We start from the raw sequence: 144,179 nt of genomic DNA, 5'->3' as shown, positions 1-144,179 counted from the left end.
TCAATTGAGCCACCGACCAAAGTCGCAAGTGATGTATCCATACGCATGTGCAACATCATATACCGCCTAATAGATGACCTTAAGGAGGAAATCAGTAATAAACTGCCGCCCATGGAAGTGGAGGAGGTATTAGGCGAAGCAAACGTTTTGCAACAATTCTCTATTACCGAGGGACGTAAGGAAGTACCTGTAGCTGGAAGTCGTTGCACCAAAGGTGTTCTGAAAAAATCACAAAAATTTCGTTTAGTACGAAATGGAGAAGTCATATATGATGGTAAATAGTTGATTAAAACAATTTTCGTATTTGTGCCATGAAAAAAGCACTTGGAACCAATGTTCGACTGGTAAAACTTAACCATTATTTTCGTTGATGAAAATATGCATAATGGTGGTATCCCAATAATAGCATGTCTCTCCATGAAGCTGAACGCATAATTCATATCGTTTTTCGGTTCATCTTTCAGACTTGGCTACAAAAAGTTCCCTTATCCGAAACGGTATATTTTTGTGAAAGAGCGAATTTGTAATTTATACATGCAAGTTCGTCTTTTTTAAAACAGAAATAATCCGAATTGAGAGACTTATTGACAATCAATCAATGTTTCAGATAATTTATTTTTTATGTAGACTAATTATTAAGCTTGTTTTTATTCACAATATACAGCACAGATTTATCCAGTTAATACTTTTTTTTTTAATTTTTTTGCAGGTGAATTAGAGTCCATGCGCCATTTAAAAAATGAAGTGGACTCCATAAAGAAAGATGTTGAATGTGGTTTACGCTTTAAAGCCACAAAAGTTATACCGCAAGCCGGCGATGTCATTGTTTGTTATTCCACTCGCACCGAACCGCAAAAAACTGATTGGGATCCGGGATTCTAAGTTTTTTGCTATGAATGAATTTGCGATGGAAATTTAAGGAAGTAAAAAACCCTTACTTTAAGATTTGTTGTATAAAGAGGAAAATAAAAAAAGTTTATAAAAGTAACTGAAACCAAAAGACTCAAGGACGTTTATACAATTCAAAATTTCGCAAAAACAAAAATTAATGAATGAAATATGTGAGGTAAGTTTCATTCAAGTTATGCCATACGTTTCTGATATGAAAGCCACTAATATGTATTAAACTTCCGCTTGGAGCAGATATAATTTCTTATAAAATGTGCTAGACAAGAAACAGAAAGTAACCGCAAGCACATGTGTTTAATAGTCCCTTTGCTTACTACGAAATTTTTATGTTTTTAGTTAATGTTTTGTTTCTTTTATTTTGGTTGTTTTTTATTAACGAATTTGTCTTGCTATTGGCTATTGGTTGCCTATTATGACCGAACTTGTTCATCCACGATTTCTTAGATCCATTGATTGAATGATAATTTTTTGGATAGTCCAGCAATAACAGCCCAAAAGGTATTGCCTAAACAGCATGTAGTTATGTCCTCGCATGGCTAAGATGAGCCTCCTGAAGAAGGTGGTCCCCGTTAGAATTGAGAAGACAGCCCGTCGCAGTTCGAAGAGTGGCATTCTGACAGATCTGAATATTCTTCCATTTCGTTTCACATAACTGCATAAGTTAGCACAGACCGGGGAAATTGATTTGTACGCGGTCAACAAGATTTCTTCCTCAGCAACCTAAGAGCTGCCGGCAAGTGCAAAGCTGCGTGTGAGAGCTTTCAAAAGTGACACCAAGTATTTTGGGACACTTGATGGTCGGAATCGTTATTCCATCGACTTCACATTCAGCTAATTTTTGTGTGTATGTAGTGAATAATGTGGCTGAAGAAATGGTGCGGATACATCAAAATCTCTTGCAGCGAAATAAGAAGCAAGATAGGTGAGGTAGACGATTAACATATCGCAGATGCCATAAATGGGGGTGCGGCCCAACGTCATAATGGTACAATCGTCCGCAAATGATATGATCAGAATGCCATTTGGAGGGGGTGGAATAGAGGATAGGTAGAGTTTAAACAGAGGATAGGAGGGTATCATCGTAGCGCTGAGGTTAGCGGGCATGCTAACCTATGACGCTGAACGCCTGGGTTCAAATCATGGTGATTTTTTAGCGTGGTTATCCCCTCATAATGATGGCGAAACTTGTGAGGTACTTTGCCATGTAAAAACTTCTCCCCAAAGAGATGACAAGCCGTTCAGATTCGGTTTTAAAATTAAGGCCTGCTATCATTGAGCTTAAACTTGAATCGGGCAGCACTTAGTGATATGTGAGAAGTTTGCCCCTGTTCCTAAATAGAATGTTCATAGGCAAATTTGCATTTATAGAGGTTAAAAAGTACCGGAGATATCACCATGCCTTGGGGAACTCCCTGCTCCACTCTACATATGACTGGCGAACACACATATAATTCGTGATTCGGCGTTTTAGGCCTGGCTGGAGGGACGTGTTGGTGATGTCCTCAAATAGTTCGGGATGGCTGACCGTGGTGAATGTTTTCAATAGGTCCAGAGGCAAGAGGACCCTCTTATAACATGTCCTGGACTAATTGAATACACGTCAAATATGTGCGGTGATGAGATGCAGTCTTCTAAATTTATGTTAGTGCTCGGCGAATAGAAATTCTTGTACGAGGCTCAGGAGTAATGCCTCAAACGTCGGTTTGTACGACTCCCTAAAATTCGGGTCCTTTCGAGGCTTCAGTAGCGGAATCATTCTGCCCATTTTTCAGACATCGGGGACTATAAGAGTGTTCAAAGACAAGTTGAGGATCGTAGTAAGGTACTCAACTCCAAGTAATTCTAGATTCTTCAGCATCAATGTAGTGTTTCCGTTGGGGCCCAACGCCTTGGGTGATTTGGCGCCACGAATGACATTCGTAACTTCGCCCACGGTGAATTGTGATGGCTGTCTATCGACTCGGAGACCGGATACGGCTCTCCTCCTTGTCCTGTCACTCTCGGGTTGCACAATAAATTGACGGTTGAACAATCTGGCGCATCACTTCGGATCAGTCACTGTTACGTCGCCAAAAGTGACTGAGGTCCTGTCATCCCGTCTACCGGGGTTCGAGAGTAACTAAACAGTGTTAACTGCAAGTCCGGCCCTGTTAGTTTGGCTGTTGCTCATGCCCAAAAATTGTTTGCAAGTTATTGTTGCTGTTTTGTGCATCATCTCAATTTTACTACCTGCCTAAGAATCTAAGTTCGCATGCACTTTCACACACACGCCTACGCATGTCTGTCTGGTCGCTGTCTAGCCGCTGTCTGTTCCATTAGATTGGGGATGCACGTTAATGTATGTGTGCGTGTGTGTACATAAACCTTTTTTGTACATGAAGCCTTTTTTTATACATAAAAGCAGTTGCATTTTTGGTTGCAATTGCATTTTTAGCTTTGCATATAATTACTAGTCTTTCTCGTTAGCAACAAGCAAGTCAATAAAGTGGTTCAATTCGGAACTTAAATTAGTTTGAAAGTTTGTTGTTGTGTTTTATTTTTTCGGATCAAAAAGTCTGTAAAAACTATTACAGACTCAAACATTGGTGACCCCGACGTGATCTACTTGGTGATCACTAGAAAAATATTATCAACTCGGATAATATTTGTTTTATATTCAAAAGTTGTTTGTGAAAAAGTTTAAATTGCCACGAAAAAATATGCCAGACACAGAGCCTACCAACAATACAAGTGATGGCGGAAATTCAAAAAATTTATTGCCCTACATGACAAAAATTGCATCAATGCTGAAACAGTTGGGAATGTTGAAAAAATCCCTTACAACGGCGCAGCTTAGTGAATATGATGAGGCAGATTTGTCCGTCCGTATTGACTATGTAGAGCAGATAGGCGCCTCATTCGAAGAGGCTCAGTCAGCATTGGAAGAGATGGTAACGGCCGAAATGGAAAGTGAAGAAAGGATGAAATTTACCGCCTTGTATTTGGATGTCAAGGCCAAATTGACTCGACAGATGAATTCCATCCGTAGATTGGAATCAAATCCCCGGTCTTCGACTGTGCGCCAATTTTCTGCTGATGGAGGTCCATTTTCTGAAAATTCATCCTCGACACGCAAAACACGCCTACCAGAGATCCAGTTGCCAAAGTTTGGTGGAGCTTATGCTGATTGGCCGAATTTCTTTTCACTGTTCTCAACAATTGTCGACAGCAGCGCAGAGCTAAGTGACCTGGAAAAATTCCATCATCTGCGCTCAAGCTTAACAGGTGCCGCCTTGGACACAATTTCATCGTTGGAGCTAAACGAAAGAAATTATATGGAAGCGGTAAAATTGTTGAAGAATCGTTTTGATAATAAATTGTTAAATTTTCAGACCCATATAAAGGCCATTTTTTCGCTGAAAGCTGTGGAAGTTTCCCCAGCCATTGGTTTGCGCCAGCTTCGTGACAAATTTAATTCGCACCTGCGAGCCATGCAGACGATTGCCAGTAGAGACCAAATTGCAGATGGGCTCTTAGTATATTTAGCTGCCACTAAAATGGATAGAGATTCCCAAATTAAGTGGGAGGAGAGCCTGGCTGTGAATGAATTGCCGTCGTGGCAGTCCATGTCAAGTTTTTTAGAGCAAAGATGTCGTATGCTGGAGAACTTGGAGAATTCCGTGGTTTGTGCCGGCTCTATTCAGCAAAACAACAAAAAGCAATCATTTAAAAATCGCCACGTACATGTGGCCTCTGGAAGCTCTTCTCCTTTGTGTGCTTTTTGTGATTCAATGGACCACTACATTGTCAATTGTCCACCTTTCAGCAATCTCTCCCCATCTCTTCGTTTCAAAGAGGCAAAGCGTTTGAAATTGTGCCTCAATTGTCTTCGGAAGGGCCATGTGTTAAAAAAGTGCAATTCGGGCTCTTGCAGGCAATGCTCTTCAAAACACCACACAATGTTGCATATGGACCAAACGCCGTCAGCCCAGCCATCTGTTGTAGTGGAACCATCTATATCCCAATCAGTTCTTGTTTCGTCAGCTGATTCATCTGGAAGGTCAGCAACCACGGGTGGAACCGTCCTGTTGGCAACAGCTATTGTCCTCGCCAAAAACAAGTTTGGGAATTTTGTGCCGTGTCGAGCAATTTTGGATTCTGCATCCCAGTTGAACATGATTGCAAATCGTTTTGCAAAGACTCTTGGCTTAAATTGTAATCGAGTCTCAGCCACAGTTTACGGCATAGGTGATGGAAGTATGCTGGTTGAAAAATCTGTTGATTTGGTTGTGAAATCATGCCATAGTGATTTCACCACTTCGTTCGCTGCCATGGTGGTACCAAGCATCACTGACTACAAGCCAAAAATAAATCTCGATGCCTCCAACTGGAATATGCCCAAGAACATTCAATTAGCAGACCCTGCATTTAACAAGCCGGATCATATCGACATGTTAATTGGTGCCGAATTGTTTTTCAATCTGATGTCAGTGGGGCAAATAAAAATTGGTGTCAACCTCCCTGTTTTACAAAAAACATTATTCGGCTGGGTCGTAGCAGGTGGTAGTTTTCAGCCATGTAAGTCCTGGTCACTTGCTGTGTCGTATTCCGAGCTTGAGGAAGAAGAAGAGAAGCTTTCAACCGTCGTCAAATCCTTTTGGGAAATCGAGACCAACTTTGTTTATGATGAATCCAGATCTGACAATGAACTCTACTGCGAAAATCATTTTCTAACCAACTTCGTTCGTTTGCCTTCTGGGTCATATTCTGTTCGGCTGCCGCAAATCGAAAGCAGGGGTGTCTCATCACTTGGTGGTTCATATCAGCGTGCATTACAACGTCTAATGTCTTTGGAAAGAAAGTTTCGTCGGAGTCCAGAAATAAAGGCTCAATATACAACTTTTATGCGTGAGTATGCCACATTAAGCCATATGTCGTTAATCTCGCCACAGGTACCCGAATCGAAGTACTACTTGCCACACCACTGTGTCCACAAGTTGGACAGCACATCGACCAAACTTAGAGTGGTTTTTGATGGATCGGCAAAAACCGCAACTGGGCTATCATTAAACGATATTTTGCATTCCGGCCCTACCATACAACCAAAGCTGTTCAATACCTTGGTGAGGTACAGGTTCTTTAAGGTGGCCCTTAGTGGAGACATTTGTAAAATGTACAGGTGCGTTCGAGTGTCACACCCTGACGATTACCTCCAATGCATTCTGTGGCGAGAGAACGAGGCGGATGATATCAAAACCTATAAACTGAACACAGTCACCTATGGTACAAAACCCGCTGCATTCCTGGCTATCCGTGCAATGCATCAACTTGCAATCGATGAAGAAGAGAACTTTCCACTGGGTTCCAAAGTGGTTCGACGTGACTTCTACGTAGATGACATGCTTTCTGGTGGCAATACCATAGCAGAGGTCGAAGGGATAAGGCATCAAGTAACAGCTTTGCTTAAAAAGGGCGAATTCTTGATTCGCAAGTGGTGCTCCAATGATCCAGATGCCCTACGGGATGTTCCTGCAGAAGACTGTGAAACATTGTTAAAATTTCATGACGGTACAGATGTCACCAAAACTCTTGGGCTCACTTGGGATCCCCAGAGTGATAATTTCATTTTCTCTTTTACCCCCATTGATGACTGGAAGGTGGTGACAAAGCGGTCCATTTTATCTTCGATTGCCCGCCTTTACGATCCATTGGGTTTGATTGGTCCAGTCATTACAAAGGCAAAAATGTTTATGCAGCATCTGTGGAAACTCAATCTTCAATGGGATGAAAGCTTGCCTCAATCACTACATTCATTGTGGATTGAATATATTTCGAAATTCGATCTGATGCACCGTTTCACATTTCCACGGCATGTTTCAATGGCGTCGGCATCATTGCAGATTCATGGTTTCTGCGATGCCAGCTTGGCTGCTTACGGCGCATGTGTCTATGTGAGGTCCCAATTCAACAGCGTCATTAAATCTGAACTTCTGTGCTCTAAATCGAGAGTTGCCCCATTGAAGACGCTCACTGTACCAAAACTCGAACTTTCAGCTGCATGCCTTCTAGCTGAGCTGATTGATACTGTGGTGAAATCTCTAGATTTTCACTGTGAAATCCATTGTTGGTCCGATTCGATGGTGGTGTTGTCCTGGCTTCGAGAGCTGCCATCCAACTTCAACGTTTTCGTTGCCAATCGAATTTCTCGAATTCAGTCATATGGGACTCGAATTACCTGGCACTACGTTCCAACAAAACTCAATCCAGCAGACATCTTGTCGAGAGGTGCGACACCTGGGGAGCTACTCCATTCATCACTGTGGAAAGGTGGTCCAAACTTCCTGCTGAATGAAGCATCAAACTGGCCTGATACTGCAAGTTATGTGGATGACTTACCTGAGCGTAGAAGACATGTATTGTTGACGACCTCTCTTACTGATTTGTCGATACAGTGTAAGTATCGCAATTCTTTTTTGAAAATGCAACGAATTTTTGCGTATGTTTCTAAATTTGTATATTCCAAATTGAGTGCCCATACCGAAGTATTAACCCCTGACGACATTAGAGCTGGTACTCGCCTCCTGGTTAAAAACATTCAGCTTGTACATTTTTCTGAGGAATACAAGGCGTTGAAATCAGATAAGGAAATTGCATCGTCTAGCAAGTTGTATTCGTTGGCACCTATTATTGATGAGTTTGGGTTAATTCGAGTTGGTGGGCGTCTCCAAAACTCAACCCTGGACTTTGATGCTCGTCACCCCATTATTCTGCCCAAAAAGCATCCGTTTACTGCATCAATGGTGATGCATTTTCATCACAAGCTACTTCATGCCGGAGCTCAGTGTTTGCTGGCTGCAATTCGACAGCAATTTTGGCCAATTGGAGGACGAAAGCTGATAGCTTCCATTATTTCGAAGTGTGTCCGATGTTTTAGAATGAAGCCGAAATTGCTCCAAAACGTCATGGGAAATTTGCCTTCAGACCGAGTAAGGCCAAATAGAGCCTTTCATACAACTGGAATCGATTTTTGTGGGCCATTCTTTTACAAGTCGGAGGTGAAGAGCCGCCCTCCTGTGAAATGCTATATTTGCATATTTATTTGCTTTTCAACAAAGGCAACCCATCTCGAGGTTGTCCAGGATTTATCAACACCTTCATTTTTGTGCTCGCTTCGACGCTTCGTTGCCACGAGAGGCAAACCCAAAACGATTTGGTCAGACAATGCATCAAATTTTGTGGGCGCAAAAAATGAGTTGGATGAATTAAAGCAGATGTTTTCGAGGCAATCACATCTAAATGCCATTCATGATCAATGTCTTGATGATGGCATTGATTGGAAATTTATTCCACCCAGATCCCCACATTTTGGTGGCCTCTGGGAAGCGGCTGTAAAGTCTGCTAAATTCCATTTTTATCGAGCAGTTGGCCTAAACAAACTTACTTTCGACGAGCTACGCACACTAGTCTGCCAAATTTCTGCAATCTTAAACTCTCGTCCATTGTGCCCGCTCTCCGAGGACCCTGAGGACCTAGATGTATTGACGCCTGGCCATTTTTTAGTGGGTGGTCCACTTATTTCAATACCCGAGCCGAATATGTCATGGATAAATTTCGGTCGTCTCAACAGTTGGCAAAGGGTATCGGAATTGCAACAGATTTTTTGGAGAAAGTGGAGTACGTCCTACCTAACGCTGCTACAAGAGAGATCCAAATGGCAGGCTCAAAGTGACAATATATCTGTTGGTGCCATGGTCGTAATAAAAGATGAAAATTTGCCCCCACTAAAGTGGCAAATGGGACGAGTGGAGGAAACTATAAAGGGCGAAGACGGAATAGTTCGAGTGGTGAATGTTCGAACAAGTAGCGGAATCTTTAAGCGAGCCATAACCAAACTAGCCGTACTGCCGATAAGTGAATCAGTTGAAGCCCCAAGACCTTCAACGGGGGGAGGATGTTAACTGCAAGTCCGGCCCTGTTAGTTTGGCTGTTGCTCATGCCCAAAAATTGTTTGCAAGTTATTGTTGCTGTTTTGTGCATCATCTCAATTTTACTACCTGCCTAAGAATCTAAGTTCGCATGCACTTTCACACACACGCCTACGCATGTCTGTCTGGTCGCTGTCTAGCCGCTGTCTGTTCCATTAGATTGGGGATGCACGTTAATGTATGTGTGCGTGTGTGTACATAAACCTTTTTTGTACATGAAGCCTTTTTTTATACATAAAAGCAGTTGCATTTTTGGTTGCAATTGCATTTTTAGCTTTGCATATAATTACTAGTCTTTCTCGTTAGCAACAAGCAAGTCAATAAAGTGGTTCAATTCGGAACTTAAATTAGTTTGAAAGTTTGTTGTTGTGTTTTATTTTTTCGGATCAAAAAGTCTGTAAAAACTATTACAGACTCAAACAAACAGTAGACCACAGCTTGCCTAAACCGGTGCCTAAGTTACATTGCTCCAAGTGTTCCAACCGCAAATTCCGCCTATGTTCGTTAACTACCCTGTTTATTTCCAGATTCAGCTCTCTCGAATCCCATCACGCCCGTCTGAGAGTACCACTGCCTGCGCCGGGAAATTGGGCCACACTTGGGGTATTCGACCGGCTGCTGCATTGATGATGTTTTGGAATTTCCTCTCGGCAACTAGCACATCCGAGGGGGTGGCAGTTTACTGAAACGGCGATTGGTGTACTCTCTGAATCGGCCTTCTTCTGGTTGATAAACGTCCGGCGCTCAGAGGTTATGAAGTCGGGTGGTCGGTCGATGGTGAGAATTATGGGGTGGTGGTCTGACCCCAAAGAGATGATGGCCTGACGGGATACGTCACTCAGGAGATTAGGGGATGCAATGAAAATATCTGGCGAGCTGCTACACCTCCACGTAATCCTAGTGTAAAACGTGGAGCCTTCAATCTGTTCTGCGAAAGCCATGCCACGCTGGTTGTTACCTAGGGGAGAATGCCATGAAATGTGATGCGCATTAAAGTCCCTTAGAACTTGACGATGACGGCCAGATGGTTACCCACTTATGTCGGGGTTGTAAGCTTGGCCATTAATCGGGAAACAGCTACCAACCGGCGGTATGTACACGTTGTATAGCTTTGTCTCCTGGATCGGTGTGACCAATATGTTTTTCCGACTCATAAAATCCTCGATCTTGCCACGGAGACCGTTGCAAAAGTGATACACTTTCCGGCACTAGCCTGGCAATATTGGGGCTGAGATGCTGCTGTTGCGTATATTGCCGCACGGGAGAGGTCGGGTGGTCACATTGTCCGACGACGATGACGCTTGTGACCCACCGCTGTCTATGTTCGTGCAGCATATTCAATATGACTATACTCCCGTAGTTATTTGAGGCCAGAGCAAGATCGGAAATTTACCCACTTCATGCACCGGTTACACCTCACCAACACCGACCGATGATGGAGGCGGTTTTGGCAAACCGAAGAGAACCAGGGTCTGGGGTTCTTTTCAATTTCGGCACGGACCAGAAGCTGGGGAGAAGGCACTCCGGGATGTGGCTCTCCCTTGACCAAAAAAGATGAACACGTACACTGAGGCGGCAGCCCTTGCCGATGAATGGTGTCAATCCGCTGCGTTCAATCGGCTGATAAAGATAACCTCTTGAAATTTTGCACAGATACCTCTTAGCGATGTAGGTCGTTGGGGATAGCAAATGGGCCATATCGGTTCAGATTTGAATAAAGCCCCCATATAAACCTATCTCTAGTTTTGACTTCCTGAGCTCTTATTCATTCGATTTTCAAAATAAGTTGGCTAATTTTAATCTTATTTGGTTAAATTTTGATTAAAGCAAGGAAAAATTGCAAATTTTTAGTAAGTTTTACTCATCTGTAATTAGTGGTAAATAGGTCATAAACTTGGTTTCAGGAAATCTTTTTACTTAACTAAGTTTCTTCCCAACAAGTTAAATATTCCTATAGCAAACAACGTTTTTAATTACCCAATTGAAACATATTGTTACCCGTATGTTGAGTTCAACGCTTGCTACAAACCGATATTCTTCAAATTGAATAAATATTCGTTCAAAATAGTTGAATGAATATCCAAATTTTGAGTATTATTGAATAAATTAAATTGAAGTACAAGTTTTAACTTACAATTTTGTTAAATATAAACTTAGGTTGACAGATTTTCTAACAAAGATAATTAAATCCAGTAACTTCTCAGTAATTCCAAATCTGTCTTTAATGAGGGTGCTTTCAAAACACGTTGTTTGTCAGTCATGCCACCTTTAATCGATTAAAAACGTAGAATAGCATAATACAAGAGCGATTGGTTTGTGACTTCACTTTGTATAGTACAATAGATCCATGTTAGAAATCCTTAATAAAATGCCCTTAGAAACATTGAAATGTTGATTACTGATACAAATTCTTATTTAAAAAGCCAAATCCACCTTTTACGTTTTCTCTGTCTATGGGACATTCTATATGTGTTTGAAAAATGTGACCCTTTAATGCTGTTACTGGAAACTGCCTGGGTTCATAATAAAAACAAATATGCAATAGTCATGCGCAACGTCATAAACCATTCAGAGCAATGCAGATACATGTACCGCCGACAAAAAGGCGTCAAATCATTGCCGTGTCGCACGAACAGTCTGATGTACGCATTCGCCAAAAAAAGTCGTGCGCGGTAACAAGAAAAAAATTAAAAAGTGCAAAAATATGAAAGAAAATGACAAAGATAAATTTGGCAAGTTACGATATCCAGCTCTTTTTTCTGTTCAAATTATGTTTTTCTTTTTCGTCTCAGCACACTATTACAGGAAGAAATTTAATATTCCTCAATAGTTTAGTGCAAATTAGTTCTCATCGCTACTGAAATTTTGGTAAGCATTAGAAATTAAAAAAAAAAAACTAAAAATTATTTGTTTGCAAAAAATTTTCACCTTTCATGGTAAGTACTAGATTTCAAATAAATCTATGTATCTTTACTGAACACTTTCATTTCTTTTTTTCAACACACTTTAAAATGTTGTGGATAAGGCATAACGGAACTTCTGGGAAAATATGGTGCTTAACCCTATGCGACTTACTTGCCATTCTACTATTAAAAGAATTATTTCATGCACTCATAGATATTTGTTAGAAAAAACAGGAAAAATGTTTGCTGAAACAGCAGAAAAACTGCTGAAAATGCGACAGTAGTAATTTGTTGCTAAAACAGCAAACATTTTTTGATGTTACGTTTAAGTTAAAAACGCTCACAAATGTCGTAAATATTTCAAAAAATGTAATTTTATTATTTTTCAATTTTACAAGGATTAAATTTAAATTTTTATTAAAATTTTTGTACAATTTGTTAATTTTGAACGAATTTAAATTAAGCAGGAAAATAACTACTACTTTTATTTTTATGCTTTTAAACAAAAATTGACACTTCAAATTTACAATTTTTTTATTGATATATAGCAAATGCATCAATTGTTGTTTAGAAGTTCAAAAATTTTTAATTGATTTATTCAAAAGTTTAAAATTTTTAATTTATTATCAGCAGACCAATTTTTCTAGATGTGCCTATTAGTTTAAACTAAACGAAATAAAAGCAGAGATTTTGCAAAATGTTTTTACAGATGTATTAACACACAGTAAAAATTTCGAACATTTCAATCCATCAATTGTATTAAATTCAGTTCAAAATATCTTTCACGGTTGTTCATCATATACATTGAAGAATAAGAAGAATAATATTTATTCAACGTTGAACCATACGATGTTCATTTGATGTAATTATATTTTAGAAATGCATAAACTAAAAACGAATAAAATTTTCTTTATCCTATATGAAGTTCAACCTTATTCGAAAGTAGTTTATTTTAACTCAACCATTGGGCCACTTTTTTGAGTGTACATATGTATATTTTTATCATTTTCATCACAAATTTCTTCTCAACGTGTTCGTGTAGATCCGGCCTAAAAAATGCTTCCGGACACCGTTGTTACTATCAATCTCTAAATTGAAGCAATTGTGTTTGTATGCATGTTTCTGAATTTCCGAATTTATGAATGAAATGAAAGAAAAATTTTTAACCGCCATCTACTGTGATGATTTTGTTTTCGTTTCGTTCAATAAATTGACCCATTTTCTTGCCATTCTGATAAAATGTTTCTTTCCTCTCAATGACTTGTATGTTTTTGTTTTTTATTGTTGTACTTTTGCATGTGTTGATCCTGTATATGAATCCAGTCATATATATATGTGTGTGTGTGTAGGAGAAAAAAACCAAACATTGTATAACGATCATGGTTACATACATCCATCCAACCATCGACGATAGTTCCAATCAAAAAGTCTGAATTCTGTGGCAGCAAAATTGGTCTTATCAGTTCTTAGTTCCGTTCACAATGATCTCGTTTTTCCTTGGGCTGGGCTTGTATGGGGTTTTCTTATCCTAAACAGTCCAGCCAACATGTGGGTGAAGGGTGACTGCCATCAGCGAATAATTCTTATGTGTGATGATGGTGACTAGAATTTTTTGTTATAAAAGCCAATTTGGAATCAAATGTGAATATGAATGGAGTAGAAATACGTTTCGTTTTATTTTATTTATTTCAATGAATAGCTCAGTTTTGGATTAATTGCTGCTCTTGGCGTTGTTTTGTTGTTGTTGTTTTAGGTTATTATACAAAGCCTTACTTGTACAATACACAACAATATTGTTGTTTTGTGTGTTCTGTCCACCGGAAACATGTTTTTATTCAGCACTGAGGATTTATACTGACTAGCTCGATAAGAGTTTTATGAAAATCAAATCACGACAAACTTTTCTATGAAAATTTTATTTCAGTGATTTAATTTGCCAACATTCAATTTTTTAGAAAATTTCTTGTGAATCTATTAATTTCTTTAAAAAATGCAAAAGTTAATCCATTTTTTTTGTGCAAAAAAAAAAAAACAGAAAAATAGGGACCATAAGTTTTAAGTAAATCGATGTTTTAACAATATATGTATGCTTCCAATATTCGAATTTTTTTTGATAATTTCTCTGAAATTATTATAATTTGTAAAAAATTTTTTATGAATGTAAAGTTTCAAAGAATTACTTCTTAAGCAGCATTTCCTGGATGCAACTTTTAAGTCATTAGCTTAAAAAAAAAGCATTTTAATTTTTCACATATATTTCATTTAAACTTTTGTTAATGGGGTTTGACAGTTGTTCACCTGAAAAAGCGACTAGAGTTTCAACCCTCAGAAAATCAAATTTTGACCTTCTATGTACGCCTCACAGTGTTGCTGTAGTCGCTTAGTAGGCTGTCTTTTGATATTAAATATTTTATCTTTTTATATCACCGTAGGACTTGAAACTACTCGAAATATTCGTCTGAGACCCAATGAAGTATATATATTCTTGATCGTCGTGACATTTTATGTCGATCCGTCCGTCTGTCCGCCAGTCCGTCCGTCCATCTGTCTGCCGAAAGCACGCTAACTTTCGAAGGAGTAAAGCTAGCCGCGTGAAATTTTGCACAAATACTTCTTATTAGTGTAGGTCGGTTGGGATTGTAAATGGGCCATATCGGTCCATGTTATGATATAGCTGCCTTATAAACCGATCTTGGGTCTTCTTCTTATCCGATTGGAATGAAATTTTGCACGACGTGTTTTGTTATGATATCCAACAACTGCGCCAAGAATAGTTGAAATCGGTTCATAACCTGATATAGCTGTCATATAAATCGATCTTGGGTCTTGACTTCTTGAGGATCTAGAGGGCGCAATTCTTATCCAATTGGAATGAAATTTTGTTGTGATATCCAACAACTGTACCAAGTATGGTTTAAATCAGATGATAACCTGATATAGCTGCCATATAAATCGATCTTGGGTCTTGACTTCTTGAGGAGCTAGAGGGCGCAATTCTTATCCGATTGGAATGAAATTTTGCACGACGTGTTTCGCTATGACTTCCAACCAAGTATGGTTCTAATCGGTTCATAACCTGATATAGCTACCATATAAACCGATCTTGAATCTTGATTTCTTGAGCCACTAGAAAGCACAATTCTTATCCGATTTGAATGAGTTTTTGCATTTTGTAGTATTTTGTTATGATAACCAACAACTGTGCCAAGTATGGTTCAAATCGGCCTATAACCCGATATAACTGTCATATAAACCGATCTGGCGATTTGACTTCTTGAGCTTCTAGAGGACGCAATTCCTATCCGATTTGGCTGAAATTTTGTATGACATATTTTATTATGACTTTCAACAACTATGTCAAATAAAGTACAAGTCGGTTCATAACCTGATTTAGCTGCCATATAAACGGATCTGGGATCTTGACTTCTTGAGCCTCTAGAGGTCGCAATTATTATCCGATTTTCCTGAAATTTTGTACGACGGATCCTCTCATGACCATCAACATACGGTTTATAGCCTGCTACAGCTCCCATATAAATCCATCTCTATTTTACTAATTGTGCTCCGAACCGAAACGTATCTTGATATCGCTCTAATATTATGTCCTATTTCATTTCCGCTTGAGGGTTTATTTCGAAGCTCCTATACGTACTTGTTATTGTTTCGTAGTTCTTATCACCTTTCGTCAAAATCCGGTGAAAATTGCATACCTTATGTCCCATAGCAGTTATAGCGAAATATGGACCAAATACTAATTATTATAAGTCATTGGTCTTTTATATATCTATATCTAAAAATAAACCGATCTGAACCATATACGACAAGGATGTCGAAAAGCCTCATATAAGTCACTGTGCCAAATTTCTGTGAAATCGGATTATAAATGCGTCTTTTATGGGGCCAAAACCTTAAATCGAGAGATCGGTCTACATGGGAGCTGTATTCAAATCTGGACCGATCTGGGCCAAATTGAAGAAGAACGTCGAAGGGCCTAACACAACTCATTGTCTAAAATTTCAGCGACATCGGACGGTAAATGCGCCTTTCATGGCCCCAAAACCTAAAACAAAGAGATCTTTCTATATGGCAGCTATATCCAAATCTGGACCGATCTGGGCCAATATGTCTCCTAAATCGGAGGATCGGTCTATATGACAGTTATATCCAAATCTGGAGCAAATTGACGAAGGATGTCGAAGGTCTTGACACAACTCACTGTCTCGAATTTCAGCAAAATCGGATAATTAATGTGGCTTTTATGGGCCTAGGACCCTAAATCGGCGGATCGGTCTCTTTGGGGCTATATCAAAATATAGTCCGATATAGCTCATCTTCGAACTTAACCTGCTTATGGACAAAAAAAGAATATGTGCAAAGTTTCAGCTCAATATCTCTATTTTTAAAGACTGTAGCGTGATTTCAACAGACAGACGGACGGACATGTCTAGATCGTCTTAGATTTTTACGCTGATCAAGAATATATATACTTTATAGGGTCGGAAATGGTCGATGTGTTGCAAACGGAATGAAAAAATGAATATACCCCCATCCTTCGGTGCTGGGTATAAAAGTTACCAAGTTAAGTTCCGTTATATCTTGCAACATCTAGAAAAAGTTTGATCGAATATATCCATTACATGATGTAGCTCCCATATAAATCCATGTCCTGAAATGACTTCTTAGACACTTAGGGCCAAGAGTTCATTAAAAGTTTCATAGCAACTATTTGTTGAAGCCATTTCTGAAGGAAATTCCATATAGAAAATTCCAAGCCAAACAACCTTGAGTAGTTGCTCTTTATGACGAATTTTCAATGCCTCACTTTATGTAGCCTCTCTCATTTAAAACCAAATATTCGTTCGTAATGTTTCATTCATGGTTTAAGGTTTCAGTTTTCATTGCTGTTGGTCCAGTCTGCGGAATATTTCGTTAATGAATGAGTCAAAATATGGCTAACGCCATGGCGGGTATCATCATTACTTTCCTGTGTTCCGTTTAGTGTTTGTTGACAATCAATTGCAGACATCCAGCAGCAGTGGACACAGTGTTTAATTGAAATGATATAATTGACAATTCCTAATTAATAAGGCGGATGGAAATGACATTTAAGCCACAGCACGTTTTATGAATGAATGAAAAAATTTTAATTTTTCTATGGTTATTACCCATAAAAAAAAACTGTAATGACCCTTCACTGCAAAAGAATCCCCTACAAGGATTCCGATTTGTTTTTCTTTTAGGCTCATTGTGGCATGTTAAACAAAAGCAAAAGGAGCTCCTAGTGTGTTTTTTGCCTTAAATAGAGAAGGGAATCCCACACCGACAGACAGACCTTCTTCCAGACGACAGTGCATGGGAAATAACACATGTTGACAATATTTTCTCGGAGGCGTTTTTATTGCATTGTTTATGTACACACAAACATGACACGTTACATGGACCTCAAAGCGTTTAAGCACAAATCGAGACATCCTTTACCTTGGATCACCATCATAGTTCCCCATCTTCGTTTGCAAGTAAATGTATGAATGAATGATTGAATGAAGGCATTAAGAAGCACTCACTATTGTTTTGATAGTTCAGTGTCATCTATTCCACTCTCCCTGTTGTTGAATATCTTAAAACTACTCAAGGTACTTTGGATCCATTATTGAGTGTGGAGGGGGCATATGGGAATCATGTCTTTATTTTTAGCGTTAATATTTAAGGCGGTCCCTTTATCAGCTCTGTCACAAAACTTCAAAAAATTTTGCCCAAGGAAAAGGAGCTGCAGCAAATACTGAAACGAATCATTGCCACATGTGTGGACAATTAGCGATGCGATGTTATGTCCCAGTTGCATGTTCATGTACAAGCTGCAAGAATGCAACAACGGCCTCATCATCATCTTCAAAATGATGGTCTTATGGTGGTCGTCGATTTTGCAAGTACTCGACAGGAGAAGTCACCCGATAGTCTCATTTACAGAACATTAACATGTTCCTTTTTTGCTGCACTTGTTTGGATTGGTTTTTTTGCGTTTATGATTACTGTTGATCGAGATAAGATTGCTTGGGTTGCAGTCTGCAGATGAAAGGAATTTCAAAATGTGAATGCCCTTTTGTAATTAAGGAATGGCTTTTTCAATTGCAGAAATTCCAAGGAAATGAGTGAAAGTAATGACAATGCTATTTAAGATTAATAATACTGAGTGCCAATTCAAACTTATGAAGAGTGTTTCTAGCGTACTCAGAGTGCTGTCTGGTGGTCGCCGTTCTTTGCATTTTAACCATGAGGGATAAGAGTTTTGCTGGGTTACGATCAGGGATGCGGAGTCGAGCAATATTGACTCCGGCATGTAGATTTCGCCGGTTTGTTTGTTACACCGCGAAATATTAACTTCGACCTTAAGAGTATATATGTGTATTCTGAGCAGTCAGTCAGTCCGTTCAACACGTAGTCGAAATCACGATAGCGTTCGAACGTATGAAGCTATCCGCATGAAATTTTCCATAGTTTCTTCTTATGGATGTAGATCGTTGGCTGATCCTTACTATACTTACTAATCTTATACTTAAACTTTTTCCTACACCGTTCTTCCAAACTGTTTGAAAAGTGGGTTTATTCATAAAACGGGTGCAAGTTTTTTATACTTCTAAATATGGAAACACTAAAAATTTAAAATTCACAGAAAAAAAATTGTCCTGAGAGACAGAATTTAAAATTTTCAAACACATAATTACAATGATGATGTTTTATTACATTTTTTTCAAAACACAAAATTTCAAGGACATTTTGAAGACATTTATTAAAACACAATAGTGCAGTGCAGCGAAAATGGTATGGAAATGACATTTATCCCGAACATCTGTCGTCAGGATTACTATGATATGTTTTTTTCACAATTAAATGTGGCCACTTCCAAAAATATGGAAATACATGCGCAAGCCTTTATAAATTATATTTGATTTCTATGCCCGCACATGTTTTTATACCTTCCACCATAAGATGGGGGGTATACTAATTTCGTCATTCTGATTGTAACTACTCGAAATATTCGTCTGAGACCCCATAAAGTATATATATTCTTGATCGTCGTGAAATTTTATGGCGATCTAGCCATGTCCGTCCGTCTGTCTGTCGAAAGCACGCTAACTTCCGAAGGAGTAAAGCTAGCCGCTTGAAATTTTGCACAAATACTTCTTATTAGTGTAGGTCGGTTGGTATTGTAAATGGGCCATATCGGTCCATGTTTTGATATAGCTGCCATATAAACCGATCTTGGGTCTTGACTTCTTGAGTCTCTAGAGTGCGCAATTCTTATCCGATTGGAATGAAACTTTGCACGACGTGTTTTGTTACGACATCCAACAACTGTGATAAGTATGGTTCAAATCGGTTCATAACCTGATATAGCTGCCATATAAACCGATCTTGGGTCTTGACTTCTTGAGCCTCTAGAGTGCGCAATTCTTATCCGATTGGAATGAAATTTTGCACGACGTGTTTTGTTATTATATCCAACAACTGTGCCAAGTATGGTTCAAATCGGTTCATAACCTTATATAGCTGCCATATACACCGATCTGGGGTCTTGACTTCTTGAGCATCTAGAGTGCGCAATTCTTATCCGATTGGGATGAAATTTTGAACGACGTGTTTTGTTATGACATCCAACAACTGTGCCAAGTATGGCTCAAATCGGTCCATAACCTGATATAGCTGCCATATAAACCGATCTTGGGTCTTGACTTCTTGAGCCTCTAGAGTGCGCAATTCTTATCCGATTGGAATGAAATTTTGCACGACGTGTTTTGTTACGATATCCAACAACTGTGCCAAGTATGGTTCAAATCGGTCCATAACCTTATATAGCTGTCATATAAACCGATTTTGGGTCTTGACTTCTTGAGCCTCTAGAGGGCGCAATTCTTATCCAATTTGAATGAATTTTGGCACGTAGTATTTCGTTATTTGCTAGAGGTCGCAATTATTATCCGATTTGCCTGAAATTTTGTACGACGGATTCTCTCATGACCATTAACATACGTGTTTATTATGGTCTGAATCGGTTTATAGCCTGATATAGCTTCCATATAAATCGATCTCTCTATTTTACTTCATGAGCCCACAAAGGGCGCAATTCTTATCCAATTTGAATGAATTTTGGCACGTAGTATTTTGTTATAATATCCAACAACTGTGCTAAATATGGTTCAAATCGGTTCATAACCTGATATAGCTGCCATATAAACCGATCTGGGATCTTGACTTCTTGAGCCTCTAGAGGTCGCAATTATTATCCGATTTGCCTGAAATTTTGTACGACGGATTCTCTCATGACTGTTAACATACGTGTATTATGGTCTGAATCGGTTTATAGCCAGATACAGCTCCCATATAAATCGATCTCTCTATTTTACTTCTTGAGCCCACAAAGGGCGCAATTCTTATTCGAATTGGCTGACATTTTACACAGGTCTCCAACATATAATTTAATTGTGGTCCAAACCGGACCATATCTTGATATCGCTCTAATAGCAGAGCAAATCTTTTCTTATATCCTTTTTTTGCCTAAGAAGAGATGCCAGGAAAAGAACTCGACATATGCGATCCATGGTGGAGGGTATACAAGATTCGGCCCGGCCGAACTTAGCACGCTTTTACTTGTTTAAATTTAATTCATACATTTTACAAATATGTAAACTGTTTCTCTCGTTTTATTTTGACAGATTGGCAAACGACGTTTGCACCTCATGGAAAACAAACAGACCTGCACTGGTAACATTTTCTGCGTTTTAATATTTATAATTTTTTGATACCGGAAGCGGGGCGGTATCAAAAAATTATAAGACGATCATTATGAGACTCACATGAAAGGTGTTCGGGAGTACATTACGAATATGGGCAGGAAGTAGCAATAGATTGCATAATTTGTTGAAATCGGAAGGAGGGGAGACCTCTCCGTACCACCCAAAATCAAAAGTGGACCGATAGCAACAATATGGGTAACAAATGGGAGGTACACTCAAGCAAATTTGTTATTTAAAACAGCTAAAATGTTTGCTAAAACAGCAGTTTTGTCTGCTGAAAATGGGAAAGCAGACATTACTGCTATTTCAGCCAACAAAGGGCTGCTGTATTAGCAAACATTTCGGTAAGCTAAATCAGCAAACTAAATCTGCTGTTTTAAGTACACAAGTCTGCAGAAAAAAATTTCTGTGCTAAAGTTTATGATTGCATGTTACTTGTTTTGATTATTTTAATCATGTTTAGACTTTTTTTTTATAAATAAAATATATTTTAAATAAATAATAATATATATATATTAAATAAATAATATAAATTTATTGGAAGATATGATTTAAATTTCGGAATATTACTATAAAGAAGCTATCTAATCCATCCATTGGTATACATTTTGGAAATGTGAAATGCTAGCTCGTATGTTTGTTATTGCTCTATTCATGTGCGCATGACTGACATGGCCTTGTTTATCTAAATTTAAAGAAAAAAAGGTTATAGATTTAGTGGTGATTATAGACATCCACTGAGACACACATTTACATACGTGTTCTAGATAGACAGTGTTTGATATTTTTAGAAAACTTTTTTCTATGAGTGTATTGGAGGGTTAAATAGATATATGGTATTAAAAATTGGGATCAAGCACCCAAGGGCCACCCCAACCCCAAAACTCTGTCAAACAGACATATTGAACGTTCATATCAATATGGGATTCAAATGAAAGGTATTCGGGAGTAGATTTCGAATAAGTCATAAAAAATGAGTTCCAAGTATTTGGGAGTAGCCCACCCCCAAATGTGCATATAGCTGATTATAAGGGAATCAACTGAAAGGTATTTGGAAGTGGATTACAAGTATGACATTAAAATTTGTGTTGTGAGGTGGCGCTTTACCTCCTAAAAGCGCCTCAAATATTATTGGACCTTTTTAGACAATAGTGGATCAAGTGATAGATATTTATGAGTGGAGTGCGACATTCTTATTTGTGCTCAAATGACAGAAGGGGTGTGGCGCACAATCCTCCTATAGACGTCCCCACTAAACAGCTGAATAGACCTATTACGACAATATGGGGTTCAAAATATTATATGAGAACAAAAAAACAATGAAGATTCGTACGTCGTCATAGGAGGAGATGGAAACCTTAGCTCCACGGTAGCCAACATATTGTATTGGGTTGCCCAAAAAGTAATTGCGGATTTTTCATATAGTCGGCGTAGACAATTTTTTCACAGCTTGTGACTCTGTAATTGCATTCTTTCTTCTGTCAGTTATCAGCTGTAACTTTTAGCTTGCTTTAGAAAAAAAGTGTAAAAAAAGTATATTTGATTAAAGTTCATTCTAAGTTTTATTAAAAATGCATTTACTTTCTTTTAAAAAATCCGCAATTACTTTTTGGGCAACCCAATAGTAACAGCAGGGATATATGTCACATATCAATCGATTCCGATATATTCATATGAGTAATCCTAAAGTATTAGGCATTTTACTAACAAAGTTTCCAATTCTCAAAACGTAAGATATATTGCCATTTGTTTTTATTTGATCAATATGTGATTGTTGGTTTTAACAATTGGTAATATGTGATATATGGGAGTTTTTTCTAAATGTTATATGGTTACAAACTGTAAGATATTAAACATTTTTTAATTTACACAAAGAGTAAGAATAAACTCTAATTCATAACTACTTTCCAAGAGTAATAAAAAAATAAGGAGTATTGACGTCAGCAAAAGACGATGCTGTTAGATCTAAGTTGATACAATTAGATTCAATTATATATAAAAATTTTTCGGATATATCTGATGCCAGATATAATTGGATCTAACCATATCATTTTTATTCGGGATATTAAAAAAAAAATCTTCGAATAAGGAATTTGGAAGGAGAAATCTGTAAAATTTAAATTTTGTCAAATTTTTTTATAGACTAGGAATAAAAATATATTTCGAAGCGGGCCGGTCTCTGCTAGTCTTATATGTAAGAGTCAATTTGTGTTTGTTTGTTTATTTGTTTCGTATGGACTCATAAACGACTGACCAAAAAACAAAAACTTGTTATGACAATTTAGGTTGGGGCACCGAGGGGGACCACTCCACACCCAAATACCAGCCAAACACATATACAGACCTATCAGTACAATATGGAACTGAAGTGAAAGATATTTGAGAGTAAACCACGAATCTGATATCCAGTTCTGGGCACTCCCCCGAACTGGACACGTAATCGATTATGGTAATTTGGGGTTCAAAAGAAGGTGCTTGAAAATAGAGAGCGAATTTGACATCCACATCCGAGTCGAAATATCTGAGGGGCTATGCCACCCTCAAAAGTTCTCCAAATTTTTACCTACCATGGAAATATGGGGTTACAATTAAAGGTATTTGGGAATAGAATATAAATCCAAGAACAAATTTTATAGCCAAGAGTCTAAGGCCAAGAGTCTTAGGCCCAAAATCGGAACGGCGTGCAGCTTTGGGGAAAAGTTTTTATATGGCTGCCATACCATTTTTTAAATGGCACAAGTACCTTACAAATGTCGCCAGCATTAGGAGGGGCTAACCCCGCAGAAAATTTCTTTTGCATGTTCCCGCCAGGATTTGAACCCATATGGCGTCTTGACCTTGACCGCTATGGTAGCCACCCATACCGATATATGTAAACACCTCACCCCCATATAAACCGATCCGCCGATTTAGGGTCTTTGGCCATAAAAGCCACGTTTATTATCTGATTTTGCTGAAATTTGGAAGGGAGTTGTGTTAGGCCCTTCGATATCCATCTCTGATATGGCCTAGATCGGTCTAGATTTGGATATAGCTGCCATATAGACCGATCCTCCGATTTAGGGTCTTAGGCCAATAAAAGCCATCCGATTTTGCTCAAATTTGGGATAGTGAGTTGTGTTAGACCTTTCGACATCTTTCTTCAATTTGGCTCAGATCGGTCCAGATTTGGATATAGCAGTCATATAGACCGATCTCTCGATTTAAGGTTTTGAGCCCATAAAAGGCGCATTTATTTTGCCGAAATTTGGAACAGTGAGTTGTGTTAGGCTCTTCGACATTTTTCTGCAACTTGGCCCAAATCGGTCCAGATTTGGATATAACTGCCATAAAGACCGATATCTTGATTTAAAGTCTTGGCCGCATGAAAGGCACCGATTTCACTGAAATTTGACACAGTGACTTGTGTTAGGCTTTTCGACATCCGTGTCGTATATGGTTCAGATCAGTTTATTTTTAGATATAGCTACTAAAATGATAAATATTTTGTTATACACAATTGAAGAATAACCTGTACTTATTAGTATTTGGTCCAAATCGGAACATATTTCGATATAGCTGCTATAGGGCATAAGGTATGCATTTCCACCGGATTTTGTCGAAAAGTGGTTTACATATATACCCGAGGTGGTGGGTATTCAAAATTTGGCCCGGCCGAACTTAACGTATTTTTACTTGTTTTTAAAGACAAAATTTTTTTTACTACAAAGTTTTATTGAAATTTTTTTTTTTTTTTATTGAAGGACTAATTTTAAGAAAACTCTCACAGCGATAGCGTGGGTGCTGGGTACAAAAAACAACTCGAGATATGTATTATGATGTTAAAAATTGTATGTTAGGTATTACATCAATAGTTCCGTGCACAGAGGACAATGCAGCTAATGATATTTAATAAAAAATTTCCGAATAAAAATTGTAAAAATCTTTAATTAAAATTATTTAAACTTCATGATAACCTCTTCTTTAGATTCTCAATATGTGGCCATTGAGAAATGGTACTAACATGTACCCGTACGCGATGACTACTTGTGCGTTATAATGAACAACAAGCGAAGACAAGACAACATCTTTCGGGCCAAGACCGAAACGAAAAGAGTCAACAAGTGATCGTGTGAATTTTTCGCAAACAACCGACCTTCTGCCTCTCTTTGCTGGTGGTGATGGCGATGGTAGCTGGGTTAAGCTGCATGAAGCATGAATGAATTAATGCTGGCTCCTTGCTTGGGCTCGATGGCATTTTGGTTGAATGTTGGATGCGTCTGCTGCCGCGCTGTGGTATGACGATGGACGACGATGCCCCATGCTCCATCATCCACAACGTTTGTGCTGTTTATTCGTTGTCTATTGGCCGATGCTTTGCAAGATCAGACAAAATTGCCAAGATTATTTGCAAAATATTTGCAGTTGCTTAGTCGGTTAGTCAGTCAGTTGATCTCCAGAGGGTCTGTGTGGTAGAAGTCACAAAATGTGTTAGACTTTTAAAGTGGGATTTTTGTTGTGTATACGGTAATCTATAATTATATCAAACATGAGGGAGTACATGCCAAAAGTATATTTAGCAATGCCTTTGGAAATTCAAATTGGAATGCAACGTACGAATACAGCCAGATATCAAATAAACAGTGAAACTTATCACTCGTTAATTGCTATGTTTAGAACACAAGCTACAAGCTTCCATAAAATGATTAACGTTATCCTAATTCCAATTCAAGCTATAGCTGCTTAAAGGGGGTATGGGCGCCGATAAGAATTTTTATAGCAAAAAAAAAAAAAAAACGAGCAGTCGGTGTATCAGCATTCATATCCGCTCTTCGTTTTGTAGTAGTTTTGTTAAAAAACTGCCAATGAAATCCAATAGTAAAACTATTTACACTAAATTTGTCTAAGTTTGGTTATAGTTTTTGCCGACACTGTACGGCGAGCACACTCCTTGAAAAGCGGAAGTGACATTTGTGGGAGTGTGAATATTTTAAGGCTCCTATGTTCTAATTTACGAACTTGCCTGCGGTCGTCGCATTTGTTCGTACTTCAACGAACAAGCGCACAGAGAAGTAGCAAGTCACTGATTGATCGATCTATGGAACAAAAATCTCACTCGCTCCACATAGTGTTGGCGCTTTTGCTGCTTCTGTTTGATCCACTGGCCGCTGGGATACCACCAACACCACCATCATTACCAAACACGTGTGTGTTCGTTTGAATGTGGTTGATTCTTGGGCACCGACGCCACTTCTGCCACCACATAAACTGCTGCTACGCTTGTCGATCGCGTTGCGCCTTTTTGCTGGGGAGCAGTGACGAGCTTCATTTACAGTGCACATAGGCTGGTATGGTCAGTTGCTGGCTGACACTCTTTCACAACGGTTGTGTTGTTCGTTCGTTGATCATTCAATAAGGAATGCCAATTCTGACAGTCTGCTCCAGAATTGAAAGAAAAAATAAAACGCGCGGTCCTGCGGGATAAATGAAAATAACTATCCACAAATAAGGATAATAAGATAAACAAAAAATAAAAGAAAAACATACAAATTATCTCAATGAGCATTGACAAGTATTGACAAGTGATAAATTCAATCAATTATTGCTTAAGTGACACACAGTTCAAGTGGAAGGCAATTAACATTAAGACAAAAGGATATTGTGCTGTAGCTTAACATCTTCATCAAATATGGATTTATCAAGGCGGTCTCGGTAAGCAGCAAATCAATTAAGACAATACCATACAGAGAGAAAAAAGGACCTCTGATGAAATCAATTACAAAAAAAAACCCAATGAACAATTACAAAAAATTATTATAAGCGGAACCGGAAGTTGTGAAAATATACATACCTAGAAAATCAAAGTGATAAGTGTATAAAAGGTCGAATGAAGAATCCTTACTGTATGTGCATTTATAAAAAATATCAATTTTAAAAGAAGGTTTAAAATGATGAACACCACATACTCTGAAAAGTTTGTTCTCTTCAACAAGGTGTACAATTATAATAAATCTATGTTATGTACAAAAATATATTTCACAATATTTTGGACCAATCAACCGCAATCTGTGACATTTGAAATCTATTTCAATGGGAAATATGCTGTGTCTTACTTTCATTGCCTGAAACTTCGCCATGGATTTTATTAAAGATTTAGATTGAACAACGAATTTTAGTTTAAAAAGGACTCTTAGTAAATATAGGTGATAAGCCAGTTGTGATACATCAAGCTATGGTCCCTTATGAAATTTATATGATGTGGAATTCCAAAGCGATCCAAGTTACTGCGAAATGTGAAATAAAATGTCTCGGCAGAACGAATTTATTTACAAATATACATGATGTAGACAATATTGAATGCAGTTATTAAGATCAACATTGAACGCATCATTTGATAATTGAGATCACAAATTTTACTACTTTGAACTCAAGAAGTAATATTCGAATTATAGTTTATATCTATATGTTGGTCAATAGAACTAGCTGGCCTGATGTACTTCGCTATTTAAATATTTTTAAGCTGCTGCTTAGAGGATCCAGAGTTACAGGCCAACGGGTCCTTCTCGGTATCATTTGATATTATTTGTTATCTACCTTCAAATCCATGTTTCATAAGTGAAATTTCGATTACATATATTAAAATGTCCGATATAAGATTCCAAATACTTATTGGGGAATCGATATTGGTGTAATCGGTCCACATGTATATTTAGGTGCTTCTGGAAGATAATTGACCCCAAATTTGATTGCCAGATTCTTACATTACTCCCGAAAACCTTTTACTTATCATATTGTTCCTATCGATCTGCTTTTAGATTTGGAATTGTTTTAGAGGTAAAATTATCTCAATCACTAAGCAGGAACTAAGCTTGAAATATAAGATTCACACTTTTCTCAATAATACCTTTTAGTCGAGTTACATATAGGACTCGTCAACCATAAAGTTCCATTTGGGTGTTTTTTGGGGATGTGGCGTAAGCCATATTACTTGAGATTTATATCTTTAGATTACCATTTCCACAGGGCTAGAATGAAATTTCACCTGCATTTTCACACTTTTCTCCGAAATGTGATTTTTTCAAAACAGATATTTTCGATCACTAATGAGGACCATACTTCAAGTCTACCTTGCCGAAGTTTACCCAAGCAGCTACTGCGGTACAGGCTATTATAACTTTGTACATTTGTTTGCAATACTATGAAGAGGAAGAGCTAGATCCATTGTAAAGTACATCGATCGACTTTTCATGAACTCTGGAGATCATTTTCTCTGACTGCTTCCAAATTTTGGACAAAACACTTTCTTGGCCCAAGGACGAATACAATTGATTTAATTACGTTTTAGATTTAGATACAGCTTTTACCGACATATAGTATGCCATATGTGCTATCAAGACAGCAATAGCCACAATTTTAGTGCAATCTTTATACCCAAATGATACTTAGTCTTGTACATGCAAGTATGACTGCGGTGAGACCCCTGTTGACGGTAGCTATAGAGGTTAAAACATAATCGCGAGTACCGCTGAGTTGAATATAGAGTTGTATTCTAAATTGACTGCGGTGATCTTAGAACGAAGGGTAATAACACATTGAAACACGTGACTCAAAACTTTTTGCAACCTTTCCATTTCAGTTATAAAAGCGTAAACATTATTATGAGATATATATTGGAGAAGTATTTTTGGAAGAGTTAGATATTCAAGTAATTATTTATGATATTTTGAAATTTTTCCGAATGTTGAGTTCTGCGCTAAGCTCGGATATATACTAACGCAGCTGTAGAACATGCTCCATCTAAATCTATCGTTGGCCAAAGCCTTGGCCTATTTCCATGTATGGGTTGATTCAAAGCGTATCTATGTGTTTTCGGGCGTCCCCTACTTCGCTCTCCTTGCGGTTTCCAGTCTAGAACATTTCTCGCTGTATCATCGTGCGGTCGACGAAGGATATGAGCCAATCAAGTCTATTTTCTCTTTCAGATTTCTACATCGACATTTATGAAGTATTTGTCGCTGGTATCGATTAATAACAACTTGGATCTTGCGGGTTGTCTCTTACGTCAAGCTCCAAGATTTCACTCTACTGTTGAAGTTTCTGACTTTTCTATTATGTGAGATGTCGCTGCATCTCCAAACTTTGTTGAGTTTAAGAAATACGCTTCTAGCCTTGTTGATACGTACCCGTATGTCTGCTTCCGATCCTTCGTCCTTTGTTATTTTGCTGCCAAGATAGGAAAAGTTGTCAACGTCTTCAATGACATGATCGTTTATAGTGAGCGGCGTCAAATTTGATATTCCTAATACTCATCAATTTGGCCTTTGCTATGTTGATCTTCAGGCCCACGTTGACAGCTTTTCATTCGATCCTTCTATTTTCGCCTTTATGTGCTCAAAGCGATGCACATAGACAGCATATGTCATCCGCGTATTCTATGTCTTCAAGGAAGTCGTTAATGCTCCAGGAAGGAGACTTTGCGGTTAGTAATCCTCTTCCAGTTTTTACACTGGGTAAGTTTACCCTTTTTTGAGACTTTCACCGTGAGCCATTTCTTCTATTCCAAGGGCACAGCGTTTGTATCACAGGCCTCTCTTATTATTGTGGTTATCGCTTAAGCCATGGTGTGTGCCACATACCGCAACAGTTCAGCAGGTATGTTGTCAGGGCCGGCTGATTTGCCGTTTTTGAGCGAGATCCGAACGCCTTCAATTTCTTCGCAGGTGGGTGGGGCTGTAGATATATCCCTGCGTGGGTTTCGGCGCACAGGGGGATTAGGTTGGAGCTTGAGTCATCGGTTGCTGATCTTTCAGAACTGAAGAAACCGCGCCATCGCTCTAATTGCTGTTCGGGCGTGGTTAATTCTACTCCTTCCTCATCTTTTATTATTGCCATTGGCCCTATATTTCTGTCGCTCATTTATTTTATTGACTCGTAAACATTACGCATGTTTCCGATATTAGCTACATTTTCGGCTTGCTCTGCCATCATTATTCTTGGTTGAGACGTGCTTAACGGTGCCGAATTTTGTTGGTACATCCGTGGTCTACGACGGAAATGTTTTCGTGTCCATGGCTGCAAAGTAACATCCTCTAGTAAGTCGCACATACTTTGACGCCAGGCATGATGAAGACGATTGGAGGGTGGCCATCAGCAGTCACTTGAAATGACAATTAATTCGGCTGCCCGTTCGTAGGGTCAAATTCTTGTACGTGCACTTGGTAAAGTAAATACAATCATTTTGGGAGTTTACGAAATTATCAGATGGGAAAATTTTCTCTTTAGCGAACACGACCTTTGCAAATTTAGCACGTTCGCGCAAGCACAACAACTGCTTTGCTCTTTCGAGTCTAACTTTTGTTCAGCTTTGTTGTATGATCGTGTACCTTTTGGAATTTGTGAGGCTTTGTTTTGAGCTCGTTTTGCGTACATTCACTGAATATTTTCAGATCTTTGCTCATTATATGTCGTTTGGTAACGCTTCTAGCATCATTGTAACGATTTACGATTCGAAAACATTTCGTCCACTTTGAGGTATTTGAGTTCGCCAACAGTAGTCGGTTTTAATTTTCAGCCAATTATAACGCAATTTCACTATTACTCTTGAACTTATATCACAAATAATCTTCTTTTTAAATAAACTCACAAGCAAATGGTCTTGTTGGCTTGTAAACATTGTAATGAAAAGTCAGTAAGAAAATATCATCCCTTTTGAAAGTTGATTACAAGTAAAAGCGTGCTATGTTCGACCGGGTCGAATCTTATATACCTTCCACCATGCCATGGATCGCATTTGTCGTGTTCTCTTCCTGGTGTCTGATTTTAGGCAAACAAACGGATAAAATAAAAGAATTTCTATGCTATTGGAGCTATATCAAGTTATGGTCCGATTCGGACCATAATGTAGTGAATATTGGAGACCACAGTTGAAGTCATTGTGTAAAATTACAGCCAAATCGAATAAGGATTTCGCCCTTTAGGCGCTCATAAAGTAAAATAGGGAGATCGTTTTATAGGGGAGTTGTATTAGGTTATAGACCGATTCAGACCATACTTGACACGTATATTGAAGGGTTATAGAAGTCAAGATTCAAGATCGGTTTATATGGCAGCTATATCAGTTTATGAACCGATTGGAACCATACTTGGTACAGTTGTTGGAAGTCATGACGAAACACGTCGTACAAAATCTCAGCCAAATCCGATAGGAATTGCGCCCTCTAAAGGCTCAAGTAGTCAAGATCCAGATCGGTTTACATGACAGCTATATCAGGTTATGCATCGATTTCACCCGTACTTGGCACACTTGTTGGAAATCATAAAAAAACACCTCAAGGAAGATTTCAGCCAAATCGGATAAAAATTGCCCCAAGTAGTGGCTCAAGAAGTCAAGATCCAAGTTCGGTTTATCTGGCAGCTATATCAGGTTATGAACTGATTAGAACCATACTTGGTTGGAAGTCATGACAAAACACGTCGTGCAAAATTTCAGCCAAATCGGATAGGAAGTGCGCCCTCTTAATGCTCAAGAAGTCAAGACCCCAGATCAAAGATCCGTTTATATGGCAGCTACATCAAAAGATGAAATGAAAAGATGATGAATTTCAAGCGGCTAGATTAACTCCTTCGAAATTAGCGTGCTTTCGACAGACAGACGGACGGACATGGCTAGATCGACATAAAATGTCATGACGATCAAGAATGTATATACATTATGGGGTCTGAGGCGAATATTTCGAGGAGTTACAAAAGAATGACGAAATTTGTACACCCCCTTCCTATGGTGGAGGGAATAAAAATTAGTTTTTAACAATAGTATTTAATTCTTAAAAAGGTCATTAACACGGCATAATTATTAGTTGTTAGTAATCATACATTTCTTCGGTGGCCCATGATCTTATATATATCTGTAGTTCCTAGAAATGGTCTATGTATTCAACAAGACCACTGTAAAAGAAAAACAATGATATTAAAACAAAAAACAACATTACATTGCATACAATTTATATTATTATCATTTTAAGCAATGTTACATATAAAATAGTATTTCAGCTTCTGTGTCAGTAAGAAGTTTCTTTAATGTGGGTTAAAATGCAAGACTGAGATAAAGAGAAAAATAAAGGAATACACGAAGAAGTTTCTATATGAAACTATTAGGAAGCAATTGAAAACTGAAAATTTGGAATTAGTCACAGTTTTTATACAAAATAAATATTAAATAATAGACTTTGTGATAATTTAAAATTTAGGTCTAGAGCTTAGGTGTATTGAGTTTGAAGTGTTCGAATTATGATGCTCGGCCATACTTGGCCAGATTCTTGTGTCAAGAATAGTTCGAATAGTTACATACCTTGATACAGTTACAAGAATGTGAAATTCCTAAAATTTTGCACGATCACATCTACTACGACTTTTACATCCACCTCAAGTAAAAAAATGGAAATTTTGCTAATGAACATACCATTAGGAACAGGTTCAAACATCTCACATATCAATGAGTGCAGTCCGATTCAAGTTTAAGCTTAATGATAAGGGGCCTCCTTTTTATAGCCTCTTTGGAGAGAAGTTTTACATGGCATAGTACCTCACAAATGTTGCTATCATTGGGAGGGGAAAACCAACGCTGAAAATTTTTTCTGATGGCCTCGCCAGGATTCGAAACCAGGCGTTCAGCGTCATAGGCGGACATGCTAACCTCTGCGCTACTGGGGCTTACCACCTCACCACCTCAAGTATGTCCTGAATAAGATGTGACTAAAATTTTTAAGCATTTGGCTAGTTAGTGCGTTTCTTGTACCGATAATGGCTAAATAAAACGTTTCGAGGTAAAACTATCAACAGTTGGGCACATCTTTTAACTATCCACCATAATTTGAAACATTTTTCAGTTAGTCACTCTTATTTGCTTTAAAAGCTAGTTTTTTTTTTCTCAAGAAGTCGTTTACCATTAAACTTATAAAATAAATCTCTCATAAAAGATTCCAAACTGCAATATTTTGTTTTTGGCTGTGTTTTAATTTATGACCATCTTCATCTCGTTTGTGGACTTATCCCCGACACGAGTGTAATAAATTCTTTATAATTCTTCTTTGCCGGCCGCTTCTTTCTTGGCTTTTGGATTTTTTATTTGGGATTGTTTTGTCTGTGTAGTGTTGCAATTACTTGACCTAAGTTAACGAACTGAATATGACGACGATGAGGCACAGACGGTGAGGTACCATTACTAGAGTGTACCTCCCTCTGTTACAATGAGGGGCAACACAAAGAGAATTACGACATACAGGCATACAAAAGCCGGCAACCGAAATGGCCCAAACAAAAGTAAACGCTAATATTCTTGCCTTGCGGCTTCATTTCAGATTCGTCGTAGTGTTATGGTTTATTATGAGGTAGGACATGTGGTGCGATCATTGTGTGACCGCCATCACCGCCGCAGTCTGTCTGACTTGTAGTGCCAATGTCTGACCAGAATAAAAAAGCAAACAAATAAGCCGAACACTGTGTCCATTGCTGTGGGCCACACATTCCCATATTTGTATGTATGCCCTCTACATAAGAAGAACAGACTGAGATGGGAGCATATGTGAATCTTTATGACAATTAAAATATGTTTACATTACAGTCCATGGCAAGTGCATATATGTTTTGGGTTGAGAAAGATTTTCATCATAGGTGGTATTCACTAAAGATGCAGTTAAAGGATATAATTTCGACGAATGTCATTAAGTTTTAAAGTGTTTAACATATGACGAAATGGAAAATAAATCAAGTCAGTTTGTTGCTTCTTATTGATTGATCAGAACCGACAAAAATAAAATATTGGGTTGCCCAAAAAGTAATTGCGGATTTTTTAAAAGAAAGTAAATGCATTTTTAATAAAGCTTCGAATGAACTTTAATCAAATATACTTTTTTACACTTTTTTTCTAAAGAAAGCTAAAAGTAACAGCTGCTAACTGACAGAAGAAAGAATGCAATTACAGAGTCACAAGCTGTAAAAAAATTTGTCAACGCCGACTATATGAAAAATCCGCAATTACTTTTTGGGCAACCCAATAGTTTAAGCCGACACATGGTTGCGAATCATAACCAAAGCTTAACGGGGAGAAAATTTCACGCGTAGCATTCTATAATCTTTAACAAATGGCATTGATTGATATAGCCCCTATATAACCATTCTCCAGTTTAAGTATCCTAAACAAGATTTAACGTCTTCGAGATCAATACTCGTATATGTGTTTACTTCATTTCACTGCAATATGTACCATAAGATTACATATATACGTTCCGATGTTAACCTTCAAAGCTTCAGGTATTAACATTGTAAGCTACATCCATAAAATGTTGTATGGGTTGATCGGATAACAGAATGCTCTATCTTATATATAAAATTCAACTTGTGTTTGTTTGTTCCGTATAGACTCATAAACGGCTGAACCGGTTACCTTGAATTTTCACAGATTGTGTAGGTTGGTCTGGAAGGAAACATAGGCTATATAATTTTTTGAAATCGGAAATACCCTAAAAGTACTACCCAAAAATTAAAGTGACCCGATCGGGACAGTATGGGATTCAAATGAAAGGTATTCAAAAGTACAGTTCGAATTTCATAATAAATGGTAGGTTCAAGTACCTGGGGGGCCGCCCCAGCCCCAAAACCCCTTATAATAGGTTTATTTGATGATCATGACAATATGGGACCCAAATGAAAGGTATTCGGGAGTAGGTAACGAATCTGGCATACAAATTCATGTCGAAGTATAGGGGGTCATCCCACCCCCACAAAAACGTTAACAAGGGCACTTTAGCCATTCACGAATATATGGGACTTGGTTTGTTTGTTCCGTATAGACTGAAAAACGGCTGAACCGATTATCTCGAAATTTTCTCATTTTGTGTAGGTTGGGCTGGAAGGAAACATAGGCTATATAATTTTTCGGTATCGAAAGGGGGGCGGATCCTCCCCCTTATGCCAAAAACATAACCCAAAATCAAAAGTGGACCGATCGCGACAATATAGGTATCAAATGAAAGGTATTGGAGAGTAGAATACGAAAATGGCCTTAAAATTTGAGTCTAAGTACCCAAGGGGCCGCCCCAAACAGACATATTGGACGTTCATTTAAATATAGGGTAAAATGAAAGGTATTCGGGGGTAGATTTCAAATCTGGCATACAAAATCAGATCGAAGTATAGTGGGCCACGCCACCTCTCAAAAACGCCATTAGACCCATTATGACTATATGATACTTTGCTGAACCGATTTTTTTTAAGTTTTCATAGATTGTGTACGTTTGTCTGGAATGAAACATAGGCTATATAATTTTTTAGATATAGGGTGGAGGCGAACCTTCCCCTTACCCCAAAAACGCCATCTATATCCGAAAGTGGTCCGATGGGCACAATATGGGTATCAAATGAAAGGTATTGGAGACCAGAAAACGAATATGGTATAAAAATTTGGGTCTAAGTACCCAGCAGCCCCCCCCAACCCCAAAACATCTCTCAACAGATATATTCGAAGTTCATGTCAATATGGAATTCAAATGAAAAGTATTAATCAGTAGATTACAAATGTGGCATAAAATATTAGGTCCAAGTAATGGGAGGTCGCCCACCCCCAAATGGGCATATTAGCGAACCATGGCTATATGGGACTCACATGAAAGGTATTAGGGTGTAGATTACGAAAACGACATTAACATTTGCGTTCAAGTCTAGGTAGCGATTTTCCTTCAAAGATACGGCAAATGGGTTATTTGACCCATTATGACAATATGGGACTCAAATGAAAGGTATTTGAGAGTAGAAACCGAATTTGATATCCAATTTTGGAGCCAAGTGTTTTGGGGTACGCCCTAAAGCACCCCATTTTCGTTGGGAATAAAGAACGAATTTGATATATATTTTCAGTGCAAAGTGCCGATGGTCGCCCCAGCCTCAAAACACCCTTCCGAGTTCGAACGGCGTTCCGCAGTGCGACACCTCTTTGGGGAAAAAATTTTAAATGCCCATGCACGGCTTGTACCTCTCAAATGTCGCCGACATCAAGAGGGGATAAACGCCTTTTGTCCGATGTTCTCGCCAGGATTCGAACGCGTTCAGCGTCATAGCCTACAAGTGTCCCCTCCCTAAAAATATATTGGATAGTAAAAGAAGGCTCAGCGGAGCGGGGCCAGTTCGGCTAGTTATATAATATGGTCAACTTTTCTTTCCTGACTGGCTTTTATTGTAGAAATGTAACTACAAACAAAATTGCTGCAAACATTGCATATTAAATACAAAATTTTTTTAACAATCGAACCATTTTGAGGAATTTGCTGTAAACTGCCCAATTCATTGTCATGGTCTGCTCGTCAAAGAAAGCACATAATAAAAGCTTCGTTTTGCCAAAAACGTAGAACTGCAATGTTTTCTTTATGGGCAGAAAGGCAAACTTATTATGTATAATCACACATAATACCATATACAATTAAAGGCCTAATGATATATGTCCAACATTTCCTTATAATATTATGGTTGACATGACGTATTAGCGTCGAGCGTTTGTCTGTCCTTTTATATATAGCAGACATGTGTGGTTTCCAAAAGCGTTGTTGTAGACATTTATTTTTCTTTTTTGGTATCCAGTCAATGAATAATAAACGTTCTGCCGGAAAATGTTTATAGAAGGGAATGGGATTTATACGACAAATTCTGTGGCCAATGAGTTTGTTTGCCCATGGTTATAACTTATTATGTATGTATTGTAGTTGGATGGGCAACAAAAATAAAAACAATAAACAAACATTAAATTATCAGAAAACATAGTCATCAGAGTTGATGTAAAAATTCTTTGCATACTTTGAAAATGGAACATAATATTCTCAATTCTATACATGTATACAATTAGGTGAAGTTAACTTGGAGTTGACCCAATAAACTCCAATTACATGAACTCATTTGAATTTCCCCTAATGATCCACATTCTCAGATGACTCACCATTGATTTAGGTAAAAATTTAACCCAGAAATTTAAAGAGAACAATTTGTTTGATAGCACATCTTTTTATAGCTTTGAAAAGATTTCCTGAAACCACAAGCTAAACACAAATGCTTCTGTTTAGATTTTACTAAACTTGAAAAATGGAAATTTTGGAAAAAAGAAAACCCAAGCAAGTCGGTTCGCACCAGCAACTACCAGTACTTATGAGAAAAGTACCCACTTCACAGTAATGGAAGTGTTCTTTTTTTTCGATGAACATTCATGCGCTAAAGGAGGGTATGTACGTTTGTGTAAGTGGAGGGTAAGTGTGTTTAGATTGAGATTTTTTATTTGGCAGAATTAGATTGGCTTTCTGCTAGTGCTGGTTTCCCCTCTCACCTCTGGCAAGGAGAGGGCACCAGTCATCTATATCTCAATCTATCCATCTATAAAATAAATATTTACATTAGAAATGAGCGTTAGGAGTTAAACAATCGAAGAATACTTTGTACGATTTGTGTTGCGGTTCTATTGTGATGTGCTATAGGTGATTTGGAGATTTCGTATTAAATAAAAAAAAAAACTTTAATATTTCCTAAGTTTTGGGTAAATACAAATCTCAAAATGGGTGATGGCGGTGATGAAGAAGAGGTACAGGGAAACAATTAAAAAATGCTGAAAATACACAGCACACTAGTTTCTCTGACTATTTATGTTCCTTTCACAAAGAGATGAGTAACACCTAAATTTATTTGCAGAACTGTGAAGTATGTTTGCTTAGAAAAATTTATGGCTCGCAGGAATTTAATTTTTTTTGCATCAGTATCATTTAATGGACTCCGAATAGATATATGTTACTTTATAACATTAATTTGGAAATTATTAATTGTAGATATGATTTTGACCTTATATTTCTATTTGATGAATATACCAGCTCAAGAAAGATCAAAAATATGAAGGTAGTAATTTCGAGTCAAAGAAGCAAAACTTTGAAACAACAAACCCATCTTTAAATTTAAGTCGATACACATATACTGAGGAATACAATCTTCTGTTTCGAATTTAGATCGCTCACTGAATTTAACGTTGCTTTACAAATGACGTTCAAATGCATCTTTTTTGAAAACTCAATTTTTAAACATATCGCCTATACTTTTAAGATTTAAAAATGGAGGACACAGTGGGGAAACTGCTGCCCTTCTCTTAAATACTAATGACGTTACAATAGAGCTCGTACACATGCGCACTAAACTTCTAGAATCTTGCATTACAGAAGGCCTAAAACACAGCATTTGTCAGCTAATGAAAATGCCACCATGACAACTTCTCGCAATATGGCTAAATGAATGAGCTGTAATACAATTGTCTCTTTGGTTTGATTTTCATACCCTACACCAACACTGTGGTACAAGGTATTATAACTTTGTGCAATTGTTTGCAACGCTAAAAATGAAGAGCTAGACCCATTGATAAGTATACCGATTGGCTTAGAATCACTTGCTGGTGGGATTTAGCTATGTCCAATGGACAGACAGATAGAACTATCGATAATCGCAACATCCAATATTTCTAATAATAAATATCGTAAGTATTGATACTATCGTTAATTTCTCATCACCTATATTTCAATATCAATGCACAGACCGAAAAAAACAAATTTTATAAAGTCAGTTGCAAGTCATGAGAGAAACCATATTATAAAATTTTAGCCGAATCGGATGAAAAGTACGCTTTTATAGGTGCAACGTATCTTATAGGATACAGTGTCGGATCGCTTAATTTTGTTAAAATTTTCAAAAAATTTAACTTTGCCGATAGCATTGATAGGAAAACATCAATTGATATTCAGACAAACAGTTAAATATCGATATCATCGATAGTGTAATGGATAGTTTGTCTGCTCTACAGACACAGTTTCCATGCCATCAAGGTACAAGTCACATTTGTTGCACATGGATGCAATTGATTTTGAACAAAATCGGATCAGACTTAGCAAAAACTCCCATATTCAACTTTCTTCCGATATGACCTTTTAAGGCAGTTCTAGTGTCAATTTTGGTCCGGTCTTAACAAAATTTAGCATGAGGTGTTTATTTGATGTTTTAATGCGTGTGAAATTTCATCGAAATCGACTCAGATTGCCCGAATTTCGCATTTTGAATGCTATTGTTAAACAATCGGGCAATATTATTTTTTGTTGCAAGTCATGAGAGAACAAAACGCAGAAAAATCGTAAAAATATCCCCATTAATTTTTTTCGTTTAAAAAAAGGAGTAATCTTACTTCGTAATCCAAATTATTTTACAATAGTTTTTATACCCTCAACCGTAGGGTGGAGGTATATTAATTTCATCATTTTGTTTGTAAAACCTCGAAATATGGGTCTATGACCCCATAAAGTATATATATTCTTCATCATCATTACATTTTAAGTCGATCTAGTCCTGTCTGTCTGTCGAAAGCACGCTAACTTTCGAAGGAGTAAAGCTAGGCCCTTCAAATTTTACACAAATACTTCTTATTGGGTGTAGGTCAATTGGGATTCTATATGGGCCAAATCGGTCCTTTGGTCTATATGGCAGCTATATTTGATGAAAGACCGATCTGGGCCATACTTTAGTCAGATGATGAGAAGATTAAAACAGCTCCATTTTTCAAATTTTAGCGGGATCTAATAATAATAATGGCCTTTATCGGTTTAAGACCCTTAATTGGCAGATCAGCCTATATGGCAGCTATATCTAAATATTGTCCGATCTGGACCATATTTAGGTGTGGTAACGGAAGGCTTAAAACAACTCACTGTTCCAAGTTTCAGCGAAATCGGGTAATGCAGCTTTGATGGGCTCAAGATCCTTAATCGGCAAATCGCTCCATATGGCAGCTATAGTTGAATAAAGATCGATCTGAACCATATTTGAGTCGGATATCGGGAGGTATTAATTAACTCACTCTTTCAAATTTCAGCAAAATCGGATAATAATTGCGGTTTTTATAGGATTAAGACCCTAAATCAGCAGATCGGACCCTAAATCGGTTCAGACCATATATAATATGGTCTGAACTGAACCATATTTAATTTCATCGAAATTGGATAATTAATACGCCTGTTACGGGCTTGAGACTCTAAACCGGCATATCGGTCTATATGGCAGCCATATTCGGTTTGAATATGGGGGCCCTTAGTAAAACTTTCAGTTTCAAATTTCAGCGAAATCGGATTAAACATGTGGCTTTTACGGGCTTAAGTCCCTAAATAGCCAGATCGGTCTATATGGCAGCTATTTCCAAATATAGTCAAGAACTTAACCTGGGTATAAAAAAAATACGAGTCTGTGTAAAATTTCAGCTCAATCTCATTTTTTAAGGACTGCAGCGTGATTACAACTGACGGACACACGGATATCGCTAAATTCTCTCGGAATTTTACTGTGAACAGAAATATTTACATTTTGTAGGGTCGGAAATTGATAATTCCATATGTTGCAATCGGAATGACTAAATGAATGTGGTGGTGGGTACAAACAATTTCAACAAAAAGAATGTCCCTTTTAAAAGTATTAAAATTTGGCCTGTTTCGCACAAATCTTTATCAGTGTGAGCTCACATGTAGTGAAATTCAAAGGATTAAATATGAAGGATTAAAATATGCTAATTGATTAACATAGTTAGTTTATTTAATCCATAATTGAGGAACCAATGTAAATAATATCATTTCAATTTACTTTATAGATAATATTTAAAGGATTCAAAAATTACGGGCTTTTAATAAAGGCTCATGTTCCTCAAATAAATCAGATTTTACTGTAATACTCCAATTCAATGATTTACATTGAGAACATGGGACTCATTGGGATAAAATCGCCAGTCTTTGTAACAAATTATAATGACTTTTATGCCCTATAACAATACTTTGACACATAATATTGCAAATTAGTGTATTTCTTTGTAACTTACCAAAACGTCGAACAAAGTGTAGATGTCAGATTTTATAGGATTTGTTGAAAAATATTAATCGTCGACCTCATTTAATACATTTCAAAGATGAGCCATAACCATGTCCTATAGACAGATACCCTGATTAGACTTCTTGAGTTTGTGGATCAGTTATTGGACTCTTCATGTCGACCCCCATTGCGCATACACTGATTAAGTAGATTTTTTAAAATTCGTGTCCACTCTTTGCAGCAAATCAATCGGTATGTTGGCAATGGCGTCGAACACCAAACAGTAACTCATTTGTTTTTTCTTCTGGTGAAGTTCACGCGGATTTACACAACTCCAATAACGCATGTTTGGCTTGTTGACGCAGCCGGATATATAAAAGAGAGCCTCGTCACTGGCAAAAACTACCTCGTTTTCAGGCAGGTTTGCAATAAGCATTTCACTTGTATTTTGACGGGCAACAAAATCGCGTTCAGTTAATTCTTCACAACAGCCAATTTATAGGAATGAAATTTAAGGTCTTGATGGAGAATTCGTCAGAAATTCCTATAGCAACTGCTTGTTTGCGAGCAAAACGGTGAGGAGAACGCACAACTGACTGCCTCCATTTCTGGGTTCAGCGACACTTTCCCTTCCCCGAAATGAGTTAACCCAAGACAGAATCGAATAACGTCCAGGAACGAGTCTGTGAGGAAGAACTTCCCCATCCAGATTCACCCTTTCTCGACCCCCTTCCTGCCCAACTCACTGCTCTAAAGTTTTTTTGAATAAGAAATTTTATCTTGCGCACCCTGTATTTTTGTATACATTGAATTTTTTTGAAATTTGATAAATTTCCGGGAAATAATTAATTAGCCTCATCTAAGACACGTGGATACATTTCACATTTCTGCGAAAAACTTATTGTTTATGTTCGAAAGTAAAAATCTTTAATTCGGATTTTCACTAATTTTATATGATTATGAGTAATTTTTTTCATAATCACTCAATCTAGAAAGAATATAAATCAATCAGCCACAACGTTTCAAAATGTAAACATTCTTAAAATAATTTATATTAATGTGACTTCATAGTTTCACGTAATTGTTGTAAAATGTTATTGGTTTTGTGTTTTCAATGTTAGGTTGTTTAAGACCAATTCGTTGTGTATTATGTTGTAGAGAGAGAAAGAGAGGATATAGAAATATGTTTATTTTCGTTTACAATTGCAAAATAAGTTCTTAAATATAAATATTGAATGAAATTCACATAAGAACAATACAAAAGACTATTTCCATAGAAGTGTTTATAACAAAAGTAATTATTTATGTTTTAATAGACCCATTCAAATTTTCAAGTTCAAACATAACTTTACATTTATCTGGCATTTACGACTGAGTATTCCTCAGCTTTGCGGTGGATAATGTTTTTAGGTTTAGGTAACACATACATGTGGTCAGAAGAAGCATGATTAATTTTATATCCACCTGGGAAAAGTAAACAATAGTTTGTTTATATTGTCTATCTATCCATGTAGCTAGCAACATAGTTGGCTCGTTCTCATTTGCCCTATTAGCAAATTTAGTCCACTTACCCATTGATCCATTTGGTAATGATGTTCTATAAAGTTGACGTGAAATTGTACAGCGATCTTTGTTTTCATTTACGACTGCTGGGTGTGATCTCTCGTGATGGAAATGAAATGGATAATGAAGTAAATTCCTATGGTATCCAATAAGTCAAGTGCTTGCGGTACAGCTTTGGCATTTATTGTATGATCATTGAAAAGAGAACTAGGGAAAAACTTTTTTAGTTGTGTCATTAAGTCAAATGAATAAACTTGTTAAACATCTGCCTTTATATGCCTTAAGCCCTCGTAAACATTGAATAAACTTCTATGCGAACCAGACATACTCTAGATCACTGGCGCAAGGTATTAAAACTTAGTGAAAGTCATTGAGAAGGGATCCCACCCATAGAAATTTGATGATGTAACAGAAGAAAATCTGCTGAAAATGGGGCATCAGAAATTTTTGCTAAAACAGCAAACGTTATTTGTTGCGTTGGCTGGAGGCTACAAAAGTTATATCTTTTTTAAGGGAATGTTTGTTGAAAAATGAAAATTTGCCCACAAACATTTCATTAGAGAACAGGAGCAAACTTCTCACATAGTGCGGTTTAAGTTTCAGTTCAATGATAAGGGCCCCCATTTTTATAGCCGAGTCCAAACGGCATGTCGACACCTATTTGTGGAGAAGATTTTACATGGCATTGTACCTCACAAATTTCGTCAGGATTTGGCGAGGTTAACCACCGTTGAACATTCTATTCTAATGATCTCGTCAGGATTCGAACCCAGGCGTTCATCGTTATAGGCGGGCATGCTAACCTCTGCGCTACGGTGGTCTCCAGATGTATGTATGTTAAAGTACATTTTTATACCCTCCACCATAGGATGCGGGTATAACTTAATATAGCTTTAACAGCATAGAAATTCTTATCCATTATCCTTTGTTTGCCTAAAAAGAGATACTGGGCATATAACTGGACAAATGCGAGGGTATATAAGATTCGGCCGGCCGAACTTAACACGCTTTTACTTGTTATACTCTCCGCCATAGGATTAGAGTATACAAATTTCGTAATTCCGTTTGTTATTGCTCGAAATATTCGTCTAAGACCCAATGAAGAATATTTATTCTTAATCGTCATGACATATTAAGTCGATCTAGTCATGTCCGTCTGTCTGTCGAAAGCACGCGAACTTTTGAAGGAGTAAAGCTAGCCGCTTGAAACTTTGCACAAATACTTCTTATTGGTGTAGGTCGATTGGGCCATATGTGTCCATGTTTTGATATAGCTGCCATATAAATCGATGTTGGATCTTGACTTCTTGAGCCACAAGAGGGGGCAATTCTTATCCGATTTAGCAGAAATTTTGCATGAAATGTTTTATTATGATTTCCAACAACTGTGCTAAGTATGGTCATATAAACCGATCTGGGGTCTTGAGCCTCTAGAGGCCGCAATTATTAACCAATTTGGCTGAAATTTTGCATGACGTATTTTGTTATGACTTTCAACAACTATGTTAAGTAGGGTTCAAATCAGTCCATAAACTGATATAGATGGCATATAAACCGATCTTGGATCTTGACCCTCTAGAGGGCGTAATTCTTAACCGATTTGGCTGAAATTTAGCATGAGGTATTTTGTTATGATTTCCAACTGTGTTAAGTATGGTTGAAATCGGCCCATAACCTGATATAGCAGTCATATAAACCGATGTGAGTTCTTGACTTCTTAAGCCCCTAGAGGGCGCAATTCTTACCCGATGTGGCTGAAATTTTGCACGATGTGTTTCGTTATGACTTCCAACTAACTACTAAACAAATGGTTGTCTAACTTATTTATTAGTTGACAAACGTGGGGGATTTTATACAGCAATTAAATCACCTTTTAATTTTAACATAAAAAAATTAAGCTAAATAAAACTGTTATCGAACAGAATTGTTATTGAACCAAACTGTGCATCTTTTAGGCAGGTTTCTTTAAGACTATTGCCATGGGGTTTGACTGCACTAAACCGGTCCATAACCTGATACTGCTCCCATATAAACCGATTTTCCGATTTTACTTCTTGAGCCCCTATAGGACGCAATTCTTATCCGATTTTGCTTGAAATTTTGCACAACGACATCTACTATGGTCTCCAATATCCAAGTGGGTATAAAAAATTCGGGTCGATCGAACTTAGCATGCTTTTACTTGTTATACCCACCACCGAAGGATAGGGGTATTCTTGATCAGCGAAAAAATCTAAGACGATCTAGAGGGACGGACATGGCCGTCCCTCTGTCTGTTGAAATCACGTTACAGTCTTTAAAAATAGAGATATTGAGCTGAAACTTTGCACAGATTCTTTTTTTGTCCATAAGCAGGTCAAGTTCGAAGATGGGCTATATCGGACTATATCTTGATATAGCCCCCATATAGGGTCTTAGGTCCATAAAAGCCACATTTATTATCCGATTTTGCTGAAATTTGGAACTGTGGTTTGAGTTAGGCCCTTGTACATCCTTCTTCAATTTGGACCAGATCGGTTCAGATTGGGATATAGCTGCCATATAGACCGATCTCTCGATTTAAGGTTTTGGGCCCATAAAAGGCGCATTTATTATCCGATTTTGCTGAAATTTGGAACAGTGAGTTAAGTTAAGCCCCTCGATATACTTCATCAATTTGGTCTAGATCGGTCCAGATTTGGATATAACTGTCATATAGGCCGATCCGCCGATTTAGGGTCTTAGGCCCATTAAAGACACATTTTATAGCTAATTTTGCTGAAATTTGAAACAGTGAGTTGAGTTAAGCCCTTCTACTTCCTTCTTAAATTTTGAACCAGATCGATTCAGGTTTGAATATAGCTGCCATATAGACCGATCTCTCGATTTAAGGCTTTGGGCCCATAAAAGGCGCATTTAATTATCCAATTTTGCTGAAATTTGGAACAGTGAGTTGAGTTAGGCCCTTCGACATCCTTCTTCAATTTGGCTCAGATCGGTCCAGATTTAGATATAGCTGACGTATAAACCGACCCGCCGATTTAGTGTCTTAGGACCATAAAAGCCACTTTTAATTATCCAATTTGCTGAAATTTGGGTCAGTGAGGTTTGTTGGGCATTTCGACATTTTCCTTTAATTTGGCTCAGATCGGTCCATATTTGGATATAGCTGCCATATGGACCGATCTCTCGATTTAAGGCCCATAAAAGGCGCACTTATTGTACGATTTCGAAATTTGAGACAGTGAACTGTGTTGGGCTCTTCGACATTTTTCTGCAGCTTGGCCCAAATATCATTTAGCTGTAATTTCTGGTTTGACAGATATACCTGTGTGAACTTGCTAACACAGTTACCCTTTATAGCCTTAACGCTAATGATAGTGGATGTATAAAAGATAGGTCTTCTTTCAAGATCATTCCCTTCATTCCCTTTTGGCAAAATGTGTACTTATGAGAATTTGTATTTAAATAACTCTCTGGCCAACATTCTTCGGGGTGTAAAATGGCTAATCCATCCTTCGTAATTTGATTTAAAATTATCATTCCATTACGCGATCTTTCCTTATCGCCAAGAGCTGTCAATGACATTTCCATTTGACTAAGAAATCCAAAGCTCACATCTTCGTCATGCTAAGAAGTCACAGTCACAGTGGCAGTCATTTTAATCATCCGACTAATTACTGTCATTCCCATCATTAGTCTTTGCTAAATGAAGTGTTCAATATGGCAAATGAATGAATGAATGGGCCTCTGCAGATTTCCTTCTTCTTTAGTGGGTGCCAAATGGTGTTGCTGTTGCAGCATCATAACTTCTTCCTCCATTAACCATGACTACCGTGAGACAACAAATCAAAGCGCAATAAATTCTTGCTTTTATCATTGGAGAGTGAAGTGAGTGCATGCAACAAAAGACGTCTTTGTTTTTGATGAAGGAATGGGTTCCCAGAATTTGATGCGAAGTGCTGCAGACTTTTATCATTGATATTGCTCTTGCACCCATTTCATAAAACATTTGAAACATGTGTTGGACACCCATTAAAGGGCTTCTGGTAGCTTTATGTCATTTTCAAATATTTCAAAAGAGAGGAATGAAGGCGGGTTTAAAAATTCTGGCTAAATTATGCATATAATTTAGTTAAAACGCAGCTATGCGATGCAATGAGCATTTTATGTTTTTATAATCCTCTGATACTTAAATGTGCAGTGTTCGATTCTATAGCCAAACTCGATTTAGTGATATCTTGTTAAAATTTTTAAAAATCAGATATTTTAGGGGTGAGCTTAAAATTTGTTTATGAACTGAACTGAAGCTAGTTTAGCTATCTATGGCTGATTTCCTTTTTCGGAGATATTTTAAAACATAAAGTAGCCATTAAAGTTAAAAAATAAACGCAGGTCTTCTTTATAATAGTTCAGTCAATATTCACATAGAATTTAATCAGAACAGTTTGTTGGTCAATTAAGTAAGAATTTCACATTTATCCCTCAAATATATTGAAAAAATATATCAGAAGAGTTCAAATGTATTTTAAAATATGTATTCCCAATGTAGAATTAATTGACTATAATTAACCTCATTTGTCATACTCTTCCTCGTAGGCAAAGGAAAATGTCATCGGAAATGTGTTTAAATTTTTCTGGATAAAAATTACCATAGACATTGTTCACGCCGGCCTTATTCCACTGAAGAGTGTGTGAGATTTTTCCGAGGGCTTTTATCAAGAATGTGAGTTGGCTTCTTTACTTGTATATTTAAAGAATTTGATTAACCTCAGCTTAGATATTTTCTTTGACTTACTTGCACTTTGCTACTTCAAGACCAAGGAGTAGTACATAGCAGTGTTTATGTAAATTTCCCACCATCAACCCAAAAAACCGAAAATATTCAAATTTTCCTAAAGTTCGAAAGGCAATATTGGTACCGATGGGTTTAATTAAATCAATGGATGGATAAGAAGAGCCAACACCAAATTATTATGAAACCAATAAGGCTTCGTATCAAGTTTGGGCTGTGGTTGACTTTTCTTTCATTGAAAAATCCAAGGAGCATTGCATGAACTTGCTTGCAGTAGTTGTAGCTCGATAAGATAGACTTAATACACTCACTAGCTGGGTGTGCTTTTTGGGTTCAGCAGGTTTGGTTATATGTTGCATAAATTAAATACCATGTTTCTTTCATGCCACGAAATTTTATTCTTGTGGTGGCACATCATATCAAATTTTGTATGCCAGTGTAAGAAAAAAAAAATGAATATGAGTGTGTTTCGGTTTTTGTTCAAAAAAAAGAACTTCGCCGCCTCTTTTTAATATTTTTTTTTGCTAAGGCATCCCCAAAAACTTGTCGACAAAAAGGAAGAAAGATGAAAAAGAAGAACATCAAACGCCAGACATATTCACACATCTCCACAGAAAACGAAAAAAAGGAGCCCAGGTTAATGACCCAACTACCATGTCTGCCACTGCTCAAGGAACACTGATCCTCTTTGTCTTCTTTGGATGCAGTTATAAAACACATTGTTTCCAAATATGCTACAGACCAACAGAAAAAAAAAATCGGAGGCAAACGCCAAAATCTCCAAAGATGAAGAAAATTTTAAAATTCCAAGAATTTTTGATTTTTGGAGCAGAGCTCCTTATTTGCAAAGTTGCGACACTTAAATGGTCGTTGTCGATGATTTCAGGAAGCCCGTTTGGATGAAAGTAAAAAAAAAAACGTTGTCGCATGTTAATGATGACGCAGCGGCAGGCAGAAATGGAATTACAAAATATTTGCTTTTTATGGGCCAATCAGTTTTATGGGGGAATTCGAAGTAAGTATCCTCTAAAGGCGGGTATTTTTAAATGGTCACGAGGAATGCATCGTATAATTGGTTTAAAGAACATTAATGCAATGTTTAAACACATTGTATCAATTTTAGAATTGCTGAATTAAATGTGTATTTAAGATGTTTCAAGTGGTATTCTGCAATCCCATTAACATTCAGCGTTTAGTTTATTGTCATGTGGCAATGTAACGCTTAGGTTAGCGTGAATGCGAGCTCTAGTTTCATATCCCTATCCTATCAGCAATGTAACGCTTAGGTTAGCATGCCTTCGACTTCAAGGTTCATATACTGGAGATTTTTTTAACGCTTAGGTTAGCGTGAATGCGAGCTCTAGGTTCATATCCCTATCCTTTCAGCAATGTAACGCTTAGGTTAGCATGCCTGCGACTTCAAGGTTCATATACTGGAGAGTTTTTAGGAAAAAAATTCCCCATAAATGTTGGTGCCATCGCCTAGTGGTGCTTAATTGAAAATTCATCGCTAAAATGTGGACCAAATCGGTCCATTTTTTTAATGTATGATTCAAAGTTAAGCTCAATGATCACCTTTTAATAACTGAGATCGAATGGCGTGCACCAGCACCAGCACCAGCATTAAATAAAAAAAACTATTTTTCCATTTGACTTCTTGATAATATGTTCGATAAGTCGGATGAAAATAGACCACATGCAAATTTAACGTTAAAAAATAAAACCAATGGATGATTTCTGCAAAAATACCAAAGCTTAATCAAATTTCGTATTTTTCGCTCCGCAAATTTTCATAATACGGGCAAATAAACCTACAGTGGAATCTACTAGAACACCCACTTCTGGATGCCTGGCCGGTTGATGTTTCAATTTTAGGCTGTAGTTGATGATAGGAAACGAAGCTAAATTGGCATATGTTTCTTGAGGTCGAATACGAAACACTTGTGCCGGGAGTACAATTTGGTAATATACTCTTGTTTGGAGATGGCTCGAAGCTGGTCTTTGAAACTATTAAAAGCACTGACAACCTTCACAGCTAACAGATCCCAGACTTGAACCAACTAAACAAAAATAAAAATTAATTGATCTAAGCTGGAAGTAAATCCAATAAGAAAATAAAATAATAATAAAATGATGTTGGCTGTTGGATTTTAATTTTTTCTCATTGCACTATAAAAAAGTAGACCAATAATGCCAACATTTCATTTGAAATGCATGCTTCTACTATTGTACTGATCACCAATTAGTGCTGCACTGGTTAATTAGTGCATGTAATGTTTTAGTAGCATAATAGTCTGATGAGGCCCTTGGTAAGACCGAAATCGCCATCACTGTAGCCTGCTCAATACGTTTTGCATACCACTTTTGCAGCGCCTTTTTAGTGGTTTTTTGTTGTTTTGCATTTTTATTTGAAATAGAAACAAAAATTAAATCTCATTGGTCTAAGCTGGAAGTTAATTCAGTAATAAAAAAAAAACAAGAAAAAGCACATTAAACAATGGATACCCATCCACTATGGATATATTTTAATATCCTGTTGAAATATTGGGTTGCCCAAAAAGATGTGAAAATCGGGAGAGATACATATATGGAAGTTATATCTAAATCTAAACCGACTTTTATGAAATTCACCAGCAATGTCGAGAGTCAAGAAAAAATTCTTCCTTCCAAATTTCGATAGAATCGGTTAACAAATGACCACATTATTGCAATATTAGTCCAAATCGGACGAACTTATATATGACAGCTTTATCCAAATCTGAACCGAATTTTTTCAATTTCAACAGGCTTTGTCTCTAGACCAAAAAAATGCCAATTTGAAAACGATCGTATGAAATTTGCGCCCTGTAAGCTATCGAATTAGAAAGTGATTTTGATTCGATCGGGTTACTTATCAAAGGGTCTACCTCAATTCCTTCTGGGTGTCACAAACAAATGCACTAACTAATACCCTGTACCACAGTAGTGATGTAGTGTATAATATGTGGAATATTTGGTTCTTCTTCTGGCCCTTTTCCATATAGACATTCTTATAATAGTTCATTAAATTGAATTAAAGTATTCAAGAATGACTTTATAGCCTATCTAAGGCATTCATTTATGTACATATAGGCTCGATTATCATTTCCAGATTTTAAGGTGTTTGCAAAGTCACCAACTCCAAGATCTTCTACGAAGCATTGAACTGTACAACAGGTTCTTGTGTGTGGTTGACTTTTTGGCTTTAAAGGAAACCACAAATTTGTCCAAAAGAGTTGAATGTCAACACCTGAAGCAAAAACAAAAGAATTAAAGAAACGAGTTCAAGATTTATCGACTTCAATGAATTTTTTAAATTTATTCTGTATCTCTTTCTTGTCCATCTCATTTTAAGGCAACCGCAAGACCCATCTCCCCACATTGATGTATATAAAAGAGTGATTTGGGAACATTGTTCAGTTGTTCACTCCGATATATTTATTTTTATTTTGTAATTGATGTTCACATGTTTCTAATGATGTCTTTAATCTCAGTGCATTAATTACTTCTGGCGAAGTAATTTTTATGTGCATCAATTATTTGTTGGGGCATCGTGCAACACTGGAGCACTTTAGTTTTACATCAGCAACCTGCACAGGAACACAGATATAGAGAATGTGCAGGCAAAAAGACATCACGTCAGAACGCACAAATCAACGCACTTTTATGAACTTTCTTTCATACTTCATCTTTTGGCAGTATAGCCAATGGTATTTGCTGCATTGTAATGTCGATGTGTGCCGTGTCTCTTCTTATGCAACGTATGGATGCATTTGGCGTTTCTAAGTGAATTCATAGTCGTTTGGTATACCACCACATTGGCGCCTCAGAGCTTGTTTTCCTTTTTGAAACATCTTTAAACGATGGTTTTTATCTTTTTAACGCTTTTCTTGATTTCTTGTTCCATTTCGCAACATGGAGTTTATGACAGTTTATCTGCTGTACTATTAACTTTTGTGTTTTGCCATTTTATCATCGACAATTCAAATCATTGTGGCAGTTTCAATAGGTGGAAAATGTTTTTTGCAAAAATGTGTATTATCTCATGGCTGTTTTGGGTAGATAGCGAATTTTTCCAATTTCTCTCTTGAAACAATTCAACATCTTTTACAATGTTGGAAGTTTAGTTATAACCATTAGCGTATCTTACAGCATTTGGTATGTAGGATTTTAGAAGTATTCATTTAAAAATTGTCATCATGGGTGGCTAAAAATATTTGTTGCTGATATTTGACTGTTGGTTAAGTGAGTCAAAGTAACAAAGCAAAGAAATAAAATTTTCGATTTAAAGAGCACCACGTTTTCGGGAACCCTGACTTCGTATGTGAACGAGTATATCTCTCATATCAATCCGTGCCTTCCGATTCAAGTTTAATCTAAATGATATAGGACCTCCTTTTAATAGCCAAGTAGGGTAGTAAGGTAGAGGAAATATTTATGCCCACCACCAAAAGATATGAAATTTTTTCGTATGTTCTTACCATGAATATAAACCAGGCGTTCAGCGTCATTGGCGGACATGCTAAACTCTGCCCTTCGGTGGCATCCGATCTGCTTATCCATATGGTATATATATTCTCGATCTAGACATGTCCGTCTGTCTGTCGAAATGGTGATACCGGTCGAGTGAATAAAGATATCAGCATGAAATTTTACGCAGATACTTCTAATTGGTTAAGGGCGTCGGGGACTGCAAATGGGCCGTATGGGTTCAGATTTGGATTTAGCTTCCTTATATAAAATAATACTTTTACTTGACCTCGTGGGCTCTTATTGGCCTATAACCTTATGTACCTCACATATAAACCGACCACCCGATTTGACAAATTGAGCCTCTGAAAGCGGTAATTGCTATCCGTTCCATATTAAAGTGCCCATTTTAGCGCCTTTCTTAGAAAAATAACAGAATAAATGTTCGGTTATTTTGTCAGCTTATATGCGATTAGGCTGAAATTTTGGTGTGTACTGTTACGACTTCCAACAACCGTGTCAAATACGATCCAAAGCGGCCCATAACATCATATAGCTCCCATATAAACCAGTCTTCCGATATGCCTAAAATTTAGTATATAGTTTTTTCTTGACATTTAACAGGTGGTAAGTATATAGTCCAAATCGGTCTATTACCTAATATAGCTCGCATATAAATCGATCTCCGGCTTTGATATCTTAAGCTACTGAAAGCCGCAATTTTATACGATTAGGCTGAAACTTTATACAGAGTGTTCTTTTAAGACTTTCAACAGCCACTCTAAGTACGAACCAAGTCAGTCCATAGCCGCATAAAGCTGCCATATAAGCCGATCTACCTCTTTGAGATCTTAAGACCCTGGATCCTGCTATATTTGTCCGATTTGGTTATGATTTCCATATTCTATTATTTTCCACTATTCCAGTTGTGTATGGTCCAAATCGGTCTATAACCTGATATAGCTCCCATATAAACCGATTTCTTAATTTGTCTTCTGCGGCCCCAACAAGCTTACATTTATTGCTGATTTGGCTTTTTTTATTCGTTATGTACACATGTGCCCTTCAGCCAAGCTCATGTGTGTAAATTTGAAGTTGAATCCATGTTGGTGGTACATGGTCGAACTTACCATGTGTTTTCTGAAGATTTTCCTAGCATTTAAAACCATTGTTGGACATGCTAGGCCTACTAACCTTCTCGTAACCATAAGCCTCATTTGATACTGAATGGTTCGGATAGGATTTTCCTTATTGAAACTGATCATCGAGTGCCAGTTAAGGTCATTACTCAAAGTGTTTTAGTTATGAAGGCTATACTAAATGTAGGTATGTTAAGCTCGCTTATAGTCGATAAATGGATTGAAGTTATCGATCTGTTTTATTTCAATTCTATTATTTATTTGTGATCTCAATCTCTCGGACAATCGAAAATATTTTGCTTGTGATAAATGAAGAAATTTTATACCCTCCATCATTGGATGGGGTATACTAATTTCGTCATTCCGTTTGTAACACCTTGAAATAATCGTATAAAACCCCATGAAGTATATATGTTATTGATCGTCATGATATTTTAAGTCGATCTAGCCATGGAGGTCCGCATGTGAAAATCACGCCAACTATCGAAGAAGTAAATCTAGGTGCATAAATACTTTCTATTAGGTGTAGGTCGGATAGGATGTTAAATGGCCAAAATCGGTCAATGTTCTGATATAGCTGCCATATAAACCGATCTTCTGATTTGATTTCTTGAGCTTCAAGAAAGCGCATTTACCACCCGATTTGATTGAAATTTTGCACTGTGAACCGATCTCCCAATTTTACTTCTTGAGCCTTAAGAGGGCGTAATTCCTAACCGATTTGTCTGAAATTTAGACTTCTGCTATGACTTTCAACATACGTGCCAAATATGGTTTGACTCGGTATATACCTAATAGCAATTCCAATCCATTATCCTTTGTTTAAACTCGATAAATGCGATCAACGGTGGAGGTTATATAAGTTTCTGCCCGGCCGACGGGCACGCTTTTACTTATTATATCCATCACCGAAGGGTGGGGGTATATTCATTTTGTCATTTCGTTTGCAACACTTCGATATATCCATGTGCGACCCTATAAAGAATATTTATTCTTGAGCGTCGCACAAATCTAGAACAATGTAACCATAATCCGTCCGTCTGTCTCTTCAAATCAGGCCACAGTATTTAAAAATAGAGATATTGAACTGAAACTTTGTACAGATTCTTTTTTGTTCATAGGCAGTTTAAGTTCGAAGACGGGCTATATCAGAACATTTCTTGATATAGCCCCCATGTAGACCGATCTGACGATATAAGGCCTTGGGCCCATAAAAGGCGCATATATTGTTCGATTTCGCTGAAATTGGGGACAATAGGCTGTGTTAGATTCTTTGACATTCATGTTTAATATGGCCCAGAACGGTTTAGAATTAGATATAGTTGCCATACAGACCAATCACCCGATTTAAGGCCTTGGATCTATAAAAGGCGCATTTATTGCTTAATTTGGCTGAAATCAGCTCTTAGATATATGTGCCCTATATTGTTCAGATCGATTGATATTTGTATATAGCCACCACGTACATATGTATATACCGATCTCCAGATTTAAAATGTTAGGCTTATAAAGGAGTATTTTTAACCGATGAATTTGGTACAAAGAGTTGTGTTAGTCTCTTCCTGAATAAGGTGGAGATTTGACAATTTTTATATATGGCTGCTATGGGTTCATATATGATGCAATGCTTTTTTACTTGTTCTTCTCTATATAAGGCAACCAAAATTTCCGTTTATCGGCTATGGGTCCTTAAATAAGATGTGCTAACAACTGCTGTACACACCTTGTGAGTATGTCGCCTATTGTCTTAAAGTGCTCAATTGGTATCCTTTAACCGGATGACTATTTTTACGACCTCATAGGAGATACTCAATATATATATAACATTGTCGTCAGGAATTGCTTGGCAGGAATTCTCATCACCATCACAATAGGATCCCAACAGTTTCAAAAAACGTTTACTCCATGTCCTGACAATTTTTCAACATCTGTTATACCAAAAAAAAAAAATCGCCTAAAAATTTTCAATTAAGAATTTAATTAAAAATAAAATGGATACAATTAAAAAATGAATTGATTCAATAATTTTTTAATTGAACATATTAGTAATAATATTAGTTGATTAAATTAATTTTTTAAATCTGAAAGAAATTTCTTTCACAATCGTGTTTGATTTTTTTAATTTTCAATTAAAAAATTAATTGAATCTATAATTTTTTGAATGGATTTAAAAATATTTGAATTACCAATTGTTATTAGAACTATACACCTTCGTTTATAATATCTGCACTGTAACCTTTAATTGATTTCACTTAAGCACCATATTACAATTCCATGGCATCCGGTTGTACGTACCTTATCGACCCGATGAAGTCCTTCATCGGCAAGAGTGTGTAAAACACTGCTACAGCAACCATATTACATATCGCCCCCTACTATATAATTGAAAGGAGGTTTCAAAGGCCCGTAGGTCCACCGTAGCACAGAAGTTAGCATGTCCGCCTATGACGCTGAACGCATGGATTGAATCCTGGCAACACCATCAAAAGAACATTTTTCAGTGGTGGTTTTTATCTCGCAATACTGGCAAGATTTGTGGGGTACTTTGCCATGTAAAAACGTATCTCCAAAGAGCGGCACACCGTTCGGACTCTGTTATAAAAAGAAGGCCCATTTATCAATGAGCTTACAGTGAGTGAGTGCATTCCTTAGTGGAATGTTAATGGGCAAATTTTGCAAATTTGCATAGGTCTCTATTAATTTTGATAATTTGTAGCAATCCTATGGAAGCCGGTTCAAATTTCAAAAAATTGCAATCATTTTTTTAATTAGATCAACTAAAAAATAATTGAAAATTTCCAAAAATTCGAATAATTGTTTTAATTGGATCAATTTAAAAATTAATTGAATATTTCAAAAATTTTAATATTTTTTTTAATTGAATATGCAACTTTTTTAATTGAATTTTTTTTTAGTTTCAATTAAATTAATTAATAAATTGGATCAATTGATTTCGTGTTTGAAATCGATTTTTTTTTCGTTGTAGACAGGTTAGCTTTTTCTTTGATAACATTTGTAGGTTTCATTTCATCTTTGGTATGCTTTGATTTGTATACACTCACGTCTGTTATTGTCCCTCTTCTTTCTGTTCAATAAACATTTCTTTTTTATATGTACCTGCAAATTTGGCGATTCCATTAAGGAACATCCGCAAACTTTTACTGTACTGTCAATGCATACAGTCTGATTCAAGTTTAAGCTCAATGATAGCGGACCTCCGTTTTACAATTCTTTTCTAGTGTTCTCGGCATGTTTCGAACCAGGACGTTTAGCATCATAGGCTGAAATGGTAACCTCTGCGCTACAATGGCCTCCTAAATAAGTTTCATTCCGTTATCGTAGCATTTTTTACGAATTCTAACTTTTTTTTAGCTGGAACCTTCTCCTAAAAATTTATTCTACTAAAAATTTGCCCTATTATAGCATGGTGTAAAGTCATGAACGGGACAACCAAGATAAGTTTTCTCTTGAGGTGTAAATCTAGAGAGGTGTGTGGCACAGAAGGTTGCACAGAAAGTGCAACCTAAAATGTCACATTTTAAATGCATCCCATTTAATTGTTGTAAGCTTCTACCAAAGTGGCAGATAAGCACATTGTCAATCTCATTGGTATGATGCATGATCCAACAATTGTTAAAAAAGCACTAATGACAGACGGACGGATGTAAATATTTACTAAAGTTACAAAAACCAAAACAAAGTTGTATTAATTGCATATATGTATGGACGTTTTGCGAATGCGTGTGCATTATAAATTACAAACGACATTAGAGAAGGTCTCCATACAAGGAAAATATATTTAAAAAAAATTGTCTGCTAAGACAATTTGAATTGCCTTTTGACAGACGGGTTAAGCAAAGCATAGCAAATACAATACTAAAATTATATAAATTCTTGCAATAATTTAGGACCCTCCCTATTATACACGACATATCCCCTGATTAAAGGGGATTTTGTAATGAAAGTAAACATTTGTCAATGTGCCGAAGAACAAAACTGCACTTGCAACAGCAGCATCGGTGGCCACAAATGAAGTGCATTCATTCAGAGTGCGTTTGCCACCACACTGTAATGAAACTCTGTCTCACAATCAACCTTCCTGGGAAGATGGCTGAATGCGGTGCCTGATGCCTGGCAGCCTGCCTCACCACGGACTTCATACGGCACAGGAAATTTTTTGTATTTGAAAATACAAAAACACAGAAGAGGAAAATCCTGAAAAATTAATTAAAGCTAATTGGCAGAACAAAAACACGAATCAAAAGAAAACAGAAAACGCTAACAACTACAAATAAACAAAAGAAAAATGAGGCAATATGTAACGAAGATAAAAACCTGAGAGCAAGAAAAAATAAATAAATAAAAGCATACTTGACAGTATTAACTCAGCGCTTGCACCAATTGAAAAGGAAGCAGCAGCTTGGGCTATAGGTGTTGTTAAGTGACATTAAATTTTTTGCATTTAAACCACCCGGCCTTTAGCTACCTAACATCAATGGTGTTTTATTGCTGCACGTCCATCCAAAAGCAACACCTTGGTCACTCAATATGCCTCAAGACAGAATTGTGTTGTGTTTTCCTAACACACTTTTCCAAAAGCAAATAAGACGCATTGCGTCTGTTGTCCAACACATAGATTGGGCAGCGTTGTGCAAAATCGAAATGTGGCCAAGACAGACCCAAAGACCTCAAAGATTCCATTTAACACCGGCTTAATTAGAACCCCAATCATACCATTGACTTTATTTTTGCATCTTGTTCTGCTGTGAGGGTTTGCAAAGCTTGCGCAAGAAAGGAAAAAGAAAAACACATTTTCTTTTGCGGCCTAAACTATTATCCAATAAACTAAACCAAACGTGGACAAACACAAACAACCATTTGTTCACACCACACGTGCCAAGGTGTTTGCTAAGCATACTTTATACACCCACAAAAAATGTTTACTCAATGTTATGGGAAAGCAGAACAAAAACCGCAGACAGTATTGGTATACTGCTCCCGACTGACCCCAGTTGGTGAGAAAATAACTTCTTGTATTGATAATATAACTAGACAATGACATGTAGTATTAGTACGTGTTCTTGGATACCTGAAGACTTCACTAAGAACCGTATGGTGCGGGACTTTGTGTGGAAACGATCCCTACGTTCGGTAGCAGCTGTGTAATGGAGAGATTGGGAAAAAGACAGAGAGTCAAATGTCAATTGTATCTAAAGCTCTGTATGCACCTCTAGCGAAATTTTCAGTTGCAGACAAGACATGTATGTATCCCCTGGCAAATAGTTGTGACCAACCACGAATGAAATCATTTTCACCAAATACAGTACATATGTATTGAAATTAATCGTTTTTATCTTCAAAACATATGGATAATTTTATTCATAGTTGCAAACAAAAATTGTCCAATGCCTATTAGGTCACCCTATGTATATATGTCCTTTATTTACAATTGGAGTTTATTAAATATATTAGAACACCCTGCTACGCAAGACATTTTCATTTGAATTGAAGTTTGCAATGTGCATTGATATATAGCATATTTGCCAAATGGACTCCTCAATGTCTTGAAAACTATAAAAGATACTTGATATTTTTTTGGAGATTCTGAGAGGGAGCGTCCTAAGGTCACAAAAATAGACCCTAACCTAAAAAATCGTTAAAAATAATCACAGATGTTAGGTACTATGTAGATGGGCCTTAGGCTCGAAATAGGGCCTAAATCCGAGGACAGTTCACTGACTCTAAAGGAGCGTGATTAGACCAATACTTACTTGTGTCTCAGTAGTTTGGCGGACTGCTGCGGAGAATAGGTATAACGTTAGGATAATACAACAGGCTCAGGAAACATATTGTCTTTGCATAGGCGGAGCTATGAGGACCGCGCCCACTAGGGCACCTGAGACTATTCTAGATATCCGACCCATAGGCATACAGATTAAGTGTGAGGCAGCCATTGCGGCTGGATAGAGGATAAGAACAAGTCATACCATCGCAGTATAATAGAGGTGACGATAGGAAACCTGGAAGGAATGAAAGAGGTTTCCGATCGGATACCTGAAACACATTTGAGATCGAGTGCGAGGCACTGATGCCAGCGGCACAGTCTTGGATTTAGAGAACCCTGGAAGATCATGTTACATGGATGGATCAAAGCTAGAGGCCACAGTGGGCCTGGGGGTCTACATTGAGAACCCAGGTACTGAGATCTGTTTCAGATTGCCTGACCATAATACGATCCTGCAGGCAGAAATCCGGGCGCGAGGGCATTCAGTGTAAACATCTTTACGACAGTAAACTGGCTATTAGGGCAATAACAACCAGGACGATTAGGTCACGAACAGTCTTGAAGTGTAAGAAGGAGATTAACGCCTTCTCTAAGAATGGCACAATCCGCATCGTTTGGGTGCTGGATCATGGCAGAGTTAGGGGGAATGAAAGAGGGGACGAGTTGGCAGTGAGAGCCAGAGGACTGTCATTAATAAACATGGTTAACCCTTTCGAGTCGACGCAGTCCGAGTTAAAGGTGTGGTCGGCGAACGGTTGGTAGGACGGCGAAAATTCTATGGGGAGACCCGGATCGTCAGAAGACGAGGCTATTACAGAAAGAAAGTAAGAGTGACGCCAGTATAGTCTTCGTTATCATAACAGAACACTTAGGACTGCGAGCTTACTTATGCAAAATCGGTGCGGCAAGCAATAGCATGTGTAGGGCATGTGGGGAAGATGATGAGACGTTGGAATATTTCCTATGTCATTGCCTGGCTTTCGCTACTAACAGACACCGGTACTTAGGTGAGGACACAATACCAGACATGAATCAACTTGGGGGCGTGGCATGAAAAACAATTAATACATGGAATTCCGCACTCTCTTTTCAACCTAGCCTAACCTAATCGATATGAAGACAATCTGCGGTGACGATTTGGATAAAAATGTTTCGATAGTTTTGATGGCTACGATACGCCATAACTTATCCTTTTGTCGGTTGGCACATTATCAAGAAATCTCCCCGTATCTTGGTATATGCCGATGATATCGACATTATGGTTTATGAAGTAAGCAGTGGGTCTGAACCTAAACGCAATAAAAAATAAGTTTCACAGCCAATATTCAAAGGGTCAACTAAATTGAAGTGTATCCATTCGATTAATAATTCAAGCAAATTTAAAATACACATCGACTTTAATTACCAGTTAACCGTATGGTCATATTGGGAAAATGGAATGAAATAAGCGTAAATAGAACATGCACTTTGCCTAGCTCTTCGATCACAATATATTTCTAGAAGAAATAAAAATCTAAAATTTCTTTCTTACCAAAACAAATTTCTCTTTTCATTTTCTCAAGTTAATTTAATTCAAATCATATCTCTTTGAGTGTAAAACAAACAAGCAACAACAAATACCAAACTCACCACGATCATGGTTAATGCCACGGCTCACGGCAGCATCATTGACGCTAATATATCTCCATAACAGCCGCATTTGTTTATTTGGAGGAGAAGGAGGTAAAAATGTTTAAGTTTTCTCTCTGCGCTTCCAATTTCAAAAAGAAAACAAATCATTCAAATGCAAACTATGGACCTGCCGACATACATAAATGTGCGCACAACATTTTTTTGGGAAAAAATTAAAATTTGTTTGGTGTGCCTTGAGGAGCATGGTAATCGGAAAATGCTGCTTAGTTTTAAATTTCAGCATAAAAACGATTAAATAATGAACTTAATAACAAAAATGTGTTTTTTTTGTGTTGCTGTACATTCATCAAGTCTTAGGTGGAGAAGATGGAGAAGTGGAAGGTTGGTTGGCTAGCTGTGAAGCTGCTCTGTTTTTTTAATCTTACCACCACCCACACTGACAGCAAGTGGTATTGTATTTGTATAGGAGCAACACACGGCCCCATTTCCCATCTTTAACCATTGCAAAACATAAACTTTGTACCACAAATGAACTAAATAAAACTGATGACCTTCGGATCGTGGTCAAAGAAGTACAATACTTTTTGAAAACTGTAAAAAAGTTCAAAAGTTTTTAGAATTTTGAGGTATTGGGACTTGAGGTATATTAACATGAATTAGACAATATTAACCTAACATTTGGTCATATTTTTAAAAGATTTTAATACATTTTGAATCTGATTGAGCCCTCAAAAGCGCCTCGTTATCTGATTTGGTTGCGAGGTTGCGATAGGACGAGAGAGGATATACGATAAAATTTCGCCATTCCCTTTGTTAAACATCGAAATTTTTGTTCAAGACCCTATAAGTTGTATTCCTGATCGGCATGACATTCTTCAACGATCTGGCGATGTTCGTTCTGTGCCGAAAACACGTAGTCTTTGGAATTGAATTAAAATTGAATTAGCTGATGGTCTAAATACAAACAAATACAAATTTTGCCCATGAACATTCCACTAAGGAACAGGGGCAAATTTCTCACATATAAATGAGTGCAGTCCGATTCAAGTTTAAGCTCAATGAAAAGGGACCTTTTTTGTATAGCCGAGTCCGAACGGCGTGCCACAGTGCGACACCTCTTTGAAGAGAAGTTCTACATAGTACTTCACAAATATTGCCAGCATTAGAAGGGGAAAACCACCGGTGAAATTTTTTTCTGATGGTCTCGCCGGGATTCGAACCCAGGCGTTCAGCGTCATAGGGAGGACATTCTGGTTGAAATTAGAAATTTTAATGCACTTTTTTTGAGTTTTTTTTTCATACATAATGAATGAATTAGACTGAATTAAATTTAAAATTGGGTGTTGTTTAAATTTTTTTTTTTATTTCACCGCTTCCGCGGTAATCATGTGAAATTCTCACGGGGACGGCCATATGGTCTATAGCACAGTCCCGTGTGATACTCAGTGACCTCTTATTATGGGCCATAACTTCCTTTTTCTACAGTCGATGGTGGGCCAGTGTTCTGGTAGTTCGGCGTCAATGTGCAGATTTTCATCTTGCCACAATCTTAAAACTAGCCATCCCTTCTAATTTCCTCGGTAGTTCGACAAATGGCACATATGAAAGACATGCTTCTGATTCGCTCACCGTGGAGAAATGCTATGCGTACTTTCCGCAAACCATGTTTGCGCTATGTCATTATCCGGAGTTAAGAGCACTTCGACTTCCCTCTTCTCGAATCTTAGACAAGCATACAGTCCACAGGAGCTTCGACGGCGAATATGGTACAGACAGATCCACGATTTAAAGTTGTAGGTCCAACGAAACATTTATTACACGGTTTTGTTGAAATTTGGCATAGCGTGATATGATAAATCCCTTCATATCAGTACTGCTGCTATATATTCCGGTCTCTCATTTAAGTTAAATAAATAAAAGTGAAAAAAAAAATCGGTAGAGCCCGCCATGATTCGACCTAGGCACACGGAGCAACAGGGAAAGCAATTGCCGTAGTCTAGCGTTCAAAGCCATCAATACAACTTCCAACAGATGAACTAAATCATGTGCTACCATGGAAGTGGTGTAATTGTTGCATACAAAAAATCTGTCATTACATGAACACATGCATTGGGAAAAGTCTATGTGGAGTGTGGTTCAGGGTGTGGCACCAACATTTACCTATCTCATCAATTGATGGTTTTTCACCCATAAGTGGCATATAATTACCTGATGGTGTTGACATATTGTGCAATTAGTTTTATTAAACCGTAAACCAAATATATTCATGATATAACTAACAGGTAGTGTACCATAAACAGCTGTGTAAAATTTTTTTCTCGCGAAGTGCACTATCTGTCAACGAGTTTTGGTTGTGTGTGTATTATAGTTAAGAACTATAACACACATAATCAACGAAAAATGGTGCGAACTGGTAACATACATAAAATCAGAGTTGTAAATGAATATATCCTGTAAATGAATATATCTTGGAATATATCATCATATTTGGATATAGCTGCCATACACACCGATCTCGAGTTTTACGGTCTTGAACTCATATAAGGCCCATTTATTATCCGCTTTCGGTGGGTTATGTTAGATAAAATGCCGTCAATATACATACAAATGTATTTATAAAGGGTGATTTTTTAAGAGCTATAGGAAAGTTATCAAAAAAAAAAAAACACATGAATTTCCGAAAAATTCATGAAATCTTTGAATCGATATAATTTAATGTTTGAAGATTATTTAATGCAAATTTTGACCGTGACTGCGCCTTAAATGGTCCATCCGCTTAGTCCAATTTGGGCATACTCTTTCCAACATCAATATTGTCTTCCTTCAATTAAAGCGGGCTTGTCTGTATAGATATGAGCTTTAACATAGCCCCACAAAAAATTGTCTAAAGGCGTTAAATCGCACGATGTAGGCCGCCAATAGATTGGGCCCGAACGTGAAATAAAATGTTCACCGAACTCGCCTTACCATTTTTACGTTGAAACCACATATCATGCAAGTCAAGCTCTTTTGCCAAAAAAGTTGGATATCATCTCACGATAGCGCTCACCATTCACGGTTACGTTACGATTCGTATCATCTTTGAAGAAGCACGGTCCAATGATGCCACCAGCCCATGAACCGCACCAAATTGTGACTTTTTCTGAGTGCATTGGTGGCTCCGGCAATGCTTTTGACTGATCTCTCCAAAATCGACAATTCTGCTTATTTATGTACCGTTTGAGCCAAAAATGAAAAAAGTGAGCAAAAATGAGCGCAATGAACAGAGCACTCATTTTGATAATAAAATTCGATAATTTGCTAGCGTTGTTCGCTTGTAACACGATTCATGGTTAAATTATAGACTAAAGAGAAGATGTTTGGTAGTGAAATAAAATCCGAAACTTGCGTGAGCTGTTTAAATCAGTATTTGCAAAAAGATAATAGCTAAAAAATCACCTTTTATATAAACGGCCCGTCCTAACTTAATGCCTTTTTTATAGCCTCCGCCATAGGATGGGGGTACATTTATTTCGTCATTCCGCTTGTAACACGCAGAAATATTGATCTGAGACCGAACAAAGTTTATATATTCTTGATCGTCTAAACATTTTAAGGCCAGATTTCTCATTCACCGCTTACAATTTATCGTATCGATATTCTTCTAGCTAAAGAAGTTTGGTTTTCTGAATAAGTAATGAGCATGTATATTGTTTATCCTAACCTTAACCGGTAGATATGTCCCGGTTGACGACTTATCGGTTCGTTTAATACAGCTGTGTTTTTTTACCGATTGTTACATAATATAACGTTGTGTTCGCGTACTTATCCAATAACAATTTTCCAATAAACATTTGCAAAAGGGTAAGAAAATTCTGTGGGAGAATAAAACAACCAGTAGAAACTTGTAACCTTCAATTTACAAAACTCTGCAATGTTTTTCATACTCTCTTTTAGTTAAAAACGAACGACTTTCCATAAAAGATTGGGCAAATTTTTACCTTAAAAGTGTATGAGAAAATCAAATATGCTAACAGGAGGTTCATCCTCACGAAAAATTAATATTCCGGTTAGCTAACACGAACTTAATTTTTGAACGAGAAATCCGCCCTAAATCGATTATGCCAGGTCTGTCCGTCTGTCGAAAGCATGCTAACCTTCGATGGAGTTATGTTAGACACTGGAAATTTTCCACAAATACTTCTTATTAGTGCAGGCTCGTTGGGATTGTAAATGGACCATATCGGTGCATGTTTTATAGTTGCCATATAAACCGATCTTGCATCTTAATTTCTCGAGGCTCTAGAGGGTGTAATTCTTATCCGATTTGGCTGAAATTTGGCAAAGCGATTTCTTCTTACACCTTCTTTATCCATTATTATTTTCTTCCCTAAGAAGAGATACCGAAAACTTGAAAAATGCTATCCATGGCGTTATAATACAAAAACAGCTCAAATGACAATAACCGTATTTTGGCATTGGGAATTTTTATTTTTTTCGAGATACATAATCTTTTTTTTTTTGGCATAATATCTCATTCATATTAATCAGTTTTTCTCAAGATTTTTGGATGGTCTGAGTTTTTCTTCTCAAGGTTTGAATATCGTCCACTGTGCCTTACTAATTAAATTAGTTAGCATTAATCAATGTTCGCTAATAAATAATCGCTAAAATTTTCCTTACATTTTTGCTTTTCAACACATAATTAGAAATCTTTTACTTCTAAGAGATGAATGGTCTAGAAAGTAATAACTTTATTAGTTGGCCCCATTTTCAATGTGGTGGATATGGTATGTGGTTATGAGTATGTGTGTTTTGCTGGAGCCCAACTGCTTATGGTCTATTTTAGACCATCATTATTATCATCATACACATCTACTCCTACATAATTGCAAGGTTCTTCGTCAATTTCAGTCTTTTTATATTTTTGTTTATTTATTTTGAAAGTAGTTCTTTCTCCGTCCGTCAGCCTATGGAGAATGTGCTGCCTTGATTTTTTCGTCCATAACAAGTTGGCTTGTCCATATTCTATGGAATGAATACAATGTTTGCATGGATTTCACTTGGAAGAAATATTTCTTCCTCATATTTTGTGAGAACAAGTGATTGTTATGTGATTTTTTTTATTAGCTGCGAAGATTTGTTAAGTTTTTGTTCTTCGAAAATTGATTAATATATTTTTTAATAGAATAAATAACAGTAAATGCAAATGCAAATTTTGCCCATGAACATTCCACTAAGGAGCAGGGGCAAACTTCTCACATATCAATGAGTTTAAGCTCAATGATAATTGGCCTCCTTTTTCCAGCCGAGTACGAACAGCGTGCCACAATGCGACACCTCTTTGAAGAAAAGTTTTACATTGCATAGTACCTCACAAATGTTGCCAGCATTAGGAAGGAAAAACCACCGCTGAATATTTTTTTCTGATGGTCTCGCCAGGATTCAAACCCAGGCGTTCAGCGTTATAGGCGGACATGCTAACCTCTGCGCTACGGTGGCCTTCCAGAATAAATACCAGTAACATATTTAAATAACGCAGAATTTATTGCAGGATGTGGAAGGTGATGCCACCCTCAACTCATACCAAATCTAAAGTCTGTCATTCTACACGTCTGTTAGACATCAAATATGATAGTGAGTGAGGTGAATTTGGCTTAGGTCTTTATTAATGCATATTTACAAAGTTTCATTAGGCTATGATTTTAAATACAAACGAGTCAAAGAATTTTAAGTATTTCTCCCGCAACATAAACTGCTGTAACCTCGCAACTTATAGTGTAATGAATCGTAATGCCGAAACTTTGAGGTTTTCCTAACTATCCTATAGTTCAAGTGAATCATTGCATTGATAAATGCCATAAACATTCCATTTTTAACATTCTTCTAATAGCAATTGCCATGCCAGCCAATCAGCCTATAGGACGTATGCATGTTCTCTGTACATGAATGCAGTAATGTGTATAAAATTATGTAACAATTAAGGTTGCTGCAACATTGAAATAATTTCGCGAATTTCCCGGAAAATAACGAAAAATGCTTCTGCATTTAATCTGCTTTTAAAAATGTGGTATTCGATGCTCGCAAATTCTACAGCTCCCATATAAAATTTCCAATGAATTTCCAAAAATCGTGAAACTAATTTTTGCTGTGCACAAGTAAAGGGTGATTTTTTTGAGGTTAGGATTTTCATGCATTAGTATTTGACAGATCACGTGGGATTTCAGACATGGTGTCAAAGAGAAAGATGCTCAGTATGCTTTGACATTTCATCATGAATAGACTTACTAACGAGCAACGCTTGCAAATCATTGAATTTTATTACCAAAATCAGTGTTCGGTTCGAAATGTGTTCATTCACCGTAACGTTGCGTCCAACAGCATCTTTGAAAAAATACGGTCCAATGATTCCACCAGCGTACAAACCACACCAAACAGTGCATTTTTCGGGATGCATGGGCAGTTCTTGAACGGCTTCTGGTTGCTCTTCACTCCAAATGCGGCAATTTTGCTTATTTACGTAGCCATTCAACCAGAAATGAGCCTCATCGCTGAACAAAATTTGTCAAAATTTGAACACATTTCGAACCGAACACTGATTTTGGTAATAAAATTCAATGATTTGCAAGCGTTGCTCGTTAGTAAGTCTATTCATGATGAAATGTCAAAGCATACTGAGCATCTTTCTCTTTGACACCATGTCTGAAATCCCACGTGATCTGTCAAATACTAATGCATGAAAATCCTAACCTCAAAAAAATCACCCTTTACATTGTTCGAGCGAGTGTTATGATAACTTTGGAAAATGTAATAAAAACTTTCTATTGAATTACCAAAGAATGCATTGCGTGCATACCGGGATGGTTACATTGGTTTTGAAATATTTGCTGCAAAAACAGCAACATCAAGCCCTCAAACCACTTTCGACCATACAAATACTGAAATCTGTAGGAAATCACGCAGAATTAATTTATAAACATGGTGTAAATTGAAATCATTGGAAGCGGAATGAAAGCATCATGGAAGTGAAATTTTATTCAATATTGATCTTCAATTTTCCAAACACATTTTTGAATTATTTTGTACTTCATCATGGTGTTAGTTATTGTTACATAATACTTCATTTCAATTTCAAAGCGGAAAATGTGGAAAAAATCTACTTGTTCTTTGTAGCTATAAAATCGATTTTTCAAATAGGAAGCAAAAAATATTTGTCGAAACATGAATTGCTATGTTTCTTTGTTGTTTTTGAAATTATTTGATGAATATTCGCAAAGTAGCCCACACTTTGGCAAACACGCTAGAATGTTGATTATTTGTTAAAGTCATAAAACCAAACAAACACAAGTAAAAAGGCGTTAAGTTCGGCCGGGCCGAACTTTGGATACCCATCACCTCGGGTATATATGTAAACCACCTTTTGTCAAAACCCGATGAAAAATGCATACCTTATGCCCCATAGCAGCTATATCGAAATATGTTCCGATTTGGACCAAATACCAAATAACTATTAGTCATTGTTCAATTGTTTATAACAAAATATTGATCCTTTCAGTAGCTATATCTAAAAATAAACCAATGTGAACCATTTACGACACGGAAAGTTGCAGAAAAATGTCGAAAAGCCTAACACAACTCACTGTCCCAAATTTTGACGAAATCGGACAATAAATGCGCCTTTATGGTCCCAAAACATTAAATCGAGGGATTGGTCTATATGGCAGCTAGATCCAAATCTGGACCGATCTGAGCCAAAATGAAGAAGATTGTGGAAGAGCCTATCACAACTCACTGTTTCAAATTTCAGCAAAATCGGATAATAACTGTGGCTTTTATGGGTCTAAGACCCTAAGTCGGTGGATCGGTCTATATGGCAATTATATAACACCTAACACAACTCACTGTCTCAAATTTCAGCAAAATCGAATAATAAATGTGGCTTTTATGGGTCTAAGACCCTATGTTATAAGGCTGCACATCCTTGAATATCATTTCCGTCAAAGCCTAGTCAATGTGATTCTTTCGCTTTGAGTTTGTGGCACATAAAACGATTTTTTAAAAGTAAGAAGCTACAGAATGTATCAGCGATCTACAACTGCTGCTTGTCGATGCGATGTTGTTAGTATCCGCCGAAATAGCTGAAGTGCTGGAATCTGGGACATGCATTTCCAAGCCAGTATTGCCGCTAGTTTTGTACTTCTTTCCGCTGTTAATGTACTTTGAAAATTTTTTGTCATTTTGACCTTTTAAAGTATTTCCATACTTGTGAGATAATACTTTTCATTTTTCCTTTGTTGCCAAATCTTTCTTCGAATCTGTGCTGCTGCAATCGCACGCACGCCTTTCAGTGCTCGACACACTAAGTCAAAAAAGTTCATAACTACTTTAAAAGTATACCTTTTTGAAGAAAGCCATCCATTTCTTTTTAAAACTCTTTTTTCTGTGTATAATCTTTTAATCAATTTTTTCACAAATATTTTTTAGCAGGAGCCACAAATTAACGCCCAAATTTAAATTGGTGATGTGAAAACTAATCTATCGACGATAGTATCGGTGGACACTATCGATAATGTCTTGATCGCTACTATCGATACTTCTCCACCTCTAATAGAGATTCAATTTCTTCTTCTTTTACCGACATCTGATTTGACTTCTTGAACGTTCGTTTTTCCCCGTTTTGTTTTTAGGTTTTAACTCTAAATGCCTGTAGTAGCGTGAAAAAGAAAAACGTAATCGAATGAGTCTCCTACATTCTACCAAATGCTCCATGTTTTGCTATGCCTAAAAAAAGACTTGCCGCACCACGCATATTGTTCAGACGCGGCACAACTGAATAGTGAATATGATGTTCAGAAAAAATGGGGAATAAAAGGCTCGTGCCCACCACCTCATGCAAACTGGCAAACGGTGGACCAAACGGCTATGTGCTGCCTTCGTTGAAGGAAAGAGACCCTGCCAATGCCTCCGCCATATTTTTTGCTGTTTGTTTGGGAAAGCATGAGGCAATATTTTGCAAGTAAACAACGACATGATAATAAATAACAATTTATTTATTTTTTGTCTTGCATTAAAACACTATAAACACGGCTGCAAAAGTGGACTAAGTGGAGGCGCAGGGAAAGGTTCAGACATTGTTATGGCCAAAGAAGAAACTATTTTTACCTGCATAATAATAACTTCTGTACACTTCACTTGTTGTTCCATTTGTAACCACTTGTGGAGCCCGTGTTGAAAGTGGGCAAATTAGCTAACTTGCTGAGATTAATTGTAATTGACTAGAAATACTTTATTTTTATTGGAAATAGTAAAAAAATTAAGAATTGATCCTAACTCTTCCCATCTCTATAAACTCTTTATTGTAACTTGGCATTTCTGTTTGCAATTTTACTTTGTTGTCCTCTCTTCGACTTGCTCTTTTAGTCAACGTCAGCCGAGGAAACAACATCACATCAAAGATGATAATGAATAACTCGTCTCTAAAACTTTATTTAGCATTATTAATTTTTTCTCCCCTCTCTAGATCAAAGACAATCATTTTCTATTCCCATAGCCCGTTAGGATTTGTAGTAGATTTGAAATCTCTGACATCTAGACATCTTTGCATCTTTTTTGGTAAATGACAGTGTCCAGCCGCTCTCTGCTAGATAAAGTTTTATTTAGAAAGAAAGTTTCCATTTAGTTTTCTTCAATTGTTCTTTGGCGGAAACATTACCACAATAAATGGAGATAAGACGAAATTTATGGTTTCAACTCCCAAAAATCCTTGCACAGCCAAGCAGATAAAAAAATGGATAAAGTTGGGAACCACAATTTTGAGACAGTCAGTAACTTTGTCTACCTCGGCGCCACCGTAATCGAAACGAATGACACCAGTTTTAAGATTAAGGGAAGAATAATACTGGCAAACAGATGCTACTTTGGACTAAGTAAGCAGTTTAGAAACAAGGTCACCTCTCGACAGGCGAAGATTACACTATACAAGTCACTGATAATACCCGTGCTGTTATATAGTTCTGAAGCATGGGTACTTATGAAAGCAGATGAGGCAGTGCATGGAGTATTTCAGAGAAAGATTCTTCGTAAAATATATGGACCAGTTTGTTATAATGGAGAATATAGGCGACGTATGAACCACGAGTTGTACGAGCTGTATGACGACGATAGCATAGTTACACGCATCAAAATACAACAACTGCGTTGGCTAGGTTATGTTGTCAGAATGGATGAAGAAACTCCAGCAAAGAAGTCTTTTAAAGGCAAACTCGGTGGAACACGCAAACCAAGAAGACCAAAAACCCGATGGAAAGATCAAGTGGTGGGTGACACCTCGAAACTTGGTGTCAGAGATTTAAATGATCACAGAAGATCGAAGCGCTTGGAATGCTATTCTACGTTCGGCTAGTGGAACAAATATTCTGTCATAGCCAATTACCACAAACAAAAATGATCTAACATGCCAAAATAGAACAATATTTAAAGTAAAAATTAATAAAACCAATAAATTTTAATTGGATGTTTTAAAAATGTTTAATTAAATTAAACCGCTGTATAATTCTAAATATCATTTCATATACAGTTCAGTCGGGGTATAGTTAACAATCGGTCTAGTGAACGTCTCTTTCTTACGAACAAAATAATTATATTATAGATTTTCTGAATCAACTGAATTGTAATGATTAGTTCTCCTCTATTCCGACTCAACTGTAATATGGAAGAACATATGACCACTATTCCGTTAAGAGCATATCAATACATGGTTAACTGAACATACAAGTTATATGATCTCGCTACTGTTCTTAAAATGAAGATATTGAGCTGAAACTTGACAAAAATATTTTGTTTTTACCCAAGGTCAAGTTAGTACCAAAGATTAGTTCGAAGATAGGATGGGTCGAATATAGCAACCATATAGACCAATATTCTGGTATATATTTCTCAAGTTTGAACCCCATGAATTCCTAAATGGCAAACATGCACATATTTAGTTGGGTTGGTTCTATCCAAATATAAGTCAAATCATGAAAATTTTATTTAAAAATTTATTGTATTCTCTTATTTACAAGGTCGGAACAAAGGTTAGCTTTTTATACCCTTCACCATAGGATGGGGGCATACTAATTTCGTCATTCAGTTTGTAACTCCTCGAAATATTTGTCTCTGGAGTAAAGCTAGCCGCTTGAAATTTTGCATAAATACTTCTTATAGGTGTAGGTCGGTTGGGGTTGTAAATGGACCATATCGGTCCATGTCTTGATATAGCTGCCATATAAACCGATCTTGGATTCTGACTTCTTGTTAGTTCCAATAACATAGCAATTCTTTTCTTTTATCCTTTCCTTTCCTTTGTTTGCCTAAAAAGAGACACCGGGAAAAGAACTCGACAAATGCGAACTTAGCAGGCTTTTACTTGTTTACACTGATTTATTTGGAAAAAGAAATGTGTTTCAAAAATTATGTGAAATGTTGTGATATGGTTTGTTAAAAGCAAAGGAAATGTATTCAACAAAGAGTCGTACTCCTCATAAATTTCAATAGACATACATACTTCGAATTTCTCGATGGACTGCGTGCCTATGGGCATGGAACAAGCTTCGTATATGGCATCTATTTCGGGTATCATTATACAATTGGGTGCATACTTTTCCCTATCCCTTAGCACACACATACGATTTAGTTTGCTTTCTAAGAACAAAAATAAATTGTTAAGGAGGTACTTTAATAATTTACGGGCCAATTTCTACACGCAAAAAATAAAACATTTGAGAAACAAAGTACTTTTATTACGAAGTTTTTCTTTTATTGTTACTATGGAACGTTTCGCTTCAACATATCAAACGTTAGCCATAAACGTAGCATTATTGAATGTAGCTAATTTTGTTTATTGTAAACCCTTTAGCAAATTTGCCTACCTTAAAAATACCTTTCTTGTGTTGTAAAACCAAAAACCCTTTCAGGGCAAAAGTGTTTCGATAGCCGAAATTGATTATTCGTTTAACGGACTAATAATTATTGTCTTGTGTCTCTTCTAATAGAGAGAGAGACGGTGAGTATTTAAGCATATAGACCAGTGGTGGGTGGATGGTAAACTCGGAAATTTGCCATTTTTAAAGTTTCACCATAGGTACTTCCAATGACAAAAATCATTATATCAACGTGGAAGGCTTTTAATATAATTGTGCATCACAACATCGAAATAAATCCAAATATAGTCTGGAAGAGTTTCAATCACCAACTTAGTTCTGCACATAATTGTTAACAATTCGAGTTAGAATTGTATTACAACATTTAATTGAATTTGGCATACTTTTCAATGTGCACTATGTGTTTCAAAATTAAAAAGAATATTCGTATACATGAGCATAACTTGAAATTAATTTATAAGTAAAGAAAACCAGTTGAAACTCCGAATAAAAATTTTTTATAACAAGAATGATAGGTATTGTCAGTGTAAAACAACACTCTATATTTGTCACAAGTTCTTGCAACAATTTATCGCAAAAACGTGTACATTTATCGTAAACAAAATCTAAAGTTTTTCAGAAAAAAGTTTACTTGGCGAAAAGTTCTTTTATGTGAAACGAATTATTTTTTTTGCGTGTAGGAGCGGGTATCATTGCTACCAAACACAAAACCAAAGCGACGATAAAGTGATGCTTACGTGGAGTGGGGAGCACTACGTGGAGAACTACATCATCCGTTGAATGCCATAGGGGATAGCGAGAGAGGGAAAAAGAGTGGGGTAAAGTTATTGGAGATATAAAATGCCCAATGATGAGGCCTATGATGATGGCATAGGTGGCATTGCATGCATCCACACCACTTTAGCCTTTTATGCAGCAAATACTGCATTAGGCGGACATAACTAGGGACCCCAAGAGATTCTATTTTTGCCAAAGACATTGTCTTCTGCCATGAGTAATCATCATCGTCATCGAGGGCTAACTTAGAAAAACACCGAACAATGGCCGCATAAATTCCAAGCGTTTTCGGTGTCTATGTGCGCGTCTGTCTGATGGTGGTCATTCATCCATCTGTTTGTTAATAGAATTCTTGAGGATGCCCTTTGTGGACCTCTTTTTCTTTAAGTTGTTTCTTAATACAACTCGCCATCTTTATGGAAAGGCGGGAGTTGGGAGGTTTGAGGCTTTCACAACATCGTCAACTGCATCAAATAAATTGTTGTAATGATATTGTGGCATAAACATAGAAGCAAAAGATAATAACAAAGCAAAACAACGAAAGGAGCACTTCGCCACCATCATCATCACCATCTGCAATATTTACTTTGGGTTAATCAAGTGGCATGGGAAAGTGTTTGCCTGCCAGCACCGCTTTCTGGCTGCCTTGGAAAGCATTCATTTGGTTTATTGATGAGGCTATTTAATGGACCTTAACGCACATCAATAAAAACAGCAAAAAGCAAGTCTGAGCTGCATATAAGGAAGATTCCCTGTGATATTGTCGAGTAGGAATTTAATTTCAATTTAAGATGTTGCTTTAAAAACTCCATAAAATAGAAGTGAAAATAAACATTTTCATTGCGGCAAATAAAAACACATTTAGACCAAGTCCCACCAAATCCAATTAAATTCATTGGTCCAGGAAAGAATATTTTTGGTGAACAGGTTGATATAATACCAAATTTTATATCGGGTTTTCCAATAAGGACTTGACATATTAGTTTTTTTTTAGCAAACCACAGCAAATTAAACAAAAAAATTTCTCAAAATTCTTTGGAGTGAGATTTCTGTAAACCGTTTGAGAGTCTTGTTGCATTTGACTACTTATGAAAGCAGGTGCGGTTTTATGTCCAAGGCATTTAAATCCGCTTTTCTTCACGTCTTTTTTAGTTATAAAAGCATATTGACTTACTGGAAATAAAAAGGATTTTTTTTTTTAATTTTAAATGTTAAATAAAATAAAAATAGGTGGTCGGAGTCGAGCAATCGTGCCGGAGTCAGAGTCGAGTTAAAACTGCTCGACTCCACATACCTGGTTCCAAAGTCGTTGGATTGTTGGCATAGACAAAAGACTTGACGTAGCCCCAAATAGTCTAGTCTAGAGGCGTCAAATTGAACGAAAGAGACGGCCAAGGTTAAGTTAGGTAAGTGTGGCAGTCCTTAACAGACTCACTTAGACAATTTTAAGTCCATTGTGATACGACTTTTAAGGCTGTAGACTGATTACAATATTCCTCAACAGCCTTACGCCGGTATGCACAAAACTTAATGTAGATTTTAATTAGGTTTATTTGAAAGATTTCCTTTATAGAACTGTCAATAAGCCTATTTTAAGGTTTCATTAAGTTTTGTGAATAAGGACGTCAAAATTTTACGACCATCAAGGGGTCAGAAATCGATATATCAACATGTTGCAAATGAGTTACAAAAAATTCCTTTATTCGGTCCATAATTCCCAAATTTTAATGGAGATAGCAAGTTATCCAGCAACAAAAAGCGATAAGGTATATTTCGACAAAACTCGATATAAAAATATGCATGATATATGTCAAAGGAATCAAAATTCCGGAAGATATTTGACATCATTTCAAAATCACATTGGTTTTTATCCTCACACATTTTATTTGTTTTTCTTAACTATTAAGTGATACTGGCAGCTATTTTAATTAGTATATTGTTGTGGAGTCTCCGAAAAAGGGGCATGGAATGACATTTTGAAAGTCATCAAATTTTATATGGTTATCAGGAAATTCTCTCCTATTACACCATTAAGATAATATTTGCTTTCTTTTCAAAATTTTGACTTCATGGAAACATAAATTTAAATCAAATTGCATTCTGGCCTAGTTTATTCTGTGGATTTTTTGTTTTTCTTTTTGGTTATAGATTTTCTTTTTTAATATGTGCATTTTGAATATTTTATTTGTTTTTATGTGTTTTTAATGATCTTTTATAAGAAAGTGTTATTTTTGGAAATAAAATTTATTGTTTATTATGTTATCATATATTGGATTTGTTAAATAGCCTCATTTAAGTATTTAAAATTAGAATAAGTATTTCGATTTGATTCTTTGGGATAGTACATGTGAGGTTGAAACGTCTTTCATCGGTTCACATAAAGGAAACTTTCGACAAGTAAATTTCTTTTATAAAAGTCGCTGGACTTTGTTTACAATAAAAGTAAATGTTTTTTTTCAATTCAATTTAATGTTGTAACATAATCCAAACTCAAATACCAATTATATGCAGATCTCAGTTGATAATTCAAACTCTTTCAGAGTTAATTTGCATTAATTTCGATGGCATCCATTTTCGCACCACTTCATTATGGTTTTGTATTACAATCTACTGTATTCGTCATGCTATAAATAAAACATAAAATTAATTGTTTGAGTTGTTTTCCCACATTAAAGTCCCTACTTTGGGATGAATATATCACTATCGCGTACCAAACAATGTATGTACATTAGAAATTCTTCTCCGTGGCAGCCAATAGTCTGTTGCACTTATGATTTTTGTCATTACACATACCAGTATTTTTATTCCCTCTACCATAGGATGGGGGGAATACTAATGTCGTCATTCCATTTGTAATATATTTTCTTTATCGTCTTGACACTTTTAGTCTATTTAGCCCTGTCCTGCGCTAACTTTCGAATGAATTAAGCTAAAGTTTTTTTTTTGTGTATTTAGAGCGCACAACAAGCCGATTACTGTTTAGGTGTACAGGGTGGCTGATGAAAGCCGCTACCAAAAAAAAATGTAATAACTTTTTTTCTATTTAATAATAATAATTTAATAATTAATTTAATTAATTAATTAATTAATTTAATTAATAATAATTTAATAATTAATTTAATAATTTAATTTAACATGAATAAAAGAAAAATGTATTCCATACACCGAAAAAAAAATGTAGCAATATTCATCATTGTAGCAATATTCATCAGCCACCCTGTATGTCCATAGTGGCATGGCATATTCCCAATTAGTGTAGGTCGGTTGCAATTGTAAATGGCCTATATTGGTCCATGTTTTGATATAGCTGTCATGTAAACCGATCCATGATCTTGACGATCCGGGATCTTAAGCGTATAGTGGGCGCAGTTCTTATTTAATTTGGCTGCAATTTTGCAACAGCTCTGCCAAGTATGGTTCAAATCGGTTCAAAACCTGATATAGCTCCCATATAACGATGTTCCGATTATACTTCTTGAGCCTCTAGAGATAGCAATTATTATCCGATTTGGCTGAAAATTTTCATGCAGTGTTTTGTTTTAACTTCCAACATCTGTTCCATGTATGGTCTAAATCAGTTCATTACCTGATATAGCTCCTATATAAACCGATTTCGGTTCTTGACTTCATTAGCCGCTGGAAGGCGTATTATTATCCGATTTGACTGAAATTTTGTTTTGTTTTAACTCTAACAACTGTTCCATGTATGGTTTAAATTAGTTCATTACCTGATAGAGCTCCCATATAGCCGATCCTAGATCTTGACTTCTTGAGCTTCTAAAGGGCGCAGTTTTTATCCAATTTAGCTGAAATTTTGCTGAAGTGTTCCATGCATGGTTTAAATCAGTTCGTTACCTGATATCGCTCCTATATAGAAACCGATTTCGGATCTTGACTTCATAAGTCGCTAGAGGGCCCTCGCTAGAGGGCGCATGCTCATTCAAAATAGAAAATTGCGATTATGTACAAGCCCATGGATTTACTGGGGATTATTTTCTTGTGTACGTACACAAATGTGCGATAGTGCAAGTGTTTTTGCCCATCACTGGCCTATAGGCTCAAATACTCAACCTTTCTCTAGTAGGAGAGGCACAAGAGAATAATTATTGGCTATCGACACATTTTTGTCATTAAAGAAGAAAGGCCCGTTTACCATAGGCGAATAAGCAAAGGGTTTGCAATAAACAAAGTTAGTCACGTTCAATAATAGAATTTTTATGGCTAACGTTTGAAATGTTGAAAAGAATAACTTTGTAATAAAAGTATTTTGTTTATCGCAGAAATGTCCCAAATGTGTTATTTTCTTGACGTGTGAATGAAAATGTTTTTGTGCCCTTATTTTAAGGCAAAATATTATCGTTAATTAAGAACATTTCTCCTTTAACCTATTGTTGAAAATCATGACTTGAAATGTGTCTTAATGTTAATTCCCTAAAAACTTATTATTAAACTTTAACACGTTTGGAATGCAAAATGTTTGTGCTTCTACAACAATATGTTTTGAGAAAATCATGAAGCAACTTTATCACCTACATAGTTAAATTGCAAAGATAACACAGGTGGCCTTTTTGTCTTAAACCTAATGAAGTTGTCACCGTAACATGTAATGTTGACTGCCACTTTTTGTGGCAAACAAATATAACATTATTATAAAAGCTGGCTATTCATATGGTATAGCGCCTCATAAAAGATCTTGCTTTCATTGATAGTTTTGAATACACAGAAGGAAATGTTCAATCTTTTAACATAGCCAGGTTAAATTCTTGAACGGGCCAAAGATTATATTTGGATATAGTTACCATGTAGACCGGTCTGCTGATTTATGATCTTAAGACGCATTTATCAGGCGATTTCATTTCAAAAATCCTACTTACTCTTCAAGAAATATAAAACTAAATTTTTCATATTTGATATAAAGAATTATGTTTGATTTTATTTACCTTGTGGATTAATGGCCTTTTTTTACTGCAGCAGACAATGTGTTCCAGTTTTTCCGAATGTTATGCTCTCGCAAAAGTAAATCATCAATAAAAGCTCATATCCATAGGTTTATGATACATAGCACCTATACAGAAATACATTATTTGCTATGGCTTCTTATGATCGATCATGCAAAATGAAATTTTTGCAGACACCGTTGATGGACAGCATTCAAATTTTTGAGGTTTCTTCAAGAAATTTCTTTCTTGTTTTCTTGTTAGCATTGGATACTCGCAACTAAGTCGTCATCACTATTGTCCACAACATCTTTTGAAGCTTCATTATTGTATTGAACGCTTTAAGAGGTCATGTTGGAGTATTGATATAGCAGTTTGATCGCATCTATCGTTTTTGATTGTACACAGTACGCTTCAGCAGTTTTTGTTTATACCAAGTTTTTGAAAGTCAACAAGTTTGTTGATGTTGATGGCGAATAATTAAAAATATGGGTGGAAAAGTAAGTTTTCAATTGAATTCCCATAGTAAAAGATAAATATACAATGGAATTCTTAGGCAAGTACCATTAATGATTTTGAACTTGCAGCAATTTAGCAATGAGAAGTTATGTTAGTTTTATTTGGTTGATACCAAGACCTTAGTTATATTGATATAAGTTTAGGCTAGTGAAAGGTCCGTTGTTTTCTCACACCCCTACCAAGAATTATAAAAGGTACTTAACATATGGACAATCCCTTGAAAAATGGTCCCATTGTGCAAAAAATCTAGAATAAGATTTTTTTTTCATAATTTTATATTGGACGATAGCTTAAGAGATCGCTGAATCGATTTCGGCCAGCAATTTTTATACCCTCCACCATAGGATGGGGGTATACTAATTTCGTCATTCTGTTTGTAACACCTCGAAATATGCGTATGAGACCCAAAAACAAATATATATTTTTGATCGTCATGCAATTTTAAGTCGATCTAGTCGAAGGAGTAAAGCTAGCCGCTTGAAATTTTGCACATATACTTTTCATTAGTTTAGGTCGGTTGAAATTGTAAATGGGCCAAATCGGTCCATTTTTTCATATAGCTGCCATATAAACCGATCTTGGGTCTTGACTTCTTGAGCCTCTAGAGGGCACAATTCTTGTCCGATTTGACTGAAATTTTGCACGTAGTGTTTTGGTGTCACTTCCAACAACTGTGTTAGGTATGATTCAAATCGGTTTATAATCTGGTATAGCTGTCATATAAACCGATCTTGGATCTTGACTTCAAACAATCGTAACCGACCTACACTAATAAGAAGTTTTTGTGCGAAAGTTAGCGTGCTTTTGACAGGCAGACGGATAGACGGACATGGCTAAATCGATCTTAAATATCATGCGATCAAAAATATATATACTTTATGGGGAGGGTATAAAAATGTAACGCCAGTTACATTTAGCAAATTATGAACATGGTGTGCAAAATTCTGAATAATGTGATATTTAAATGACGGAAATAAATAAATAAAAAAGGAAAAGGTGAGAAATAGGTCTAAATGACTCATAGAAATTTAATTAAGATGTAGGTCAACATAATCCTATGTATCCAACTCTATTCCCTTCTAAACCATATTCGCCAAGAAAAAAGAGATGTTTTAGATGTTAACTTCTTTGTGAGAAAAGTTGGACCTTGTTTACAATGAAAGTAAAATATTTGTTTTGCAGTAAATTCTTTCAGAACTTGTGACAAATATTAAGTGTGTTTGCCCCGATAGGACCTTTCATTCTTGATATATGGAATATTTTATTCGAGGTAGCAATTACAATATTACTAAATAATTCAAGAGCCTTAGAAATTGTTGTTGTGTCATGGCAGCCATTTGTCTGTTGGCCTAATGATTTTTGTCACTGGACATACCAGCATTTTTGTATCTAAGACGAAACTTAAAAAAATGTTCACTAGTTTAGCATCCGACTCGACGGAACTGTTTGCTCAATCAAAATAAAGGAAAAATAGTTGTGTGCGAGAATGTGTGTATGCCAGTGGCGGGCAATGAGTGCTGCCCGATTAAAGTTCTAAGCTCAATGAGGCCACCGTAGCGCAGAGGTTAGCATGTCCGCCTATGTCGCTGAACGCCTGGGTTCGAATCCTGGCGAGAACATCTTGAAAATTTTCAAAGGTGGTTATCCCCTTTAAATGCTGGCGACATTTGGGAGGCACTTTACCATCTGGTATGACAGTCATGTTAAAACTTCTCCACAAAAAGGTGTCGCACTGCGGGACGCCGTTCGGACTCGGCTATAAATAGAGGTCCCTTATCATTGAGCTCTGTAGAAGTATATCAAGGTATATTCCGATAATGTTTTAAGTTAAAATGCATTGTTTTTAGGGAAAAATTATAAATCAATAAAATATGTCCTTTATGATATATGTATAAATATACTCCGCAACGCGCGTTCGTTTAAGCCGCCCCAAGTACGGTCCAAATTGATCCACATTATAGCTGATATAGCTCTCATATTGACCGATCTCCCTACGGCCTCATGAAGCTTAATTTTGTACCTGATTTGACAGAAATTTGCAATGTAAAATATACGTAAGTCCTTCAATTAAGTAAATTTATATCAGATTTGTACCAAATAACGATTTTCGAATCCTGATCTAAATATAAACTGATAAAATCGTCTGTGTTTTAAATACGTTTGAATGTTTCAAGAAATTTTTTTGTTTCTTTTTAGTCTAAACAGTCCATAATTCAGAGCTTTAATTGATCCAAAAGAGACACCAAAACGGCAACGACTTTTTGACGTCACTGCTAACGCAACTCTCTAACCTAACTGTATAACCAAAAGTAAACAGAAATTCATGACAACAAAAAACCCATGGGGAAACATCACAAAATTATGGCCATAAAAGCAGACAATAGGACGCCAGTATTCGCTACAGGCACGGCAGTACTAAATAATCAACAACATTTGTGGGGGAAAACGTTCCTCCAGCCCCCACTGCTACTTCTGCTTTGCTCGAGCCCAAACATCAGTAAACGAGTCACAGGCCAAACGAAATATTTCCAAGCTCACACATTCCTCGCAAAATCTCCTCCTAACCACCTGACCCACTCACCACTGCCTCACTTTGCTGCGATGCGAAACAATACGAAGAGCAGGGAGTAGGGCCTAACCAACCACCATTGCAAATCGTTTGGATGGTGTATCGAAGTGATTTCATTTGCCTTTCGCTTACTTTGTCGTCGACTATTTGATTTTGGATTTTGGTCGAGTGCCAATTTCATTTTGTCATTGCGAGTGGCACGCGACTTCCACATGCCAATACCGGCACCCAAAACAACCAGTGACACTACATTCAAGAATTGCCAGTGGTGCTGACATGTAGCGTTACGCTTTGACGCCTTGCCACCAGCGGGCATTTGTCGCTACTTGCGTCAGTATCCTTCATGGTTGTTCACATATTTTGAATGCCCTGTTTGTCTTGTTGTGGTGGTGCTACAGGCAGGAGCCAGTTTTATAATCGAAATATGCATCCTGGTGATTAGAACTGCTGAGATGTTGTGTCTGCCAAGACACCTAAGGTTTTTAATTCTGCGACATTTTCTTAAGAAAAATGCTAGAAGACAGTGAGTTGGTACTTTGATTTAGAAAAAAATGTAACTCATATATAAACAAGTAAAAGGGCATCTTATATACACGCAACCATATATCGCATTCGTCACGTCGTTTGACCAATTTTTTTTAGATATATATAGGACATACATCAAATAAAGGACAGTAATTTTCATGATTATTGGAAGTCATAAAAAATACCACGTTTGCGCCCTCTAGAGGGTCAAGAAGTCAAATCGGGTGATCGGTTTATATGAAAGCTATATCCGGTTATGGATTAGTACCATACTTGGTACGACTGTTGGAAGCCATGGCAAGAATGTACGTACACAATTCTTGTCCAATCGGGGGATAATTCTTCAACAGGCTCAAAAATTTAAATCTTACGATCGGTTTATATGGAAACTATATGAAGCTAGCTGCCATATAAACCGACCATTCTTGGTACAATTATTACAAATTTCTCTACAGATCAAGATGCGAGTTCAGTTTATATGGTAAATATATCATGGAAATATGGAGTGATATGGCCCATTTCCAATCACAAACGATCTACACAATTAGAAAGTATTTGTATAATATTTTAAGTGCTTAGCCTTACTCCTTCGAAAATAAGGGTGATTTGGATAGACAGATAGACAAACGAACAGACGGCCATGGCTGGATCGGCTTAAAATGTCGTGACGATCAAGCATATATATTTACGTTATGGTGTCTTAGGAGGCCAACGTAGTGCTCAGGTTATCATGTCCATCTATAGCGCTGAATGCATGGGTTCGAATCCTAGCGAGAACCCAAGAAACAAGTAAGAGCGTGCTAAGTTCGGCCGGGCCGAATCTTAAATACCCTCCACCATGGTCGCATCTGTCGAGTTCTTTGCGCAGTATCTGTTTTTAGGCAAACAAAGTATAATGAATGAGGACGTAGGAGCAGCTATATCAAGTTATAGTCCGATTAGGGGCTCAAGTAGCGAAATCGGGAGATCGGTTTATATGGGAGCTGTATCAAGCTATAGATCGATTCTGACCATATTGCACACGTATGTTGAAGGCCATGGGAGGAGCCGTTGTACAAACTTTGTGCCAAATCAGATGAGAATTGCGCTCTCTAGAGGCTCAAGAAGTCAAGACCCAAGATCGGTTTATATGACAGCTATATCAGGTTATAAACCGATGTGAACCATACTTAGCACAGTTGTTGGAAGTGATATCAAAACACTATGTGCAAAATTTCAGTCAAATCGGACGAGAATTGCGCCCTCTAGAAGCTCATTCTCTTTGTAAAACCTCGAAATATGCGTCTAAGATCCCATAAAGTATATATTGGGTTGCCCAAAAAGTAATTGCGGATTTTTCATATAGTCGGCGTTGACAAATTTTTTCACAGTTTGTGACTCTGTAATTGCATTCTTTCTTCTGTCAGTTATCAGCTGTTACTTTTAGCTTGCTTTAGAAAAAAAGTGTAAAAAAAGTATATTTGATTAAAGTTCATTCTAAGTGTTATTAAAAATGCATTTATTTTCTTTTAAAAAATCCGCAATTACTTTTTGGGCAACCCAATATATTCTTGATCGTCGTGACATTTTAAGTGGAACTAGCCATGTCCGTCCGTCCGTTTGTCTGTCGAAAGCACGCTAGCTTTCAAAGGAGTAAAGGTAGCCGCTTGAAATTTTGCACAAATACTTTTTATTAGTATAGGTCGGTTGGGATTGTAAATGGGCCATATCGGTCCATGTTTTGATATAGCTGCCATAAAAACCGATCTTGGGTCTTGACTTCTTAAGCCTCTAGAGGTCGCAATTCTTATCCGATTGGAATGAAATTCTCGCGACGTGTTTTGTTATGATATCCAACAACTGTGCCAAGTATGGTTTAAATCGGTTCATAACCTGATATAGCTGCCATATAAACCGATCTTGGGCCTTGACTTCTTGAGCCTCTAGAGGGCGCAATTCTTATCCGATTTGACTGAAATTTTGCACGTGGTGTTTTGGCATACTCTCAACAACAGCGCCAAGTATGGTTTAAATCGGTCCATGTTTAGATATAGCTGCCATATAAACCGATCTCCCTATATTTTTTTCTTCTTGAGCCCCTACAAGGCGCAATTCTTATCCGAATGAACTGGAATATTACACAATGACTTCTACAATGTTCAGCATTCATTAATGGTCCGAATCGGACTATAACTTGATATAGCTCCAATAGCATAACAGTTCTTATTCAATATTCTTTGTTTGCTTAAAATGAGTATATAAGATTCGGCCCGACCGAACTTAGCACGCTCTTACTGAGGAATAATAAATATTAAACTTAGGGTCAAGTTTTTGGAAGGCCAACACTGAATCCCCTTCCGAAAGGGGGTATACCGTGAATCTCCCGTACAAACCATTAAGCCGATTACTATAATATAAATTAAATTTAAAGCATTTGGGAAAGAGTATAAATTTGGTATAATCATTGGTATTCCAGCGTCTCCTAGTCCGCCCAAACCCTTTAAAAACCTCAAAAGGATATGTATCGCAACCAATAAAATATGGAATTCATATAAAAAACTTTTTGAGGCAGAGTAAGAATAAAATTGTGGGAGCAAGTATCTGGTGTATGCTTCCCGGAACCAAATATGGACAATATGTAAAATAAGGGAGTAGAGTGTAAATCATTCATGAAAATTTGGGGTAAAGATGTTTTCTGTAATGGCCAACAAAAGTAAAGTAAGAGGTTATAAATACGCACGCTAAACAAATGAAATAGTGTGGGCCCGAAAGGGACCAACATTTTAAATCCCTATTTCAAAATCTTTATATCAACTAAATACTAAGTCTATATATGCAAAATTTATTTGTGGTGGTTTGTGAATTTCTTGGATCCGTGTTGACTCTAAAACATCTGAACTGATTTTCTTTTAAATTTACAGGGAAAGTAATTGTAGGTCTGGAAGAAGCAATAGGCTTTTCAGAGTTTTATATATGAAAAGAGACGGTCGCCTCCTATTACTCAATTTTTCGAAAACGCAAAATCTATACACCTATCATGACAATGTTCATCTATCACGACAATATGGGAATCAAATGAAAGGTATTTGCAAGTAAGGTAGGAATATGATATTAAAATATTAGTCAAACCCCTAGAACCACCAAAACATTAGGCATATTGGTAGATCATGACAATCATGGAACTAAATGAAATGAATTTGCTCCTCATCCTACGGCACATACTCATAGGCGTTCTTAAATTGGACGGTGCATTCTCATAGGCGCTCCTCAATTGGAAATTCTAATTATACCATTATTTTTGAAATTTTTCTACTTCCAAACTAATGTTCATTCCATGGTTTATTTTATTTCCTAGTAAATGGCTAAAGGGAAATTCGCATTACCCCAGAAGACAGCAAACACTTAATTGTTGCCAAAAACTATACTCTAACTGACTACATTGGTTTACATTTATGGATGTTTCGCCTCATAGTTGTTCTTCATTTCCTGTTTTCAATTGAGTTCATATCTTCGCAGTGGGATGTTTTTCGTTTTTTGGAGCAAAAGCAAATCAAAAACAAAGTAACAAAAGAAACAAGCGCGACTATTCATAATTTTTCCATTGCGGTAAAATGTTGTTAAAATTTCAATTGTCCTATCTATCTTCTGGAATGAATGTACGAACAAATGTATGAAGCTGTAAATCAGTATATTTTGGTGAAAACTTTGATCATAACATGTTTTGGAGCATTTTAAGTACTGGCTTATTTTCCGAGAAGTGAAACAGCGAAGAGCAAAAGATTTCTCTCCGCTTCATGGAGTATACTTTTGCATTATTTGTTTAAGTTTTTTGATTTAATGTTTTTTAAATATAAACATTTAGCTAATTTTTATTATACCTGGATAATATTTCGTTGAAACACCAATTATTGTATTCTTGGGGGAAAACGTTAAATTTGAATTTGGTACAAACTATTTTCAAATTTATCGTAGTAGTACTGTTCATTGAAAATCTTTTTATTTTTATTTATATGATCAAAAAATCTAAATATAACGAAATCCCTTACCAACAAGATATGGCCACAACTGTATTCTAAATATGGACATACTTTCATACATTTTATGCATATCTGTGAACATCCCGAAAATATGAACTAACTTCGTATTTTTGGAATCTTTAATTTTTGGTGAAATTTCCGGCAGACAAAATTGTGTTATAATTCAAGCGTGTGACATTTCGAAAAGGGGCAGCAGCCAATGAAAAAAAAAAAAACATTTGAAAAAGTCTAAGAAGCACCCATACTCTATTAGGCCATGAAGTCAAAACTAAATTTTTGGCTGGCAAAAATAGACATTCGACGAAAAAAAAAACTTTCCAACTCCATAACACCGGAAAGCTGTTTCGAAGTGATGCACCCTATGGTTCGTCATCACAATTTGTGTTAATGGATTTTCTCAGTGGGTCATCGCGTTGTCAGAATATTTGGTGAAGCATGCTATTTTTTGCAATTCTACTCTGGTCACTCGTGGAATGGTGCATCAATTGTTGTGTTTGTTTAAACAAATTTCAGAGACACAATAACTTAGTAAATAGACACAAGTAGGTAATATTTGATTGTTTATCGAATAATGGAAGCAAATGTGTTAATAAGACTTAAAATGAGTTCGATTGTTGATTGAGAAAAACAATATTTGAAACAATGGATGATTATGACTTTTGGTGTTGTTCTATGCTAATTGGCCATGCACTGAACTTTGTACTATATTTTGTTTCATATAAACTGGTTAAGTGGGTTGCAATTCTAAATGTCTAGTGATCCCTCGTAGATAAAACACATTAGTCTTCTACTACAACTATCATAGGATGGAATTAACAAACTAAGTATCCTTACATAGTTATTCCATTTGTAACCCCTCAAAATACGGATCAAAGACCCTATAAATTATATACACTGACAAAAATGTTGTATAAACTTGAAAGTTTTGTTAATCTGATTTAAACGCATCAGTCTTGATTTGATATGGCTCTTTCACATCGCCATATTATATTATTCATTACCAAACGACATTTTGGTATTGAACGGGGCGTGGGGAGTAAGGTAAAGCTCTCTCTCGATTAGACATACATTTTGCATATTATAATTTCTGTTACAACGGAGTATAAAGCTCATCTAGTAATTTTACAATATTTGTATGGTCTGTTTAGTACTAATACTTATCATTAGTAAGCACAATAGTTGAGAAGTAGTTCGACAATTACACTCTAATTTTTATGATTTGCTTAAAATTAGTTGACCAAATTCAACGGAACAGTACTTTGCAGCCTTCTTGTGGACGAATAGTTGTTGTAAATATCTTTCAGATCCGATTAATCCGAATTAAATACGCATGAATTTAATTTATCTGCATGCTTTTGGGCATTGAGAGATATTTCTTCGATTATTTATTCTCCTTGTGAAGATCACTATTTCTTACGTACCATGGTGCATTAACTAAGGCGCGAAGTATTTGGTTTTGAGTTTTCTGAATTCGGTTAATTTCATCCCTAGCTGCACAGCTCCAAAGTTGTATGCCATAACCCATATTGGCTTTATGGTTTGATTTTAAAGAAGTAATTTGTTTTCTGTAGAAACTTTGTTGTCTGTGAGAATCGATTGAATTCAAGAGATCGTGATTTTCGGTATATTTCGGTATATATCGATTTCCACTTTCCAGTTTTACTTAGTTTGTCAAGATCGATATTTCAATGTGCGATAAAGGACACGACTATATTTGTATACCCTCACAAATAGAAAAAAGGAATTGCAATATATGTATGTATTGATGAAGTTAACCTACACCGGAAGAAAATACACTGCAAAACCATACACAAATGGTGTCATTATCATACATAGGCGGGGATGATTTTGTGATAGTGCGTGATGTGCATCATCATGCGCCGTTATGAACATCATCTCTACAAATGCTTGTGTAGACCAACTTAAGTTTAAATGCTCCTTAAAACCTTTCATGTTGCTGTAGTGCAATGTGGTAAGACATTTGTAAATACACAATCATGAGATGAATGAGACACAGGTTCGATTTTCAGCAGCACACAAAAACTATTTGGAATTTTTAAAGAAGAACCCGGTGCACTATACGTTCACAGAAAGTGAACGCCTGTGGACGCTTAGTTCACTAAAGCTGTGGTTAATTTATGGACATTTATGGTTGATCTGATAACATCTGTGTGTTGATTTACGATGGTTCGTAAAATCAACAACTCGCGTGAATAAAATTAGCACCAATATTTGACAATATTTTCAACAACGCCTATGTGTGATAATGATACCATTAGTGTATGATCAGTGATGGTCCGTAGGGCGATTTTTTTGATTTTCGACCGTCAAGAAGTTATAATCGTCAAATACTTGTGCAAAACGTATAAAAAATAGAAAACGTGGTAAACCTGGAAAAGCCCTGCTACTTTTTTAGTTTGGCCATCATATCATTATTGTTTTATATTTTTCGTTGTTGCAATTTCAATGTTATTTATGATTTAAAAAAAAAAGCAAAAGTGTACCCCAAGAGTTAGGGATGAGGGTTTTCCAAATTTGGAACTTTTTTTTTACATGGCGTAGTTTTTACATGGCATAGTACCTCACAAATGTGAGGCTTGAATTCTCTTCCGATGTTCTCGCCAGGATTCATTCCCAGGCGTTCAGCGTCATAGACGGACAAGCCAACCTCTGTGCTACGGTCACCTTCGTCGTATGTGTACGTCAGAGTTTTCGACAGGCCATCTGAGTGCATGGCTTTGCAACTTCTTTTCTGTCACTTAAGTTTACTTTACTTGTTTCAGTTCAAATATGGATAGTATATTGATTAAAATCTATATTGAAATATAAGATCTTATAGTTCGTTTGTCGTACTTATAGAAAACTAGCTGAACCGGGCCCGCTCCGCTGCGCCTTCTTTTACATTATATGGAACAAAATTATCCTTTAAATATTTATTTTCGACAATTAAAGAGCTTTTAGTGAAATACCATGCTACGAAAATAGTATTTGTATGTATATCGCTTGGCTAACAGTTAAACAGTTTAAATGCCTTTATCTGGATACCATGATGTATACTGATTTATGAATTCGCTCAACGGGTTCAGGGTCATTTGAGTTTGGATTGTAGAAGTACTCAATTATTAAGAGACTTTATTTGAGCCCGATATTCTCATGGGGATTATGGGAGTAAGAAGGCTCCCAGGGTGGCGGTTGGTGGGTTTAAGGGGTGGTGTGGACCCCCAGAAACGTGTTTCCGAATGTGGGTATGTATTTCTTGATCTACTCCCAAATACCTTTCATTTGAGTCCCATATTGCCTTGACCCGTAAATATGTATGTCCGTTTTATGGGTGTTTTCGGGGTGAGTTGGACACTTGGCTCTGTAAATAAATAACCGCATCGTGCTCTTCTCTCAAATACCATTAATCTTAACCCCATATTGCTATTGGTTAGAAGGTAGTTTATGGGATGAGTCGTAGTCCAATCACTTGGCCCCAAAATTGATTATGATATTCGTTTCTAATCTCAAATTTCTTTCGTTTGGTCGGTAAATTTGTACTCTTAGGGAAGGGGCGGTGTCCCAAATACATGGTCCCACATTTGGGTATCAGATTCGTATTCTACTGCCAAATACCTTTACTTGAGCCCCATATTACGATGGTCAACAAAAAATTGCTGTTTGTGGGGTGTTTTTGGAAACGGGTAGACCCCCAGAAAATTTTTCCCGAAAATGGGTATCAATTTAGTGCTCTACTCCCTCATACTTTTCATTTGAGCCTCACATTGACCTAGTCGGCAAATATGTCAGATTTAGGTGTGTTTTGGGGAGTGGGGTTGTCCCCTAAACACCTTGAAAATAAATCAGCATAGTGTTCTACTTTCAAAATCATTTGTTTGAACCCCATATTGTCATTGGACTCAAAGTTATATATCAAATGCGTTTTCTAATCTTAAATATCTGCCATTTAAATCCCTTATTGCAAAAGTCTGCAAATAGACCCAAATTGCCATGGTGAGCAAATACGTAATATTTGGGGGTTGTTATGGATGGATCAGATTCGTGGTCTACTCCAAAATACCTATCATTTGCGCCTCATATTTGCATAGTCGGCAAACATGTCCGGTTTTGGGGGTGTTCTGGGGGATGGGGCGGCCATTCAGTGATTTACTCTGAAAATATATATCAGCTTCGTATTTTACTCTAAAGAACCTCTTATTGGAGCCCCATATTTCAATGGTCAGCAAATTCTTCCTATTTGGGTGGTGTTATGGGGTGGGTTGGCCCCATAGAAACTTTTTCCCGAATATTGAAATCAGATTCGTGGGGTACTTCCAAAGACCTTTCATTTGAGCCCCACATTGCTATGCTCGTAAATTTGTGGTCTTTGGGTGGTGTTTTTGGAAGGGGGCGGCACATTCGTATTCTACTTTCAAATACCTTCTATTTTAGTCCCATATTGCGATGTTAGTAAATAAGCCCTGTTTGGGGGTGTTTTTGGGGAGGGGCGGCCCCCAACACTTGGTCGCACATTTTGATATCAGATTCGTATTCTACTCGAAAATACCTTTCAGTTGAGTCCCATATTGTCGTGAATGTTCTATATATGTATTTGGTACCCCATCCGAAATTTAAAATTTTTTTTCTAGGTTACTATAAGAGAGCACAAAAAATTTCGTTTATATCGCACCACCCATCTCAGAAATATGGAGTTTCTGAAAATAAGGGTAAGGGGAGGGTACGTCCCCCTTCGGATATCAAATATGTAGTACCCTATTTTCATCATTATGCACCATAACAATTTTAAGAAAATCGGTTCAGCCTTTTTGAGTCTATGCGGAACAGACAAACCAATAACCAAACAAACGAACAAATAAACACAAATTGATTTTTATATTTAAGAAGATAAAATAATCAATGTTTAATTTTTCAAGTTTCTCATTTAACAAATATGTTTTAATTTGTTTTTTTTTTAGATTGCCGCCTTCGATAGCATTCATTTTAATTATATGTATTCATACGTCACAAGCCAGATTTGTAAGTACAGACAATAGACCCAAGAAAAATCCTACCATTTATATTCTCTTCGTTTCGTTTTAAAGTATGGTGACAGACTTAAGAGACAAAATGGTGCCAATATGTATTTACCCGCCAGTTCAATCATACCCGGAGGTCCGGGCAATGATCCTCGGGAGTGGAGTGAATGGAGCTCTCCCTCGGAGTGTTCCAGATCGTGTGGCGGTGGTGTTTCCTACCAAACAAGGGAATGTCTAAGGACGGGGTAAGCGTTGAACCTTTTATCCTCATGTTAACTAGGCTGATAACTTTGTACTCCTCTCAGGCCTGATGGTTCACCTATGTGTTCGGGTGGAAACCGTCAGTATTTCTCTTGCAACACTCAGGATTGTCCTGAGGAAGAGGATGACTTTCGGGCGCAGCAATGTTCCCGCTTTAATCATCAATCCTTCGATGGCATCTTCTACGAGTGGGTTCCGTATTTGGGAGCTGCCAATCCCTGTGAATTGAATTGTATGCCCAAAGGCGAGCGTTTTTATTATCGCCATAAGGCTAAAGTAATTGATGGAACACGTTGTAATGATAAGGATTTGGATGTGTGTGTAGATGGTCAGTGTCAGCCAGTGGGTTGCGATATGATGTTGGGCTCGGAGGCGAAAGAGGACAATTGTCGCAAGTGCGGCGGCGATGGCAGCACCTGTCGTATCCTAAAGGATCGTTTTGCCACTGATAATTTGGCAGCTGGTTACAACGACATTCTGTTGATACCAAGTGGTGCCACGAATATTCGTGTCCAAGAAACAAATCCCTCAAATAATTATTTGGCCTGTCGCAATCTTAGCGGCCACTACTATTTAAATGGCAATTGGCGCATTGACTTCCCTAGGCCTATGCTGTTTGCTGGCTCTTGGTGGACTTATCAACGCAAACCTACGGGTTTTGCTGCTCCCGACCATTTGAGTTGTAGAGGTCCCATTACAGAATCTGTTTACATTGTGATGCTGGTCCAGGATAAAAACGTAAGCATTGATTACGAATACAGCATACCGCAAGAGGTCAGCCCCAGCTCTCCGAATGTCTACACATGGACGCATATGGAATATGGACCTTGCAGTACATCATGTGGCGGTGGTAAGCAAAGTCGTACAGTTACTTGCAACAATCGTCTAAACTTGGAAGAGGTGGATGCTAGTTTTTGTGATGAAAAGGCGAAGCCTGCAGAAACGCAAGAATGCGGCACTGAACCATGTGCACCCCACTGGGAAAAGACAGACTGGGGAAAGTGTTCCAAGGGATGCGGTGCAGACGGTATTCAAACACGTAATGTATCCTGCGTGCGTCTGTCGCCATCGGGACAACGAACCGTTGAGGAAGATGCTGTGTGCTTGCAAGAAGTAGGCAATAAACCTGCTGATCAACAGGAATGTAATCGTGATGTGAAGAATTGCCCCAAGTACCATTTGGGTCCATGGACGCCGGTGAGTTTTTAAACATATTTTGATGGGCGTTTAAATAATCGCGACCAACTTCTCTTTTAGTGTGACAAACTGTGTGGCGAAGGCAAAAAGACGCGCAAAGTGACCTGCTATATTGAAGAAAATGGTCGCAAAAAGGTATTGAGTGATGAGGACTGCGTCGAGGAGAAACCAAGCACAGAAGAGACATGCATGTTGGCTCCTTGCGAAGGTGTGGACTGGATCATTTCTCAATGGAGTGGTGTAAGTAGTTCAACAAATTTTAATTTTTTTGCACTAGATCGCTTTTTCTAAATTTCAGTGTGATGCATGTGGCCAAACTACGGAAACCCGCACTGCTATTTGTGGGTCAAAGACTGGAAAGGTGTATCCTGGCGAGTTTTGTGCCCCTGAGGTTCCCCTTCTCTCTAGGCCTTGTAAATCCAAGAAATGTAAAACGCAATGGTTCACATCTGAATGGAGCAAATGTTCATCGCCATGCGGTAAAGGTGTTCAATCTCGGGTCGTTCTTTGTGGAGAGTTTGATGGAAGTAAAGTCACCATGATGAAGGACGAGTCTAAGTGTGATGCTGCAGCGAAGCCCGAGGCATCCCAGGAGTGCGAAGGGGAAGAAAAGGAATGCCCCGGCGAATGGTTCACAGGCCCATGGGGATCGTGTAGTAAACCTTGTGGAGGAGGCGAACGTAAACGGGAAGTTATGTGTCTGTCCAACGGTACTAAGTCAGACAATTGTGACGAAGCCAAACTCGAATCTTTATCAGAAAAATGTAATACGCAAGCATGCACTGAGGATGGGGTAATGCCAGTCGATAGTACCGATAAACCAATTTCTGACGAGGACGAAGAGGACTGTGAAGAAGAAGACGAGGATGTTGAATTGGTCACATCCAAGATGAGCGAAGACTTGAAGATATCAGATGGAATTGATTTGGACGAGGATACAACATTGTCTTCTCTAATGACGGACGAACTCATGATGAGCGACAGCACTCCACCAACAGATATAACCGATGATGGCTTTACAACTTCTGAAGGTTCTGGCGACGAAACTGAGAGCACCGACCTCTCCAGCCTTGTAACAGAGGGAAGTGGCGATATGGAAACAACCTCTGAATCTGGTGTAAGCGACATGTCGACACAGTCTTCAGATGCTTCCGAATCGACGGATGGAACCTCTTCAACAGATGATGAATCCGAATCAACAGCCTCCGCTGTTGACTCATCCGTTACAACTGAATCACCAACTTCCGATTCCACCGACTCATCCGATTCCACCGACTCCTCCGATTCCACCGACTCCTCCGATTCCACTGACTCCTCCGATTCCACCGGCGCCTCCGATTCCACCGACACTACAGAAGAATCGTCATTATCATCCGATTTGTCAACTGATATGTCTACTGAATCTTCAGGTTCCACAGATGAAACAACGGAGTCGTCTGATTCTACAGATGTTTCAAGTTCAACCGATGCTTCGGCTTCAACCGATGCTTCCGCTGTGACCGATGATGATGCCTCTACAGACGCTACTGGATCAACTGAATCGACCGTTTCTGGCTCTACTGAAGAGTCCGGCTCAACCGATGCTTCCGAGTCTACAGACGGCTCGACGGATGTATCTGGATCAACTGACTCTTCGGCGTCAACAGACGTTTCAGGGTCGACCGAAGCCTCCGCATCTACGGATGTGTCTGGCACAACAGACACTTCTGCTTCCTCAGACGTCTCTAGTTCAACTGATGCTTCGGCTTCTACTGATGTATCAGATACAACTGAATCGGCTTCAACGGAATCCACCACAGAAGTTACAACTGACTCAACCCCTAGCGATACCACACCCACCGAAACAACATCCAGCGATAATACTGACACAACTGAATCTACAACTGACATATCGACGTCCTCAGACACCACTGCATCAGGCGCTACTGAATCTTCGGAAACAACTGATTCTTCAACAGATGCTTCGGCGTCAACAGATGCTTCTGCATCTACTGATGCTTCTGCATCTACTGATGCTTCTGCATCTACTGATTCTTCTGGATCTACTGATGCTTCTTCATCTACTGATGCTTCTGCATCAACTGATGCTTCAGGAGCCACCGAATCATCCGACTCAACGGATTCATCGACAGATGCGTCAGCTTCAACCGATGTTTCAGGTTCGACTGATTCTTCAGTATCAACTGACTCCTCTACGGATGAATCAGCTTCAACAGATGTTTCTGACACCACTGAGAGTTCTGCATCAACCGATGTATCAGGTTCAACGGAATCGCCCGCCTCCACAGATGCTTCGGAGGCAACCGAATCAGGTGCAACCGATGAAACGACAGAATCTTCGGGATCTACGGAATCTGAAGGACCAACTGAATCTACTGTCAGTGGATCCACGGAGGAAGAATCGACTGGCTCAGATGTCACTACAGAATCCGGACTATCTGTTAGCACTGAAGAAGGAAGCTCCACAGATGTTAGTGAAAGCTCAAGCGATGTGTCAGATGTTACCACCGAGGGCGTATCTGGCGAAACCACTTTGGAATCTGGACCCACAGATGAAACAACAGAAGAGGCTGGGTCAAGCACCACTTCAGCAGATGGCTTATCAACTTCATCAGATCTATTTGATTCTACCACAGAGAGTTCAGGAGACTCTTCACTGTCGACAGGTGAGTTCACGACGGTGGATATTTGGACCTCCGAGGATGATGAGGATCTGGAGAAGAGTACTCCCAATACATTGGAAGCTATTGTCACCAAAGAATCCAAACCTAAAAAATGCAAAGGCAAGAAATCCAAGGATTGCAAGAAGACTGAACACGGTTGTTGTCCTGATGGAAAGACTGTCGCTAAAGGGCCCTTCGATGAGGGTTGTCCGATTCCGAAGACTTGCAAAGAAACAGAATTCGGTTGCTGCCCCGATGGCGTTTCACCTGCTGATGGACCTAAGAACAAAGGATGTCCCAAATCTCAGTGCGCTGAAACATTGTTTGGATGTTGCCCCGACAAATACACTCCAGCCGAAGGTGAAGACGATGAGGGATGTCCAGAACCAACTACAGAGCCTCCCACCACCACCACGGAAATGGTTGAAGAAGAAACGACTATGGAAAGTGATTCCACGGATATGGAAGGATCCTCCACCGATGTCTCAGGAGCCACAGAAGCTTCCGTTGGTACAGAAGGTCCCGAAACCGTCAAATCGTGCTCTTTTGCTGAATTCGGTTGCTGCCCTGACTCCGTTACTGCCGCTACTGGCCCCAACTTTGCAGGTTGCAATGTTACTGGCGCCGATCCTAGGGATTGCAGAAACTCTGAATTTGGTTGCTGCCGCGATGGTCGCACTCCCGCTTCTGGTCCTGATAACCAAGGTTGTCCGGCGTGTGCTGAGGAACCATTTGGCTGCTGTCCCGACAAGGAAACTCCAGCTCATGGTCCTTTGGGTGAGGGCTGTTGTTTGAATTCACCATTCGGCTGTTGTCCAGACAACATCAATAGTGCTCGAGGTCCTAACTTCCAAGATTGTGAATGCAAATATGCTCCCTATGGCTGTTGCCCTGACGAAAAGACTGCCGCCCGTGGTCCCAGCAATGAAGGTTGCGGTTGTGAAAATACTCAATTTGGCTGTTGTCCCGACAAACTTACCCCGGCTCAAGGACCCAAGTTTGAAGGATGTGGCTGCCATACATTGCAATTCGGTTGCTGCCCCGATGGTATTACCATTGCCCAAGGCCCACATCATTATGGCTGTCATTGCTCGCAAACCGAACACAAGTGCTGTCCCGATGACAAAACTCCAGCAAAAGGACCCAACTTCGAGGGCTGCACTTGCTTGGAAAGCAAGCATGGTTGTTGTCCCGATGGTGTCACTTCAGCTGAAGGAGACAAATTCGAAGGTTGTGAAAATGTCAAAGAACCCCCACAAAAAGCGTGCGGCTTGGCCAAGGAGACAGGACCATGTGGTAACTTCAGCATCAAGTACTTCTTCGATACTTCTTATGGCGCGTGTGCAAAGTTCTGGTATGGTGGCTGCGAAGGAAACGGCAATCGTTTCGAAACGGAGGGTGATTGTAAAGCAACTTGCCAAGATTACACAGGCAAGGATGCCTGCTTCCTGCCCAAGAGCTCTGGTCCATGTACGGGTCACATTAGTAAATGGTACTTCGATGCGGATCGGGGTCGTTGCGAAGAGTTCAAATATGGCGGTTGCTTTGGCACCAACAACCGATTCGATACTAAGGAAGAATGTCAATCCTTGTGCTCTGTTAGTGAAACCACATGTAAGTAGAGTGGGCATAGTTTGAATGAACATAGATGAACTTGTTGGTTTCATTGCAGCTCCTTGTGACCAGGTCGTGGATGAAGGACCTTGCGAGGGCAACTTTGAGCGTTGGTTCTACGACAATCAGACCGATGTATGCCGTCCATTTAGATACGGAGGATGCAAGGGCAACAAGAACAACTATCCCACGGAACATGCCTGCAACTACCACTGCCGTCAACCGGGAGTTCACAAAGGTTTGAAAAATGTCCATGCATGCAATGCTAGACTTAAATGCTTATGTACGCCATTGGTTAATGCTTGTGGTGGTTATTGTTTATTGATTTTTTCCTTATCCATTTTTCGTACTTTATTACTGGTGATGGTATTGCCCTAATCCATATGTACCGCCTTATATCTTTTCCCTTTCCCATATGTATGTTTTACTTGCTTGCTTTATGTTTGTGCCTGCCAATATAACTTTCTATCCGCCCCTCGATTCGTTCGATGGGTCGGCAAAAATAATGCACTTTTATGCACGATCTTGCCTGACAAATGACAGATTATTGCTCGCTTCCTAAGCAAACCGGTGATTGCAGTGAGAAACATCCACGTTGGCATTACAGCGAGACGGATAAGAAGTGCATGCCTTTCTATTATACTGGCTGTGGTGGCAACAAAAACAATTTCCCCTCATTGGAGTCATGCGAGGATCACTGTCCCCCCGAAGTTGGTAAGGTCTTTGTTGCAATGTTGTAAATATACAGAAGTACAGCTTTCCAAGTCATTGTTGTCCAAAACTGCACGTGGGTCATTAACGATACGGTTAAATAACTTTTGGGTATATTTTTTGTATTTTCGAACATGTGTAGTCAAGGATGTGTGCGAAATTCCAGCTGTGGTGGGAGACTGTACCAATTATCAGCCCATGTGGTACTTCGACACCAAAGATCAGCGTTGTCGTCAATTCTACTATGGTGGCTGTGGTGGCAACGAGAACAAGTTCACTTCGGAGGAGACCTGTATGCAAAGATGTGAAAAGAAACCGGAACCGGAACCAGAACCAGAACCACAACCGCCAGCTGCAGCTCCCGTCTACCCACAACAACCACAACAACCACCTGCCAGCGTCAATGTTTGCGATGAAACACCCGATCAGGGTACCTGCAGAAACTTCACCATGTTATGGCACTACGACAGGGAACGTGACGTGTGTCGCCAATTCTACTATGGCGGTTGTGGGGGCAACGGCAATCGCTTTAACAGCCAAGAGGAATGTGCCCATCAGTGTGTTAGGGAGAGGCCCTATGAGCCCGAACCTCAGCCACCGGTATCTAGAAATGAGACCCAAGCACCTCCTGAGCGACCCGCTGACGAGAATATTTGCATGTTGGCTCAAGATATGGGTGATTGCGATAGCTATGTACCCATGTGGTATTTCGATGCCCAAGAGTCCCGTTGCAATATGTTCTACTATGGTGGTTGTGGTGGCAACGGCAATCGTTTTGCTAGCGAAAATGAATGTGCTAGTCGCTGCTTGGCCGAACCTAGTGTCGAAGATATTAGCATTCGTTTCGGTGAACCTGAACCCGAGCCCGAAAGTCCCGAGGATGATAGCAGCAAATGCTTCCTACCGGCAGCTTCTGGCAATTGTCTAGAAAATGAAGTTCGTTGGTATTACAACAGTGAGGATGGTGTTTGCGATCAATTCATGTACACCGGATGTGCCGGCAATTCCAATAATTACGCCACAGAAGCCGAATGTGAAGATCAATGCTTCTTGGTGCACAAAACATGTCAACTGCCTGCCTTGAGAGGCACTTGCAATGAGACAATGATCAGATGGCATTACAATGAGGCTGAGGGTAGATGTAATGAATTCGAGTTCACTGGATGTCGTGGAAATCGCAATAACTTTGTGACCGAACAGGAGTGTATGTCTCGTTGTGGCAGTGGAGAACCTCCAGCACCAGTAAGTAGTATAGTTTATTAGATATCTGAGAGATTTGTTGAGCTTCAAATTAGCCAATCAAAGCCAATGGAAGTCCATTAGTTTCGATAAATTGTTGTCCCACTTCTCTGTTACAGAGAGATACCTCTTATGGCCTCTATACCTTTGTGAAGGGTATCAACTTAAAACTGTTAACCAACTTTACTCGGCTTTTCGTCCGTCTGTCCGTCAGTTGTAATCACGCTACAGCCTTCAAAAATTGAGATATTGTACTAAAATTTTGCACAGATCCGTATTTCTTCAATAAGCCGGTAAAGTTCTTGGACGGGCCATATCAGACTAGATATACAGTTGTGTGCGAAAAAGTATCGACAGCAGCTAGACAAATAAAAGGTTCTTAGGCGTGCTTAATGACGTCTAGATCGATGGTTTATGACAATTTTTAATTCCATATAAACTACAAAAACAATCCCATGGCAGCCGATTTTACTACCGGATTGACCCGATGAAAACCTTCATCGGCAAGAGTCTCAGTGTACAACACACTGCTACGACATTAATTCCCGTTATAAAAATGTCAAACATTCGCTAATATTTTGCAAGAATGAGCTTTTGCTGCAAAAAGTCTAATTTTATGTTCTGCGGAAGAATAGGGACAGTAAGCCAATTCGATTAAAAAACTGTTGAAGAATGAACTACGGTTGACAAATGACAACGTTCTGAACCGATTTCGAGCAAACTTCTCAGATGATGTGGTAGTCGTCGAGGAAAGCGTTATGCAAAAATTTTGGCAAGATTGGTCAAACAATGCGCTTGCAGTGGCTCTTGGGGTGAAAATCTGGCGATATACATATATGACATCTATATCTAAATCTGAGCCGATTTCTATGAAATTCACCAGTTATATTCAGAGTCATAGGAAAATCCTTCTTGTTAGCAATATTTCTCAAAATCGAACGAACATATATATGAGAGCTATACCTAAATCTAAACCGATTTCGAGCAAACTCCTCAGATACTGTGGCAGTCGTCGAGGAAAGCTCTTTGCGAAATTTTGACATGATGGGTCAATAAATGCGCTTGCTGTGATTCTAGAAGTTAAAATCGGGCGATATATATACATGAGACCTTTATCTAAATCTGAACCGATTTCCATGAAATTCACCAATAATATTGAGAGAGAAAATCTCTCCTGACAAATTTCGAGAAAATCGGTTAACAAAAGGCCATTTTATTGAAATATTACTGCAAATCGGACGAACATATATATGGGAGATATATCTAAATCTAAACCGATTTTGACCAAACTCTATGTATGTTGTGATAGTCGTCGAGGAAAGCGTTGTGCAATATTTTGGCATGATTGGTTAATAAACGTGCTTGCAGTGGCTCTAGGAGTGAAAGTCGTGTGATATATATTATGAGAGCTATATCTAAATCTGAACCGATTTCCATGAAATTCCCCAGTAATGTCGAGAGTCTTAAAAAAATTATTCCTGCCAAATTTAGATAGAATCGGTTAACAAATGATCATTTTATTGCATTATTACTTAAAATCGGACGAACATATATATGGGAGCTATATCTAGATCTGAACTGTTTTTTTCCGATTTCAATAGGCTTCGTCTTTAGGCCGAAAAACATGCCTGTACCAAATTTGAAGACGATCGGATGAAAACTGCGATCTATACTTTTTACACAGACGGACAGACAGACGGACATAGCTAAAACGAATCAGAAAGTGATTCTGGGTCGATCGGTATCAATGGATCTATCTCTCTTCCTTTTGGGTGTTACAAACAAATTCACTAGGTTATAATACCCTGTACCACAGTAGTGGTGTAGGGTATAAAAATGTACGGCACTAAATGTACGTTTTCTCCCGTTCCTGTATAATTTTTCATATTTTCGGTCTAATCTCCTTATTTTGCACCAACAATCAATTTGAGCCAAATTTTGAGATTCTAGCCCTATCGGTGAGTATTATTTTGTAATTTTTGGTACTACAATTTAGAAATTTTGCAATTAAGGTTGTCTCAGTGTAACTAAGTATCAAATTCAGAGATTTACCTCAATTCGTAAAAAAAGTAACAAAAGGTACCAATTGCATCACTGCATATACGATTTCATTCACTTCCGGTACGAAATTTAATATTTTTGTCTCCAACCTTATTCTATCGAGACGCTCTTCATTTCGCCTCCAACTACTAACGCTCTCAGTTAGCGCTGGGCAAACATTTACCATTTCTTACTATTTTGTATCTAAACGTACGAATGAATATCTGCAAACCAAAATTTGAGGAGAAGATCCAAGATCAAAATTTGTGCAAAATTTCATGATTTTAGCTTTGGGCTGGGCCAGTGTTCATTCAGTCAGCCAATCACGCAACGATATTATTTATACACTCAGAGAAATTTGTATTCAGATTTTCTTGGTCCAATTAGATATTTAGAACTATGTTCCGCATATAAAAATTCATTTTTATTTAATTTGTCCCAACGTTTCATCAATTTTTGTTGACATCTTCAGGGCATACGTTTGTCAGTATAAATACCAAAAATTTGGAACAACAGCATTTTTTGCTAAAACAGCAAGCATTTTCTGCTGTTTCCAGATGGAGATGTATATAGAATTCGACCCAGACCAATTTAATGTTACTTATGAAAGACACCTAAAAGGCACCAATTCTTTTCGGATTTGGCTGAGAATTGTCGATTTAGACTACAAAGCTCGATTTAGAGAACTTTGAGTCAGTCTGTTTTTTAATTGAATTTTCCTAAATAAGTTGTATACAGCATTAAATATACTTTTTTTTTGACAAATAATTCTCTTTCCATTTGCAATTCAGACATACTCGGTTTGTGATCAACCCTTGGAGGCTGGCGAATGTGACAACAACACAGCTGCCTGGTATTATGACAATGAGTCTCAGACATGTATGGCCTTTACCTACACAGGTTGTGGTGGTAATGGTAACCGTTTCCATACAAAGGAACAATGTGAACGTCAATGTGGTGAACTCAAAGGAGTGGGTAAGTTGTGATATTTGTGTGTGGTTTCCCTTTTTTTGTGTCCAAAGGGTAAGTTTAACCGGTATTGAGCCTCGTCTAGATGTGTGCAATGAAGAGGTGGCATCAGGACCTTGCCGCCAATGGCAAACACGTTACTATTTCAATAAGGTGTCACGTACGTGTGAGCCATTCACCTATGGCGGTTGCCAAGGAACCGGAAACCGTTTTGAAAATCGCGCCGAATGTGAATCGCTGTGCATATTAGGTCAAGAGCCCACCTACACAGATACCAAAGGTAGCGAACCAAGGTCATGTAGTGATCTGATCAATGTTAATTTACTGTTTATTCTGGTATCGTACTAATATGATTGATTTTCTGTTGAGTCCAGATATTTGCAAGCAACAGGTGGATGTTGGCCGTTGTAATGGTCCTTCGGTCACCGAACGTCGTTGGTACTATGATGACTCCCGCGGCAATTGTGTATCGTTTATCTATTCCGGTTGTGCCGGCAATCAGAATAACTTCCGCTCTTACGAATCTTGCTATAACTATTGCTCAAGTAAGCCCAGTAAGCCTGCATGGGCCTTCCTGCATTCCTATACTGCACTCACCATTCACAATGTAGTGTAGAGCACCCAAATACGCACTGTAACTGATTTTTGGCACTCGAAATTATTTGTTTTGTTCACCCAAATGATAAAAAGCACCCTAGTTTAAGTAGTTATTCTAGTTCTTTGCACGTTCATTTTTCATAGTTTTTAAGATGCACGGGGTGAAGGTTCTTGGTCATGGGAGATAATTGTCTTATGGTGACGGCTCATATGACCTACTTAAGTGGGAGTTCCATTTGGCAGTTTACTAAAATTTATTTATGTCATCCTTTTCGCAGAACCCGAAATTACGAACAACGAAGTGTTGCCCGCAAATCGATGCGAGGAATACGAAAACGAATGTCGCACCATATCCTGCCCCTATGGAGTGCGCCGAGTCGCCGTGGATGGAGAATGTCAGAAATGTGAATGCGACAATCCTTGTGAAGACTATCCCTGCCCCGATGACCAGCATTGTGCCGTTGAGGTGTCCGATGAACGTTCTGGAGAATTTACTCCCACTTGCCGTCCCACCAACAAGCCTGGTACCTGTCCCCACCTTACAACCTCTGAGGGAGCCTGTGGCCGTGAGTGTTACACCGATGCCGATTGCCGTGAAGACAACAAGTGTTGCAGCAATGGTTGTGGCTTTGTTTGTGTCCATCCCGCGGTACCCACAAGACCCACTACTCCAGCACCAGTGGTAGTCTATCCGGGAGAAGTTCAGGTGTCGCTGGAACCCAAACAGAAACCAGAGTTGGATGTACAAACACCTTCGGGAGGCATTGCCGTATTGAGATGCTTTGCTGTAGGCAATCCTGCGCCCAATGTAACCTGGTCCCGCAATAATGTTGTGGTAGGTGGAGGTTTCTAACAAGTTCCCCCCTTCCCCTAGACGCAATAAGTATAAAATGTTTTCTTCTATTAGGTCGATACCAATCAAGGACGCTATGTGTTGACATCCAGTGGTGATTTGACCATTGTCCAAGTACGCCAAACCGATAGTGGCTCTTATGTGTGTGTGGCCAGCAATGGTTTGGGCGAACCTGTAAGGCGTGAAATTCAGTTGCAAGTAACAGGTTTGTACAAGTACTCCCAAATACCCATCCGTGGTGTATGGCCTTTGATTTAAACTAACAACCATTTTATTTTTACTTTCTGGTTGTGGCTTGCTATTATTTTGTTGCATGCATATTTTGTTTTGCTTTTGCCTGTTGCACTAACCTATGACAGATCCTGTTCCCATGCCTGCTTACGTCTATGGCGATAAGAATATCACACAAATTGTTACCCTTAATAGACCCGCTGTGGTGCGTTGTCCTGCTGGTGGTCACCCCACACCCATGGTCCATTGGTGGCGCAACCGTAGCCGTTTGCCTTTGGTTAGCACTCGATTTGAATTGGCCCGCGACTACTCGTTGACATTCCGTTCAGTGCAATTGTCCGACTTGGGTCCATACACTTGCGAGGCCTGGAATCGTTTGAGTGTGCGACCTTCTTCGATTAAGGTTACCTTAGTTGCGGTAGGTCCCGCACGAGCTGCCACCAATGAAGATGCCCCATATTTGCAATATATAATCGAACCACCAAAGGCTCCGGTCACGCAGAGACCTTCGTATCCATACCGCCCAACAAGACCACCAGCAGTACCACCACCATATGTAGTTGAACAGCCTGCTGGTAAGTATATTTATGTCTAAGCTTACGTCCGCTAACATAATTGCTTGTTAATAGTAAGAAAAGGGAACGAATGTTATAGAAAATCTCCTTCTACATCTTTTTGAATATGAAAGTCAAAGTGTTGCGCTTTGTTTGTATGTAAGACTCGGTAGCCCCGGTAGCTGAGTTGGTAGCGTGTTCGGATCACCAGTGCAGGGGTCGTGGGCTTGATTCCCACTAAATGTCTGCTCGGTCACATTGTACTAGATAGATAGATTTATGTGGAAGCAATAACGGGTTATAAACGGCACTGGACCTCTCGAAGGCATTCGACACGGTCAGCCATGCCAAATTATTTGAGGACATCGCCAACACGTCCCTCCAGCCAGGCCTGAAACGTTGGGTCGCGAATTATCTGTGTGGCCGCCAGTTATTTGTGGATTTTAGGGATAAGAAGTCAAAACACCGAAGAGTGAAACAGGGAGTTCCCTAAGGTGGGGTGATATCTCCGGCTCTGTTTAACCTCTACCTATCCTCCATCCCACCTCCTCCAGACGGCATAGAGATCGTATCATATGCGGACGACTGTACGATCATGGCATCAGGCCTCCCACCCATTGATGACATCTGCGATAGGTTGAACGTCTACCTCAACGAGCTTGCCTCATATTTCGCTGCAAGAAATCTGAAGATATCCGCCACCAAATCTTCAGCCACACTGTTCACTACAAATACGCGTGAGGTGAATACTGAGCTGACTGTGATGGTCGATGGAGAAATTATTCCGACCATCAAGTGTCCCAAAATACTTGGCGTCACATTTGACAGCTCCTACACTTTCTCCCCACATGCCACAGCAATCTGCAATAAAGTCAAAAGTAGAAACAAGGTCCTCAAGTCACTCGCTGGCAGCACTTGGGGTGCAGACAAAGAAACCTTGTTGACCACGTATAAAGCAATTGGCCGGTCTGTGGTAAGTTATGCAGCGCCAGTGTGGTCACGTCAACTTTGTGACACGCAGTGGAATAATATTCAGATCTGTCAGAATGCCGCCCTCCGAACTGCGGCGGGCTGTCTCCTTAGTTCTCATGTGGACCACCTCCATCAGGAGACAAAGATCCTACCAGTGCGAAGACATAACTACATGCTGTCTAAGCAATACCTTTTGGGCTGTTATCGCAGAAATCATCCAAATCATCATCTTGTGGATAGATACCCACCGCCCAGAAGCCTTAAGGTAGATCTACACGATCTAGAGCGTGATGTCCAGCGCAACAAGAGAGAACCTCTAGATCAAGCGGGTCTGAACAACATTCATGCAGACACGGTAGCAGACGCGTTAATTGGCTACCGGGTGAATGTAGTCCTTGGAGTACGACCGCCACCCATAGCACCCGAAGAAATCGACCTCCCCCGGCAAACCAGAGTGGTTCTGGCTCAATTACGTTCCGGCAGATGCAGCCGCCTCAATTCCCACAGAGCTAGGATTGATGCCGACGTGCAAGATGTATGTCCCGATTGTAACCAGGGACCGCACGATACACGTCACCTGTGTAACTGCCCGGCCAGACCCACTCGACTCAGACCCAGATCCCTGTGGACGCACCCCATCTTAGTCGCGGAGTTCCTGGGTCTTGACACTCAACAGAATCAAGCAGACGAAAGATAGCACACAATAAACTGCTACAACAACAACAACAACAACAAACGGTTGTTGAAAGTCAAAACAAAGCACTTCATGTAAAATTTTAGCTAAATCGGATAACAATTGCACACTCTAAAGGCTCTAGAAGTCAAGATCCGAGATCAGTTTATATGGTTACTACAGCAGTTTATGAACCGATTTGGACCATACTTATCATAGTTGTTGGAAGAACGAAAACTTTATACTAAATTTATGATTATGCAAGTCAGATGAGGGTTGCGCGGTTTAGAGGCTCGAGAAGTCAAGTTCCAAGATCGGTTTATATGGCAGTTATATCAAAATATGAAAATTGGCATTTACAATTCGAATCGAGCTGCACTAATAGGAAGTATTTGTTCAAAATGTCAAGCGGTTAGCTTTCTTCCTTCGAAAATTAGCGTGCGTTCAACAGACAGACCGACGGACAGACAGACGGACAGACTTGGTAAAATCGGCTTATAATGTCAATAATATTTTGTTATACCCACCTCCATGGGATGGAGGGTATACTAATCTAGTCATTCCCCCTCGAAATATTGATCTGTCACCCCATAAAGTGCATATATTATTGATCGTCTTGACATTCCAAGTAGATCTGGCCTTGTCCGTCTGTCTGTAGAAATCACAACTGCGGTCGAACGAATACATTGATGTATTAGGTGGTTGGGAATTCACATTTGGATATAGCTTGTCGAGTAAACCTATCTCCCGATTTGAGATATTTAACCCCTGGAAGTCGCAATTGTTATCCGATTTAATTGAAATTTTGCATGTTATGTTCTGTTATGACTTCCAACAACCGTGCAAAGTACGGTCCATATCTGCTTATGTTGTTGTTGTAGCAATGTGTTGTACACTGAGGCGGCAGCATTTGACGATGGAGAACTCCATCGGGTCAATCCGGTACGTACAACCGGCTGCCATGGGATCCAAATCGGTTTATAATCTGATAAAGCTCTCATATTATCTGATCACTCGATTTTACGTCTTGAGCCCCCGTTCGACGCAATTGTTGTCCGCTTTATATGAAATGTTGCACAAAGTATTTTGTTACGACTTCTAATAACCGTGCTTAGTACGGTCGAAATCGGCCCATAACCTCTTATAGCTCCAATATAAACCGATATCCTGATTTGAAATCTTGAGTCCCTGAAAGCCACAATTTTTATCCAAATTGGTTGAAATTTTCAAGAATTTGCAAGTATTCTGCTACGGCTTCCAACAACCGGGTCAAGTTCGGTCCAAATCGATCTATAACCTGATATAACTCTCATATAAACCGATATCACATAATGAGATCTTTAACTCTTTGAAAGTCCAATTTTTATACGATTTGGTTGAAAATTTGCAGGTAGAGTCCTGTTATGATTTTGAAATCGGTCAATACCCTAATATAGCTCCCATATAAAGATTAAATTTTTGGCTGAATTGGGAGAAATATTGTACAAAAAGTATATATGTGTCTTTCAACTTAGTTCGTTTGTAGTACAATCTATGGTGGTGGGTTCCTAACATTAGACCTGGCCGAACTTGGCACAGTTTTACTTGTTGGGTCTCGGATCAATATTTTGATGTGTTACAAACAGAATGATGAAATTAATATACCCCCATTCTATGGTAGATGAATTCATTATCGTTTACATATTTCATTTGCCAGATACGTCTTTTTGAACGTGCCAAATCGGATCATATTTGGACCGATCTCCTGATAAAGGGTCTGAAGGCCATAAAAGCTTTATATATTACCAGATTTCGCTGAAATTTGAAACAGAGAGTTTTTCTGAGCCTCCCGTTATCCGACCTTAATATGGTTCAGATGGGTTTATAATTGGATATATTTGGCAAAAATACCAATATTTTGTTCTATTTACAAAATTGAATAATATCATATGTCTTTGCCGAATTCGGGTGCTTAAGTTATCCAATTTTCTCCGCACTGTGACGAAAGGGGGTTTACATATATACCCGAGTTGGTGGGTATGCAAAGTTCGGCCCGGCCGAACTTAAAGCCTTTTTTCTTGTTTGAATTTTTAATTTTCTATAACTTTCATTCCTATGGTGGTGTGCGCATGAATGGTGCATTGAGACTCTTGAATTTGTGATCATGTATCATAATCTTATGTTTTAAATATTCAATATGCAATAATTTAAACGATTTTTCTTGCGCTCCTGCGCTTAGTTCCCGTCAATGCTGTCATCGGTATGGACCAATCCAACACCTACTCTCCAGGATCCACACTGACAATTAGTTGCTCGGTTCAAGGATATCCCACACCAAATGTAACCTGGATTAAAGATGGTTTACCTTTGGTGCCCAGTGAGAGAGTACAAATATCTGTCGGTAAGAAGAATAAAACGGAAATCCTCAGCCCCTCACCTTGTGAAAATTATGACAGTTTTAATAAATTAGTGGACGATTTTTATTAATTGCAGGTGCCCCTTACAAAGTGATCATCAATAATGTTAGCAGCGCCGATTCCGGCAGATATGGTTGCAAGGCAGCCAATGCTGTCAGCTATAGTATAAGTGAGGAAAGCATAAATATTCAATGTAAGTATATGGGGTGTCTTTTTTTAGAAACGATCATTGAAAGGTTTCTCATTTTCAGCTACCATACCTCTGAATCCTGAGTGTATTGATAATGCTCACTTTGCCAACTGTAATCTGATCGTTCGAGGACGCTACTGTAAGAACAAATACTATGCCAAGTTCTGTTGTCGATCGTGTGCCCTGGCGGGTCAGCTTTGAGGTTTCACAGTAGGATTCCCACTTCACTGACTTGCACAATGTTTCAATGATGCTACATTTTCTATTTCATATGATACTACATTTTAAGACTCTTTGGAGGGAAGCCTGTCACACCAATCCGGTTCTAGTGCACAAATTTTTGTCTAAATAGTAATCATCACTACGAATTTATTGATTGATTGATTCATACATTGAACTTAACTCTGATTGTCTTTTGCAATTTCCATTACGTTTTAACCATTAAGTGTAACCTCAGGCAAGAGTTATTATTAGCAAAGTACGTTTTAATGATAGAAAACCAAAAATTAATTTTGAGCAATTAATTTAAACTTAGTAACACTACTTCACCACTCACTCACTCCTCCCCCCCCCACACACTTTCGAATAACAACCGATTTTCTTCGCTATGCCATAGAGTTGAATTATAAACGATGATGAAGATGATTATTTTTTTTTTTTATTAATTTTATGTATAAGAAATGTTAGTAAATAATTTGTTCCTATTTATTGCCCGAGTCAATGAAAATAAATGCGACGAAGTATTAATTTTAAAATTTCGCCCATATTGAGAAAAGAAGAATAACATAATTACATTCACACTTAGATATGCATGTAAAAGAAATTTGTGAACTTTAATGTAATTCCTAAAAAATACTTTATACTTTGTAAATAAAAACAGAAAAAATAAGAAGAAAATAATTAAATTATATGGGATGGTCTTCTCATCTTATGTTCTTGCAAATGTTCGCACGCGAAAAGTATGGTAAGTAGGAAAAGTTAAAAAAAATAGAACTTGAATACAGCAACAAGTAAAATGGCATTAAGTTCGGCCGGCCGAACCTTGGATATCCATCACCTCGGGTATATATGTAAACCACCCTTCGTCAAAATCCGGTGAAAAATGCACACCTTATGCCCCATAGCAGCTATATCGTAATATGTTCCGAAATGTCGAAGAGCTTAATACAAAGCACTGTCCTAAATTTCGGCGAAATCGGACAGTAAATGAGCCTTTTATGGGCCCAAAACCTTATATCCAAAGATCGGTCTATATGGCAGCTGTATTCAAATCTAGACCGATCTGGGCCAAATTGAAGAAAGACGTCGAAGAGCCTAACACAACTCACTGTCTCAAACTTCGTCGACATCGACAAAAATGCGCCTTTCATGGCTCCAAAACTTAAAACCGGGAGACCGGTCTATATGGTAGCAATATCCAAATCTGGATCGATCTGGGCCAAATTGAAGAAGGATGTCGAAGGGCCTTTCATAACTCACGGCCCCAAATTTCACCAAAATCGGATAATAAATGTGGCTTTAATGGACCTAAGACCCTAGATCGGCGGATCGGTCTATATGGTCCGATATAGCCCATCTTCGAACTTAACCTGCTTATGGACAAGAAAAGAATCTATGCAAGGTTTCAGCTCAATATCTCTAATTTTAAAGACTTCGGTGCTTCGGTGGTGGGTATAAAAAGTACTAAGTACTAACCTAACTGGCTTAGGTGTATGTCCACAGTGGCTAGAGGCGGATTGAATCGGACGGTTTTATTCGTAAGTATAAATTTACAGCCATCTTTATTTTCTTTACGCCAAAATTGCTGTTGGCTTTTTTTTATTTCATTTCAACTATGGCCTTATTCACAAAACTTAACGAAGTCTTTAAAAAGCTTTACTTGACAGTTCAAAAGGGTGTATTTTTAGCCATATCTTTTTGGCAACACTTGTTTAAATAGCTTACGCACTTTTCGTGTTTTGTTTCACTGTCAAACATCTTCAGTTTGGTCTATAATTTACAAACGCACAACGCTTACAAATAATTGAATTTTTTTTTATCCAAATGCGTGCTCTATTAAGAAAATTTATTACGCTCTTCTTGTGTTCAGAGGCAAAGCTCATTTTTGGCTTAATGGATACGTAAATAAGCAGAATTGTTGATTGTGGAGTGAAGAACAGCTAAAAGCATCGCAAGAGCTATCAATGAATCCAGAAAAAGTCACAGTTTGGTACGGTTCACGGGCTGGTGGCATCATTGGGCCGTACTTCTTCAAAGTCGTACTACTTGCATGACATGTGGTTTCAACAACACGGTGCCACATGCCACACAGCACGCGTATCGATGGACTCATTGAGAGGCGAGTTCGGTGAACATATTATTTCACATTCGGGACCGGTCAATTCTAGGATATCTATGTTAAAGCTAATGTCTTTACAGATAAGCCCTCTTCAACAGACGCATTGGGTAACAACATTGAAGTATTTATTCGTGAGATACCGGCCGAAATGGTGGAAAGAGTATGCCAAAATTGGACTAAGCGGATGCACCATTTAAAGCTTAATCGAGGCCAAATCGGTCCATGTTTTGATATAGCCGCCATAAAAACCGATCTTGGGTCTTGATTTATTGAGCCTCTAGAGGGCATAATTATCGTCCGATTTGACTAAAATTTTGCACGTAGTGTTTTGGTATCACTTCCAACAACTGTGTTAAGTATAATTCAAATCGGTTCATAATCTGGTAAAGCTAGCATATAAACCGATCTTGGATCTTGACTTCTTGAGCCAATAGATCTTCACTTCCTGAGACTCTAAAAGGCGCAATTCTCATCCGATTTGGCAGAAATTTTGTACGACGTCTTCTCTCATGACCTTCAACATACGTATCAACTATGATCTGAATCGATCAATAGTTTGATACAGCTCCCATATAAACCTATCTCCCGATTTTGCTTCTTGAGCACCTACAAGGCCCAATTCTTATCCGAATGAACTTCTACAATGTTCAGCATTCATTTATGGTCCGAATCGGACTATAACTTGATATAGCTCCAATAGCATAACAGTTCTTATTCAATATTCTTTGTTTGCCTAAAAAGAGATACATCGCATAGAACTCGACAAGTGCTATCCATAGTGGATATTGTCGCAATCTACATGTCCTGCTGAATGGCCGGACGTGACCCAGATACTTGGATCCTTATATCAACATTAGATTCGAACTCTACTGTCTTCTTTTTATTCCCATGTTATCGCAATCGAACTACACGTCCTATTGAAGGGTATTTAGTGGGGATTCGGTCCGAGACTCTGCCAAATGTGTATACCATACACATTTTGTAACGTTGGACATTCATGCCCGTTTTTGGGGGTTTTTAAGGTTGGACCGAATTCTTATAACGGATGTGTACTTAAATTGTTAACACCAGTATTTTTATATCCATATTCTCCCAATCGATAAATATGTCCTTTTGGGGGCGGGAATCAATTTTTATATCAGATTCTTACTCTTCTTTTAAATACCATTCATTTGGTATCTATATTGTCCTAATTGATAAATAGGCCATGCTGGGGGTTTTGGAAAATGGGGAGTCGCCTCAGACACCCCGAAATCAATTTTTACATTATATTCTTACTCTACTCTTAAATACCGTTCATTTAATATCCATATTGCCCAAAGCGGTGGAAATGTCCTCTTTAATACCTATCATTTGATACCTATATTGTCCCTCCCAAACTGTAAACATGTCCGTTCGGGTGGGTTTTCGGATGGGGCGTTCCCCAGGGTTATTTAAACCCAAAATTGTATACCAATTGCGTGGTTTTTGGCTACCATAAGGAGGCATACAAAATTTCGCTTAAATCGGTGCACCCCTCTCCGAGATTTGGAGTTTTTGAAAACTGGGGTGAGGGGGAGAGTCCGCCCGCTTACACAAAACAACGTATAGAGAATAATGGTTGTCATGTATTCAATTGCTTACCACAAGTTTTCAATGAATGCAATTGTGTTCATCATTTTAAACAAAAGTTAAAGGAATTTCTACATACTCATACATACATAGTTATGTTTCTAATTAATTGCATTATTAATTGTACTTCATTTAAATATGGTTAACTGATTTTAAAATTTTAAGTTAAATATAAAGTAAATTTTTACCAAAGGGCCTCTCTAATGCCTTTTGGCGCTGAAGCACCAGTATATTATGAATTTCCTTGTATATATACGCTTTACAACAAATAAACAAAAAGAAGCAAATCCCTTGTGAAGTCATAAAGCGGATAGGCCTAATGAAGATTGTCAAAAACTGTCAGTAAAACTTTTTTTCTCTGACAAAATGCTACATATTGACAAAAGTGAAGGATGAAAGTCTTCAAGCAAACAGTGGCCTTTTTCAAGGCAGATACATTATCGTTGGATTTTTCTTAAAAGATTGCCAATTAATTCAGATGTTGTTTATCTCGCATATTTCACAAAGGGTATGGCAACACCTTTTTTCCTGTGCGTTGATAAAATATTTGAGCTGGCAATGATATCAGTTGTCGCTCATATGGCTAGCGGTTATTGATTTGCCCTGAACATGTTTAACAACAATACAGCTGATAAGCAGCGGACATGCGCAGTGGCGGTGAACAATGAAGAATTTTTTCCCAACACAAATTTACGCACAAACAAAAAAGGGACGTAAAAATAAAAAAGAATTATTGTGAAATTAAGTGAAATATTAAAATAATAACAATAAAAATGCCACTACTGGAGGATAGTGGCATTGAAAGTGAAGACAAATCATCGCTAATAACTGAGGAAGCGGAAATGGAGACGGTATTGAATGCAAACATATTTCAGCATAGCATTTTCTGACTGAAACAAAATGATAATAAATGAGTTTCTTATTTGACACGCAGAATCTTCGTTTGACACACGACAATACGATAGACCATATGGCAGATTTGGAAGTAAGCTTTCGGGGAGCAACGGATATACAATCTACCTCATACAAAGCCAGAGATTCATCACCCACACAGCACAGCGGCAGTGATGTAGAGGACACGCTCAAGCCGCCCAATACATGTCGTATCCTACAAAGGAAATTGGAATTGAAAGTGGAAAGGGCAAAGCGAAACTATTCGCATTACCAGGAGGAGAGCGTAAGTTAGTGCAAGGCTGTCATTTACAAATAAATTAACCAGTTCAATTTCATTTTGTTCAGAAGCGTAAATCACAATCAGCAACCTTGATACCCATTAATCGATTGCCCATACCAGGAGACGTGGAAAATAAGCCTTTAGTTGACTATAAGTCTGAAAGGTGGGTAGGCATTGTAAACAGTTTGTCTTGGTAAATGTGTCATTAAACGAATATCTTCTTGCAGTGATGAATGTGAGGAGATATCATTTTTCCCCTCCCACATGCACAAGAATCGCATGAAAAAACAGGCCGAACTCACAGACACCTTTAGCATACAGGAAATGACCATCGACTCGGATTTGGAATCAAATGATTCACAAAATTTGGAGCTCTTAACGCCTCATTTAAAGAGAAGTTTCATGGACTATGTTAGAACTTGTTTTTGCCTTCAGCCTTCAAGTTAATAAAGGTTCCACGTGGTCCAATTCCAGTTCTTCGATCTTAGCTCTTATTACTCGTAAAATTTGCTTCCAATACTAAGATGATTACAACTAAAGCTATACCTTGCCAACAAATAAATATGGTTTTCATTCACGTTATCCCTACTTGTGTGCCTAAAATTGAGTTTATCTAGATAGGATATGGATTATAGAAGGATTTGTCTTTGGGTTGTCTTTGCTAAATATTAAAATGCGTGTTTTTTTTTTGCAAATTTCCAAAAAATTTGTTTTATTGGAGGCCAACTTGGCACATAGATTACCATGTCCATCAGTGACGCGTTACGCCTTAGTTCAAATCATGTCGCGAATATAAGAAAACATTTTTAACGGAACACTCAAAAAATTTTACCCCTAAATAAACAGAAAATTAACTAAATCATGGTAAAATTGGTCATGATTTGACGCCAACGATTTTTTCTCCCGTTAAGTTTACTTTATCAATCTTTATTTCAATTACTAAGTATATACAATATATACAAGTATATACAAATGATCTTAAGTCTAGTTAAAATTTACAAAATTTAAGATGTTTTTTAATCGGAAAAATGTGTCCCATTCCCTTTACAAAAATCTTATTCAATTGGAGTCTAATGATAACCCTTCAGCTAATACATGATATATTTGTATATAGTTTCCAACGTTTGTATTAAGGATAGGAAAATTAAAATTAATTTAGTTTACTTTAAGGAGTACATATTTCCAAATTTCAGGAATAACTATGTAAAAACTCCATAAAACATATCAGTTTTAAAAACAAAGAATTTTATGACATATTTTTAGAAATAGGTTATTTGTTTGAACATAACATTTGCTTAATAACAACAACAAACCGTTGAGGTGAATGCGAGGTCTGTACAAAAGTATCGCGAATTTTATACTAACATATGAATATCCACTTTGTACCACCTATAAACGTTGCTTTTGTCCAAGGTAGCTTCACCACATGCTGCAGTCAACATTCAGAATGCATGCATGCACTTATTTAGAAATATTTTAAAATAAAAAAAAATTCTTGGTCGAAAATGAAATCGCGATACGAGAAACCTGTCAAATGTTTCTAGCAACAACACACTTTTGCTGATTTTTAAATGTTTTTTTGCAATACTATTCTTTGAATAGAAAACATTAAACAATGGTCTAAAGCCGGACAATATGCTGCAATGGAATCTCAATAATAAATGAGTAACTAAATAAATAAGTGAATAAATAAATATTCGGTTGCCCAAGAAGTAATTGCGGATTTTTCATATAGTCGGCGTTGACACATTTTTTCACAGCTTGTGACTCTGTAATTGCATTCTTTCTTCTGTCAGTTATCAGCTGTTACCTTTTAGCTTCCTTTAGAAAAAAGGTGTAAAAAAGTATATTTGATTAAAGTTCATTCTAAGTTTTACTAAAAATGCATTTACTTTCTTTTAAAAAATCCGCAATTAGTTTTTGGGCAACCCAATAGATAAACAAAAACAAGTAAAAACGTGCTAAGTTCGGCTGGACCGAATCTTTGAAGCCCACCATCATGGATTCTAATGGTGGGTTTCACAAAATAAAATTAATTGAAAAGACAAATTTTACTCTACGAACAAAATTTCTGTCAAACCAGGCAAAAGTTAAAGCTCTTGGAACCGAACAAGGATAATCGAGAGATCGGTTTATATGGGAGTTACATCAGGTTAAAGGCCGATTTGGACCGTACTTGGCACAGTTGTTGCAGACGTAATTGACACAGTTATTGGAAGTCGTATCAGAACCCTATATCCAAAATTTTAGCTAAATCGGACAAAAATTACAGACTACTAAGTGCTCAAAATTACGGACTACTAAGTGCTCAAGATGGGAGCTATGTCAGGTTATAGACCGATTTGAACCATATTTGGCACGGTTGTTGGAAGGTGTAACAAGCACTACCTGCAAAATTTTAGCCAAATCGGACAAAAATTGCGGCTTCCGGGCGCTCAAGATGTTAAATCGGCAGATCGGTTTAGATGGGAAATACGGTTATTGGACGTGATAACAGAACACTAAATGCAAAATTTCAGCCCGATTAGATAACAATTTCGGCTTCTAGGGGATAAATACCTGAAGATCGGTTTATTTGGGAGCTATAACCAAATCTGAACCGATATGGCCCATTTGCAATCTCAAACAATCTGCATAAATAAGATGTATCTGTGCAAAGTTTCAAGCGGCGAGCTTTGTGTTTGACCACCATTTTGATTTCGACAGACGGACGGACGGACATGGCAATATTGGCATAGAATATCAAGACGATCAAGAATATATTTACTTGATGGGGTCTTAGAACAATATTTCGAGGTGTTATAAACCAAATCACTTGGTTAGTATATCCCCCTTTCTGGGTATAAAAAGTAAATAAAATAATAAATAAATATGTACTTAATGAATCAAACGTTGAATCTTGAAAATAGTTAAACATTTTAGTATCTAATATTTTTTAACTTTCTTCTATGACGTGATAAGCAAGTCCTCAAAAACGTTGGCTATAAGTTTCAGTAAAAATTTATTAAAAAATTTTTTTTTCATGCTAAATTTGGTTAGTTTGCCGCAGATTATAATTGCAATTACAATTAAGGATTTTTTTTTGTTGCTGGTAATAGTTTTAAAAGTAAGTCATCGATTTTTATGCTGGTGTTAGAGAAACAAATTTAGGCAATTTTTATACTCACTGCAATTTCATGAACTAAATACTATTTCTTTGGAAATAGAATATGATTTCCGCAGTTTAGTCAATTTTCATACGTACTTTACTTACTTTCGTACTTCACTTACTTACGTACTTCACTTACTTACGTACTTACTTCGATTTAATGCTAAAATTCGTTGATAATGTAAAGTGATAATTTAAATTTGCATTTGTTGTGTAACCCACACAATACAAACCAACCTATTTCAATTTTTTCTGAGATGCATGCGTAAGCACGTATAAGTGCTGCGCGAGATATGTAACTCAACCTTTATAGGTGTCAGTAATTATTGTATTTTTCTTCAAAGCATGCAGCTCTGCCAAAAAAATTGAAAAAAATTAAATTTACAGCGAAAAGAAAGCATGATACACATATTTTAAGCTACGACTGTCGAAACCCAATATATGTACGTGCATTACGCCATACTTTCCTTCACGGGAAAGGAAATAATGCAAATTAAGCAAATGCAAACGACGCAAAACTGCATGCCATTGAGAGCGACATGTTCTTAATCCGATCATCTGCTTTCGCTTTAGAAAATCAGCTGAAGAGAGCCTTAAATCCGTATTTAATGAGCAGTGTAAACGGGGGTTTAGATAATTCGTATTTATCTATATCCACAAGCGCCTCAGATTAATATTTCGATGCGTTAAAAACGGAATGACGAAATGGTGGAGGGTATAAAAGAGCAATCGTACACGTAGATCTTAATCCCACATAGCCGCCACGAAATATGCATGCATTATCTATGAAGTTTAAAAGCGCCATTTCCTTTATTTAAAACATATTGGTTTTTGAACATGGTGTATGTTATAATTTTTATGCTAATTTGGCAATTACGGTAATATTTCGTCAAAATATTTGGCTTTTCGGAGTTCTTAAGTCATTATATGCTAATAAAATTAAATTTTATTGCAAAATACCACGCATTTTCCAATTAATAGGTGGCAAAATTAAGATTTTGCATAAAAATCCCGACTATAGTTATTATGTATTCGCCATTGCCTAAATTTGCCATACCTTTTGTGTTTCTTCCATTTCTACATAGGTAATTGTTTTCGATAATTTGTTAGCTCAGAGGCGGATTTCGATAACAAAGGATTTATGGTCGCCACGAATATTCTTTTAACCATTGCATAGTTTTAGGCGCTACATAAAAGATAAATGGGTTGTTCTCACTTAGAAATGTAATGTATGTAATGGTTGGAATTATTGAACAATATTAAAGGGGATTACAAACTGTGATGGTGGATAACTAATATTCGGCCTGCCAAAAGTAAAAGCGTCCTATACTTGTTATTTTTCCCAATTAACGATAGGGTTCAAATATAATTTTTTATTTTTATATAAATAATCTTTTTGTAATCAACATTCTTGTTGTGGGAATTTAGGCACTTTCTTGATCCTAACATTCTCCCTCTGTCGAAATCATTCTAACTTATCAATGTGTAAAGCTTGCCCCTAGAAATTGGGCACAAATACTACTATAGATGTATATATTGGGTTGCCCAAAAATTAATTGCGGATTTTTCATATAGTCGGCGTTGACAAATTTTTTCACAGCTTGTGACTCTGTAATTGCATTCTTTCTTCTGTCAGTTATCAGCTGTTACTTTTAGCTTGCTTTAGAAAAAAAGTGTAAAAAAAGTATATTTCATTGAAGTTCATTCTAAGTTTTATTAAAAATGCATTTACTTTCTTTTAAAAAATCCGCAATTACTTTTTGGGCAACCCAATACATAGATTAGGCCAAAGATCTAACTCTATCTATAGAGAAGATATTTTAAAACAATTTCGTGCCTTTCTAGGCCCCTTTTATATTTATTTATAATATATATTTGAAACAAATAGATTTATATAAATATCAGTCTCTATTTAATGTTAAACAAACGCCTTGAAGAATCCAATGGCTTAAGTCTTCGGATGTAGCCAAATCGGCTTCAAAAACAAGACCAACACCCATGGCATTTCGTCGTAATGAAGTGGTGTAAACGGGAGCACGGAAGGTATTCTAACAAGGCAAAGTAGAAAATATGCAATTGAAATCATATCATATCATAGACACTGCTAACTGTTTACCTGTAATTTTAGTCTGTGAGATTCTATAGGCACTACGGACAAAATTGGAAGATCTTCAACCAAAACTTTAGGTAGGGATCGTCCCAATTGCATGCGTTCCATGTCCCAGCGGGCACCTTCAATATGTAGACCGGATATATAACAACCCTTAATGAAAAAAGCAATACATAATGGGATTCATAACAATATTTCATATGCAATAATATTGGGTTGCCCAAAAAGTAATTGCGGATTTTTCATATAGTCGGCGTTGACAAATTTTTTCACAGCTTGTGACTCTGTAATTGCATTCTTTCTTCTGTCAGTTATCAGCTGTTACTTTAAGCTTGCTTTAGAAAAAAAGTGTAAAAAAAGTATATTTGATTATAGTTCATTCTAAGTTTTATTAAAAATGCATTTACTTTCTTTTAAAAAATCCGCAATTACTTTTTGGGCAACCCAATAATTCTATTTGTTTCTTTTGGAGTATTACAAACAACTTTAAATATTTACACTCACCGTTGCTGGCCTTTCTTCGATATCGTCGGGATCAATGTAACTGGTGACGCACGTATACATTTGCGATCTATCCAAAGGCCAACCGTTTTTGCGACAGGCCATCTGCAAGACAAAATAATAACCACACGTTTCGTTGTAAGCCAAGCTAAAGGCTCTATTACACGGCATGTAGTTGTCTTATGACATGTCAAATTTGGCACATGTTGAGTTGTACATGTCGTGTGATACAAGCGAAACTAACACATGTAATTTTTTTTCGACTAGAGCGTGCTCTAGTTCTTTTGACGAAAATATAAAGAAATCAGCTGTTTTTGTTGTCAGTCGAATGAAAGCAACCCCAAATTAAATCGTTTTCACAAATTTATGATTACGCATAAAAAATCAGCTTTTGCTCAAATTTTTAGGTTATGTCATAAATTGACAATTTTAACCAACATTTTCAATTGCATGTGAATACAAAAAGTCACATGTCATAAGACATCTACATGCCGTGCAATAGCGCCTTAAGGATTTGCTCTTGGCATGTATTTTAACAGACTCACTCACCTGAACCAAAGCCGTTAGATAACTTTGTGGAATGTGCAGACCCGAAAGCCACATGACCAGAGGCTCCCCAGACATTGACCAATATTTGAATTGGGTGGCACGTCGCTATAGAAATAACCAAAGTCAATGCAGCACAAATAAGCGTCCATTGAAGCACCACGCCAGCAAGGATCACGGTGGGGAAACATAGATAGGACAAAAAGTAAAGAGGGGAATTTCAATGATTAAGAATAATGATGATTTAAGAAAAAAAGTTTCCCTCTGAAACAGAGACGGCAGCAGCAGCAGCATCAGCAGATTATCCCTGGCGTGCATTCAAGGATGAATGAGTGGGTGTATGGATGGAAGGTAACAAAGTGATGAGTATTGTACAATATCAATGTGCGCTGTGGTTGGCAGTGGCTAAATGGGTGAGTAGATAGGTGAGCCTTTGGCTTTGTGTCGACGTACAGCCAAAACTGCTGTGGGAGTGATGAAGTTGATGTCGATGATTGATTTATGATTGGAGGAGAAAGAGAAATTGATGTTGTTTGTTACAAGTATCAATGCATTTAAACATACATCTTTACAAAGGTTCGGTTTCTCGAAATGTTAGGGAATTCAGCATTTGATGATAGGAAATTGTATTTGGTTTTTCATCAGAATCAGAATTTTTCTTATACAAGGACCTGGGAAGTGTTTTGGGGAAGGTACGCCACATACATGGTCCCACATTTGGATATCAGATTCGTATTCTACTCCCAAATACCTTTATTGAGCCCCATATTGCGATGGACACTAAATAATTTTTGTGTGGTGCTTTGGGGAAGGGGTAGAGCCCCAGAAAATTAGTCCCGAAAGTGGGTATCAGTCCCACATGAGTTCCACATTGACATGATCGGAAAATATGCCAGATTTAGGGGTGTTTTGGGGAATGGGATGGTCCCCCAAACACTTAGCCCTGAAAATGTATCATCATCGTGCTCTACTCACAAATTTCATTTATTTGTACCCATATTGCCATTGGCCTCAAAATTTGATATCAAATTCGTTTTCTAATCTCAAATCCCTTTCATTTAAACCCCTTATTGCAATAGTCAGCAAGTATATCCGGTTTGGAGTATGGGCTCTAAAAACTATCAATATCGAGCTCCACTCTCTTTAGGACCCAAAATGTCATGGTGAGCCAATATGTCCTATTTGGGGGATGTTATGGGGGTGCGACCTCCCCTAGAAAGTTGGTTCCGAATGTTGAAATCAGATTCGTGGTCTATTCTCAAATTCCTTCCATTTGAGCCACATACTTTCATAGTTGCCAAACATGACCGATTTTAGGAGTATTTTCGGGAATGGGACGCCCACTCAGTGACTTAGCCCTGAAAATGTATATCAGATTCGTGTTCCACTCTTTAATACCTCTCATTTGAGCCCCATATTGCAATGGTCAGCAAATACGTCCTATTTTGGTGGTGTTATAGGGGTGGGGTGGCCCAATAGACACTTTCGTGGTTTACCCTCAAAGACCTTTCTTTGAGCCTCATATTGCTATGGTCTTCTTTGGGAGTGGTTTTATTTGAGCCCCATATTGCCATGGACAGTAAATAAGTCCTTTAGGGGGGTGTTTTGGGGAGGGGTTGGACCCCCAGAAACTTGGTCCTACATTTGGATATCAGATTCGTATACTTCTCTCAATTACCTGGTTTTGGGGGTTGGGGTGGTCCCCCTTATACTTGGTCCGGCAATTGGATATGAAATATGTTATCTAATCTTAAATACCATTCATTTGAATCCGATGTTGTCGAGATTGGTATTTATATATTTGGTAGGTTTTGGGGTAGGGCCCCCAGGTACCCCATCCAAAATTTGGATACCAAAATAGTGTTTTTAGGTTACTACAAGAGAGAACACAAAATTTCGTTTAAATTGAACCACCCATCTCCGAGATCGGGCATTTCTGAAAATTAGAGTGAGGGGAGGGTCCGCCCCATTAAGAAATCAAAAAATGTAGTTAACTATTTTTACCATGGGATCATTATGTTCGATCTGAGATAATTTCAAGAATATCGTTTCAGCCGTTTTTGAGTCTCTACGGAACATACATACACACAAGCAAACACAAATTAATTTTTATACCCATTACCATAGGATGGGGGGTAAAGTAATTTCGTCATTCCATTTGTAACACCTCGAAATATGTGTCTAAGACCCCATAAAGTACATACATTCTTGCTCGTCATGACATTTTATGTCGATCTAGTCAAGTCCGTCTGTCTGTCCATCTGCCCGTCCGTCTGTCTGTCCGTACATTCAAAGCACGCTAACTTTCTAAGGAGTAAAGCTAACAGCTTGAAATTTTGCACAAACACTTCTTATCAGTGTTGGTCGGTTGGGATTGTAAATAGGCCATATCGGTCAATGTTTTGATATAGCTGCCATATCAACCGATCTTGGGTCTTGACTTCTTGAGGCTCAGAGGGCCCAATTCTTATCCGATTGGAATGAAATTTTGCACGACTTGTTTTGTTATGATAGCCAACAACCGTGCCAAGTATGGTTCAAATCGGTCCATAATCTGATATATCTGCCATATAAACCGATCTTGGGCCTTGACTACTTGAGCCTCTAGAGGGCGCAATTCTTATCCGATTTGAATGAAATTTTGCACCGATCTGGGGACTTGATTTCTTGAGCTTCTAGAAAGCGCAATTCCTATCCGATTAGGCTGAAATTTTGCATGACGTATTTTATTATGACTCTCAACAACTGTGTCGAATAAGGTTCAAATCGGTTCATAACCTGATGTAGCTGCCATATAAGCCGATCTGGGATCTTTACTTCTTGAGCCTCTAGAAGTCACAATTATTATCCGATTTGCCTGAAATTTTGTACGACGGATCCTTTCATGATCATCAACATACGTGTTTATTATGGTCTAAATCGGTCTACAGCCTGATACAGCTCCCATATAAATCGATCTCTCTATTTTACTTCTTGAGCCCCCAAAGGGCTCAATTCTTATTCGAATTGGCTGACATTTTACACAGGTCTCCAACAAATAATTTAATTGTGGTCCGAACAGGACCATATCTTGATATCGCTCTAATAGCAGAGCAAATCTTTCCTTTTATCCTTTTTTTTCCAAAGAAGAGATGCCGGAAAAGAATTTGGCAAATGCGATCCATGGTGGAGGGTATATAAGATTCGGTCCGACCGAACTTAGCACACTTTTACTTGTTTTTGTATACCCTACACCACCACTTTGAGACGGTGTATTATAACGTGATTTGTTTGCAACGCAAAGAAGGAGAAGAGTTAGACCCATCGATAAGCATACCTATCGGCTTAGAATCACTTCATGACTCGATTTAGAATTTTGTGATAAAGGTCCGATTGGGCAAGTCATTTCTTGGTCAAAGGACGAACACTATTGATTTTGGAAAAAAATTGTATCAGATTCGTTCGTTTTCACGTCACTCATATCTACCCCTGCCGAACAAGGAAGCCACCTCCCATTACGTAGGGATGCGTACACCCCATAGTCCAAACTATGGAGGGTAAGTAAACGGTTTGGAATATATTGGCTACAGAAATTTCACAGCCAGTTCAACTTAGAGCTAGCTCAACATTAAAATAATGTCTACAGCAACATAGTTATTACACAACAATGAAAGGACAATAAATATGTATACAGTTTTCTCTGGCAACTTCTACTACAAATTACAGACTAACGATAGAATTCCTTATTACATGAATAGGATCCATATCCTATATGGCCTTTTAAGTCGCCACAATTTTGGTCCGATCTTTACAAAATTGTGTGTGAGATGTTTTATTTCATGTTCCCATACGTGTGCAAAACTTCATCAACATCGTATCGGATTTAGATATTTCTCTTATATATACATCTTCCATCCGATATGGACCTTTAAGGCCGTAGTAGCCACAATTTAGGGCCTATAATAATAAAAAGTTTTACTAGATTTTAACATAGGTGCTATGTATTCAAAGTAGTACTTGATGGTGTAGGGCATTATATAGTCGGCTCCGCCCGACTTTTGCCTTTCCTTACTGGTTTATACATGAAGAGTTTAACTTGTACAATTTTATTCAAAGAAGTTTAGCGTTCAAAATGTCCTAAGTGCCATGGTTTGTTCACGATAGGTATGATTCGGTGGCACTTAAAATCCTACATTGCTTGGAAAGATTACTGGACTTTATTATGGAATTTTGTCTTTATTGTATTCTCTATTTGCGTTACGCATGAACATTTCATCACTTGTACAGATATGCTAGCAATACTCAAACTGATTGAAGTTCAGGGGCTTTTCCAGCAGCAGTTTGAGAAAAATGATAAATGTTGCAAGGTATCGAAAGACAATTGCCTCAATCATTTGTTATGCCACAAGAAGTTTATTGTTCTTATGAATGTGTTAGAGTGTGTATATGTGCTTGAGCTTAGAACGAAATCAAATCGACTACATTGTGCATGAGTTGGTGAGATGATAGTTTGCTCGGCAATTTATTCATCCAATATATTGGAATACTTTATTCAAGTAATGTGGTGTGTAAGTGACTGGCAGTGTGGTTACCTGTAAATGCTCCATCCAACTGCCCAATTGCTTGCATGTCGCAGGTGCCAATTTACGCCAATCATTCGGCAGCAGGCCATTGAATAAGGAATTTGCGATATTATCCAGAATATTGTCCATGCCAATTTCGCCAGCAATGGCCTGAAACGAGAAATGTCAGATATATGAAATTAACTCTAACAAATTGGACATCTTTAAAAATGCAATTAAAACTAAAAACCAAATGAGTTGAATGGAATATTTTGTAAATGCAATAAAAGCCTAGTCCAGATCATCACCATGTTTATGGAGAAACTGCCAACAGCACTCCGTATGTCATTTCAGGCATGACATGGTGCAACATTAATTTCATATCGTTCTGTTTTTTTGTCGAGAAATATTTGACCAAATTACATACATTTTGATGCTCTTCAGTATTTTCCAATTTCATTTAAATAAATTCAAATCAAGTGTTTTCCATCTGATAATGAAACTTTAATTTAGTATTCTAGGCCTTTTTATGCGTGCTTGTGTAAATTGATAGTTGCATTTGAATGCGAATTTGGCGAATTTTGGTCTTTTCACAGACCACCAAACAAATTTTTGTACATTTCCAATGCAAACAGGCACACACATACATATGCTGATTTATGATTTATAACACAACAAAATGACAAAATTGGCGCCAAAATATTTTGATTTTTGTGCTGTATGTGGTCGTTCAAATATTTATGGAGAGTAAACAAATGTTTATGCATGCATATAATGGGAGTTAGTCCAAAACAACGCCCCTTTTATAACCACAGCCAAAGGATGAGGGTATACTAATCTAGTCATTCCGTTTGAAACACCTCGAAATATTGAACTGAGACCCTATATTATTGATCGTTTGCGCAATCTGAGTCTATCCAGCCATATGCATCCGTCCGTATGTTATGAAATTTGGCACAAAGGCATCTGTTTTGACTTCCAACATCTGTGAGAATGATTCGAATCGGTCTACAAACTGATATAGCCATATAAACCAATCTCTAGTTTTGACTTCTTGAACCCCTAGAGGCCACTATTTTCATCTGATTTGGTTGAAATCAGGCACAAGGGCTTCTGTTCTGACTTTCAACATTCGGTCTATATATCGAGTTGACCCTCATATAAACCGATCCCCAGTTTTAACTTTTGAGACCCTAGATGCTTCGATTTTCATACAATTTGGATGAAATTTGTAATTTGAAAATATTGATATGACATCCTTGCCCAGTATGAACCGAATCGGTCTATATCCTGATATAGGGCCCTAAAATACCGATATCGAAATGAATCCTTGAGGCCATAAAAGCCGCCATCCCTACTTGATGATTCTTATAAAATAATTCAAATATAAACGTAGTAAGTAATGGTAAACTTTTTGCGGAATCCATGGTGGTGGGTACCTAAGATTCGGACCGGCCGAACTTTGCACATTTTTACTTGTTCTAAACTAAATGGTAAGACTATACTCCAAACGGCATACATACATATGTATATACATAGTATGTGGTGAAATAAATTTCATTTTTGTTGGAGTATTTAATGTTGCCACAATGTAATAAATCCTCGGAAAATAACACAAAGATTATGGTCGAACCATAAAACCATGTTTTACATTTTCAAAAATATTCTACATTTGATTGGTACTTAAGACTTCTTCAAAAGTTGTGGTCTTATTGGGCACAATAATTCTTAGTTGATTTAGCCGAAGTATTACATATTGAGTTTGATTATGAATTTGAACATCTATGACTTGTTTTTATCGGTTAATGTAGCTGATATTATCATTAAGGTTCTATTGTATGCTGGCGACTGAAACTGCGGAAGGCTTACAAGATTGAGCAACGTTCTGGAGCAATATGAAGAATGACATGGAGTTTGAGAGTAAATTTTGCCAAATTGAAGATACTTATTATTCGGAAAGGCAGAGAAAAGTATAAAAATTGAGATAAGCTACTCTTATTTCGAAGTCGAAATACCGTACAATTTATCCTGCAGAAGAAACTCTCTATGTCTATATTCGTCAAAAAGTCTACCTAAGATTAAGATTCTTGTTTATCAGAAAAGAAATTTCGGGAAGGCTAATGAATTTAAAATTTTTGAATCGTGTTCAAAGTCAGTAATGCGTTACGACGCATTATCTGACTGAAAACACCACTAACTACATACTAGAGATGTGCACGTGAGTGATTTTTCACTCACGCTCATGAAACAAAAAAAAAAAAAAAACAAGTAAAAGCGTGGTAAGTTGGGTCGGGCCGAATCTTACATACCCTCCACCATGGATCGCACTTGTCGAGTTCTTTTCCCGACATCTCTTCTTGGGCAAAAAAAGGATAAAAGAAAAGATTTGCTCTGCTATTAGATCGATATTAAGATATGGTCCGGTACGGACTACAATTAACATGTCAGCCAATTCGAATAAGAACTGCGAACTGTGGCTCAATAAGTAAAAATAAAGAGATCGTTTTATGTGGGAGCTGTATCAGGCTATAGACCGACTCAGTCCATAATAAACACGTATGTTGATGATCATAAGAAGATCCGTCGTACAAAATTTCATTCAAATCAAATAATAATTGCGACCTCTAGAGGCTCAAGAAGTCAAGATCCCAGATCGGTTATATGATAGCTATATCTTATATGATAGCTATATCAGGTTATGAATCAATTTGAACCTTATTTTACATAATTGGAGAGAGTCATAATTAAATACGTCATGAAAAATTTCGGCCAAATCGGATAGGAATTGCGCCCTCTAGAAGCCCCAGATCTTGGCGGTTTATATGACAGTTATACAAGATTATGAACCGATTTGAATCATACTTAACACCGTTTTTGGAAGTAATACCAAAACACTACGTTCAAAATTTTAATCCAATCGGATAAGAATTGCGCCCTCTAGAGGCTCAAGAAGTCAATACCCAAGATCGGTTTATATGACAGCTATAATAAAACATAGACCGATTTGAACCATACTTAGCGCTGTTGTTGGAAGTGATACCAAAACACTATATGCAAAATTTCAGTAAAATCGGACGGAAATTGCGCCCTCTAGAGGCTCAAGAAATCAAAACAGAAATTCAAAACAGATTGTGGCAGCTATAACAAAATATGGACCGATTTTGCTTATTTACAATTCCAACCGATCTACACTAATAAAAAGTATTAGTGCAAAATTTCAGGCGGCTACCTTTACTCCTTCGAAAGTTAGCGTGCTTTCTACAGACAGACGGACGGACGGACGGATTTCGAGGAGTTACAAACAGAATGAGGAGTTACCCCCATCCTATGGTGGAGGGTTTAATTAAAAGTCGATTACATATAGCCGAAACCAGTAGAGATGTTGTATACCTCAACTGGACTTCTTTAAAGGAAGAACTTATCAACAAAAAGAAAAGAATTTTGAAAATTGAACCCCAAATGAAGATTTGGCAGCCCGAAAATTTTTCGAAATGTCGGAAAATTGTTCGGACAACTTTCGGGGCTTGGCAGTGTCGCTCGGCCACCTAGGGCCTTGAAATTTTGCATATGATCTCGATAACACCTCAGCTCTAATCATCCCTTTGCAAAAGGCATATTTTTTACTAGTTTTATTTTCGATACTATCCCACTGGGCGTCTTGTGAAGTTCTCAAAACGAAACTTCTAGAAGAGTTGTCTGCAAATCTTCAGGAAGTTGAAGTTGCAGAGAAGTCATTCTAACTCTTAACATCACTGTTAAGAGATAGGAGTTATAAAGAATCAAGTTAACTCATAAGATTGATAAGCAAATCGTGTATACGTCCACACGATTACTGAATTAGAAGTATTGAAATCGTTGCCAAAACATATGCTCACGCGAAAAATTTTACAATACCATCCTATATGAGTTTTCGTTAATTATATGAAGGAGAGATTGCGTAAAATCTTTGGGAATATTCTTTTATTCTTCGTGTGTACGAAAGTTGTTGTGTGTGTATACACCGCTCCTCTCGATCATGAAGATCTAAACTGACATACATATATCGAAAATAAAGCAGTAGGTAATACTGCTGATGGAGGTGATCCAATGTTTTTTCAGACCAATCTGAAATTTGGAAATTTTGTCAACTTTTATTTTCTCACATACGTTACAAAGTGTCCCATCGGTTGGATCTACCATTTTCATCCTCTGTAGATACTCTGTACTCCATATAATCAGACATAATCGATTGCAAGTTTGGCTTCAATTCAATAAAAGTCAAGCATTTTGTACCAAAGACTAAAATAAATCTTCCATTGAAAAATCAAATAAAAAGTCGACAAAGAATCGAATTACTTTACGGGGGAGTGCCTGGCTTTGTATGTTGGAGGGTGGATGCCACTGCTGCTGTATTGTTTTAAAGTTGTTTTTCCTGTTTTGGCTCTCGATTTGTTGTCATTTCAAATCGAAACGAATGACATTAAAGTTTATTAATGCGCCAAAGCTTTTGAAGTGGTCATAATTCAAGTCATGTTCTGTCAACTGTATTTGTTTATGGAGCACCCGCATAGGCAAAGAAGTTAGGGGCGATGAGAGTTGGGGTGGGGGTATGAGAGGGGGAAAATCAAATAGAATCCTGGGCCAAATCTACTGGCCTTAGTAGAGGCATGCATGGACCGCAATCGAAAAGAGACAAGCAATCCTGGTCACAACAACTGACAATTTGCCAGGATAATAATTCATGTTACTCATACGCCTGAGTAGACAAAGTTTTCTCTTTTATTTATTTATCTATTTTGTTGTTACGTTGGCGAATTTTAAAGGCAGAGCCAGGGCCAAAAACACCTACTACCCAAATGTGAACATGAAATAAGAATAATACCATAAAACTACGCAAAAATAAAGACAAATGGAAATAACAGCACATAGTTTTAGCATTAAGACTTTTAATACTGTTGTCATTTGCAATCCCTGACAAACTTTCCTCATTCCAAAGTTCCAATTCAAGCGACTACCCATAATTTGCAAACTTAATTCGAATCTACCACATCTTGTTGTTTACTGGATACAAGTTGAAAGGCAAAAATGAAACCTCAAACTAAATGAAATGGAAAAATAGTTTTATTTATTCGTTGAACATTGTGTATGTGTATTCGTTTGGGTTTTTGCAAACTTGCACAAATATGCCAAAATTTATAGAAACTTTGGGAATGGTCACAGCCGCAACAATGTATAGACTATTTTGTATGGTTGCAGATTAAACGGCTTGAAATATAATTTTGAGCAGTAATCATGGGAACTTACGTTATGGAAATGTGTGGTGGTATATACCTATTGTCTAAACATGTTGTTTAGCCTTAATGTATTATATGAATTTAATTTGAATTTAACCGAAACATAGTTTGAAAGTCATATGAATTAAAAATTGAACTATTAGGAAAATGTACAAATTGCACTAAAATTAGTATCGACAAGAATGTCAAAGTTTGTTTAAACTTCAACTAGTTCTAAAATGAAATAAAATAAAGTCGATAGGTTTCCTAGTTGAAAGAAAATTGTCAATCTGCCACTTGCTTGGCAGCCGCAAACCAAACTACTTGGTGAGAACTTATCATCTTTAAATAAAACCAACTTGGATTCTAACCTGCTCGTGCTACTCTTTTTTTCTCTATACCATTTGGTGAGTTGGATGGTGATTTTCATTGCTCGAGAAATCAACTTCACCCAACCTGACATAAAGCCGTGTCGTTAAGCCATTGAATCCATCAGCTGGTTCTGCTAACGTTACCGTGTGGAAGATAATCTCCTCTGTGACATCCATATACAGTCCACAATTGGAACAACAACCTCTGGAGTCGTGTGTCCAGCTTTCCATCGTAGCGACAGTTGGCGCTGATCCACACTCTCCTTGTCCCAATTCTATTCATGGTCCTTCGAGCCGGATAACGGTTGCAATAACGGTTTCTTACACTTGCACTTCTTAATAATGTTACTTTTGCTAAGATTATGACAAATTTTATCGTTGTGATACCATTTACATTTAAACATTTAAACTTAAGAAAAGGAAGGAAATAATGAATTGCAGGAATGTTTTCTGTCCAATAACTAGTGATGCGGTTTGACTATAAAGGTCCAGAAAGAATTGAAAAAAAAAAAAAAAAAAAAAAAACCAAACGAAAAAAAAAAAAAGAAAAAACGCGCATATTTCGTTCGTATTAACCAACAATGCGGAAATTAAAATTCCACAATTCATCACATTAAAGGTAATCTTGTTTCGTTAATCTTCTCATTTGTAAACAAAGATCAATTTGAAGGAAATATCTTTGACCAAACACTTTTTCAAGAAGAAGTAATCCATTTTGTAAGACATTGATACATACATATTCATGGCAACAACTATTTACGTTTGTCTTGTTTTCATTACACTTACTTTCATCGCCTTTCTTCTTCTTTCTTGACAAATCATCGCACGAACATATCACGGTATAAGATAATGAGATTCCGATTCCACATCTAATCGAAACATAATTTTTTCTAAGCAACAGTACAAAAGAAACTGTTACCCCTATTATTGCATATCGGGATAGATCTAGGATAACATGCCAATTTCATTTAAATTGGGAAAAAATAATGTGGTTTACAATCAAATGAATTTAAATTAGTTGCTGTCACTAGAAGTAAATTCAAATTCATCGCTACGCAAAGGTTCATAGTCACCCGAAACTAGTTCATCAAAATTGTCCTTCCAACTTTTAATTTTGGATTTTGTCATATGGTTTACAATTACTCACTATTTTGTTCCCCCGCTTGTAACATTTTGTTTATTATATATAGCGGTTCATAGCCACCTAAAGACTATTGGGCTCAAACAATTTTTTTTTATTTAGCAAGACCCTTTGTTTGTATGCAGACAGAGTTTTCCGGTAAGCTTTGATTGAGAGGCTATTTTCTTTTTTTGAGACAATTTATTAAATCGGATTCTTTGGGAAATGTGCATAGATTTCGTCGATCACACCGGAATTATTGTTGTCTGTCTGGCTTGGGTCACACTGAACGGAATTGGTAAGGGCTTACTGCTCATCAGTGAATTTTAGTTGGGATCGTGTAGGTCCTAGGGCAGTGTGCTGTCCATTATCATTATTTCGCGTTTAATTACCGACTCGATATAGAGATATTATTTTTCTCCTCAAAGGATCTGTGCTGACCATAATTGGGTCAACATACGAATATGTCTAACGATTCTTTGGACGATAGTACCACGGGTGGCGAGAATAGAAAGATGTGCGTGGTAGAGAGTAAATTTTATTTTTATTACGACCATTTGTTGATGCTTTGCAGTTATATAGAGAAGATAGATTTGATCCAGCAGACCGAGTCATTGGTACAGGCAAAAATGGAGGATCTTGAAGATAGATGGAAGAAGTTGAATTCTTCCTATGAGTCCATAATGCTGTCATCTGATCCGTCTGTTACCAAGGAAGTGAGAGATAAAGCTAAGATCAATTTTAATGTATGCTCTGAAGCATACTATGGGTCTAGATCTCGGCTTTTCGATATTTCGAAGATAACATCTTCTTCCGATCCTCGAGTAGAGGCTTTCAGAATAGGCATAACTCCGAATGATTTCCCGATCCCTCGCGGTGGTTTAGAGCCACACTCGAATGATTCACCCAATGTTTACATAAAGGTTCCTCCGTGCGATACGGAGGTTTTCAAAGGGGGATACGAGGAATGGCCATCTTTCCGTGATATGTTCACGGCGGTCTATGTGAACCACCCAAAACTTACTCCGGCACAGAAGTTGTATCACCTGAGGAATAAGACTCAGGGCTCTGCTGGTGCCATAGTCAAACGATACACTTTGTGTGATGAGAATTTTGAATTGGCATGGAGGGCTCTTAAAGCTCGCTTTGAGAATAAGCGAGTGTTGGTTGACAACCAACTTAAGATTTTGTTCAATATCCCAGTGGCAGCGGTAGAGACTAGTGATTCGGTCCAGAAAATACAGTCGACGGTGAATGACTGTCTTGCCACTCTTAGGACACTCGATGTTAAAGTAGAGTATTGGGATCCTATTTTGATTTATTTGATTTCGACGAAACTTCCGGATAAGACATTATCCTTATGGGAACAGTCCCTAAGCTCTCACAGTGAATTGCCGATGTGGTCCCAATTGGACGAATTCCTCATCGATAGGTATGAAATTGTTGAACGTTTATCCAGTATCCGTTCAACAAAAGATGGCTATAATCAGCCTTCTCCTCCGGTTAATCGTACTCAGGCTTACCATTCTCAGGAAAAACTGGATCTTTCGTGTCCTTTATGTGAGGAGAATCACTCTTTACGCATTTGCTCGAAATTCCGAGGTTTTACAGAACAAGAAAGGATAGACTTCGTGTTTAGAAACAAATTCTGCAATAACTGTCTGTCTACCTTTCATAGGAAACAGAAATGTAAGAGCAAGAACAAATGCTCGGTGTGTCAGAAATCACATCATACCTTGCTCCATTTGAAGCAGAGGTCACAAGTCGAGTCTGAGAGTAATAGGGTTAAAGATGGTCCTGTGACGACGGAACCTCGTCGTTATCCGAATAGTATGGCGGAGGACACATCCAATCCATCATCATCAGGTCTTTTACGCAGTGCTCAGGTACAGGCAAATTTTGCTTCAAGCAATGGAACTATTTTGCTTCGCACCGCTATGGTGCAAGTTGATCATGGAGGACAGCTTTTCACTCTTCGAGCATTGATAGACCCTGGTTCCCAACGCACATTTTTGTCAGAAAAGGCCAGAAATCTGCTTCAAATCCCTTATCGTAGAGCCCTATTTGATATCTTCGGTATAGGGGAACAGAAACTTTCTTCTAATAAGGAATGTGAACTGGTACTTTATTCCTCAAGATACAATCTTCGAATAGCCATTAATGCCATCGTGCTCCCTAAGGTAACCCAGAAATTGCCTTCCGTCTCATTTTCGATCACAAATCCGGAGGAATTAAGTGAACTTGATTTAGCAGATCCTTTTTTCAACAAGTCGTCACAGATAGATCTGATTTTGGGCAATGACTCTGAGAAATATCTCAACATCGATGGAATTAAGAAGAATATATGTGGGGACGCATCTGCCTATAATACTATTTTTGGTTGGGTCCTCAGCGGCCCCATGAGGACGGAACAAATTCAGGCGTTCACGACCAATGTTTTACCCTCTGAGAACACCGCTCTCAATGAAACTCTGCAGAAATTTTGGGAATTGGAAGATATTCCCGCTTCACCCCCAATTTCAGAGGAAGATCAATTCTGCGAGGAATTTTACGTTAAAACCACAGTACGTGGACCCGACGGTCGGTACATTGTACGACTGCCATTTAAAAAAGAGTTTTCAAATTCCATTCATCTCGGATCATCGCGATTCCTCGCCCTCGGGCAGTTAACAAGAATGGAGAATACTCTGTCGAAAAATCCGGAACTACAGTTTCAATACAATTCGGTTTTGGAGGAATATTTATCAATGGGTCATATGGAAGAAACATCTTCCGAAGAGGTTTTCTCTGACGGAAAGTTTTATTCTTTCTACCTCCCCCATCACGCTGTGGTGCGACCTGAACATAAAAGTACGAAAGTAAGAATTGTGTTTAATGCGTCCCGAAAATCCAAATCTGGATTCTCTCTTAATGACGTCTTATTGACTGGGACCACACTTCAAACACATTTGATAACCACTGTGTTAAATTGGAGGAAATACAAATATGTCTTCAGCGGTGACATACAGAAAATGTACCGGCAAATTTTAGTACACCCAATTGATCGGCCATACCAGAGAATTCTATATCAGAAAACATCTGATAGCGCAGTCAAAGATTACCAACTACGTACTGTAACTTTTGGTATAAACTGCGCCCCATTTTTGGCGATCCGTACTTTGCTTCAATTAGCATCCGACTGTGAGACACAGTTCCCGAAAGTATCTTACACATTAAGGAAAGAAACTTATGTGGACGATATACTTTCTGGCGGTTTTTCTTTACAGGAGACAATCGATCTCCAAACCCAGTTGATAACTACTCTCAAATCTGCGGGTTTCCCGTTAAAGAAGGTGACCGCCAATAATTCTCGACTTTTGAATCATTTGCCTCCCGAAGACATGTATGACCTGAATTTTTTGAGACTGGATGAGACAAGCTCCACAAAGACTCTTGGAGTAATGTGGAACGCTTTGACCGACAGTTTTTCTTACGCGCTGAATCCTATAAACACAACTACAACCCTGACTAAACGAAAGGTGCTGTCGGCCGTCAGTCAGTTATTTGATCCAGCAGGCTGGATAACTCCAGTCATCATACGAGCCAAGATACTAATGCAGCAGTTATGGCTTGAAGGGTTGGATTGGGATTCACCCATAAGCGAGGAGTCACACTTAACCTGGGAGGGTCTCATGAAAGATTTCTCCCATATTATTGACCTAAGAATACCGCGCTGGATTCGATATATGCCATCTGATCGCGTTCAGATCCATGGCTTTGCTGATGCTTCTAAAGCAGCATATTGCGCTTGCGTGTACATAGTGGTTGATTCGGGATTTGAGTCTTGCTCCAACCTACTGATTGCAAAAAGTAGGGTAGCTCCATTGAAGACGGTATGTTTACCACGTTTGGAGCTTATTGGAGCCGAGCTACTAGCCAAGCTGGTGAATTATATTCTATCTGTTTTTGATTTTGAAATCGCTCACACCTTCTTGTGGACGGATTCGTCGATCGTACTTGGGTGGTTATCAAAACCTCCATGGTCTTGGGAGACATTTGTCGCGAATCGGACTTCAAGGATTCATTCCCTTGTTCCCAATGCCCAATGGCGTCATGTTCCTACTGCCGACAATCCAGCGGATCTTGGTACCCGTGGGTGTAGTCCTCGAGATCTTACGAACTCCAAGCTATGGTGGAACGGACCATCGTGGATGACTGCCACTTCGTCCTCTTGGCCAGAAATGGTTCCCATAACACCCCCGGGACCACCGGAGGGACTTGCACAAACCTTTCACATTGTATCAGAAGATTCTGAAATTTTGAAAAGATTTTCTTCATACGATAGAGCCTTAAGAGTTATATCATATATTTATCGATTTTATCACCGGACACATCCGACAACTAGATCGACTGCGAATTTCTCCAGTGTGAGTCTTTGCTACGAGGAGATTTTGTTTGTGAAGCGAAGGTTAATACTCACGGCTCAGCAATACGGGTTCAAGGACGAATACAATGCTCTTTCTCAAGGTCTCCAAATCTCCCCAAAAAGCTCTTTGAGCACAATTAACCCATTTCTTGATGATGCCAGGATTATTAGAATTAATGGGCGTTTGTCGCAATCAACACTTCCATATAGCGAACGCCACCCAATGGTACTTCCAGGCAATTCATGGTTTTGCCATCTTTACCTGTCTCATCTTCACAAGTTTTTGGCTCACGCAGACTGCACGCTAATGTGCAGAATGGTACAGACAGAATTTTACATTTCAAGACTGAAACCCCGGGTTAAGTCTATTATACGCAAATGTAAGACGTGTGTTGTGTTCAAACACAAATCCTGTACCCAAATGATGGCACCATTACCACTTGATCGGTGTACGATCTCGCCACCATTCCATGTGACCGGCATAGACTTTGCAGGTCCATTCGACCTGAAAAGCTCATATTTACGCAAAGCTCCTTCGACCAAGGCATACGTATCAGTGTTCGTGTGCTTCTCAACGAAGGCCATACACTTAGAGCCGTGCTCAGATTTGTCGTCTGTGGCATTCGAGGCCGCCTTTGCTCGATTTGTTGGGAGGCGAGGACTACCCCGAAGGGTAGTATCGGATAATGGTCGGAATTTTGTAGGCGCTAGTAGAGTGCTTCTCAGGGAATTTTCACAGTTTATAAAAAATGCATCTGCAGATTTGTCGAATAGATATTCCACGCATGGTTTCGAATGGAGCTTCATACCACCTCACGCCCCACACATGGGAGGATTGTGGGAGGCTGCTGTTAGGAGCTTCAAACTCCATTTTAAAAGGGTAGCAGGTGCCCACAGGTTTACATTTGAACAATTTGCCACTATTTTAGCACGCATAGAAGGTGTTCTAAATTCTCGCCCTATATCAGCTTTGTCAGAAGACCCTACAGATTTGAGTGCACTCACACCGGGCCACTTTCTAAAAGGGTCCCCGATGTTAGCATTTCCCGAACCGATATCTCCAAATATTTCTATGATAAATCGATGGACGAAACTGAAAGCCATCCACCATCAGTTCGCGGTACGCTGGAGAGAAGATTACTTGAAATCACTTCAGAAACGATACAAGTGGAAAAACCCGCAATCTGACGTGAAAAAGGGAGATCTAGTCGTCGTTATTGATGATTTGCTTCCACCCAGTGAGTGGAAGCTCGGAAGAATCGAGGATTCCCAGGCCGGATCAGATGGTAAAGTAAGAGTCGTCAACGTGCGTACTGCTGCTGGGTTGATAAAGCGCCCAATAGTAAAACTATGTCTATTGCCCTATATGAATACAACCGAATCCGACTGTTAAAATCTCTTTATCGCACTACATACCTATAAAATTTTCCACTGTTTTGAGGATTTTTTTCAGCTTAACCGTATGCCACATTTTACCATTACAGATCATCTAGTAAAAATCAATCCCCAAACTCCGAGATATATCGTTGTATGTTGTGTAAGAGATTCCACAGCATAAGTGTATGTCCAAAATTTTTTAAGATGCAACCTGTTGAGAGATGCCGGACAGTGCGTCAATTCAAATACTGTGTGAACTGTCTAGCGAAAAGCCACACAGCCGCCCAATGTAAATCAAAAAATAAATGTCGCAAATGTCGTAATTGCCATCACACCATGTTGCACCCAAACAAACCGATGATTTACACTGGAACCTCAGTTACGAACACCAAAAGACAACAAAAGAACCATCCAAAGCAAAGAAAAAGTCAGCATACTCAACAACAGCAACCAAGGCATCATAAGCAACAGAAGAGCAAGCGAATTGGTCAAAAGGCTAAAAGGAACACATCCATTCAACCATTTATAAACCAAACCATAATTTCAGACGCCATTCGATCATTAGCAACTGTACTTTGTGCCACCCACCAGAACGATCATTTCTAAGCCCGGCGCCATGTCTAAACATGTTGTTTAGCCTTAATGTATTATATGAATTTAATTTGAATTTAACCGAAACATAGTTTGAAAGTCATATGAATTAAAAATTGAACTATTAGGAAAATGTACAAATTGCACTAAAATTAGTATCGACAAGAATGTCAAAGTTTGTTTAAACTTCAACTAGTTCTAAAATGAAATAAAATAAAGTCGATAGGTTTCCTAGTTGAAAGAAAATTGTCAATCTGCCACTTGCTTGGCAGCCGCAAACCAAACTACTTGGTGAGAACTTATCATCTTTAAATAAAACCAACTTGGATTCTAACCTGCTCGTGCTACTCTTTTTTTCTCTATACCATTTGGTGAGTTGGATGGTGATTTTCATTGCTCGAGAAATCAACTTCACCCAACCTGACATAAAGCCGTGTCGTTAAGCCATTGAATCCATCAGCTGGTTCTGCTAACGTTACCGTGTGGAAGATAATCTCCTCTGTGACATCCATATACAGTCCACAATTGGAACAACAACCTCTGGAGTCGTGTGTCCAGCTTTCCATCGTAGCGACAGTTGGCGCTGATCCACACTCTCCTTGTCCCAATTCTATTCACCTATACTTAAAAAATGTTTCTAATTACTTATCAAAAATTCATACACGTACGAAGTGTTTGAAATTTTGTTTGTTTCGATATAATATACTTATTTATTAATGAGGTAGCGAAATTGGAAAAATGAAGCTGAACTTAGGGAGGCCACAGTGGCGCAGTGCTTAGCATGTCCTCCTTACGCCTGGGTTTAAATCCGAGAGTGAACATCAGCAATATGTCAAGCGATGGTTATCCCCTTTCTAATGTTGGCTACATTTGTGAGGTATACTACTATGTTATAACTTCTCTACCAAGTGGTGTCGTTCGGATTCGGCAAAAAAAAGGAGGCCCCTTTATCAGTGAGCCTAAACTTTAAAATCTTTTCTGGGTAGTGCTTAGCCACCCCCAGAGTCCTATCTACGCTTTTGCTTAAAGATAAAAAGACATAGAAAAGACATCGTGCAAAATTTCTAAGAATTTCTAGAGGATTAACTGGGAAATCGGGAGACTGGTTTATATGGAAGGTATATCTCAGCCTGCACCGATTTTGCCCAACCGACCTACATTGCAATTTTGCGTGCCACAAGGGATATCTCTTTGGGAAGAAGTTTTTACATGACATAGTGTCGCCAGCATTACGAGGGGATAACCACTGCTGAAAATTCTTAATGATGTTTTCGCCAGGTTTCGAACCCAGCCATGCAGCATCATAGGATTCCAATCGAACTATTGTATATTAGTGAAAAGTATTCGTGCTAAATTTCAATCGGCTACCTTTATTCCTTCGAATGTTGTGCTTTCGACTGACGGATTGACAACCAAGAATACGAGGGCTACTATATAAATTTCATTTCCATTGGAAAGTTTGGTATTTCTTAGCGTAATCGAACTCTGAATATTTTGAAGTACGACCATCATTTGTCTTGTTTACAGTGACTTGAAAAAACTAATTTGACAAAAAAAATGGAATTAAGTCGCGACCATTTTTGTGGACCATTTTCCACAAATTTAGATCAGAACAAAAGTGCCTTAATAACTATAAATGTTTGTATGGTGATGAAACACCATCCTAAAGCACTGTAATAAACCGGTTTAACGTATATCAGTAGTGGCCGATGCTCGCTCAAATTCCAATTCCATGAAGGTCGTCCAAAAACGGCGTTGTACCAGTGAACATTGATGTCGTGTGTGAAATTATATTGCAAGATCATCATGTGACATACCGTGAGATATAGCCATCTTTGGGCATTGCTTGATATTGCATTAACACCTTCCCGTAAAAAAGGGCTCTTGTCGGTTGGTGTTTAAAAATGTTGAAAAAAATACGATCGCGGCACAGGTGGGGAATCGTGCATCTATGCTTATGAGTCCGAAACAAAACGATAATCGACAGTGTCGGTTTTTGAAGGCGAGCCAAATCCAACCACATGATCTTTCATACATCGACTCAAACCAGCGCCCTTTTTGCCGGCCAAAACGTGGAATGGATAGGTCATCTGCTATGCAGCTCTGACTCACCAACCCAACGACTTGTTTTATACCCACCACCGAACACATAGAAATATCCATTTCCGACCCTATAAAGTATATATATTCTTGATCAGCGTAAAAATCTAAGACGATCTAGACATGTCCATCCGTCTGTCTGTTGAAATCACGCTAGATTCTTTAAAAATAAAAATATTGAGCTGAAACTTTGCACAGATTCTTTGTTTGTCCATGAGCAGGTTAAGTTCGAAGATGGGCTATATCGGACTATGTCTTGATATAGCCCCCATATAGACCGATTCGCCGATTTAGGGTCTTAGGCCCATAAAAGCCACATTTATTATCTGATTTGGCTGTCTTAGGCCACTCGACATCATTCTTCAATTTGGCTCAGATCGGCCCAGATTTGGATATATCTGCCATATAGACCGATCTTCCGATTTAATGTTTTGTTCCCATAAAAGGCGCATTTATTGTCCAATTTGTGACAGTGAGTTGTGTTAGGCACTTCGACAACCTTCTTCAATTTCGCTCAGATCGGTCCAGATTTGGATATAGCTGCCATATAGACTAATCCGATTTAACTGAAATTTGACATATTGACTTATGTTAGGATTTTCGACATCCATGATGTATATGGTTCAGATCGGTTTATTTTTAGATAAAGCTACTAAACACAATTAAACAATGACTTGTACTTATTAGTATTTGGTCCAAATCGGATCATATTTCGATAAAACTGCTATGGGACATAAGGTATGCAATTTTCACCGCATTTTGATGAAAGGTGGTTTACATATATACACGAGGTAGTGGGTATCCAAAGTTCGACCCGGCCGAACTTAACTCCTTTTAACTTGTTTTTTTTTTAATCAAAACCCAGGTTAAGTGCCCAGTATTGTATTGTGTTATCTAATACGAAGTTATGAAACGGAAAACAGGGACTTTTGTGCGGCAATTTATTTGTTGTATATTGGAAATAGGGTTAACAAATTGGTTCCCCTGGGCACCTGCTTTGAAGAATTGAAACAGTTCTTTATATCAATAATCCCACTTCATGATGTAGCGCAGCACACGGGCCAGCTAATAGATTAATTTTGTTTCCGTCCAAATGTTGCCTTGTATAGCAATTTGTAGCTATACAAAATTATTATTTGTTTAAAAACTTATAAGTAAACAATGCAGTTGCAGCTATCACAAGCAAGTAGTTTCTGTTGCTCACACTGAATCTGACATTTTATATAAATTACAAAAAAACATTAACTAGTCCAACCAGCTGAGCTTCTGTTTTGAGTGTGATATCAAAACTTAAATAAGAAAAGTTTAATTAAGAGAAGTAAAAGAAACATTTTCTCATTTTTCTGGCTGTTGCATAATTCAGTGGTTGCATGTTCGTGCAAGTGATTATTAGCTTTCTCGATGTATAAAACGTGCATTTGCATTTAAATAATTCTTGTTAGAGATTTTTCCGTTCAGTTTTCGCACAAAAACAACAACCTCGAAGTTTTTTTTTCAGTTATTTTTCGTGTTTTATGTTTTTGTAATTATAAAGAGGAACTTTTCTTTTGGGTGCAACTTCACTTACCTTTCGCAATAATTCCAAAGTTTTTTTGATGCGTATCACCAAAAGATTGAAGCGATCCAATTCCTGCAGCAGAACCACTCCGGTAGGTGTGAGGCTCATTTGGATTTGTTGTTTTACACGCCACGTCTCAAAGGCCACCGGCAATTTGTCAAGAATATTAGCAGCCACATTGTCAATGAATTCATCACGGCTAATACCTCCCGAAGCTTCACCTATATGGCAGTTCATAGAAATTAGTTTAAATAAAAATATTAAAAATGTATAAAAAAGAAAATTAATTATTCATACAATTAAATTTAATATGTAAATGGTTAACTAGCAATTAAAGCTATGGACAGTTCTTCTGTTGGCTATTACGCAAAAAAAAAAAATTTATTTTTGTAGTAAACTCCACCCTAATTCAAATGCATTTAAATGATTTTAATTTTTCAATTAGTACATATTTCAGTGCCATTTAAAATTTATATATGCATAATATGCAGAGTTTTCCTTTTTTGTCCAGTGCGCAATTATGAGGGAAGTGTAATTGACTATAGCACATACACGCATTTCAATTGGTCTCGACTAAATTGTAAATTTAAAGCGAATCACTCATTGATGCTTTAGAATATTATCAGAATTATATTGTATTATGTTTGCTATTAAGTGAATGTTGTTATTTGATGCTCATGTTATATGGACTAAATAAGTTATGCCATCAAATTATGTATAAGGTATTTAAATATACCAAAGTTGCTAAACCTAATCAGAAAAGAGCAAAAAACCATATAATCAACATTTTTAGATATTGTTGTATTTGAATCTGCATATATCATATCATATATGTATACACATATAGAACTCTTCATTCCATTTAACCACATTTACGAATTGATCACAGGTCGCATATAGTCCATTAGTGTTATCTTCGCTATCTTATAAAAGTTACCGATCTGAAGTTCACAAGTATCACAAGTAGGATGAGAAATGTATTTGAAAATTTTCATTTCGTATATATGTAGCTATGTACATATATCTTAAGCTGACTTGATACCGATGAAAGTTCGTACACTGACTGAGTTATCATATTGAACATCTCATTCAAATACCACTTTGTTCTGCTTTGAAGAACATTGCAACTATTATTACTATTACAGCTCAAGAGTTGAACATCAGAAAGCTATATCCACCCCGATGTGATGAAACTTTGAAAACATATTGAACATACATACTGACGGATGTTTGAACTACCAAGTCATAATCGAATCCGAAAGTTATTCCATTAATGGGTAGTTGTTCTCCATCTTGGAGCTGTAGACAAATGCACAAAGTTTTAATATCCTCTGGCACAGTAGTGGTGCAGGTTGTGAATATAAAATATCATTTTTAGCGAGGATATTTTTGATTGAGATTTCTCATTCATTATACACCACATTTTACAATTTTCGTGTTTTGTAACTCAATCTAAATAAATTTGTGGATTTTATAGGGCAATGTATAGCGGATAGTAGAATCAAAAAAATTGTGATGAATCGATCGGCATTCTCATGGTAATTTTCCTTTGTTATTCACAAAAGTGGAAAAGGGTAACACAACAGTTGTATAAACATTGAACATTTGATTTTGGATATCTAAAGGGGGAATTTTCTGATCAACATCATCATCTTCTCATTCGATTTGGTTATGCTCAGCTGTCTGCTGGTAGATGAAGATTTAACTTCAACCTTAGCGCAGAGGAAAGCGTGTCCGCATATGACATCGAACGTCGGGGTTCGAATCCTGGCGAGAGCATGAAACAAAATTTTCAGCGGTGGTTTCCCTTCCTAATGCTGGCAACATTTGTGAGGTACTATGCCATGTAAAACCTCTCTATAAAGAGGTGTCTCACTGCGGCACGCCATTCGGACTCGGCTATAAAATGGAGGCCTCTTATCATTAAGGTTAAACTTGAATCGGACTGCACTCATTGATATGTGAGAAGTTTGCCCCTGTTCCTTAGTGGAATGTACATGGACAAAATTTGCAGTTTACTATTCTCATATAAACGAAAACAAAAGAAAATAATATTTTTACCGTTGTTTGATGAAATCCATTTTTCGGCTAGCAGTGGGATTATAGGCATGTATTTAACAAGAATGGTATGAACAAAGTGAAAAGTTTGATTTATTGATTAAGCTACAATTGGCTTTATAAAGCTGTAAGAAATCTCTTTGCTTTTTTTTTATTATTTAGAATACAGGTGCAGTGCGTTAAAACAATAGCCCTGATACTCGACAATACAAATGAAAAAAAAGAAATGAAATGGATAGAAATATATGACACATGGAAAGGCAATTTAAATAGTTAAGATTAAAGGATAAATACAAATGAAACTGAAATATTTATAATTCATTTGCATGCGGGTAAAAATATTATTCTTTTTAAGTGATCCCATTAAAGGCATTTTGTATAATACATTGTATATTTGCATTATTTTACTTTTTTGTGTTAAATAATAATAAACAAGTAAAAATATCCTAAAGCTTGGCCAAATGTGATAAAATAATTAATTCTGAGGTTATTTTGACACAAAATTGGGGTTTTTTATACCCACCACCGAAGGATGGGGGTATATTCATTTTGTCATTTCGTTTACAATACATCGAAATATCCGTTTCCGACCCTATAAAGTATATATATTCTTGATCAGCGTAAAAATCTAAGACGATCTGTTGAAATCACGCTACAGTCTTTAAAAATAGAGATATTGAGCTAAAACTTTGCACAGATTTTTTTTTTGTCCATAAGCAAGTTAAGTTCGAAGATGGACTATATCGGCTATATTTTGATATAGCCCCTAGGTCTTAGGCCCATAAAAGCCACATTTATTATCCGATTTTGCTGAAATTTGGGACAGTGAGTTGTGTTAGGCCCTTCGACATACTTCGTCAAATTGGCTCAAATCGGTCCAGATTTTGGATATAGCTGCTATATAGACCGATCCTTCGATTTAGGGTCTTAGGTCCACAAAAGCCACATTTATTATCCGATTTTGCTGAAATTTGGGACAGTGAGTTGTGTTAGTCCCTCCGACTTCCTTCGTTAATTTGACCCAGATCGGTCCAGATTTGGATATAGCTGACATATAGACCGATACTTCGATTTAGTGTCTTAGGCCTATTAAAGCTACATTTATTATCCGATTTTGAAGAAATTTGGGACAGTGAGTTATGTTAGGCTCTTCGAGATCCCTCTTCAATTTGGCCCAGATCGGTCCAGATTTGAATATAGCTGCCATATAGACCGATCCGCCGATTTCGGGTCTTAAGTCCATAAAAGCCACATTTAATTACGGATTTTGCAGAAATTTGGGACAGTAAGTTAAATGAAGCCCCTCGATATCCATCTTCAATTTAGCCCAGATCGGACAGATTTGGATATAGCTGCCATATAGACCGATATCTCGATTTAAGGTTTTAGGTCCATAAAAGGCGCGTTTATTGTCCGATTTCACCAAAATTTGGGACGGGGAGTTGTGTTAGTCTCCTCGACATTTTTCTGCAACTTGGCCGAGATCGTTCCAGATTTGGATGTAATTGCCATATAGATCGATATCTTGCTTTAAAAGCTTAGGGCATTTATTGTCCGATTTCGCCGAAATTTGGGACAGTGCCTTGTGTTAGGCTCTTCGACATTTTTCTGTAACTTGGCCCAAATCGGTCCAGATTTGGATATAGCTGCCATATAGGTCGATATCTCGATTTAAAGTCGTGGCCCCATAAAATGCGCATTTATAATCTGACTTCACTGAAATTTGCCACAATTACTGTTAGGCTTTTCGACATCCGTGTCGCATATGGTTCAGATCGGTTTATTTTTAGATGTAGCTACTATACTTATTAGTCTTTGGTCCAAATCGGAACATATTTTGATATAACTGCTATTTGACATAAGGTATGAAATTTTCACCGAATTTTGATGAAAGGTGGTTTACATATGTACCCGAGGTGGTAGGTGTCCAAAGCTCGGCCTGGCCGAACTTAACGCCTTTTTACTTGTTTTAAATTGGATTGTGCACATTTAAATAATTACTTTGAGATGAATATTTATTTATCGCGTAAATATTACCAAACAATGTCTGTACCTAATAAATTCTTGTTTGCTGTTTTCTTGTACCTGCAGCCATTTGTCTATAGCTATTGCTATAATTTTGTA

At 37.8% G+C, this 144,179-nt stretch overlaps 6 protein-coding genes across 9 annotated transcripts in view; 5 read left to right on the top strand and 1 right to left on the bottom strand.

Annotated features, from left to right (window-relative positions):
* LOC106080436 (translation initiation factor IF-2, mitochondrial) overlaps positions 1-1,000 on the top strand; it is a 10,102-nt gene extending 9,102 nt beyond the window's left edge. Inside the window, exons 8-9 of the mRNA XM_013241829.2 lie at positions 1-274; positions 710-1,000. The exon at positions 1-274 is cut by the window's left edge and continues 384 nt beyond it. Of these exons, the coding sequence (XP_013097283.2) occupies positions 1-274; positions 710-882 (447 nt within the window). The 3' untranslated portion in view covers positions 883-1,000. The remainder of the gene's footprint in view (positions 275-709) is intronic.
* Positions 1,001-3,608: 2,608 nt separating this feature from the next.
* Positions 3,609-8,846, top strand: LOC131995228 (uncharacterized). The gene has a single exon (XM_059363535.1). The coding sequence runs from the start codon at positions 3,609-3,611 to the stop codon at positions 8,844-8,846; it is 5,238 nt and encodes a 1,745-aa protein (XP_059219518.1).
* Positions 8,847-25,899: 17,053 nt separating this feature from the next.
* LOC106080432 (papilin) lies at positions 25,900-108,162 on the top strand. 3 transcript variants are annotated; one of them, XM_013241820.2, is made up of 18 exons: positions 25,901-26,259; positions 90,035-90,095; positions 90,161-90,339; positions 90,400-91,552; positions 91,613-91,792; positions 91,851-95,829; positions 95,888-96,067; positions 96,373-96,543; positions 96,683-97,782; positions 100,611-100,794; positions 100,874-101,068; positions 101,163-101,333; positions 101,664-102,220; positions 102,293-102,443; positions 102,598-103,044; positions 106,887-107,048; positions 107,141-107,257; positions 107,316-108,162. In XM_013241820.2, the coding sequence occupies exons 1-18, from the start codon at positions 26,237-26,239 to the stop codon at positions 107,453-107,455; spliced, it is 9,150 nt and encodes a 3,049-aa protein (XP_013097274.2). In that variant the 5' UTR covers positions 25,901-26,236; the 3' UTR covers positions 107,456-108,162. The 3 variants fall into 3 exon arrangements, with proteins under 3 accessions (XP_013097277.2, XP_013097279.2, XP_013097274.2); XM_013241823.2 differs by lacking the exons at positions 100,874-101,068; positions 101,163-101,333 and having other exon boundaries at positions 25,900-26,259; XM_013241825.2 differs by lacking the exons at positions 96,373-96,543; positions 96,683-97,782; positions 100,611-100,794; positions 100,874-101,068; positions 101,163-101,333 and having other exon boundaries at positions 25,900-26,259.
* Positions 108,163-111,842: 3,680 nt separating this feature from the next.
* Positions 111,843-112,959, top strand: LOC106080429 (uncharacterized). Of its 2 annotated transcripts, none has more exons than XM_013241812.2 (4): positions 111,843-112,054; positions 112,138-112,380; positions 112,446-112,540; positions 112,605-112,959. In XM_013241812.2, exons 1-4 carry the CDS (start codon positions 111,977-111,979, stop codon positions 112,822-112,824), a joined length of 636 nt encoding a protein of 211 aa, XP_013097266.1. In that variant the 5' UTR covers positions 111,843-111,976; the 3' UTR covers positions 112,825-112,959. The 2 variants fall into 2 exon arrangements, with proteins under 2 accessions (XP_013097266.1, XP_013097265.1); XM_013241811.2 differs by having other exon boundaries at positions 111,845-112,054; positions 112,443-112,540.
* A 4,395-nt stretch (positions 112,960-117,354) lies between these two features.
* LOC106080427 (dynein axonemal heavy chain 10) overlaps positions 117,355-144,179 on the bottom strand; it is a 239,264-nt gene continuing 212,439 nt past the window's right edge. The window contains 6 exon segments of the mRNA XM_059362518.1: positions 117,355-117,573; positions 117,642-117,788; positions 118,140-118,241; positions 118,686-118,790; positions 123,254-123,394; positions 140,007-140,218. Coding sequence (XP_059218501.1) covers positions 117,427-117,573; positions 117,642-117,788; positions 118,140-118,241; positions 118,686-118,790; positions 123,254-123,394; positions 140,007-140,218 — 854 coding nt within the window. The 3' untranslated portion in view covers positions 117,355-117,426.
* On the top strand, positions 134,326-136,673 carry LOC131995013 (uncharacterized). The gene is made up of 2 exons (XM_059362517.1): positions 134,326-135,662; positions 135,856-136,673. The coding sequence occupies exons 1-2, from the start codon at positions 135,592-135,594 to the stop codon at positions 136,352-136,354; spliced, it is 570 nt and encodes a 189-aa protein (XP_059218500.1). The 5' UTR covers positions 134,326-135,591; the 3' UTR covers positions 136,355-136,673.

Source organism: Stomoxys calcitrans, chromosome 2, assembly GCF_963082655.1.
Source record: "Stomoxys calcitrans chromosome 2, idStoCalc2.1, whole genome shotgun sequence".
Classification (NCBI taxonomy): Eukaryota; Metazoa; Arthropoda; class Insecta; order Diptera; family Muscidae; genus Stomoxys; species Stomoxys calcitrans.
This window is presented reverse-complemented; position numbering and strand designations above follow the sequence as displayed.

Bases quoted from the DNA above. Each gene is read 5' to 3' on its own strand.
- LOC131995228 (XM_059363535.1), top strand. From the start codon at position 3,609: ATGCCAGACACAGAGCCTACCAACAATACAAGTGATGGCGGAAATTCA.
- LOC106080429 (XM_013241811.2), top strand. From the start codon at position 111,977: ATGCCACTACTGGAGGATAGTGGCATTGAAAGTGAAGACAAATCATCG. The intron at 112,055-112,137 runs GTATTGAATGCA...TTTGACACGCAG, and splicing joins AGGAAGCGGAAATGGAGACG to AATCTTCGTTTGACACACGA. The intron at 112,381-112,442 runs GTAAGTTAGTGC...CATTTTGTTCAG, and splicing joins CGCATTACCAGGAGGAGAGC to AAGCGTAAATCACAATCAGC.
- LOC131995013 (XM_059362517.1), top strand. From the start codon at position 135,592: ATGATTTGCTTCCACCCAGTGAGTGGAAGCTCGGAAGAATCGAGGATT. The intron at 135,663-135,855 runs GTAAGAGTCGTC...TTACCATTACAG, and splicing joins AGGCCGGATCAGATGGTAAA to ATCATCTAGTAAAAATCAAT.
- LOC106080432 (XM_013241820.2), top strand. From the start codon at position 26,237: ATGGATTTATCAAGGCGGTCTCG. The intron at 26,260-90,034 runs GTAAGCAGCAAA...TTTTTTTTTTAG, and splicing joins GATTTATCAAGGCGGTCTCG to ATTGCCGCCTTCGATAGCAT. The intron at 107,258-107,315 runs GTAAGTATATGG...TCTCATTTTCAG, and splicing joins GGAAAGCATAAATATTCAAT to CTACCATACCTCTGAATCCT.